At 52.8% G+C, this 112,736-nt stretch overlaps 3 protein-coding genes across 14 annotated transcripts in view; 1 reads left to right on the top strand and 2 right to left on the bottom strand.

The window, feature by feature from the left end:
* LOC116956785 (2-acylglycerol O-acyltransferase 2-A-like) overlaps window positions 1-25,396 on the bottom strand; it is a 45,148-nt gene extending 19,752 nt beyond the window's left edge. Inside the window, exons 1-5 of one of the 2 annotated variants that reach the window (XM_032978610.2) lie at window positions 25,296-25,396; window positions 12,065-12,163; window positions 9,373-9,557; window positions 6,557-6,761; window positions 1,302-1,476 (exon numbers count right to left, since the gene is read on the bottom strand). In XM_032978610.2, the coding sequence (XP_032834501.1) occupies window positions 1,302-1,476; window positions 6,557-6,761; window positions 9,373-9,557; window positions 12,065-12,158 (659 nt within the window). In that variant the 5' untranslated portion in view covers window positions 12,159-12,163; window positions 25,296-25,396. The remainder of the gene's footprint in view (window positions 1-1,301; window positions 1,477-6,556; window positions 6,762-9,372; window positions 9,558-12,064; window positions 12,164-25,295) is intronic. The other variant, XM_076054685.1, reaches the window with a different exon arrangement.
* Window positions 25,397-33,156: 7,760 nt separating this feature from the next.
* Window positions 33,157-97,814, bottom strand: LOC116956712 (uncharacterized). 8 transcript variants are annotated; one of them, XR_012930371.1, is made up of 12 exons: window positions 97,279-97,814; window positions 79,758-79,851; window positions 78,135-78,250; window positions 77,398-77,512; window positions 73,988-74,216; window positions 69,763-69,861; window positions 64,623-64,856; window positions 60,956-61,291; window positions 45,633-46,361; window positions 40,451-40,533; window positions 35,585-37,126; window positions 33,157-35,504 (listed from the first exon to the last, which is right to left on the bottom strand). XR_012930371.1 is itself a non-coding variant. In XM_032978483.2 (11 exons), the coding sequence occupies exons 1-11, from the start codon at window positions 97,443-97,445 to the stop codon at window positions 37,082-37,084; spliced, it is 2,247 nt and encodes a 748-aa protein (XP_032834374.2). In that variant the 5' UTR covers window positions 97,446-97,814; the 3' UTR covers window positions 33,157-37,081. The 8 variants fall into 8 exon arrangements, 2 of the variants coding, with proteins under 2 accessions (XP_032834374.2, XP_032834373.2); XR_012930373.1 differs by having other exon boundaries at window positions 33,157-35,716; window positions 35,850-37,126; XR_012930374.1 differs by having other exon boundaries at window positions 33,157-35,601; window positions 35,852-37,126.
* Window positions 97,815-98,466: 652 nt separating this feature from the next.
* Window positions 98,467-112,429, top strand: TRAPPC1 (trafficking protein particle complex subunit 1). 4 transcript variants are annotated; one of them, XM_032978484.2, is made up of 5 exons: window positions 98,467-98,588; window positions 100,407-100,519; window positions 105,066-105,136; window positions 105,689-105,827; window positions 112,221-112,429. In XM_032978484.2, exons 2-5 carry the CDS (start codon window positions 100,421-100,423, stop codon window positions 112,347-112,349), a joined length of 438 nt encoding a protein of 145 aa, XP_032834375.1. In that variant the 5' UTR covers window positions 98,467-98,588; window positions 100,407-100,420; the 3' UTR covers window positions 112,350-112,429. The 4 variants fall into 4 exon arrangements, with proteins under 4 accessions (XP_032834375.1, XP_075910803.1, XP_032834377.1 ...); XM_076054688.1 differs by lacking the exon at window positions 112,221-112,429 and adding an exon at window positions 110,210-110,281; XM_032978486.2 differs by having other exon boundaries at window positions 98,503-98,588; window positions 100,412-100,519.
* The last annotated feature ends 307 nt before the right edge of the window (window positions 112,430-112,736 follow it).

Here is a 112,736-nt window from a genome sequence, read left to right as displayed (position 1 = left end):
CACACACACAGACACACACAGAAACACATACACACAGACACACACACACAGACACACACAGACACACACACAGACACACACACAGACACGCACACAGATACGCACACACACACAGACACACACAGACACACACAGACACACACACAGACACACACAGACACACACACAGACACACACACAGACAGACACACAGACACACACACACACAGACACACACACACAGACACACACACACACAGACACACACACAGACACACACACACAGACACAGACACACACACAGACACACACAGACACACACAGACACACACACAGACACACAGACACACAGAAACACACATAGACACACAGACACACAGACACACAGAAACACACATAGACACACAGACACACAGACATACACACAGACACACACACACAGACACACACACACACACAGACACACACACACACAGACACACACAGACACACACACAGACACACACACAGACACACACACAGACACACACACACAGACACACACACAGACACACACAGACACACACACACAGACACACAGACACACACACAGATACACACACACAGACACACACAGACACACACACAGACACACACACACAGACACACACACAGACACACACAGACACACACAGACACACACACAGACACACACACACAGACACACACACAGACACACACACACAGACACACACACACAGACACACACACAGACACACACACACACAGACACACACACAGACACACACAGACACACACAGACACACACACAGACACACACACACAGACACACACACAGACACAGACACACACAGACACACACAGACACACACACACACAGACACACACACACAGACACACACAGACACACACACATAGACACACACACAGACACACACACAGACACACACACACAGACACACACACACAGACACACACAGACACACACACCACAGACACACACAGACACAGACACACACACACAGACACACACACACACAGACACACACACACACACACAGACACACACACAGACACACACACACAGACACACACAGACACACACACAGACACACAGACACACACACAGAGACACAGACACACACAGACACACACACACAGTACACACACACACAGACACACACACACACACAGACACACACACAGACACAGACACACACACACAGACACACACACAGACACACACAGACACACACAGACACACACACACAGACACACACGCGCGTAGTCCAGCAGTGGACGCAGGCAATGGGGCCACTCACCCAGTGGTGAGCGCCAGCTTGATGAAGCCCTTGCGGCGCCGCACCTGCAGGGTGTGGGCCCCGGGGCGTGCGTCCAGAGCCTCCGGGGCGCCCCCCACGGCCAGCACCGCCACGTTGCCCCCCCCCTGGCGGCTCAGCACCGTCGTGGCACTGCGCATGTCCGAGGGCACCAAGCCTGGCACGGGGCGGGGGGGGCACAGGGGGCAGGGGCGTGGGGGGGGGCACAGGGTACGTGTGGCGTGGGTTCACTGTGTAGGTGAGTGGGTGAGTGAGTGACTGTGTGAGTGGGTGAGTGACTGTGTGAGTGGGTGAGTGGGTGAGTGAGTGCGTGGGTGACTGTGTGAGTGGGTGAGTGACTGTGTGAGTGGGTGAGTGACTGTGTGAGTGGGTGAGTGACTGTGTGAGTGACTGTGTGAGTGGGTGAGTGACTGTTTGAGTGGGTGAGTGGGTGAGTGGCTGTGTGAGTGGGTGAGTGACTGTGTGAGTGGGTGAGTGGCTGTGTGAGTGGGTGAGTGGCTGTGTGAGTGGGTGAGTGGCTGTGTGAGTGGGTGAGTGGCTGTGTGAGTGGGTGAGTGGCTGTGTGAGTGGGTGAGTGGCTGTGTGAGTGGGTGAGTGGCTGTGTGAGTGGGTGAGTGACTGTGTGAGTGGGTGAGTGGCTGTGTGAGTGGGTGAGTGACTGTGTGAGTGACTGTGTGAGTGGGTGAGTGACTGTGTGAGTGGGTGAGTGACTGTGTGAGTGGGTGAGTGGGTGAGTGGCTGTGTGAGTGGGTGAGTGACTGTGTGAGTGGGTGAGTGGCTGTGTGAGTGGGTGAGTGGCTGTGTGAGTGGGTGAGTGGCTGTGTGAGTGGGTGAGTGGCTGTGTGAGTGGGTGAGTGGCTGTGTGAGTGGGTGAGTGGCTGTGTGAGTGGGTGAGTGGCTGTGTGAGTGGGTGAGTGACTGTGTGAGTGGGTGAGTGGCTGTGTGAGTGGGTGAGTGACTGTGTGAGTGACTGTGTGAGTGGGTGAGTGACTGTGTTAGAGGGTGAGTGACTGTGTTAGAGGGTGAGTGGCTGTGTGAGTGGGTGAGTGACTGTGTGAGTGGGTGAGTGACTGTGTGAGTGGGTGAGTGGCTGTGTGAGTGGGTGAGTGGCTGTGTGAGTGGGTGAGTGACTGTGTGAGTGACTGTGTGAGTGGGTGAGTGACTGTGTGAGTGGGTGAGTGACTGTGTGAGTGGGTGAGTGAGTGACTGTGTGAGTGGGTGAGTGACTGTGTGAGTGGGTGATTGGGTGAGTGGCTGTGTGAGTGGGTGAGTGACTGTGTGAGTGGGTGAGTGACTGTGTGAGTGGGTGAGTGGGTGAGTGGCTGTGTGAGTGGGTGAGTGGCTGTGTGAGTGGGTGAGTGATTGTGTGAGTGGCTGTGTGAGTGGGTGAGTGACTGTGTGAGTGAGTGAGTGACTGTGTGAGTGGGTGAGTGACTGTGTGAGTGGGTGAGTGAGTGGCTGTGTGAGTGGGTGAGTGGCTGTGTGAGTGGGTGAGTGACTGTGTGAGTGACTGTGTGAGTGGGTGAGTGACTGTGTGAGTGGGTGAGTGGGTGAGTGACTGTGTGAGTGGGTGAGTGACTGTGTGAGTGGCTGTGTGAGTGGGTGAGTGGCTGTGTGAGTGGGTGAGTGGCTGTGTGAGTGGGTGAGTGGGTGAGTGACTGTGTGAGTGGGTGAGTGCCTGTGTGAGTGGGTGAGTGAGTGACTGTGTGAGTGGGTGAGTGACTGTGTGAGTGGGTGAGTGAGTGACTGTGTGAGTGGGTGAGTGACTGTGTGAGTGGCTGTGTGAGTGGGTGAGTGACTGTGTGAGTGAGTGAGTGACTGTGTGAGTGGGTGAGTGACTGTGTGAGTGGGTGAGTGGCTGTGTGAGTGGGTGAGTGGCTGTGTGAGTGGGTGAGTGACTGTGTGAGTGACTGTGTGAGTGGGTGAGTGACTGTGTGAGTGGGTGAGTGGGTGAGTGGGTGAGTGACTGTGTGAGTGGCTGTGTGAGTGGGTGAGTGGCTGTGTGAGTGGGTGAGTGGGTGAGTGACTGTGTGAGTGGGTGAGTGCCTGTGTGAGTGGGTGAGTGAGTGACTGTGTGAGTGGGTGAGTGACTGTGTGAGTGGGTGAGTGAGTGACTGTGTGAGTGGGTGAGTGACTGTGTGAGTGGGTGAGTGGGTGAGTGGCTGTGTGAGTGGGTGAGTGGGTGAGTGACTGTGTGAGTGGGTGAGTGACTGTGTGAGTGGGTGAGTGGGTGAGTGGCTGTGTGAGTGGGTGAGTGGCTGTGTGAGTGGGTGAGTGACTGTGTGAGTGGCTGTGTGAGTGGGTGAGTGACTGTGTGAGTGGGTGAGTGACTGTGTGAGTGGCTGTGTGAGTGACTGAGTGACTGTGTGAGTGGGTGAGTGACTGTGTGAGTGGGTGAGTGAGTGGCTGTGTGAGTGGGTGAGTGGCTGTGTGAGTGGGTGAGTGACTGTGTGAGTGACTGTGTGAGTGGGTGAGTGACTGTGTGAGTGGGTGAGTGACTGTGTGAGTGGGTGAGTGAGTGACTGTGTGAGTGGGTGAGTGACTGTGTGAGTGGGTGAGTGAGTGACTGTGTGAGTGGGTGAGTGACTGTGTGAGTGGGTGAGTGACTGTGTGAGTGGGTGAGTGAGTGACTGTGTGAGTGGGTGAGTGACTGTGTGAGTGGGTGAGTGGGTGAGTGGCTATGTGAGTGGGTGAGTGGCTATGTGAGTGGGTGAGTGACTGTGTGAGTGGTGGGTGAGTGACTGTGTGAGTGGGTGAGTGACTGTGTGAGTGGGTGAGTGACTGTGTAAGTGGGTGAGCGGTAGTGTGAGTGGGTAAGTGGGTGAGTGGCTGTCGTCATCATCATCGTCATCGTCGTCGTCATCGTCGCCATCATCGTCATCACCATCGTCATCACCATCGTCGTCATCATCTTCGTCATCATCATCGTCATCATCATCGTCATCATTATCGTCATCATCGTGTGGGAATTGATAGCAGCCAAATTCTCGAAACGCATCGAAATGCATAGACCCATAGAGACCCATAGAGACCCATAGAGACCCATAGAGACCCACAGAGACCCATAGAGACCCATAGAGACCCACAGAAACCCATAGAGACCCACAGAGACCCATAGAGACACATGCAGATGCAAAGAGACCCACAGAGACCCATAGAGACCCACAGAGACCCATAGAGACCCACAGAGACCGACAGAGACCCATAGAGAACCATAGAGACCCATAGAGACCCATAGAGACACATAGAGACCCACAGAGACCCACAGAGACCCAAAGAGACCCATAGAGACACATAGAGACACATAGAGACTCATAGAGACCCATAGAGACCCATAGAGACCCATAGAGACCCACAGAGACCCATAGAGACCCACGGAGACCCATAGAGACCCACAGAGACCCATAGAGACACACAGAGACCCACAGAGACCCACAGAGACCCATAGAGACCCACAGAGACCCATAGAGACCCATAGAGACCCATAGAGACCCATAGAGACACATAGAGACCCACAGAGACCCATAGAGACCCACAGAGACCCACAGAGACCCATAGAGACCCACAGAGACCCATAGAGATCCATAGAGACCCATAGAGACCAAGAGAGACCCATAGAGACCAAGAGAGACCCATAGAGACCCACAGAGACCCATAGAGACCCATAGAGACCCATAGAGACCCACAGAGACCCATAGAGACCCACAGAGACACATAGAGACCAAGAGAGACCAAGAGAGACCAAGAGAGACACATAGAGACACATACATACACATAGAGACACATGCAGATGCAAAGAGACCCATAGAGACCCATAGAGACCCACAGAGACCCCTAGAGACCCATAGAGACCCACAGAGACCACAGAGACCCATAGAGACCCATAGAGACCACAGAGACCCATAGAGACCCATAGAGACCACAGAGACCAAGAGAGACCAAGAGAGACCAAGAGAGACACATAGAGACCCATAGAGACCACGAGAGACCAAGAGAGACACATAGAGACACATACATACACATAGAGACACATAGAGACACATAGAGACACATGCAGATGCAAAGAGACCCATAGAGACCCATAGAGACCCACAGAGACCCACAGAGACCTATAGAGACCCACAGAGACCAAGAGAGACCAAGAGAGACACATAGAGACACATACATTCACATAGAGACACACACAGATGCAAAGAGACCCATAGAGACCCATAGAGACCCACAGAGACCCACAGAGACCTATAGAGACCCACAGAGACCAAGAGAGACCAAGAGAGACACATAGAGATGCATACATACACATAGAGACACAGAGACACATGCAGATGCAAAGAGACCCATAGAGACCCATAGAGACCCACAGAGACCCACAGAGACCTATAGAGACCCACAGAGACCAAGAGAGACCAAGAGAGACACATAGAGACACATACATACACATAGAGACACACACAGATGCAAAGAGACCAATAGAGACCCATAGAGACCGTGAGAGACACGTAGAGACACACAGAGACCCATACACTAAAATATTTTGTATTTGACCAGCTGAGGGCCACTGAGCTACTCTGTAGCTCTTTTTCAGAAGCGACCTGGACAGAGAGAGACGCAGACTCCAAATATACAGCAGCAGCAGCAGGCATCGTCAGGGTCAGGATCAAAGCCACGACCTCCTGTAGACCAGGCGAGGTAGTCAACATCTCATAGCCACCGTGATGATGATGATGAGAGAGAGACGCAGACTCCACATAGACCTCCTGTAGGCCAGGCGAGGTAGTCACCATCTCATAGCCACCGTGATAATAATGATGAGAGAGAGAGAGAGAGACGCAGACTCCAAATATACAGCAGCAGCAGCAGCAGGCGTCGTCAGGGTCGGGATCGAACCCACGACCTCCTGCGCACCAGGCGAGGTGGTCAACATCTCCTAACCACCGTGATGATGATGATGATGAGAGAGAGACGCAGACTCCACATAGACCTCCTGTAGACCAGGCGAGGTAGTTAACATCTCATAGCCACCGTGATGACGATGTGATGAGAGAGAGACGCAGACTCCACATAGACCTCCTGTAGACCAGGCGAGGTAGTTAACATCTCATAGCCACCGTGATGACGATAAGAGAGAGAGAGACGCAGACTCCAAATATACAGCAGCAGCAGCAGGCGTCGTCAGGGTCGTGATCAAAGCCACGACCTCCTACGCACCAGGCGAGGTAGTCAACATCTCCGCCCACCTCCAGCCATGATGTACTCTCGGAAGAAGGGGATGCGGAACCAGAAGGGCAGCATGAGGAGGTGGGGGCGCAGCCCCGGGAAGAGGACACGGAAGCCGGTGGCCTCCGTGCCAAAGTTGCCGAAACCCCCAGCCACGAGGACGCCGTGAGGGTGGAAGCCAAAGAGGTAGTTGTGGTCTGGGTCCAGCTCAGCCGTCTTCACCAGCTGTGGTGGTGGTGGCGGTGGTGATAATGGTGGTGGTGGTGGGGATGGTGATAATGGTGGTGGTGATTGTGATAATGGTGGTGGTGGTGGTGGGGATAATGGTGGTGGTGGTGGGGATAACGTTGGTGGTGGGGATGGTGAATAATGGTGGTGGTGGTGGTGATGATTATGATGGTGGTGGTGATAATGATGGTGGTGGTGATGATTATGATGGTGGTGGTGATAATGATGGTGGTGGTGGTGATAATGATGGTGGTGATAATGATGGTGGTGGTGGTGATAATGAAGGTGGGGTGGTGATGATTATGATGGTGGTGATGATTATGATGGTGGTGATGGTAGGAGGGGGCAGGGGGAGGAGTGTTAATGGAAGTGCCGGTTGTGTATGATGTGTCGTGTATATGATTGGCTATGTGAGTGGGTGAGTGAATGTGTGAGTGGGTGAGTGGCTGTGTGAGTGGGTGAGTGGCTGTGTGAGTGGGTGAGTGGCTGTGTGAGTGGGTGAGTGACTGTGTGAGTGGGTAAGTGACTGTGTGAGTGGGTGAGTGGCTGTGTGAGTGGGTGAGTGACTGTGTGAGTGACTGTGTGAGTGTGTGAGTGACTATGTGAGTGTGAGTGACTGTGTGAGTGTGTGCGTGACTATGTGAGTGTGTGAGTGACTATGTGAGTGTGTGAGTGACTATGTGACTGTGTGAGTGACTGTGTGACTATGTGAGTGACTGTGTGAGTCTGTGTGTGTGTGAGTGACTATGTGAGTGACTATGTGAGTGACTGTGTGACTATGTGAGTCTGTGTGTGTGTGTGAGTGACTATGTGAGTGACTGTGTGTGTGTGTGAGTGACTATGTGAGTGACTGTGTGAGTGTGTGAGTGACTGTGTGAGTCTGTGTGTGTATGCTGAACTTCTTACACCGGACGTAGCCAAGCACACGAACAAGAGGTGATGGCCGTGGCGAGGCCATCGTTGAGACACGCCTAGCTAATTATTTAATTATTAAATACCTTTGCAATGAAGATGCTTCATCACGTAAGTAGGCATTCTAACGCCTATTGTAAGGCAACAGACGTCTACATAAAATGTCCCCGCGTGTCCCCAGTGTGTCCCCACCGTGTCCCCAGCCTGTCCCAGCGTGTCCCCAGCGTGTCCCAGTGTCCCCCAGCGTGTCCCCAGTGTCCCAGCGTGTCCCCAGTGTCCCCATTGTCCACACGTGTCCCCAGTGTCCCCAGTGTCCCCAGTGTGTCCCCAGTGTGTCCCCAGTGTCCCCAGTGTCCCCACGTGTCCCCAGCGTGTCCCCAGTGTCCCCAGTGTCCCCAGTGTCCCCAGCGTGTCCCCAGTGTCCCCAGCGTGTCCCCAGTGTGTCCCCAGTGTCCCCAGTGTCCCCAGCGTGTCCCCAGCGTGTCCCCAGTGTCCCCAGTGCCCACACGTGTCCCCAGTGTCCCCAGTGTCCCCAGCGTGTCCCCAGTGTGTCCCCAATGTCCCCAGTGTCCCCACGTGTCCCCAGTGTGTCCCCAGTGTCCCCAGTGTCCCCAGTGTCCCCAGCGTGTCTCCACCGTGTTCCCAGTGTGTCCAGTGTCCCCAGTGTCCCCAGTGTGTCCCCAGTGTGTCCCCATTGTGTCCCCAGTGTCCCCACCGTGTCCCCAGCGTGTCCCCCAGTGTCTCCACCGTGTCCCCAGCGCGTGTCCCCGTACGTGTATGGGGAAGTAATCCCGGAAATGTCTCCAGAGGCACCAGGAGCGCACCCAGCGTGAGCGGCGTCCCCAGAGTGTCCCCAGTGTCCCCAGCGTGTCCAGTGTCCCCAGCGTGTCCCCAGTGTCCCCAGCGTGAGCGGCGTCCCCAGTGTCCCCAGTGTCCCCAGTGTGTCCCCCAGCCTGTCCCCCATGTGTCCTAGTGTGTCCCAGTGTGTCCCAGTGTGTCTCCACCGTGTCCCCAGTGTCCCCCCAGTGTGTCCCCAGTGTCCCCAGCGTGTGTCCCCATACGTGTATGGGGAAGTAATCCCGGAAATGTCTCCAGAGGCACCAGGAGCGCACCCAGCGTGAGCGGCGTCCCCACCGTGTCCCCCAGTGTCCCACCGTGTCCCCACCGTGTCCCCCAGTGTCCCACCGTGTCCCCAGTGTCCCCAGTGTGTCCCCAGCGTGTCCCCAGTGTCCCCACCGTGTCCCCAGTGTCCCCACCGTGTCCCCAGTGTCCCCAGTGTCTCCACCGCGTCCCCGTACGTGTATGGGGAAGTAATCCCGGAAATGTCTCCAGAGGCACCAGGAGCGCACCCAGCGTGAGCGGCGTCCCCAGCGTGTCCCCAGTGTCCCCAGCGTGTCCCCAGTGTCCCCAGCGTGTCCCCAGCGTGTCCCTCACGTGTCCTAGTGTGTCCCAGTGTGTCTCCACCGTGTCCCCAGTGTCCCCAGGGTGTCCACCGTGTCCCCCACGTGTCCCCAGTGTGTCCACCGTGTCCCCAGTGTGTCCACCGTGTCCCCCACGTGTCCCCAGTGTGTCCACCGTGTCCCCAGCGTGTCCCCCAGTGTCCCACCGTGTCCCCAGTGTGTCCACCGTGTCCCCCACGTGTCCCCAGTGTGTCTCCCCAGTGTCTCCAGCGTGTCCCCAGCGTGTGTCCCCGTACGTGAATGGGGAAGTAATCCCGGAAATGTCTCCAGAGGCACCAGGAGCGCACCCAGCGTGAGCGGCGTCCCCCGCTCTGCGGCGTCTCCCAGTCGAGGTAGAGCCACAGCAGGTAGGCGAGCGCCAGGAGCCGCAGCGGAGGCAGCAGCAGCGGCAGCAGCAGCAAGGCGGCCAGGCACACCTGGCCTGGGGTACGGAGAGACACGTGGGGGGGGGGGACACGTGGGGGACACGCTGGGACACGCTGGGACACACTGGGATATACTGGGACATACTGGGACACGTGGGACACGTGGGACACGGTGGGGACACGGTGGGGACACGTGGGGACACGTGGGGACACGCTGGGACATGCTGGGACATGCTGGGACATACTGGGACACGTGGGACACGGTGGGGGACACACTGGGACATACTGGGACACGTGGGACACGGTGGGGACACGGTGGGGACACGTGGGGACACGGTGGGGACACGCTGGGGACATGTGGGGACACGCTGGGGACACAGGGGAGATACTCGGGGACACGCTGGTGGGGGGTGGAGGGGGGTGGGGGGGGGTCACGGGGGACTGAAGGGGGGGGGGGGGTGGAGGGACGGTGACAGGAATTTTGTGTTTCTCTGCTTTCTAGGTGATTACGCAATCCACTGTCTCCAGCGAACACAACGCAGAGGGGTGGAGGAGTGGTGGAGTGGTGGTGGAGTGGTGGAGTGGTGTAAGAGTGGTGGAGGAGTGGTGGAGGAGTGGTGGAGTGGTGGAGGAGTGGTGGTGGAGTGGTAGTGGAGTGGTGGAGGAGTGGTGGAGGAGTGGTGGAGGAGTGGTGGAGGAGTGGTGGATGAGTGGTGGTGGAGTGGTGGTGGAGTGGTGGTGGAGTGGTGGAGGAGTGGTGGAGGTGGAGTGGTGGAGGAGTGGTGGTGGAGTGGTAGAGTGGTGGAGGAGTGGTGGATGAGTGGTGGTGGAGTGGTGGAGGAGTGGTGGAGGTGGAGTGGTGGAGGTGGAGTGGTGGAGTGGTGGATGAGTGGTGGATGAGTGGTGGAGTGGTGGTGGAGTGGTGGAGGAGTGGTGGAGGAGTGGTGGAGGAGTGGTGGTGGAGTGGTGAAGGAGTGGTGGTGGAGTGGTGGTGGCTTGTGACATTGCAGGTGCACTTTGAGGCCACTAAACTAAAATCTAAACTATTTTGTATTTTACCAGGGAGTACGGCTCCACTGAGATATGGAGCTCTTTACAGAAGCCACCTGGACATCACAAATGATAGCCCAGCGAAGTGGCTCATCATCGTCATCATCGTCATCGTCGTCATCATCATCACCGTCTTCATCGTCATCGTTGTCATCGTCATCATCGTCATCGTCTTCATCGTCATCGTCTTCATCGTCTTCATCGTCATCATCGTCATCATCGTCATCATCGTCACCATCATCGTCATCGTCGTCATCGTCGTCATCGTCGTCATCATCGTCATCGTCATCCTCATCGTCATCGTCATCATCGTCGTCGTCATCATCGTCATCATCGTCATCGTCATCATCGTCATCATCGTCATCATCGTCGTCATCCTCATCGTCGTCATCATCATCGTCATCCTCATCATCGTCATCATCATCGTCATCCTCATCGTCGTCACCATCATCGTCATCGTCGTCATCATCGTCATCATCATCGTCATCCTCATCGTCATCATCGTCATCATCCTCATCGTCGTCACCATCATCGTCATCATCGTCATCATCACGTGGAAATGAATAGCGGCAGGCAAATCCTGCGAGAACGCGTGACGTTAATTCTAAATGTGGAGCAAAATAAGCGGAGCACACGGAGACAAATCCACGTGACCACGGTGAGAGAGAGAGAGAGAGACACAACACTCCAAATATACAGCAGGGGATCGAACCCACGACCTCCTGTGTACCAGGTGAGGGAGATAGCTTCACATCGACAGCACGGTGCCCCATCCACTCACTCGTTCAACAATTCACTGACCTACCGTCTCATCCACTAACCCACTCACCATTCCACAACCACCCACTCATTCGTTCACTCACCCACCCTCTCACTCACACACTCACCCTCTCATCCACCCACCCACCCATGCATTTACTCACCCAGCCACCTAGCCACCCACCCAGCCAGCCACCCAGCCAGCCAGCCACTCACTCACCCTCTCACTCACCCACCCACCCTCTCACCCACCCACCCTCTCATTTACCCACCCACCCTCTCACTCACCTACCCACTTCACCCACCCACCCTCTCACTCACCCTCTCACTCACCCTCTCACTCACCCTTTCACTCACTCACCCACTCACCCACCCACACACTCACCCACCCACCCACTCACCCACGCACCCACCTCACTCACCCATCCTCTCACTCACCCACCCACCCTCTCACCCACCCACTCACCCACCCACTCACCCACACACTCACCCACCCACCCACTCACCCACCCACTCACCCACCCACTCACCCACCCACTCACCCACTCACCCACCCACTCACCCTCTCACCCACCCACTCACCCACTCACCCACCCTCTCACCCACCCTTTCACCCACTCACCCACTCACCCACCCTCTCACCCACCCTTTCACCCACTCACTCACTCACCCACCCACTCACCCACCCTCTCACCCACCCACCCACCCACTCACCCACCCACTCACCCACCCACCCTCTCACCCACCCACCCACCGAGTGCCAGGAACGAGAAGACCCACTGCAGCACGGCGAAGGTCTGAAGGCGGCGCGCCAGCGGCACCACGAGTGGCGCAAACTTCACCTTCATGTCTCCTGCAGGGAGACCAGCAGCAGCAGCAGCACGGGGTCAAGGTCACTCAAGGCAAGGTCGCGCTCCGTCACACGCCAAGTAAACGGCGATGCCTCGCTGTGACCTCCCCACACAGCCACTCACTCACTCACACAGTCACTCAGTCACTCGCGTAGTCACTCACCCACTCCCACAGCCACTCACCCACTCACACAGTCACTCACTCACTCACACAGTCACTCAGTCACTCACGTAGTCACTCAGTCACTCGCGTGGTCACTCAGTCACTCGCGTGGTCACTCAGTCACTCAGTCACTCACACAGTCACTCAGTCACTCACTCACTCATACAGTCACTCAGTCACTCGCGTAGTCACTCACTCACTTACACAGTCACTCACGTAGTCACTCACCCACTCACACAGCCACTCACCCACTCACAGTCACTCAGTCACTCACCCACACACACAGCCACTCAGTCACTCACACAGTCACTCAGTCACTCACACAGTCACTCACCCACTCACACAGCCACTCACCCACTCACACAGTCACTCAGTCACTCACCCACACACACAGCCACTCAGTCACTCACACAGCGACTCACTCACTCACACAGTCACTCAGTCACTCGCGTAGTCACTCACTCACTCACACAGTCACTCAGTCACTCACGTAGTCACTCACCCACTCACACAGCCACTCACCCACTCACACAGTCACTCAGTCACTCACCCACACACACAGCCACTCACTCACACAGTCACTCAGTCACTCACGTAGTCACTCACCCACCCACTCACATAGTCACTCACCCACTCACAGTCACTCAGTCACTCACACAGTCACTCACCCACTCACACAGTCACTCACACAGTCACTCTCTCACACAGTCACTCACCCACTCACACAGTCACTCACATAGTCACTCACTCTCACAGTCACTCACCCACTCACTCACTCACACAGTCACTCACACAGCCACGCAGCCACCCACATACAGTGAGGGAAAAAAGTATTTGATCCCCTGCTGATTTTGTACGTTTGTCCACTGACAAAGAAATGAACAGTCTATAATTTTAATGGTAGGTTTATTTGAACAGTGACAAACAGAATAACAACAAAAAAAATCCAGAAAAACGCATGTCAAAATGTTATAAATTGATTTGCATTTTAATGAGGGAAATAAGTATTTTACCCCTCTGCAAAACATGACTTAGTACTTGGTGGCAAAACCCTTGTTGGCAATCACAGAGGTCAGACGTTTCTTGTAGTTGGCCACCAGGTTTGCACACATCTCAGGAGGGATTTTGTCCCACTCCTCTTTGCAGATCTTCTCCAAGTCATTAAGGTTTCGAGGCTGACGTTTGGCAACTCGAACCTTCAGCTCCCTCCACAGATTTTCTATGGGATTAAGGTCTGGAGACTGGCTAGGCCACTCCATGACCTTAATGTGCTTCTTCTTGAGCCACTCCTTTGTTGCCTTGGCCGTGTGTTTTGGGTCATTGTCATGCTGGAATACCCATCCACGACCCATTTTCAATGCCCTGGCTGAGGGAAGGAGGTTTTCACCCAAGATTTGACGGTACATGGCCCCGTCCATCGCCCCTTTGATGCGGTGAAGTTGTCCTGTCCCCTTAGCAGAAAAACAAACCCAAAGCATAATGTTTCCACCGCCATATTTGACGGTGGGGATGGTGTTCTTGGGGTCATAGGCAGCATTCCTCCTCCAAACACGGCGAGTTGGGTTGATGCCAAAGAGCTCCATTTTGGTCTCATCTGACCACAACACTTTCACTCAGTTGTCCTCTGAATCATTCAGATGTTCATTGGCAAACTTCAGACGGGCATGTATATGTGCTTTCTTGAGCAGGGGGACCTTGCGGGCGCTGCAGGATTTCAGTCCTTCACGGCATAGTGTGTTACCAATTGTTTTCTTGGTGACTATGGTCCCAGCTGTCTTGAGATCATTGACAAGATCCTCCCGTGTAGTTCTGGGCTGATTCCTCACCGTTCTCATGATCATTGCAACTCCACAAGGTGAGATCTTGCATGGAGCCGCAGACCGAGGGAGATTGACAGTTCTTTTGTGTTTCTTCCATTTGCGAATAATCGCACCAACTGTTGTCACCTTCTCACCAAGCTGCTTGGCAATGGTCTTGTAGCCCATTCCAGCCTTGTGTAGGTCTACAATCTTGTCCCTGACATCCTTGGAGAGCTCTTTGGTCTTGGCCATGGTGGAGAGTTTGGAATTTGATTGATTGCTTCTGTGGACAGGTGTCTTTTATACAGGTAACAAGCTGAGATTAGGACCACTCCCTTTAAGAGTGTGCTCCTAATCTCAGCTTGTTACCTGTATAAAAGACACCTGGGAGCCAGAAATCTTTCTGATTGAGAGGGGGTCAAATACTTATTTCCCTCATTAAAATGCAAATCAATTTGTAACATTTTTGACATGCGTTTTTCTGGATTATGTCTCTCACTGTTCAAATAAACCTACCATTATAATTAGAGACTGATCATTTCTTTGTCAGTGGGCAAACATACCAAATCAGTAAGGGATCAAATACTTTTTACCCTCACTGTATGTGTTTGAAAAATTTGTGAAATAATGTGGGAGCCAGAGAACATCCCTGTCACATCCCAAGGTGTACAGGGAATGGCTCTGACTCCCGGCGACGTAGATTAACCCGGGCCCGCTCACCATCATGAAGGTCCTTAATGATCGTGAGCAGAGAGTCAGGGACTCTGAAAGCACGAAGAACAACCCAGGCCTACTGATGGCATCATAGGCCTTGACCAGGTCAATAAAGCAGAGATGTAGGTCTTGTTGAAATGCCCTACACCTCTGCTGTAGCAGACGGACAGAAAATATGGCATCTGTGCAGGACCGCCCTTTCCTGAAACCGCATTGGGGCTCCGCAAGCCTCTCCTCAGCTTGCCTGGCGAGGCGATGTTGAATGATACTTGTAGTAAAATCTTGACTTCAAGCTTTCGTGACTGCAGTAATTCATATTCTTTGGGTCTTTCGTTAAAGTCACTGAGATAGGTTCAAAGAAAATAACCAAAAATAACAACAAAAACTACGACGTTTCTAGGAATAGGTTTTACCCCTTTAACTGGCACAAAAACTGACACCTTTATTCAAGGCATCATGTTTGCAATAACCACAACACAAGCAGTCAAAATGCAAACAAAAAAGACAACTCTGATAATAATATGCACTGTCCTTGAGTTTGATTGGTCCACACCCGAGACGGCTTTCTTTAGACCCTAGTCTCCACTGGTGTTGGACCAGAAGACACTTGTGTTGTGGTTATTGCAAACATGATGCCTTGAATAAAGGTGTCAGTTTTTGTGCCTAGTTAAAAGGGTAAAACCTATTCCTATATCTTGTTTCTGGCAAAGGAGGTCTCATAATACGACGTTTCTATCGCAATACAAGCGATTGATCACATAGTCGTAGTTTGTTGTTGTTATTGTTACTTTTGGTGATTTTCTTTGAACCTTTCGACGCGACTTTACCGATAGACCCAGGAATATCCTTGCAGTTGTTACAGTCTGTGTGGTCCCCCTGCTTAAAAGAGTGGGACCGCCAGGGCATCCTTCAAATCCTACGGGGACCCATCCAGTGTTCCAGACTGTTGTTATGATCTCACATAGGGCAGTCTGCACACAGGCACCACCATCCCTCAGCACTTCGCTTGGGAGATCATCTCTGCCCGCTGCCTTTCCTGGTCTCAGACTCTGGATCGCCTTCAGTACTTCCTCAACAGATGGCACCTCAGCCAGCCACTCACAGGGGGTGACTCCTTCCAATAATTGAGGCACCGCAGCCTCAGCAGGGTCATCCTCACTTTGTGCCACGATGTTTTCCATGCTGAGGGATTTTCCATCCCCCAAGACCTCACAGAAATGCTCGGCAAATCTGCAAACCTGTTCCTGGCGGTCAAAGATCTCTCTCTCACACACAGTCACTAATGCATAGTCACACACACACACACAGTCACACTCACCCACTGTCACATTCACACACACACAAAGACCCTCTGTATAGCCTTAACAGATTGTTGGGGCAAGTGCTGTAGGTGGAGCAAGTGCTGTTTGCTCAGAAAATCTGCAAACCTATTCCTGGGGGGTCAAAGATCACACACACACAGTCACTCACACAGACAAAACCTAAGATCCCCCGTATAGCCTTAACAGATTGTAGGGGCAAGTGCTGTTAGCGAGTAGCACCTGTGAAGGTAGACACAAAGGTCCCCCGTGTAGCCTCTAGTAGGCTGTAGGGGCAAGTGCTGTGAATAGCGAGTAGCAGCAGCACCTGTGAAGGTAGACACAGACAAAGGTCTCCCGTGTAGCCTCTAACAGACTGTAGGGGCAAGTGCTGTTAGTAGCGAGTAGCAGCAGCACCTATGAAGGTAGACACAGACAAAGGTCTCCCGTATAGGCTTAACAGACTGTAGGGGCAAGTGCTGTGAGTAGCGAGTAGCACCACCAATGAAGGCCAGAACGACCGAGGAGAGACCCAGGACTGGTTCAGATAATGGTCACTGTCGGTGGTGGTCGTTAGCGGGAATCGAACTCGGGTCGCCGGGTTCGTAGCGCAGCGTAGCGCTAACCACTACACTACCGCTCCCCACTCTCAACCACACACAAGTCACTCACACACACACAGTTACACTCACACAGTCACACACAGTCACTCACACACACACACAGTTACACACACACAGTTACACACACACACAGTTACACACACACACAGTCACTCACTGCCACTCACTCACACACACGCTGTCACTCACACACACACGCAGTCACTCACACACACACAGTCACTCACACATACAGTCACTCACACACACACACTCACACACAGTCACTCACTGTCACTCACTCACACACACGCTGTCACTCACACACACACGCAGTCACTCACACACACTCACACACAGTCACTTACTGTCACTCACTCACACACAGTCACTCACTGTCACTCACACACAGTCACTCACTGTCACTCACTCACACACAGTCACTCACACACACAGTCACACACACAGTCACTCACACACACACTGTCACTCACTCACACACAGTCACACACACACACACAGTCACACACACACACACAGTTACACACTGTCACTCACTCACACACAGTCACTCACACACACAGTCACTCACACACACAGTCACTCACACACACACAGTCACTCACACACACAGCCACTCACTGTCACTCACTCACACACAGTCACTCACTGTCACTCACACACACACAGTCACTCACTGTCACTCACTCACACACACGCAGTTACACACACATACAGTCACACACAGTCACTCACTGTCACTCACTCACACACACACAGTCACACAGTCACACAGTCACTCACTGTCACTCACTCACACACACACACGGTCACTCACTGTCACTCACTCACACGCAGTTACACACACACAGTCACACACAGTCACTCACTGTCACTCACTCACTCACAGAGTCACTCACACACAGTAACACACACTCACTGTCACTCACTGTCACTCACTGTCACTCACTCACACACAGCCACTCACTGTCACTCACTCACAGTCACTCACTGTCACTCACACAGTCACTCACACACAGTCAATCACTGTCACTCACTCACACACAGTCACTCACTGTCACTCACTGTCACTCACACAGTCACTCACACACACAGTCAATCACTGTCACTCACTCACACACAGTCACTCACTGTCACTCACTGTCACTCACACACACAGTCACACACTCACACACACACAGTTACACACACACTCAGTCACTCACTGTCACTCACTCACACACAGTCACACACACAGTCACACAGTAACACACACACACAGTCACACAGTAACACACACTCACTGTCACTCAAACACACTGTCACTCACTCACACAGTCACACACACAGTCACACAGTAACACACAGTCACTGTCACTCACTGTCACTCACTGTCACTCACACACACACAGTCACTGTCACTCACACACAGTCACACACACACTCACTGTCACTCACACACACAGTCACACGCACTCACTGTCACTCACTCACACAGTCACTCACACACAGCGTACACACACACACACTTACTCACTGTCACTCACTCACACACAGTCACACACACACAGTAACACACACACAGTCACTCACAGTCACTCACTGTCACTCACTGTCACTCACACTAACACACACACACACAGTCACTCACACTCACTGTCACTCACACAGTCACACACTGTCACTCACTCACACAGTCACTCACTGTCACTCACTGTCACTCACACAGTCACACACTGTCACTCACTCACACAGTCACTCACAGTCACTCACTGTAACTCACTGTCACTCACTGTCACTCACACAGTCACACACTGTCACTCACTCACACAGTCACTCACAGTCACTCACTGTCACTCACTGTCACTCACACAGTCACACACTGTCACTCACTCACACAGTCACTCACAGTCACTCACTGTCACTCCCAGGATGTCACTCTCACAGCGACTCGCATTCCCGAAATAATCACGACCCCAATCGGCCCCCTCCCAGTGTCCCCGTGGCACAGTCTGGAGTGAAGGTCACACGCACAGTCCACAACCTCCACCACCACCACCACAACCTCCATCACAACCTCCACCACCACAACAACCACCACCACCACCACCACAACCACCACCACCACCACAACCACCACCTCCACCACAACCACCACCTCCACAACAACCTCCACCACAACCACCACAACAACCACCACCACAACCTCCACCACAACCTCCACAACAACCTCCACCACCACCACAACCTCCACCACAACAACCACCACCACCACAACAACCTCCACCACCACCACAACAACCACCACCACCACCACCACAACAACCTCCACCACCACCACCACAACAACCACCACCACCACGTGTTTCCACTGTCTCACACACAGAGTCCACACCACTACCACCACAACAACCACCACCACAACCACCACCACTCCGCACGTGGTTCCCACCGTCTCACACGCACGTGCGTGGCGGTGTCTTTCACAACGCCGACGGCAACTTTGGCCCCCACCAACAAGCACGTGCAGACGACAGCGAGATCATTGTCCCACTAAACCCCCTCGTTGGCATGTCGCGATGGGTTTTATTTGCTGTGATTATCGCTTCGTGCGACGAGCCCAGATGCCCCCCCCCCCTCGTTCGTCCCTCAACTGCGGGGGTTAATTCACGGCCTGCCCCCCCCACGCCCCCAACTCTCTCGTGGGTTCTTGAAAAACAATTTTAAAAAGCTAGAATGCTGATAAATCCGATGAGCTACAAAGCTAAATAACGAAGATTGTGACTCAGTGGTCCTTCCGCCTGGGGGTGCGTCACTCACACCCTGGGGGTGCCCTGGGGGCACGTCACTCACGCCCTGGGGGTGCCCTGGGGGCGCGTCACTCACGCCCTGGGGGCGCGTCACTCACACCCTGGGGGTGCCCTGGGGGCACGTCACTCACACCCTGGGGGCGCGTCACTCACACCCTGGGGGTGCCCTGGGGGCGCGTCACTCACACCCTGGGGGTGCCCTGGGGGCGCGTCACTCACACCCCTGGGGGTGCCCTGGGGGCGCGTCACTCACGCCCTGGGGGTGCCCTGGGGGCACGTCACTCACGCCCTGGGGGTGCCCTGGGGGCGCGTCACTCACACCCCTGGGGGCGCGTCACTCACACCCTGGTGGTGCCCTGGGGGCGCGTCACTCACACCCCTGGGGGTGCCCTGGGGGCGCGTCACTCACACCTTGGGGGTGCCCTGGGGGCGCGTCACTCACACCCTGTGGGTGCCCTGGGGGCATGTCACTCACACCCCTGTGGGTGCCCTGGGGGCGCGTCACTCACACCCCTGGGGGTGCCCTGGGGGCGCGTCACTCACACCCTGGGGGCGCGTCACTCACACCTTGGGGGTGCCCTGGGGGCGCGTCACTCACACCCTGTGGGTGCCCTGGGGGCCCGTCACTCACACCCTGGGGGTGCGAGATAGGCCCGATTTCTTTGCAAGGCAAATAATCGAAAACGCAAATTAACCATGTGCACGTAAGTACGACTACTTTTTCTTTTAATATTCTTTGGTTCTTTCGGTAAAGTCACCGCGTAGAAGGGAAACAATAAAATAATACAAATTTTAAAACAATAAAATTCTCACGAATTTACAAAACCAAAGTTTAGTTTATTTTTTTTTTGCGATTTGCTTATTAACCTTTCATCTACTTTGCACTTCGATCGTGTTGGTGTTGTTGCGACAATCTGACCCCGTGCCCCTACTGAAACATCTGTGACTAATCCAGCCTCATCGCTCATCGGATTTCATGGGGATCGATGAAAACGATTTGGATTCCGATGTTTGGTTTTTAAAAGGCTGTCAATTCTAACGAGGTTTGTTTTACAGTCGAGTTTTGCGTTACTACTTAACATAACTGTTTATGTATTTATGTCTGCCCGTGTATTGTTGTTGAATTGGAGTGTTTGTGTGTGTGTGTGTGGGGCTGTGTATACACGTGTGTCAGAGTGTGTGTGTGTGGCAACTCTGTCGTGGACAGTGCTGTGGGGGGAGATCCAATTTTGATTGGCTCCTCCCCTCATGGCATATGTGTCCACCACAGGTGCTAAACAGGGGCTCTGGACGGGTGCGAGGGGCTGGTAATCCCTCCACCTTCAATTAATTACCACGAAACCACAAATTAAACTGAAATATGTAACTAATAAGCTTGTGCCGGAGGCCCCGGGGGGCCAGGCGTCTATGATGTCTCCTGGCCAAACCCCAATTGGCGGAGCCAGGAGATTGAATACGTACCCTCGGGGCTACTCCAGAAACAACGAAAAGCCACTACGGGTGGCCACGTGGAATGTTCGAACGCTCAATGCAGAGGAGAGGCTGCCACTCCTCTGTCGGGAGCTGGACCGGTACCGCCTGGATCTATGCGGCATTCAGGAGGTCCGGTGGACCGGCTCTGGCTCCTGCCACCATGAGGGGTGGACAGTCCTCTACTCGGGGCAGCAGACTGCCAAACAACAGGGTGTGGGTCTTCTTTTGAACAAAAGAATGAAGGGGGCGTGGGAGCGTGGCGGTGAGGTGTGGGAAGCTGTAAGCCCCAGGCTACTTTGGGCTCGCCTTCCCATCAACCGGAGGCGAGGAATGGTGGTCGTGGTTACTTATGCCCCCACCGAAGATGAACATCCGTGGAGGGATGCAGGCAAAGCCGATGAGTCAGATGCCTTCTATGACCTCCTGTCACAGGTGCTGGCTAAAGTGGCCCCTCGGGATAGAGTCATCATGTTGGGTGACTTCAATGCCCGAGTTGGTCATGATACTGGCACCTGGTCTGGAGTGATTGGAGGGCATGGGCCAGATCAGCTCAATAACAACGGTAGGAGGCTGCTAGATTTTTGTGCAGCCCATGGGCTTGTAATTACCAACACGCTGTTCCGGCATCGGCGCATCCACACAACATCATGGATGCATGCCGGGTCCAAGCAAGAACATCTGCTGGACTACATAGTGACGGACCAGCGAATGCGAGCCCATGTCCTTGACACCAGGACCTACCGTGGAGCTGATCTGCCCTCTGACCATCGACTAGTCATCTGTAAGATGCGCCTGCCATTCTTCCACTCCGGTGGTGGGTGTACACCCAGGACCCCATTCCAACATAAAGTGGCCTGGTCTCAGTTATCTGATGAAAGTTGCAAGCGAGAATTTCATCATCGCTTGCGGCTGGGATTGGCATCGTCCCCGACTCCTCCTGATGTCGAGGGTAAATGGGCGAGGTTTAGGACTGTGACTCATGCAGCTGCAATGGCTGCTTTGGGTACGCGGTCCAGACCTCCCCAGAGACCCTGGCTGACAGAGGAGGTGTTCAGGATGGTTGAGAAAAAGCGACAGGCGCACTGTCATCGGCTACAGAATCCCACGTCAGAGAATGAGGAGGCTTACCGCAGCCTTCGCTCGGAGGTTCGGAGAGCCATGAGGCGCTGCAAGGATGGGTGGTGGCCGCGGGTTGCTGAGGAGATGGAGTCTGCCTCAGTGGCCCGTGATCACAAATCTCTATTTAACTCCATCAAAAAAGTAACCTGCAGCACCACACCTATTACCATCATTAGGGGAAAAAACGGTGATCCAATCTCCGACCCCCAGGAACAGGTTCGCAGATTTGCTGAGCACTTCTGTGAGGTTCTGGAGGAGGGAAAATCCCTCAGCCAGGAAAATATCGTGGCACAAAGTGAGGATGACACTGCTGAGGCTGCGGTGCCTCAAATATTGGAAGAAGTCACCCCCTGTGAGTGGCTGGCTGAGGTGCCATCTGCTGAGGAAGTATTGAAGGCGATCCGGAGTCTGAGACCAGGAAAGGCAGCGGGCAGAGATGATCTCCCAAGCGAAATGCTGAGGGAGGGTGGCGTTTGTGCACAGACTGCACTATATGACATCATAACAACAGTCTGGACCACTGGACAGGTTCCGCAGGATTGGAAGGATGCCCTGGTGGTCCCCCTTTTTAAGAAGGGGGACCGCACAGACTGTAACAACTACAGGGGCATCTCACTCCTCAGTGTGCCGGGAAAGGTCCTGGCAAGGATTATTCAGCATCGCCTTGCCAGGCACGCTGAGGAGAGGCTTGCGGAGCCCCAATGCGGTTTCAGGAAAGGGCAGTCCTGCACAGATGCCATATTTTCTGTCCGTCTGCTACAGCAGAGGTGTAGGGAATTCCAACAAGACCTACATCTCTGCTTTATTGACCTGGTCAAGGCCTATGATACCATCAGTAGGCCTGGGCTCTGGGTCGTTCTTCGTGCTTTTGGAGTACCTGACCCTCTGCTCACGATCATTAAGGATCTTCATGATGGTGAGCGGGCCCGGGTAAAACTACGTGGCCGGGAGTCAGAGCCATTCCCTGTACACCTTGGGGTGCGACAGAGATGTCCTCTGGCTCCCACATTATTTAACATCTATATTGACCACGTAGTTCGTGAAGCCTTCAATAGCTGTACCGGGGGAATCTCCATATGGTACAGATATAATGGGAGGCTAATCGATGCCCGGGTGCGGTCAAGGGATGGCTCCCTATTGCTCAACCACGTTATGTATGCTGATGATTTGGTAATAGCTGCTCAGTCAGAGGAGGAGTTGGAGACGCTGCTGCTGAGACTGGAGCGTGCCACTAAGAGGTGGGGCCTTCCCATCAGCCCCACCAAAACTAAGCACCTGCCTGGGTATTTTGTACCATCGGACACTCCACCCCCACAACTCCCAATCGGTGATGGGGCAGTTGTGGAGAGAGTGGAGAGTTTCCCATACCTGGGCAGTGTGCTTATGACTGGCTCCAGTTTAACAGCAGAGGTCTCACTCCGAATCAGTCGAGTGGCAATATTTTTTCATCGGTTGCGTAACGCTGTGTGGAAGCTACCTGGTCTGTCGCTCCGCACTAAGCTTCAGGTCTTCTCGGCCACGGTCATTCCCTCCCTTCTCTACGCTTGCGAAACGTGGACCCCCCTAATGGAACATCTTCGCCGGTTAGAAACATTTAGGCTGGCCTGCCTACGATCCATCCTGGGTTTAACCAGACTGGATTGTGTGAGGAGCTCACAAATCCTTGAAAGATCTGGGCAGGGTCCCATCGGTGAGCTCCTCCGGCAGGCAAGGCTGCGATGGCTGGGTCATGTAGCCCGCATGCCCAGCCACCGCATGCCGAAACAGCTTTTGTTTGGCCGGATTGAGGGGGCTAAGCGGGCGCGGCACGGGCTAGAGAAGAGATGGAGTGATGTGGTACAGGAGGACGTGGAGCTGAGTGGACTTGCCGATGACTGGTACCAGCGGTGTCAAGATCGGCCTCTGTGGAGGAGGCTCGTGAAGGATGCTACTGGGCAGTTGGAGGCAGTCGCCCTCCGACAACAACGGAGGGCGGAGGAGCGACGCTCACAACAACGAGCGGAGCGCCGGGTGGCTAAAGCACAGCAGGTTGGCACAGTAGGGGGCACAGGTGGTGCATCGGCCAGTCATCTCAGTCAGTCGACCCGTGGCACCTGGGTCTGCCCCGTGACCTCCTGCCAGCGGGCGTTCGACACTTCACGTGGCCTCAGGGTGCACATAGCCTGGCACAAGCGTCGTGTAGACGTCCCCGCCACTTAGTGGCGAATGGCAGTTGTTGTTGTTGTTGTGTGTGTTGAGTGTGTGTATGTGTGTGTGTTGAGTGTATGTGTATGTATCTGTATGTATGTATGTGTGTATCTGTGTGAGTCTGAGTGAGTGTGTGAATCTGAGTGTATGTATGTGTGAGTGAGTCTGAGTGAGTGTGAGTGTATGTACGTGTATGTGAGTGAGTCTGAGTGTGTGTGTGTTGAGTGTATGTATGTGTGTATGTATGTGTGTGTGTATGTGTGTATGTGTGTCTGTGTGTACATGTGTGTCTGTGTGTATGTGTGTGAGTCTGAGTGTGTGAATCTGTGTGTTGAGTGTGTGTATGTGTGTAAGTGTGTGAGTGTATGTGTGTCTGTGTGTATGTGTGAGTCTGTGTGTATGTGTGTCTGTATGTGTGTGAGTCTGAGTGAGTGTGTATGTGTGTATGAGTCTGAGTGAGTGTGTATTGAGTGTGTATGTGTGTATGTGTGTGAGTCTGAGTGTGTGAATCTGTGTGTGTGAGTGTGTGTGTTGAGTGTGTGTATGTGTGTGTATGTGTGAGTGTGTGTGTTGAGTGTGTGTATGTGTGTGTTGAGTGTGTTGAGTGTGTGTATGTATGTGTGTGTGAGCGAGTGTGTGAGTCTGAGTGTGTGTGTGTTGAGTGTATGTATGTGTGTGAGTCTGAGTGTATGTGTGTTGAGTGTGTGTATGTTGAGTGTGTGTATGTGTGTGTGTATGTATGTGTGTCTGAGTGAGTGTGTGTTGAGTGTATGTATGTATGAGTGTATGTATGTGTGTTGAGTGTGTGTGTGTTGAGTGTGTGTATGTGTGAGTGAGTGTGTGTGTTGAGTGTATGTGTGTTGAGTGTATGTGTGTGTTGAGTGTGTGTGTGTTGAGTGTATGTGTGTTGAGTGTATGTGTGTTGAGTGTGTGTATGTGTGTATGTGTGTGTCTGAGTGAGTTTCTCACCTCGCGTCTGTGGCCGTCTCCGTGCGCGTGCGCCCAGGAAGCGCGCGGGGGCAGCGAATTTAAACCCCTGGGGGCGGGGCTGCCTGCGTGACGTCACGAAACGGGGACCTCCCCCCTGCGTGACGTTACGCGGCGGGGACCCCCCCACCCCGCGTAATGGGCGGAGATCTCGGGTGACGAGTGACGTCATATCCCACGCACCATGAAGACGTCATAAAAAGGCAGCAACGCACGTGTATAAATGACGTGCCAGTTTAACACGTAAGTAGCAGGCTTTCGCGACCAATATTATTAATAATAATAAAGGTTTGTGGTGTTAAGATCGCGTTATTTATAAATGTGTCGTAAGCCTCCACCACCCTACACGGCCAATCAGTCTTAAATAGAGCAGCAGCAGCAGGGTGACGTCATCATCACCTAACCCAATCAGGTGCAGTGATTTGAGGCGGAGGGGGGGTTATTGTAATTATATAATAGATTGGTAATCAGTCAATTGTTATGATTAGAGTTGTAGATGAGTAATTAGTTGTAATGTGTGTTATTGTAATTATATGCTACGTTAGTAATCAGTTAATTAGTATGTGTTTCCCCTATAAGGAAATGTAATGTATTATTTAATAATACGCTTGCAGGCCGCACTAAAGAGCGATTAAAGTTATTTGTATTTCAATTTCAATGGATTCTCTAATTAGTATTGGCCAGTAATAATTCGTTTCACACAACACTTCAACGTTATCAAAATCAATTGAGTGACTTTGTTGGCACGCATGTTCTGCCACTGCCGACAGTTGTGTTTGAGATAATTTAATATTTATTTGGTGTTCTTTTAGTCTTACGCTGATGTTACGGGGTCCCGTCTGTCCAATATAGCATCTGCCACAAACAATCCGATACACACCTTCTGTTGATAATTTAGGTAATTCATCTTTAGTACAAGATACTCCATTTTGATTTAAAGCTTTCGTGACTGCAGTGATTCATATTCTTGGACCTTTCGGTAAAGTCACGTTGAAGGGAAACAATAAAATATGTTTTATATATATTTTATGTTTTCTTATTTTATTGTTTCCCTTCTACGTGACTTTACCGAAAGAACCAAGAATATACAAGATACTAGTTTTTGAATTGTGTACTGTACCACATCGTATTTTAATGTTTTGCTTTTGCAAAACACGTGCTAATTTGTCAGTTACTACTTAGATATATGTTTTTTTTATTGTTTTAATAATCTGATCACTTTCAGCAGTGTTGCTTTGCGATCGTGATTTGGCATTCAGTGCTCTGTTAATTTGAGTATTGTAGCCATTCTGTCGTAGTGCTTCTTTAACGTGTTTGATCTCTCTCACTAGACTTTCACCATCTGACACTGCTTTAGCCCGATGTATGAGCGTCTTGATAAGAGAGGATTTCTGAGCTGGGTGATGACGTGAATCTGCATTCAGATAGGTATCAGTGTGCATTCCCTTTCGGTAAACGCTTTGTGTTCTTTTGCCATTTAGTCCATTGCATGGTCACGGGTGAATTAATTGGAAGCCCTTAAAATTTTGGGGCCCTTTCTGGTCTCCCATAGAGGACACAAATACCTCGTGGGGGTCGAATACTTGACCCGTTGGCCTATGGCCTGGCCTCTGGTTGACCAATCGGCGGCGTCCATAGCCGACGCCTCTTTATATGGCTACGTTCGTGATAAGGCCCCCCCCCTGAGCAGCTCCTCACGGATCAGGGCAGGAATTTATCCTCTAAGTTGCTTCAGGAGGTGTGCGACTCTCTGGGCACGCGGGAAATACGTACCTCACCTTATCACCCGCAAACGGATGGGATGGTCGAACGGTTGCACGGGACCATCACGGCCATGCTGTGCCAGCAGGTGACCATGGGCCAGTTGGACTGGGATCTTCACATTCTCACGCCTCGACGGGGTTCTCGCCATCTACAGGTCCAGTTGGGCTTGCGCCCTTCCAAGAAGGGGCTCGGTAGTGCCAAACCCCATGGCGCAAACGCTTGAGCAGCTGCGGTTGGCCCCGCGAGGCTACCAGGAGCAACCCGGCCCGCAGGCAGGACGGAAACGAGCGGTCGCGGGGACAGGGAGGGCCGGGGATTCCCTGGCAAAAAGGTTGACAGGGCGTGGTTACACTGCCCTCAGGTGCCCCTTGGCACGTCCCCTAAAACTGCACCGTCCCTGGCAAGGGCCGGTTGAGGTTAATGATGTCCGGTGGCCGCAGTGTGTACGTATTCGTCTAGGCCAGCAGCGCTGGTTCGTGCTCCCGTCGCGGATAAAAAGATACGTCTCGACTCGTCCTGTCAATTCATCCCCACGTGCCATGCGGGCGATGCCTGATGTGTCCGGCGAGCCGACTGCCACGCCTGGGGAAACGGAGCGTGAGGGGGGGGGGGGGGGGGTTGTCCTGTACCGCCTACAGCAGGGGTCACCAATTTTTTTTCACAGTGGGCCGGATAACTGAAAGAATGACGAGCGCGGTCCGCATAATAAATAAATATTTCTGGAGCATCGGACCTGTGTTGACAGCTGGAAAATCTGGGGGCGGGAAAGATGCGTGTTTGTGTGTGTTGCCATGGAAACCATGGTAACGTCAGAGCGTAGGCGGAGCTACCACGAGCCGGGGAAGTACTTGGGATGGCGAGAAATAAGCAAACAATAAACAAGAAAATCTAGATACAATAATTTAAAATAGTAAATTTAAGGAACATAGCAGTCAGGAGCTCTCCGCACGCGTGAAGATCTCCTAGTATTCTAAACATATTTAAATTTAAATTGTATCACAACGTCTCGTGTTCCATACGTTTTTATCAACCAAATTCAAGTACCGTCGGCGGGCCTGATGGACTGACGTCGCGGGCCGTAGTTTGGTGACCCCTGGCCTACAGGACCGGAGCGACCAATGTCTAAAAACGGGGCAGTAGGAACTCCCGAGGTGGACCACCCCGGGGTGTGGGAGGTAACCGCCTCCCCTGCGGCCCGCAGAAGAGGCCTCGCTCTGCTGACCTGTCGGGACCAACCTTCCAAGCCGGGCGATGCCGGCTCTGCCCGCGGTGACGGACCTGCCACGGGCACTTGCTCACGACGTGTCATGTTTCGTTAAGAGGAAGAACGGTTTTCCCGCCTTCACATTTACGGTCGTTACTGTCTATCGTTGTTATTCCGATTGCCCCTTCCGCGGTCACTGTTTTTGATTAATTTGCGGTTCGGTCACACACGTGCGCGCACGCTCACGTAAAATTGACAGCCGGGACGGCTGCGTTTTTTTATTCGCGTGGGGGGGGGGGGGTTGATGTAGAGTAGAGATGTACACAGTACACACAGTTAAGCGGGTGCAATTGAGGACGAGCAGGTGTGCGTGCTGGGGCAGGCGGTTGGCACTGGAGCGACGGTAGATGGGGGCGATGATCTGCGTGTTCGCCGTTGGGTGCGACAGACGCCGTGGAGGCGACAGCTTAAGCGGGGAGCACTTGAGGACTCGGAATGAGGAGTATATAAGCAGGGGGTGTGCGTGAGCAAAGTTGAGTTGTTCGGGGACCAAGAATGAAGACGTCTCGCCGCTGCCGCTCGAGCCGTCAACGGGACCTCGCCCCTCACGCCGTCCCTGGGAGGGTGTTGGCTGAACCCCCCGCCTGGGACAGACGGGTGAGTGGGTACGGGGCAGCGGCGAGATAGGAGAGAGTAGGTGAGGTGCGGAGTAGTCGAGGTGCGGAGTAGATGAGAGCGGGTAGTTGGAGAAGCAGTGTGCCGGGACGGGCAACGTTGTCGTGGACAGTGCCGTGGGGGGAGGGCCAATTCCGATTGGCCTTTCCCCTCAGGGCATTTGTAGCCACCACAGCAGCTAAATGGGGGCTCTGGATGGGTGTGAGGGGCTGGTAACCCCTCCACCTTCAAATATATGAGTATTTCTGTGAGGTCCTGGGGGAGGGGAAATCCCTCGACATGGAAAACATCATAGGACAAAGTGGGGATGACCCTGCTGAGGCTGCGGTACCTCAAATATTGGAGGAGGAAGTCACCCCTTGTGAGTGGCTGGCTGAGGTGCCATCTGTTGAGGAAGTACTGAAGGCGATCCAGAGTCTGAGACCACAAAAGGTACTGGGCAGAGATGATCTCCCAAGCGAAGTGCTGAGGGAGGGTGGCGTTTGTGCACAGACTGCCCTATATGACATCATAACAGTCTGGACCGCTGGACGGATTCCGCAGGATTGGAAGGATGCCCTGGTGGTCCCCCTCTTTCAGAAGGGGGACCATACAGACTAACAACTACAGGGGCATCTCACTCCTCACAGTGTGCCGGGAAAGGTCCTGGCAAGGATTATTCAACATAGCCTTGCTAGGCACGCTGAGGAGAGGCTTGCAGAGCCTCAATGCGGCTTTAGGAAGGGGCAGTCCTGCACAGATGCCATATTTTCTGTCCGTCTGCTACAGCAGAGGTGTAGGGAATTCCAACAAGACCCACATCTCTGCTTTATTGACCTGGTCAAGGCCTATGATACCATCAGTAGACCTGGGCTCTGGGTTGTTCTTCGTGCTTTAGGAGTCCCTGACCCTCTGCTCACGATCATTAATGACCTTCATGATGGTAAGCGGGCCAGGGTAAAACTACGTGGCTGGGAGTCGGAGTCATTCCCTGTTCACCTTGGGGTGTGACAGGGATGTCCTCTGGCTCCCACAATATTTAACATCTATTTTCACCATGTAGTTCATGAAGCCTTCAATAGCTGTACCGGGGGAATCTCCATTTTGTACAGATATAATGGGAGGCTGATCGATGCCCGGGTGCGGTCAAGGGATGGCTTCTTATTGGTCAACCACGTTATGTATGCCGATTATCTGGTAACAGCGGCTCACTCAGAGGAGGAGTTGGGGCCTTACCATCAGCCCCACCAAAACCAAGCACCTGCCTGGGTATTTTGTACCATCGGGCAATCCACCCCCACAACTCCCAATCGGTGATGGGGCAGTTGTGGAGAGAGTGGAGAGTTTCCCATGCCTGGGCAGTGTGCTTATGACTGGCTCCATTTTGACAGTAGAGGTCTCACTCAGAATCAGTCGAGCGGCATTATATTTTCATCGGTTGCGTAACGCTGTAAGCTACCTGGTCTGTCGCTCCGCACGAAGCTTCAAGTCTTCTCGGCCATGGTCATTCCATCCCTTCGCTGCGCTTGCGAAACGTGGACCCCCCTAATGGAACATCTTCGCCGGTTAGAAACATTTAGGCTGGCCTGCCTACGATCCATCCTGGGTTTAACCAGGCTGGAATGTGTGAGGAGCTCACAAATCCTTGAAAGATCTGGGCAAAGTCCCATCGGAGAGCTCCTCCGGCAGGCAAGGGTGGGTTGGCTGGGTCATGTAGCCCGCATGCCCAGTCACCGCATGGCTAAACAGCTTTTTTGTTTTTTTGCCTACGTGACTTTACCGAATAGAACCAAAAGGTATGGATTCTTGCAGTCACGAAAGCTTCAAATCTAGAAATAAACAACTTTTTTTCGGCCGGATAGAGGGGGCTAAACGGGCGCGGCACGGGCTAGAGAAGAGATGGAGTGATGCGGTACAGTGGACTTGCCGATGACTGGTACCAGCGGTGTCAAGATCGGCCTCTGTGGAGGAGGCCCGTGAAGGACGCTGCTGGGCAGTTGGAGGCAGTCGCCCTCCAACAACAACGGACGGCGGAGGAGCGACGCTCACAACAACGAGCGGAGCGCCGGGTGACTAGGGCACAGCAGGTTGGCACAGTAGGGGGCACAGGTGGTGCATCAGCCAGTCATCTAAGTCAGACGACCCGAGGCACCCAGGCCTGCCCCGTGACCTCCTGCCAGCGGGCGTTCCGACACTTCACGTGGCCTCAAGGTGCACATAGCCTGGCACAAGCGTCGTGGTGATGTCACCGCCACTTAGTGGCGAATGGCGGTTGTTGTTGTGGTGAGAGTAGGATTAATAAAGTGTAAGCAGGTGACCTGTTACTCCGTATCAGTGTGAGTAATTTAATACACTACACCTGTACGAAACAATTGTATTTACCAGGTGAGGTCCACCGAGCTATGTAGCTCTTTTCTAGACGTGACTTGTCCACAAATGATAGCTCAACGAAGCGGCTTATCATCATGTAGACATTTATACTGGTAGGAACGAAGTTGTAAACTGAGTGTACCAGCCTGCAATAGATTAATGTGTCCGTCCATCCGTCCCCTTTCAATACTTTAACGAAGTGAAATCTCGTGCTGTTGGGTGTAAAATCAGCAATAGACAGCGCAGAGACTTGATATGTCTTATTGCACCCAACATTTGGAAGTCACACTATCTCATTTGCAAACTTCGCTTTTGGGGATGTGGCAAATTCACACACAGCCCACAGCCGAATACCATTTGCGAGGCGAAGTTCGAAGGCACCGTGACGTTACTTTGCCAATGTTCCTACCAGCCCACCCTGCAGGGACCTGTTAGCAGTAGGCATACACTCTAAACGCGTGGTGGTGATGTCGACTCTAAATGTGGAGGATAAAAGTGGAGAAAAATCCACGCGACCACGGAGAGAACAAGCAAACTCCCAATATACAGCAGCAGACGTCGTCAGGCTCAGGAACGAACCCGTGAACTCCTGCATACCAGGCGAGGGAGATAACATCTCCTAGCCACCGACTCGGTAACCCCCTGTAAAAACGCGTCGAGTCCACTCGGCCCCTCCACTTTGTCCTCGCCCGCCCCCTGTGAGAACGCACCACAACCTCAAACGTCACCTCCAATAGTCTCCCCTCGACCATCCACAGAGACCACAACCGCTCTGGGGTCATCTTCGTTTTTTGCCACGGTGGCTAGATGTTAAATCCCTTGCCCAGTACACAGGAGGTTGTGGGTTCTATCCCAACGCCGATGCCTGCCGCGCATTTGGAGTTTGCGTGTGCTTCCCGTGGCCGCGTGGATTTTTGTCTGGGTCCTCCGGTTTTTCCATCCACATTTAGAAACGTGTTTTTGAGTATTTTGGCTGCTCTACATGTCCACGATAATCCACTTGGTTGAGCTATCATTTGTGATCGGCAGGTCGCTTCTGATAAAGAGCGATATAGCTCAGTGGGGCATTATCCGGTAAAATAAAACGGTTTCGTGTATGGGTCTCTGTCTCTGTGGGTCTCTATTGGTCTCTTTATATCTTTGCAATACATTTTCACGCGATGATGATAAGCCGCTTGGCTGAGCCATCATTTGTGGCAGCCGCAAAGCGCAGTGTGGGCCCTTATCCGGTAACATAATAAAACACAAAGGGACAGTTTTAGTTCATCCAATTGCATAGGGCAATGCTACGTTGCCGGCAGACTATCCCATTGCTAACCCTGGCCGCGAGGACTGGCTTCTCAACTCGACGTGCAATCTGCGCGTTCGCCGTTGAACGCGTCACAATTTCATTTCGGATTGGCCTTGTCGGGGTCGGTCGGAGGGGTTACTCGTGAAAACGCACCTTGGTCAGATCGCCACGTGGCCTAACGCAAAGACCAGTTGTGAATCATTACTCTTTGGTTCTATTCGGTAAAGTCACGTAGGTAAAAAATAAAACAACCTACGTGACTTTACCGAATAGAACCAAAGAGTATGGATCCTTGCAGTCACGAAAGCTTCAAATCTATAACAGTTGTGAATCGTCATCATTTACTCCACACGCGCACGAATACCAATACCCGCCATTCGCCACTAAGTGACGATAGCATCACCACCGCGCCTGTGCCATGCCAGGTGCACTTTTGAGGCCAAGTTAAGTGTCGAAGGCTCGCTGACGCACGCACGTGCGCATCTAGAGCTGGCCACTGCACCCCCGACGGCTACCTCGCACTCTCCGCGGCGACGGGAAGACGACGGAGCATGGCCAGAATCGTTCACAATTCCATTTTAATTCATCCGAGCTCAAGCTCCCCCCTGGAGGGCTCAATGCGGGGCTACGGTCGCACGCGCACCGAGAGAGAGAGGGGGGAGAGAGAGAGGAGAGAGGGGAGAGAGAGAGGGGAGAGAGAGGAGAGAGGAGAGAGAGAGGGGAGAGAGATAGGGGAGAGAGGAGAGAGAGGGGAGAGAGAGGAGAGGAGAGAGGAGAGAGAGAGAGGAGAGAGAGGGGAGAGAGAGGAGAGAGATGAGAGAGAGGAGAGAGGAGAGAGAGGGGAGAGAGAGGGGAGAGAGAGGAGAGGGGAGAGAGAGGGGAGAGAAAGGAGAGGGGAGAGAAAGGAGAGAGAGAGGGGAGAGAGAGGGGAGAGAGAGAGGAGAGAGAGAGGAGAGAGGGGAGAGAGAGAGGAGGAGAGAGAGAGGGGAGAGAGAGGGGAGAGAAGTTCCACCGCTCTGGATGGAAAGACGCACGCAGCTGATGGTGTTTGTGACGATGTTGGTGATGGTGGTGGCGGTGGTGACGGTGGCGGCGCCGGGAGGGAGAGGCATCACGCCCGACATCGAGCGGCGTCTCATCTCTCCACCTCTCTTCCCCCCCCCCACCACCATCCACGCAATTCGATGGTTTGTAAAATCGCGCGAAGCTTGAACAACAAAATATAAATCGGTGAAACGACACCCCACCCCACCGCCCTGCCCCGCGTCACAGTTACGGATTGGTTTTGTTTTTACACTGGGAATGTTTTTTTTTGGAGCTGGAACCGAACCATGCTACCCCGAGCCTCGCGAGAAGACGGGTTGGGGGGGGGGGCCAAGCAGGACCAGGGGCGGCCAAGCGGGGGGGTGGGGGGGGAGCCCCAGGAATGTTCGTGTCACGTGACGCCGACGTTACCAGATTCATCGCGCGCGGGCGGCAGCGGCGGCTCCGTTTAGTACAGCGAAACAACAACGGCGTGCAGGCAGCCCAGCTTGGGGCTACCCGGCACTGCGCACGCCGATGGAGCTGGCAGCTCTCGGCGGTGCGGCCGCCGAACCCGGCCGGCGGGCGCCGGGGAAAACGTTCAGAAGCAACAGAGCCGTCGCCGTCGCCGCCGAGAGCTACAAGCGTCTGGCAGAGCAATTCCCAACAGCGGCGGCGGCGGCCGCAGAAGACCACGTCCCCGCTTGCTCGTCCCGGGCTGCTCAAACAAGCGCGCGGGGGGTGGGTGCGAGGCTCGCTCACCGCCCGGCGTCTCCCGTGGTGAAGATCGGAGGGACGCACGCCGCTAACCAACGCAAAGACAACACTGGAGATTCTACTCTGAGCAACCGGTAGCCCCGTTAGGAAAAGCAGATTCCACCGTGGGCAATCGGTTGCCTGCAGCAGATAAGATTTCACCGCTGGCGATAGATTGCCTGCGGCAAAAGACAGATTCTTCTGTGAGCACCATGGTAACCGCCACCATCACCGCCACTCTTATCACCACCACTCTCATCATCGTCGTCATCGTCGTCATCGCCACCATCATCACCACCGCCATCATCATCATTATCATCGCCACCACCACCGCCTCCACCCTCACCGCTTCAGCTAATGTAGCCGTCACCGTAACCATCGCCATCTCCCACGGCCATCGCCATCACGCCGAGGTCATCGCGTAGTGGAACAGAAGCGAAATTAATTAACAGAGATCCCTTAACCCCCTACACACACTCACTCGCCACGCGTAATAGCCGATGCATAACACGAGCCAGATCATCAGCAACTATTAGCAAATCGTTGTAACTCACAAGCAAAAGAAAGATTTTAATTGAAGCAAATATGTTGCTGAACAAAGAACCAACGCTCACATAAACACACACACACACGGCAGACTAACATGACACACATACACACGTGTACACGTACGCACACACAGATCACACGTACGGCACACGTGTACACACACAGAGCACGCACACACACATCACACACACAGCACAGGTACACAGACACAGCACACGCACGGCACGCGTGTACACATACACACATCACACACACAGCACAGGTACACATACACAGCACACACACGGCACGCGTGTACACACACATCACACGTACACACACCACAGCACACGTACACACACACACATCACACAGCACACGGGTATACACACAGTCTTGCGTACACACACCACAGACCAACCACACAGGTACGCACACACGCACGCACGCACACACGTGCACACGTACACACGTACACAAACACCCACACGTACACAAACACCCACACCTCGTACACACACCCACACCTCGTACACACACCCACACCTCGTGCACACACACACACCTCGTGCACACACACACACCTCGTACACACACACACCTGGTATACACACACGTACACACACACCTGGTATACACACACACCTGGTATACACACACACCTGGTATACACACACACACCTCGTACACACACACACCTCGTACACACGCACGTACACACACACCTGGCATACACACACGTACACACACACCTGGCATAGACACACGTACACACACACCTGGTATACACACACACACCTGGTACACACACACCTCGTACACGCACACCTCGTACACACACACGTACACACACACCTGGCATACACACACGTACACACACACCTGGTATACACACACACACCTGGTATACACACACACACCTGGTACACACACACCTGGTACACACACACCTCGTACACACACACACACCTCGTACACACACACACACGCGTACACACACACACACACACCTCGTACACACACACACCTCGTACACACACACACACACCTCGTACACACACACACACCTCGTACACACACACCTCGTACACACACACACACGCGTACACACACACACCTCGTACACACACACATACCTAGTACACACACACACCTCGTACACACACACACCTCGTACACACACACCTACACACACACCTCGTACACACACACACCTCGTACACACACACACATCGTACACACACACACACGCGTACACACACACACGCGTACACACACACGTACATGTACACACGCGTACACACACACGTACACACACACACACACGTGTACACACGCGTACACACAGGTACACACGTGTACACACACGTACAAGTACACACGTGTACACACACGTACACACGTACATGTACACACGCGTACACACGCGTACACACACGTACATGTACACACGCATACACACACGCGTGTACTCACTGAGCAGTGTGAATCTTGACCTATACAACAAGTTTGGTTTCCACGGTGATTGATTGACTCAAGGTAGTTAATTGATCAATTCTCATGGGGCTGCCTCTCCATGAGTGGGACAGTGATGAGTGTGATGAGTGTTGCAGTGATGAGTGTGATGAGTGTTGCAGTGATGAGCGTGATGAGCGTGATGAGCGTGATGAGTGTGATGAGTGTGGTGAGTGTGATGAGTGTTGCAGTGATGAGTGTGATGAGTGTGATGAGTGTTTCAGCGGTGAGCGTGATGAGTGTTGCAGTGATGAGTGTGATGAGTGTGATGAGTGTTGCAGTGATGAGCGTGATGAGTGTGATGAGTGTTGCAGTGATGAGTGTTGCAGTGATGAGTGTGATGAGTGTTTCAGTGATGAGTGTTGCTGTGATGAGTGTGATGAGCGTGATGAGTGTTTCAGTGATGAGTGTGATGAGTGTGATGAGTGTGATGAGCGTGATGAGTGTTTCAGCGGTGGGCGTGATGAGTGTTGCAGTTTGTCTCGTCAATACAATGCTGGCTGAGGGCCTCACCCCACAATGTGGGTGGCGGGGGCTACTTGACCATACTTCCCCACGCTGGTCAGCGCGTGCCCGTAGAGGTGTGGGAGTGGCCTGATGCCCTCACTGCACCTCCGCAGCCGACCCCACCTCAGCAGGCCAATGGGGAAGCAGGAGGGGCAGCTAAAGGAAGGGATTCGTAGCTCCACTGCTGGACTGACTTGGTCCCTGCACCACACAGACACACGGCAACAAGTCAAGCGCCATCCCCACCGGTGCCAGGCTGGGTGCACTTGGAGACTATCAAGCGCCGTGGTGGCTAAGAGATGGTAGCTACCTCGCCTGGTACGCAGGAGGTCGTGGGGTCGATACCGACCCTGACGATGCCTGCTGCTGCTGCTGTATATTTGGAGTCTGCGTCTCTCATCAACATCACTGTGGCTAAGAGATGTTAACTACCTCGCCATGTCTACAAGAGGTCGTGGGGTCGATACCGACCCTGACGATGCCTGCTGCTGCTGCTGTATATTTGGAGTCTGCGTCTCTCTCTCTCTCATCATCATCACGGTGGCTATGAGATGTTAGCTACCTCGCCTGGTCTACAGGAGGTCTGTGTCTCTCATCATCATCACGGTGGCTATGAGATGTTAACTACCTCGCCTGGTATACAGGAGGTCTGTGTCTCATCATCATCACGGTGGCTAGGAGATGTTAACTACCTCGCCTGGTCTACAGGAGGTCTGTGTCTCTCATCATCATCACGGTGGCTATGAGATGCTAGCTACCTCGCCTGGTCTACAGGAGGTCTATGTGGGGTCTGCGTCTCTCTCATCATCATCACGGTGGCTAGGAGATGTTAACTACCTCGCCTGGTCTACAGGAGGTCTGTGTCTCTCATCATCATCATGGTGGCTAAGAGATGTTAACTACCTCGCCATGTCTACAAGAGGTCGTGGGGTAGATACCGACCCTGACGATGCCTGCTGCTGCTGCTGTATATTTGGAGTCTGCGTCTCTCTCTCTCCCTGTGGTCGCTGCGTGGATTTTTCTCCGGCTCCTCCGGTTTTTCCACCGCCCCCCCCCGCCCCACATTTAGAATCGCAACCTGTCTTAGAGTTGTATTCGGCCGTTGCTATGAATCCCAACGTGAGGATGATGATGAGCCACTTCCATCAATGGTGATAGCCAGGTCAACGCTTGATAAAGCCAGGTCAACTCTGATAAAGCCACGTCAACTCTTGATAAAGCCAGGTCAACTCTGATGAAGCCAGGTCAACTCTGATAAAGCCAGGTCAACTCTGATTAAAGGCAGGTCAACTCTGATTAAAGGCAGGTCAACTCTGATAAAGCCAGGTCAACTCTTGATAAAGCCAGGTCAACTCTGATAAAGCCAGGTCAACTCTGATAAAGCCAGGTCAACTCTGATAAAGCCAGGTCAACTCTGATGAAGCCAGGTCAACTCTGATAAAGCCAGGTCAACTCTGATAAAGCCAGGTCAACTCTGATGAAGCCAGGTCAACTCTGATAAAGCCACGTCAACTCTTGATAAAGCCAGGTCAACTCTGATAAAGCCAGGTCAACTCTGATAAAGCCAGGTCAACTCTGATAAAGCCAGGTCAACTCTGATAAAGCCAGGTCAACTCTGATGAAGCCAGGTCAACTCTGATAAAGCCACGTCAACTCTTGATAAAGCCAGGTCAACTCTGATAAAGCCAGGTCAACTCTGATGAAGCCAGGTCAACTCTCATAAAGCCAGGTCAACTCTTGATGAGGCCAGGTCAACTCTGATTAAAGGCAGGTCAACTCTGATAAAGCCAGGTCAACTCTTGATAAAGCCAGGTCAACTCTGATAAAGCCAGGCCAACTCTTGATTAAAGCCAGGTCAACTCTGATAAAGCCAGGTCAACTCTTGATAAAGCCAGGTCAACTCTGATAAAGCCAGGTCAACTCTTGATAAAGCCAGGTCATCTCTTGATAAAGCCAGGTCAACTCTTGATAAAGCCAGGTCAACTCTGATAAAGCCAGGTCAACTCTGATTAAAGCCAGGTCAACTCTTGATAAAGCCAGGTCAACTCTTGATAAAGCCAGGTCAACTCTTATTAAAGCCAGGTCAACTCTTGATAAAGCCAGGTCAACTCTGATAAAGCCAGGTCAACTCTGATTAAAGCCAGGTCAACTCTTGATAAAGCCAGGTCATCTCTTGATAAAGCCAGGTCAACTCTTGATAAAGCCAGGTCAACTCTGATTAAAGCCAGGTCAACTCTTGATAAAGCCAGGTCAACTCTGATAAAGCCAGGTCAACTCTTGATAAAGCCAGGTCAACTCTGATAAACAGCTACACAGCTCAGTGGGGGCCTTTATCTGGTCAAATACATTTCAATTAATTGTAATCGCGTGAAGTGTCGAAGGCTCTCAAGGGGGCAGGAGGTCACGGGACAGGCCCAAAAAGACGAGGCCAAAGACGCCGAGCAGTACAGCCCACATGGCGCTGTTTGGGCCAAGTGCCGCCAGCGAGCAGCAACTACGAAGCTGGGCACGGCACACGGAGGAGTCGACCTAGGAGAGGCACCAGGACGCCTTAAAACAGCCGCCACCGTTATTGGTCCTGAGCAGGAATCGATGAACTCGGGTCTCCGTTGGGTTTGCAGCGCAGCGCGCTAACAACCGCTACCACTGCCGCTCCGCACAGACGCCCCTGAGGAACAAACGCCTCATCCTCCCACACCTACGCGCGGCGACGTGCTACGGGCCAATGGGGCGTGTGGGTGCGTGCCTGTGCCTGCGCGGGGAATGTTAACATAGCGGTTAGCGCGCTGTGCTGCAAACCCTGAGGCCCCACCAACGCCTGAACTGGTCCTGGGCCTCCACCTCGGTCGACTCGGCCTCAAATGAGTCACCTGGTGCGGTGTGGAGCGAACATCGCCAGCACTGGGGGAGACAAAGGCGGTCGGGCGTGGTGCTGGTAGCCACCCACCGCCCTCGTGTGCCGCAGTGCCGGTAGCCTTCACAGGTGCTGCTGCTACTCGCTACTCACAACACTTGTCCCTACAGTCTGTTAGAGGCTACACGGGGGACCTTTGTCTGTGTCTACCTTCACAGGCGCTGCTGCTACTCGCTACTCACAGCACTTGCCCCTACAGCCTGCTAGAGACTACACGGGGGACCTTTGTCTGTGTCTACCTTCACAGGTGCTGCTGCTACTCGCTACTAACAGCACTTGCCCCTACAGTCTGTTAGAGGCTACACGGGGGACCTTTGTCTGTGTCTACCTTCACAGGCGCTGCTGCTACTCGCTACTCACAGCACTTGCCCCTACAGCCTGTTAGAGGCTACACGGGGGATCTTTGTCTGTGTCTACTTTCACAGGTGCTGCTGCTACTCGCTACTAACAGCACTTGCCCCTACAGTCTGTTAGAGGCTACGCGGGGGATCTTTGTCTGTGTCTACCTTCACAGGCGCTGCTGCTACTCGCTACTAACAGCACTTGCCCCTACAGCCTACTAGAGGCTACACGGGGGACCTTTGTCTGTGTGTGTGCGTTTGGGGACTTGCCTGCCCAAAGTTGGACACAAAGGGATTGGTTGCCATCGAGGTGGCCGTCGGTTTTAGCTGTCCGAAGGCCCCGGCTCCAGTGCCTGAAATAGAAAATTTTATTCACTTTCAACGTCTGCGTCGTCCCCATCATCATCGTCGTCCCCGTCACCATCGTCGTCGTCGTCATTATCGTCGTCATCATCGTCGCCATCATCATCGTCGTCATCATCGTCGTCATCGTCGTCATCGTCGTCGTCATCATCGTCACCATCGTCGCCGTCATCGCCGTCGTCATCGTCGCCATCATCGTCGTCGTCATCATCGTCGCCGTCATCATCGTCGTCGTCATCGTCGTCGCCATCATCGTCGTCGTCGTCATCGTCGTCGTCATCATCGTCGTCGTCATCGTCGTCATCATCGTCGTCATCATCGTCGTTGCCATCGTCATCGTCATAATCGTCATCATCATCGTCATCGTTGCCATCGTCATCATCGTCGTCATCATCGTCGTCATCATCGTCGTCATCATTGTCGTCATTATCGTCGTCATTATCGTCGTCATCATCGTCGTCATCATTGTCGTCATTATCGTCCCCGCCATCATTGTCCGGTTAACGATCATCGCTGTCAAATGTCGTCAATTGCCAGGCCAAACAGGGGAATCAATCAATAATATCATGAATATAGTATTATTTATTGATTGTATTATTATATTATCATAAATATTATTGATCGATTTTAAAAAAGGCTTTACCCTTCACGGCATAAATACTCGGAGTTCTATTCAAATGTTCAACACCAAACAGATACAGCGTTTGCGAGTCTGCATTAACCACCCCACTACTTGTGGTAAAACACGCGAACCAAACATGAAATATATCATGGGATTCTAGATTTAAAGCTTTCGTGACTGCAAGGATCCATACTCTTTGGTTCTATTCGGTAAAGTCACCACGTAGGTAAAAAATAAAACAACAAAAATCACGACGTTTCGGCCACAACACAAGCGGCCTTCATCAGGTGAAGGGACCGTGCTGTCTCGCACTCCAGCGCTGTCCTCGAGACAGTCCGGTCCCTTCACCTGATGAAGGCCGCTTGTGTTGTGGCCGAAACGTCGTGATTTTTGTTGTTTTAATTTTTTTCCTACATGGTGACTTTACCGAATAGAACCAAAGAGTATATATCATGGGATCTTTTTGCCAGTATCAAAGTATGAAACATAAGAATAGGTTTCACCCTTTCTGGAAATACAACAGGAGGTGTTAAGATGTTCAAACACCAAGCAGATAAAGCGTTTTGCAAGGAATCAATTCCTGCATTAACCACCACACTGCTTGTGGTAAAACATGCAAACCGAACGTGGCATCATGACACCTCCTCCATGTGTTCAGTTTGTTGTCCTTCCCCACTCCCGCACCTCCGATTAGTGCGCAAAAGAACACACACACGTACCTAGACTCGCATAGTCACTCACCCACTCAGTCACTCAACAACAACAACAACCACCGCCATTCGCCAATAAGCGACGGTGACGTCACCAAGGCCCTTGTGGCAGGCCATGGCACAAGCCTACCGCTTGCGTATGGGGGGCGGTCTACTGACAATGCACGTATAGGAAACAGCGGGGGTGGGGGGGGGGGGTGAAGCCTCGATAATAATTTGTCTACATCGGCCTTCAAATGAGTTAGATAGTCCGGCGGTGGACTATCCATTTGCTGAAACACTTTAATATTATTAATTCTTGATCGTTTCTGCGTGGATTAAATATCGGCCGTTCTATTGGATTCGGGGGGAGGGGGCGGTGCGTCAGGCGTACGTACGCAGGTGTGGGGGGGGGGGGGGTGCTAAAAGTTCACGTGCGTACAGGGAGGGGTCAAGTTTTGACAAATATTTGCGTACGTACTAAATGGATGGCCCTTATATGCACGTTAAGGCCACGTGAATTGTCAAACGCCCGCTGGCAGGTAACAGGACAGACCCAGGTGTCATGGGTTGACTGAATGAGATGACTGGTCAATGCACCATCTGTGCCCCCTACTGTGCCAACCTGCTGTGTTTTAGCTACCCAGCGCTCCGCTCGTTGTTGTGAGCGTCGCTCCTCCGCCCTCCGTTGTTGTTGGAGGGCGACTGCCTCCACCTGCCCAGCAGCGTCCTTCACGAGCCTCCTCCACAGAGGCCGATCTTGATACCGCTGGTACCAGTCATCGGCAAGTCCACTCAGCTCCACATCCTCTTGTACCACATCATTCCATCTCTTCTCTAGCCTGTGCCACGCCTGTTTAGCCCCCACTATCTGGCCACACAAAAGCTGTTTAGGCATGCGGTGGCTGGGCATGCGGGCTACGTGACCCAGCCAATGCAGGCTTGCCTGCTGGAGGAGCTCACCGATGGGACTTTGTCCAGATCTTTCAAAGATTTGTGAACTCCTCACACAATCCAGCCTGGTTAAACCCAGCATAGATCGTAGGCAGGCTAGCCTAAATATTTGTAACCGGCAAAGATGTTTCATAAGGGGGGTCCACATTTCGCAAGCAAAGAAGGGAGGGCATGACTGTGGCCGAGAAGACCCGAAGCGCTACACAGCCGATGAAAAGATAGTGCTGCTCGACTGATTCGGAGTGAGACCTCTGCTGTCAAACTGGAGCCAGTCATAAGCACACTGCCCAGGTATGGGAAACTCTCCACTCTCTTCACAACTGCCCCATCACTGATTGGGAGTTGTGGGGGTGGAGTGTTTGATGGCACAAAATATCCAGGAAGGAGCTTAGTTTTGGTGGGGCTGATGGTAAGGCCCCACCTCTTAGTGGCACGCCCCAGGTTCAGCAGCGGTGCCTCCAACTCATCTTCTGAGTGAGCAGCAATCACCAGATCATCGGCATACATAACATGGTTGACCAATCGGGAGCCATCCCTTGACCACACCCGGGCATCCATCAGCCTCCCATTGTATCTGTACCAGATGTAAATTCCTCCGGTACAGCCACTGAACGCTTCTCAAACTACGTGGTCGAAATAGATGTTAAATAATGTGGGAGACATCCCTGTCGTGCACCTTGGTGTGCGACAGGGATGGTATCAGGTCAATAAATCAGAGATGTAGGTCTTGTTGGAATTCCCTACACCTCTGCTGGAGCAGACGGACAGAAACTATGGCATCTGTGCAGGACCGCCGTGGCCTGAAACCGCATTGAGGCTCCGCAAGCCTCTCCTCAGCATGCCCAGCAAGGCGATGTTGAATAATCCTTGCCAGGACCTTTCCCGGAACACCGAGGAGGGAGATGCCCCTGTAGTTGTTACAGTCTGTGCGGTCCCCCTTCTTAAAGAGCGGGACCACCAGGGCATCCTTCCAGTCCTGCGGAACCCGTCCAGTGGTCCAGACTGTTGTTATGATGTCATATAGGGCAGTCTGTGCACAAACGCCACCCTCCCTCAGCATTTCGCTTGGGAGATCATCTCTGTCCGACACTTTTCCTGGTCTAACTCTGGACTGCCTTCTGTACTTACTCAACACAGGGGGTGAGTACTTCTTCAAATATTTGAGGCACCGCAGCCGCAACAGGGTCACATCCCCATATTCCCCCATGGTGTTTTCCAGGTTGAGGGATTTCCCATCCCCCAAGACCTCATATAAATGCTCAGCAAATCTGCAAACCTGTTCTTTCTCCTCGGCATGAGGAGGAGAGGGGGACGATGCCAACCCCAAATTCAAGTGATGATGAAATTCTCGCTTACAAATTTTATTAGCTAGCTGAGACCAGGCCACTGTGGATGAATGAGGCCCTGGATGTACACCCACCACCGGAGTGGAAGAATGGCAGCCGCATCTTACAGATGACAAGTCAATGGTCAGTGGGCAGATCAGCTCCATGGTAGTTCCTAGTGTCAAGGACATGGGCCCACATCCGCTGTTCCATCACGATATAGTTCAGCAGATGTTTTTGCTTCGACCCGGTGTGCATCCATGCGCCGATGCCGGAACAGCGTGTTGGTAATTACAAGCCCATGGGATGCACAAAAGTCTCGCAGCCTCCTACCGTTGTTATTGAGCTGATCTGGCCCATGCCTTCCAATCACTCCAGACCAGGTGCCAGCATCAGGGCATTTAAGTCACCCAACAAGACGACTCTTTCCCAAGGGGTCACTTTAGCCAGCACCTGTGACAGGAGGTCATAGAAGGCATCTGACTCATCGGTCTTGCCTGCATCCCACCACTGGTGTTCATCTTCGGTGGGGGCATAAGTAACCACGACCACCACTCCTCACCTCTGGTGGATGGGAAGGCGAGCCCATAGTAGCCTGGGGCTTAGCTTCCCACACCTCACCGCCACGCTTCCACACCTCCTTCATTCTTGTGTTCAGAAGAGCCACATAGTCACTCACTCACCCACTCACTCACCCTCTGATTAGCACGGCTGGCTACATACGATACGATAGAAGTTCAACGTACACACAACAACAACACACACAAATCCCCCCTAGTTCACTCACCCACCCACTCTCTTTTTCCCAAGAGCTCTTGTAGCAACAATTCCCTCGGCCAATTCAGGAAGCACTTCACCCTACTCCACCCTACTCCACCCTACCCAGTCCACCCTACTCCACCCTGCTCCACCCTACTCCACCCTGCTCCACCCTACTCCACCCTACTCCACCCTACTCCACCCTACTCCACTCTACTCCACCCTACTCCACTCTACTCCACCCTACTCCACTCTACTCCACCCTACTCCACTCTACTCCACCCTACTCCACTCTACTCCACTCTACTCCACCCTGCTCCCCTCTACTCCACCCTGCTCCACCCTACCCTACTCCACCCTACCCTACTCCACCCTACTCCACCATACTCCACCCTACTCCACCCTACTCCACCCTACACCACTCTGCTCCACCCTGCTCCACCCTGCTCCACTCTACTCCACCCTACTCCACCCTACACCACTCTACTCCACCCTACTCCACTCCACTCTACTCCACCCTACTCCACCCTGCTCCATTCTACTCCACTCTACTCCAATCCACTCCAATCCACTCCACGTAGCACCACTCCACTCCAGGCCATTTAATTCCATTTCACTCCACACAGCGCCACTCCACGCCACTCCTCCCAACCCTCCACCACTCGCCCCACCACCACCACCACCGCCACCCCTCCCCTCCCTTCCCTCCATCTCCGACCGGTCACGCGAGCGCCGCTCACCGTTCTGCTGACCCTGCGCAGCGTGGTGGGGATGAGGAGCTGCCGCCTGGTGAGCAGGAGCCTGGTGAGCAGGAGCCTGGTGAGCGTGGTACGGCGGAGGCTGCTGCCCGTAGGAGGCGGGGTGAGCCGGGTACGTCCCCGGGAGAGACGGAATCGACGGAGCGGCTCCGGGAAAGGATCCGCCTTGGCCCGGAAACATTCCGGCTGGCTTCGGGAATGCACTTTGCTGAGCCGGAAAAAATCCCTGCTGCCCTGCAAATGAACTCTGCTGCTGCTGATGATGATGCTGCTGCTGCTGATGCTGCTGCTGCTGATGATGCTGCTGCTGCTGATGCTGCTGCTGCTGCTGCCCAGGAAAGAAACTCTGCTGCGCTGGAAATGAGGTCTGCTGCCCTTGGAAGGTGCTCGGATGCTGCTGCGGCTGTTGCTGCCCGGGGAAGGGGCCCTGCTGCCCCTGGAAGGCCTGCTGCCCCTGGAAGGCGCCCTGTTGGTGTGGCTGCCCCGGCGGAAAAGAGCTCTGCTGCCCTTGGAAGGAGGCCTGGTGATGTTGCTGCTGCTGCCCTGGAAATGCCATCTGCTGCCCTTGAAAGGAGGCCTGCTGCCCAAGGAAGTTGCTGTGATGCTGCTGATGATGATGCTGCTGCTGCTGTTGATGCTGCTGCTGCTGCTGCGCTTGCACCGGGAGTCCAGTCACTGAGGAAGCAAACGCATCAGCCGCCCCGATAAACCCTGGGGGCAAACAACAGACACTCACACTGACACACTCACACTGACACACTGACACGCTCACACTGACACACTGACACTGACACACTGACACTACACACTGACACACTCACACACTGACACACTCACACACTCATACACACAAAAGTACATACTGACACACACACAACAACCACCATTCGCCATCAAGTGGCAGTAAAGTCACCATGGCTCCTGTGTCAGGCACTTTGAGGCCACGTGAAATGTGGCCTCAGTGCCAGGCCACTCAGGTGTCATGGATTGATTGAGGTGACTGGCCGATGCACCAACTGTGCCCCCTGCCGTGCCAACCTGCTGCATTTTATCCGCCCAGCGCTCCGCTCGTTGTTGTGAGCATCACTTCTCTGTCCTCAGTTGTTGCTGGAGGGCGACTGCCTCAAACTGCCCAGTAGCAGCGTCCTTCACGAGCCTCCTCCACAGAGGCCGATCTTTACACCGCTGGTACCGGTCATCGGCAAGTCCACTCAGCTCCACGTCCTCCTGTACCACGTCACTCCATCTCTTCTCTAGCCCGTGCCGCGCCCGCTTAGCCCCCTCAATCCGGCCGAACAAAAGCTGTTTCAGCATGCGGTGGCTGGGCATGCGGGCTACATGACCCAGCCAACGCAGCAGCCCTGCCTGTCGGAGGAGCTCACCGATGGCACGGTGGTCAAAATTTTTCAAGGATTTGTAAGCTCTTTACACACAATCCAGCCTGGTTAAACCCAGGATGGATCATAGGCAGGCCAGCCTGAATGTTTCTAACCAGCGCAGATGTTCCATTAGAGGGGTCCAATGTTTCACAAGCATAGATTGTGGCCAAGAAGACCTGAAGCTTCATGTGGAGCGACAGACCAGGTAGCTTCCACACAGCGTTACGCAACCGATGAAAAGATATTGCCGCCCGACTGATTCGGAGTGAGACCTCTGCTGTGAAACCGGAGCTGGTCATAAGCACACTGCCCAGGTATGGGAAACTCTCCACTCTCTCCACAACTGCCCCATCACCAACGGGGAGTTGAGGGCGTGGAGTGTTTGATGGCACAAAATACCCAGGCAAGTGCTTAGTTTTGGTCGAGCAATACCCCACACCTCTTAGTGGCTCACTCAAGGTTCAGCAGCAGCGCCTCAAACTCCTCCTCTGAGTGAGCAGCAGTCAACACACCATCAAAGCAAGCGTCTCCTCAGCGTGCCTGGCAAGGCAATGTTGATTAAGTCTTGCCAAGACCTTTCCCGGCACACTGAGAAAAGATATGCACCTGCAGTTGTTACAATCCGTGCGGTCCCCCTTTCTCAAAGAGGGGGACCACCACCAAGGCATCCTTTCAATACTGCATAACCCGTCCTGCGGTCCACACAGTTGTGATGATGTCAGGTAGGGCAGTGTGCACACACGCGTGGGTGATCACCCCTTGTACTTCCTCGACAGATGGGACCCTCTGCCAACCATTCAGAAAACGGGTGGCCACTTCTACCAACATTTGACACACCGCAGCCCCAGCAAGGTCGTCCCTACCTAGCCCAATGATGTTGTCTGGGCTGAGGGATTTCCCCTTCCCTAAGACAACTTGCAGACCAGTTCCTGGTGGTCGGAGATCGGGTCACGGTTCTTTCCCTTGAAGGTGGTGATAGGTGAGGCGCTGCAAATTACATTTTGATGGAGTTAAAGAGTGATTTGTGATCGCGAGCTACTGAGGCAGACTCCATCTCCTCAGCAACCCGTGACCAACACCCATCCTTGCAGCGCCACACGGCTCTCCGAACCTCCAAGTGTAGGCTGCGGTAAGCCTCCTCATTCTCCGTGGGGTGCCGTAGACAATGAGAGTGGGCCTGTTGTTTTCTCTCAAACAGCCAGGAAACACCTCCCCTTTTAGCCAGAGTCTCTGGGGAGGTTTGGACTGCATACCCAACGCAACCATTGCAGCTGAATGTACCACAGTCCTAAACCTCGCCAATTTCCACTCAACATCAGCAGGAAGGGGGTACAATATCAACCCCTGCTGAGCGCGATGATCAAATTCCTGCTTGAAACTACCCTCAGCTAGCTGAGACCAGGCTACTGTGTGTTTGAATGTGGTCCGAGATGGACACCCACCAACCGGAGTGGAAGAATGGCAGACGTATCTTACAGATTACAAGCTGATGGTCAGTGGGCAGATCAGCTCCACGGTCGGTTTTGGTGTCAAAGACATGGGTCCGTGTGCCATTACCATGTCGTCCAGGAGATATTCTTGCTTGGACCCAGCATGTATCCATGACATTTGTGTGGATGTGCCGATGCCGGAGCAGCATGTTGGTAATTACAAGGCCATGGGCTGCACCAAAGTCTAGCAGCCTCCTACTGTTTATTATTGAGCTGGTCAGGCCCATGCATTCCAATCACTCCGACCCAGGTGTCTGTGTGATGACCGACTCAGGCATTAAAGTCACCCCAACAGGATAGGATGACTCTGTTCCGAGGGGCCAATTTAGCTAGCACGTTGGACAGGAGGTTCTAGAAGGCATCTGCCTCATTGACTTTATCTGCATCCCTCCACTGATGTTCAACTTCTGTGGGGGCATAAGCAACCAACACCACCATACCTCGCCTCTTGTTGATAGGGAGGAGAGAGCCTCCAGCAGTCTGGGGCTTACAGCTTCCCAAACCTCACCGCATCGCTCCAAAAACCCCTTCATTCTTTTGTTCAAACGAGATGCCCACTCCCTGTTGTTTTGCAGTTTCCTTCCCCGAGTGGAGAACTGTCCACCCCTCATGGTGGCAGGAGCCAGAACCGATCCATCGGACCTCCTGAATGCCACAGAGATCCAGGCGGTACCGGGTCCAGCTCCCGACAGAGGAGTGGCAGCCTCTCCTCCGCAATGAGCATTCGAACATTCCACGTGGCCAATCGCGGTGTTCTCCTGTTCCTGGAGGAACCCTGAGAGGGGAGGGGGGGGTTCAGTCTGGCTCTGCCAGATGGAGTTTGGCCAAAAGGCATCATGAAGGCCTGTCTGCCTGGGACCTCCAGCACGAGCTTATTGCAGTGTTTCCATCATGGTGCTTGGTAGAAGTGCCCTCTCACACACTAACCTTGCCACAAAAATGCCCACCACACACACATAGCCCGCGCAACTTACATACACGGCCTGTACCACCAAATATCAAGACCTACACACACACACAGCCTGCACCACATGCACACCAACTGTGCCGCATTGCACACACTGTAGCACACCACACACTACACCATACAAGCCACAGTACACCACACACTACACCATACAAGCCAGTACACCACACACTACACTATACAAGCCACAGTACACCACACACTACACTATACAAGCCACAGTACACCACACACTACACTATACAAGCCACAGTACACCACACACTACACTATACAAGCCACAGTACACCACACACTCCACTAGCCACAGAACACCACACACTACACTATACAAACCACAGTACACCACACACACTATACAAGCCACAGTACACCACACACTACACTAGCCACAGTACACCACACACTACACTATACAAGCCACAGAACACCACACACTACACCATACAAGCCACAGTACACCACACACTACACTATGCAAGCCACAGTACACCACACACTACGCTATACAAGCCACAGTACACCACACACTACGCTATACAAGCCACAGTACACCACACACTACACTATACAAGCCACAGTACACCACACACTACACTATACAAGCCACAGTACACCACACACTACACTATACAAGCCACAGTACACCACACACTACACTATACAAGCCACAGTACACCACACACTACACTATACAAGCCACAGTACACCACACACTACACCATACAAGCCACAGTACACCACACACTACACTAGCCACAGAACACCACACACTACACTATACAAACCACAGTACACCACACACTACACCATACAAGCCACAGTACACCACACACTACTCTACACAAGCCACAGTACACCACACACTACACTACACAAGCCACAGTACACCACACACTACACAAGCCACAGTACACCACACATTACACTACACAAACCACAGTACACCACACACTACAGTACACAACACGTGACGGTATGATACACTACTGAACACTGTGCAGTAAGCCACACGAGGCTGTACTGTGCACGACTGTACACATTACAATATAAAAACATAACAATGCACACAAACACGAACACACACAGACAGTTACATAGACACACAGACATGAGGACACAATACAGACACAAATACTGGACACAGACGCACGTGTTGGCTCACACGCATGCAAAGGCTAAGCAAGCTAAACAATCATTAGCGCTATCTTGATGCACCAACACAACACACCTTGATACATAGACCTACAGGCAAAGATCGACAACAGACTGCAAGCACCTACCTTGACACACACACACTTTCACAACACACAGTCCCACTCACACACAGCTCCACACGGTCACTCACACCGACAGAAAGATCTCCCCCGTATAGCCTTAACAGACTGTTGGAGCAAGTGCTGTTAGCGAGTGGCACCTATGAAGGCTGGCACGGCACATAATGGGGTGGGTGGTGATGTTTACTACACACCGCACCAGGTACTCATTTGAGGCTGAGTCGACCTAGGAGTGGGGGCCTATGACCGGTTCAGATAATCGTCACAGGTGCTGGCCTTGAGCGGGGATCAAACTTGGGTCGCCGGGTTCGTAGTGTAGCGCGCTAACCGCTACCACTACCGCTCCCCACACTGACAAAGACACATTCACATACAGAGACTCACACTGACAAAGACACTGACACACACGTAGAAATACTCACACTGACAAACACTCATATTGACACGCATGTACATAGACTCACATTGTGTCGCGTGGTGTGGTTACACAGGGTAGCGTGGTGTGGTTACACGGTGTAGCGTGGTGTGGTTACACGGGGTAGCGTAGTGTGGTTACACGGTGTAGCGTGGTGTAGTTACACGGTGTAGTATGGTGTGGTTACACGGTGTAGTGTGGTGTGGTTACATGGTGTAGCGTGGTGTAGTTACACGGTGTAGCGTGGTGTGGTTACACGGTGTAGCGTGGTGTGGTTACACGGTGTAGCGTGGTGTGGATACACGGTGTAGTCTGGTGTAGTTACACGGTGTAGCGTGGTGTAGTTACACGGTGTAGTATGGTGTAGTTACACGGTGTAGCGTGGTGTGGTTACACGGTGTAGCGTGGTGTAGTTACACGGTGTAGCTTGGTGTGGTTACACGGTGTAGCGTGGTGTGGTTACACGGTGTAGCGTGGTGTGGTTACACGGTGTAGCGTGGTGTGGTTACACGGTGTAGCGTGGTGCGGTTACACTGTGTAGCGTGGTGTGGTTACACGGTGTAGCATGGTGTAGTTACAAGGTGTAGCGTGGTGTGGTTACACGGTGTAGCGCGGTGTGGTTACACGGTGTAGCGTGGTGTGGTTACACGGTGTAGCATGGTGTGGTTACACGGTGTAGCGCGGTGTGGTTACACGGTGTAGCGTGGTGTGGTTACACGGTGTAGCGTGGTGTAGTTACACGGTGTAGCGTGGTGTAGTTACACTGTGTAGCGTGGTGTGGTTACACAGTGTAGCGTGGTGTAGTTACACGGTGTAGTATGGTGTGGTTACACGGTGTAGCGTGGTGTGGTTACACGGTGTAGCGTGGTGTAGTTACACGGTGTAGCGTGGTGTAGTTACACGGTGTAGCATGGTGTAGTTACACGGTGTAGCGTGGTGCGGTTACACGGTGTAGCCTGGTGCAGTTACACGTTGTAGCGTGGTGTAGTTACACGGTGTAGCGTGGTGCAGTTACACGGTGTAGCATGGTGTGGTTACACGGTGTAGTATGGTGTGGTTACACGGTGTAGCGTGGTGTGGTTACACGGTGTAGCGTGGTGTGGTTACACGGTGTAGCGTGGTGTGGTTACACGGTGTAGCGTGGTGTGGTTACACGGTGTAGCGTGGTTACACGGTGTAGCGCGGTGTAGTTACACGGTGTAGCGTGGTGTGGTTACACGGTGTAGCGTGGTGTGGTTACACGGTGTAGCGTGGTGTGGTTACACGGTGTAGCGTGGTGTAGTTACACGGTGTAGCGTGGTGTTGTTACACGGTGTAGCCTGGTGCGGTTACACGGTGTAGCGTGGTGCGGTTACACGGTGTAGCGTGGTGCGGTTACACGGTGTAGCATGGTGTAGTTACACGGTGTAGCGTGGTGTGGTTACACGGTGTAGCGTGGTGTGGTTACACGGTGTAGCGTGGTGTAGTTACACGGTGTAGCATGGTGTGGTTACACGGTGTAGCATGGTGTGGTTACACGGTGTAGCGTGGTGTGGTTACACGGTGTAGCGTGGTGTAGTTACACGGTGTAGCGTGGTGTGGTTACACGGTGTAGTGTGGTGTGGTTACACTGTGTAGTATGGTGTAGTTACACGGTGTAGCGTGGTGTAGTTACACGGTGTAGCGTGGTGTGGTTACACGGTGTAGCGTGGTGTGGTTACACGGTGTAGCATGGTGTGGTTACACGGTGTAGCGTGGTGTGGTTACACGGTGTAGCGTGGTGTAGTTACACGGTGTAGCGTGGTGTAGTTACACAGTGTAGCGTGGTGTGGTTACACGGTGTAGCATGGTGTGGTTACACGGTGTAGCGTGGTGTGGTTACACTGTGTAGCGTAGTGTAGTTACACGGTGTAGCATGGTGTAGTTACACGGTGTAGCGTGGTGTGGTTACACGGTGTAGCGTGGTGTGGTTACACGGTGTAGCGTGGTGTACTTACACGGTGTAGCATGGTGTGGTTACACGGTGTAGCGTGGTGTGGTTACACGGTGTAGCGTGGTGTGGTTACACGGTGTAGCTTGGTGTAGTTACACGGTGTAGCGTGGTGTGGTTACACGGTGTAGCGTGGTGTGGTTACACGGTGTAGCTTGGTGTAGTTACACGGTGTAGCGTGGTGTGGTTACACGGTGTAGCGCGGTGTGGTTACATGGTGTAGCGTGGTGTGGTTACACGGTGTAGCATGGTGTGGTTACACGGTGTAGCGCGGTGTGGTTACACGGTGTAGCGTGGTGTGGTTACACGGTGTAGCGTGGTGTAGTTACACGGTGTAGCGTGGTGTAGTTACACTGTGTAGCGTGGTGTGGTTACACAGTGTAGCGTGGTGTAGTTACACGGTGTAGTATGGTGTGGTTACACGGTGTAGCGTGGTGTGGTTACACGGTGTAGCATGGTGTAGTTACACGGTGTAGCGTGGTGTAGTTACACGGTGTAGCGTGGTGTAGTTACACGGTGTAGCGTGGTGCGGTTACACGGTGTAGCCTGGTGCAGTTACACGTTGTAGCGTGGTGCAGTTACACGGTGTAGCGTGGTGCGGTTACACAGTGTAGCGTGGTGCAGTTACACGGTGTAGCGTGGTGCAGTTACACGGTGTAGCATGGTGTGGTTACACGGTGTAGTATGGTGTGGTTACACGGTGTAGCGTGGTGTGGTTACACGGTGTAGCGTGGTGTGGTTACACGGTGTAGCGTGGTGTGGTTACACGGTGTAGCGTGGTGTGGTTACACGGTGTAGCGTGGTTACACGGTGTAGCGTGGTGTAGTTACACGGTGTAGCGTGGTGTGGTTACACGGTGTAGCGTGGTGTAGTTACACGGTGTAGCGTGGTGTTGTTACACGGTGTAGCCTGGTGCAGTTACACGGTGTAGCGTGGTGCGGTTACACGGTGTAGCGTGGTGCGGTTACACGGTGTAGCGTGGTGTAGTTACACGGTGTAGCATGGTGTGGTTACACGGTGTAGCGTGGTGTGGTTACACGGTGTAGCGTGGTGTAGTTACACGGTGTAGCATGGTGTGGTTACACGGTGTAGCATGGTGTGGTTACACGGTGTAGCGTGGTGTGGTTACACGGTGTAGCGTGGTGTAGTTACACGGTGTAGCGTGGTGTGGTTACACGGTGTAGTGTGGTGTGGTTACACTGTGTAGTATGGTGTAGTTACACGGTGTAGCGTGGTGTAGTTACACGGTGTAGCGTGGTGTGGTTACACGGTGTAGCGTGGTGTGGTTACACGGTGTAGCATGGTGTGGTTACACGGTGTAGCGTGGTGTAGTTACACGGTGTAGCATGGTGTGGTTACACGGTGTAGTATGGTGTAGTTACACGGTGTAGTATGGTGTAGTTACACGGTGTAGCCTGGTGCGGTTACACGGTGTAGCGTGGTGTGGTTACACGGTGTAGCGTGGTGTGGTTACACGGTGTAGCGTGGTGTGGTTACACGGTGTAGCGTGGTGTGGTTACACGGTGTAGCATGGTGTGGTTACACGGTGTAGCGTGGTGTGGTTACACGGTGTAGCGTGGTGTAGTTACACGGTGTAGCGTGGTGTAGTTACACAGTGTAGCGTGGTGTGGTTACACGGTGTAGCATGGTGTGGTTACACGGTGTAGCGTGGTGTGGTTACACTGTGTAGCGTAGTGTAGTTACACGGTGTAGCATGGTGTAGTTACACGGTGTAGCGTGGTGTGGTTACACGGTGTAGCGTGGTGTGGTTACACGGTGTAGCGTGGTGTAGTTACACGGTGTAGCATGGTGTGGTTACACGGTGTAGCGTGGTGTGGTTACACGGTGTAGCGTGGTGTGGTTACACGGTGTAGCTTGGTGTAGTTACACGGTGTAGCGTGGTGTGGTTACACGGTGTAGCGTGGTGTGGTTACACGGTGTAGCTTGGTGTAGTTACACGGTGTAGCGTGGTGTGGTTACACGGTGTAGCGCGGTGTGGTTACATGGTGTAGCGTGGTGTGGTTACACGGTGTAGCATGGTGTGGTTACACGGTGTAGCGCGGTGTGGTTACACGGTGTAGCGTGGTGTGGTTACACGGTGTAGCGTGGTGTAGTTACACGGTGTAGCGTGGTGTAGTTACACTGTGTAGCATGGTGTGGTTACACAGTGTAGCGTGGTGTAGTTACACGGTGTAGTATGGTGTGGTTACACGGTGTAGCGTGGTGTGGTTACACGGTGTAGCATGGTGTAGTTACACGGTGTAGCGTGGTGCAGTTACACGTTGTAGCGTGGTGTAGTTACACGGTGTAGCCTGGTGCAGTTACACGTTGTAGCGTGGTGTAGTTACACGGTGTAGCATGGTGCGGTTACACGGTGTAGCGTGGTGCAGTTACACGGTGTAGCATGGTGTGGTTACAAGGTGTAGCGTGGTGTGGTTACACGGTGTAGCGCGGTGTGGTTACACGGTGTAGCGTGGTGTGGTTACACGGTGTAGCATGGTGTGGTTACACGGTGTAGCGCGGTGTGGTTACACGGTGTAGCGTGGTGTGGTTACACGGTGTAGCGTGGTGTAGTTACACGGTGTAGCGTGGTGTAGTTACACTGTGTAGCGTGGTGTGGTTACACAGTGTAGCGTGGTGTAGTTACACGGTGTAGTATGGTGTGGTTACACGGTGTAGCGTGGTGTGGTTACACGGTGTAGCGTGGTGTAGTTACACGGTGTAGCGTGGTGTAGTTACACGGTGTAGCATGGTGTAGTTACACGGTGTAGCGTGGTGCGGTTACACGGTGTAGCCTGGTGCAGTTACACGTTGTAGCGTGGTGTAGTTACACGGTGTAGCGTGGTGCAGTTACACGGTGTAGCATGGTGTGGTTACACGGTGTAGTATGGTGTGGTTACACGGTGTAGCGTGGTGTGGTTACACGGTGTAGCGTGGTGTGGTTACACGGTGTAGCGTGGTGTGGTTACACGGTGTAGCGTGGTGTGGTTACACGGTGTAGCGTGGTTACACGGTGTAGCGCGGTGTAGTTACACGGTGTAGCGTGGTGTGGTTACACGGTGTAGCGTGGTGTGGTTACACGGTGTAGCGTGGTGTGGTTACACGGTGTAGCGTGGTGTAGTTACACGGTGTAGCGTGGTGTTGTTACACGGTGTAGCCTGGTGCGGTTACACGGTGTAGCGTGGTGCGGTTACACGGTGTAGCGTGGTGCGGTTACACGGTGTAGCATGGTGTAGTTACACGGTGTAGCGTGGTGTGGTTACACGGTGTAGCGTGGTGTGGTTACACGGTGTAGCGTGGTGTAGTTACACGGTGTAGCATGGTGTGGTTACACGGTGTAGCATGGTGTGGTTACACGGTGTAGCGTGGTGTGGTTACACGGTGTAGCGTGGTGTAGTTACACGGTGTAGCGTGGTGTGGTTACACGGTGTAGTGTGGTGTGGTTACACTGTGTAGTATGGTGTAGTTACACGGTGTAGCGTGGTGTAGTTACACGGTGTAGCGTGGTGTGGTTACACGGTGTAGCGTGGTGTGGTTACACGGTGTAGCATGGTGTGGTTACACGGTGTAGCGTGGTGTGGTTACACGGTGTAGCGTGGTGTAGTTACACGGTGTAGCGTGGTGTAGTTACACAGTGTAGCGTGGTGTGGTTACACGGTGTAGCATGGTGTGGTTACACGGTGTAGCGTGGTGTGGTTACACTGTGTAGCGTAGTGTAGTTACACGGTGTAGCATGGTGTAGTTACACGGTGTAGCGTGGTGTGGTTACACGGTGTAGCGTGGTGTGGTTACACGGTGTAGCGTGGTGTACTTACACGGTGTAGCATGGTGTGGTTACACGGTGTAGCGTGGTGTGGTTACACGGTGTAGCGTGGTGTGGTTACACGGTGTAGCTTGGTGTAGTTACACGGTGTAGCGTGGTGTGGTTACACGGTGTAGCGTGGTGTGGTTACACGGTGTAGCTTGGTGTAGTTACACGGTGTAGCGTGGTGTGGTTACACGGTGTAGCGCGGTGTGGTTACATGGTGTAGCGTGGTGTGGTTACACGGTGTAGCATGGTGTGGTTACACGGTGTAGCGCGGTGTGGTTACACGGTGTAGCGTGGTGTGGTTACACGGTGTAGCGTGGTGTAGTTACACGGTGTAGCGTGGTGTAGTTACACTGTGTAGCGTGGTGTGGTTACACAGTGTAGCGTGGTGTAGTTACACGGTGTAGTATGGTGTGGTTACACGGTGTAGCGTGGTGTGGTTACACGGTGTAGCATGGTGTAGTTACACGGTGTAGCGTGGTGTAGTTACACGGTGTAGCGTGGTGTAGTTACACGGTGTAGCGTGGTGCGGTTACACGGTGTAGCCTGGTGCAGTTACACGTTGTAGCGTGGTGCAGTTACACGGTGTAGCGTGGTGCGGTTACACAGTGTAGCGTGGTGCAGTTACACGGTGTAGCGTGGTGCAGTTACACGGTGTAGCATGGTGTGGTTACACGGTGTAGTATGGTGTGGTTACACGGTGTAGCGTGGTGTGGTTACACGGTGTAGCGTGGTGTGGTTACACGGTGTAGCGTGGTGTGGTTACACGGTGTAGCGTGGTGTGGTTACACGGTGTAGCGTGGTTACACGGTGTAGCGTGGTGTAGTTACACGGTGTAGCGTGGTGTGGTTACACGGTGTAGCGTGGTGTAGTTACACGGTGTAGCGTGGTGTTGTTACACGGTGTAGCCTGGTGCAGTTACACGGTGTAGCGTGGTGCGGTTACACGGTGTAGCGTGGTGCGGTTACACGGTGTAGCGTGGTGTAGTTACACGGTGTAGCATGGTGTGGTTACACGGTGTAGCGTGGTGTGGTTACACGGTGTAGCGTGGTGTAGTTACACGGTGTAGCATGGTGTGGTTACACGGTGTAGCATGGTGTGGTTACACGGTGTAGCGTGGTGTGGTTACACGGTGTAGCGTGGTGTAGTTACACGGTGTAGCGTGGTGTGGTTACACGGTGTAGTGTGGTGTGGTTACACTGTGTAGTATGGTGTAGTTACACGGTGTAGCGTGGTGTAGTTACACGGTGTAGCGTGGTGTGGTTACACGGTGTAGCGTGGTGTGGTTACACGGTGTAGCATGGTGTGGTTACACGGTGTAGCGTGGTGTAGTTACACGGTGTAGCATGGTGTGGTTACACGGTGTAGTATGGTGTAGTTACACGGTGTAGTATGGTGTAGTTACACGGTGTAGCCTGGTGCGGTTACACGGTGTAGCGTGGTGTGGTTACACGGTGTAGCGTGGTGTGGTTACACGGTGTAGCGTGGTGTGGTTACACGGTGTAGCGTGGTGTGGTTACACGGTGTAGCATGGTGTGGTTACACGGTGTAGCGTGGTGTGGTTACACGGTGTAGCGTGGTGTAGTTACACGGTGTAGCGTGGTGTAGTTACACAGTGTAGCGTGGTGTGGTTACACGGTGTAGCATGGTGTGGTTACACGGTGTAGCGTGGTGTGGTTACACTGTGTAGCGTAGTGTAGTTACACGGTGTAGCATGGTGTAGTTACACGGTGTAGCGTGGTGTGGTTACACGGTGTAGCGTGGTGTGGTTACACGGTGTAGCGTGGTGTAGTTACACGGTGTAGCATGGTGTGGTTACACGGTGTAGCGTGGTGTGGTTACACGGTGTAGCGTGGTGTGGTTACACGGTGTAGCTTGGTGTAGTTACACGGTGTAGCGTGGTGTGGTTACACGGTGTAGCGTGGTGTGGTTACACGGTGTAGCTTGGTGTAGTTACACGGTGTAGCGTGGTGTGGTTACACGGTGTAGCGCGGTGTGGTTACATGGTGTAGCGTGGTGTGGTTACACGGTGTAGCATGGTGTGGTTACACGGTGTAGCGCGGTGTGGTTACACGGTGTAGCGTGGTGTGGTTACACGGTGTAGCGTGGTGTAGTTACACGGTGTAGCGTGGTGTAGTTACACTGTGTAGCATGGTGTGGTTACACAGTGTAGCGTGGTGTAGTTACACGGTGTAGTATGGTGTGGTTACACGGTGTAGCGTGGTGTGGTTACACGGTGTAGCATGGTGTAGTTACACGGTGTAGCGTGGTGCAGTTACACGTTGTAGCGTGGTGTAGTTACACGGTGTAGCCTGGTGCAGTTACACGTTGTAGCGTGGTGTAGTTACACGGTGTAGCATGGTGCGGTTACACGGTGTAGCGTGGTGCAGTTACACGGTGTAGCATGGTGTGGTTACACGGTGTAGTATGGTGTGGTTACACGGTGTAGCGTGGTGTGGTTACACGGTGTAGCGTGGTGTGGTTACACGGTGTAGCGTGGTGTGGTTACACGGTGTAGCGTGGTGTGGTTACACGGTGTAGCGTGGTTACACGGTGTAGCGTGGTGTAGTTACACGGTGTAGCGTGGTGTGGTTACACGGTGTAGCGTGGTGTGGTTACACAGTGTAGCGTGGTGTAGTTACACGGTGTAGCGTGGTGTTGTTACACGGTGTAGCCTGGTGCGGTTACACGGTGTAGCGTGGTGCGGTTACACGGTGTAGCGTGGTGCGGTTACATGGTGTAGCGTGGTGTAGTTACACGGTGTAGCATGGTGTGGTTACACGGTGTAGCGTGGTGTGGTTACACGGTGTAGCGTGGTGTAGTTACACGGTGTAGCATGGTGTGGTTACACGGTGTAGCATGGTGTGGTTACACGGTGTAGCGTGGTGTGGTTACACGGTGTAGCGTGGTGTAGTTACACGGTGTAGCGTGGTGTGGTTACACGGTGTAGTGTGGTGTGGTTACACTGTGTAGTATGGTGTAGTTACACGGTGTAGCGTGGTGTAGTTACACGGTGTAGCGTGGTGTGGTTACACGGTGTAGCGTGGTGTAGTTACACGGTGTAGCATGGTGTGGTTACACGGTGTAGTATGGTGTAGTTACACGGTGTAGCCTGGTGCGGTTACACGGTGTAGCGTGGTGTGGTTACACGGTGTAGGGTGGTGTGGTTACACGGTGTAGCGTGGTGTGGTTACACGGTGTAGCATGGTGTGGTTACACGGTGTAGCGTGGTGTGGTTACACGGTGTAGCGTGGTGTAGTTACACGGTGTAGCGTGGTGTAGTTACACAGTGTAGCGTGGTGTGGTTACACGGTGTAGCATGGTGTGGTTACACGGTGTAGCGTGGTGTGGTTACACGGTGTAGCGTGGTGTGGTTACACGGTGTAGCTTGGTGTAGTTACACGGTGTAGCGTGGTGTGGTTACACGGTAGCGTGGTGTGGTTACGCGGTGTAGCGTGGTGTGGTTACACGGTGTAGCTTGGTGTAGTTACACGGTGTAGCGTGGTGTGGTTACACGGTGTAGCTTGGTGTAGTTACACGGTGTAGCGTGGTGTGGTTACACGGTGTAGCTTGGTGTAGTTACACGGTGTAGCATGGTGTGATTACACGGTGTAGCGTGGTGTGGTTACACGGTGTAGCGTGGTGTGGTTACACGGTGTAGCTTGGTGTAGTTACACGGTGTAGCGTGGTGTGGTTACACGGTGTTGCATGTTTTGGTTACATGGTGTAGTATGGTGTGGTTACATGGTATAGCGTGGTATAGCAGTGTAGTTACATGGTATCGCGTGGTATACCATGGTGTGATTAACCGGTGTAGCGTGATATAGCATGGTATGGTTACACGGTGTAGCGTGGTGTGTTGTGGTTACATGGTGCAGTGTGGTTAGACGGGGTAGCATGGTCTGGTTACATGGTGTAGTGTAGTGTGGTTACACGGTGCTGTGTAGTGTGGCGTGGCCCGGTGGTGGGTGCGTGAGGTGTCCGTGGTGTGTCTGCGCACCATTCGTCTGGAAGGGATTCACTCTCGTGGCTGCGGGGAAGCTCTGCACGTCCACGCCAGAAGGGAACGCCTGACTTCCTGTCGCCCCGGAAGTGAACAACGCTTGACTTCCTGTCGCCCCGGAAGTGAACAACGCTTGACTTCCTGCCGCCCCGGAAGTGAAGCCCTGACTTCCTGTCGCCCCGGAATTGAAGGCGTGCCCTGGGGCAGCCCCCGAAGCGAACGGCGGGGCCGCCGACGTGAATCCGTGGCTTGCTTTTGATCCGGAAGCGAAGGGGTCTCCGGCTAGGGCGGCCTGGGAGGCCCGGCTGCCCTCAGCACCCTGTGACGCCGGCCCTGCGCACACAGACAGCCACATGCCCAGCTTGACTCGGAGACACTCGGACAGACGTGGAAACACACGGACTTTGCACGGGAACCCATTACAGCAAAAGCTCTGTTATCAGGAACCTTACCATCCAGAATGCTCTCTAATCAACCGGCATCTGTCGTGGAGCATAAACAATCAGAGCAAACTCCGGGCACCCTCGCAGCAGCAGCTTTTGGCTAGCCATCGGACAGAGGCAGTCACTGCATCATGCGCTTTCAGATGCACGTTTGCGGCCATCTGGAACGCTCTTCCATCCGATGTTAGGGAGCCGCTGGAGCTGTGCACTTTTAAATCATCATCTAGATTGACAAACGAATTCCTTGAGAACTGCTTTTTGTGCTCAGCTTGTTGTCCTTCCCCTGCACGTCCGATTAGCGCGGTCGGTTACGTACGGTGCCAAGAAAGTGCAACATACGCACGGTCCATATATAGACAACAAGTACCGTGAAACCTTGGATTGCGAGTAACTTGGCCTGCGAGTGTTTTGCCAGAGGAGCAAAAAATGTTAAGTAAATATTAATTTGATAAACGAGCGAGGGTCTTAGCAGTACGAGTAGTAGTACGTGCACACGCTTTGCACTGCCGAGCGTCACGTGATCACAACTGATGTACCAGTGCTTTGGATATTACAAACACGTTTCCGGAACGAATTATGCTCGCAATCCAAGGTTTTACTCTACAAACTTTCCTTCGCGTATTCGGAAACATTCCGACAGCCATCTGGCATCTTGCTGTGTGTTTCTCGTAGATCCATCGTCCTTGTTGATGGGAGCTTCAGGACGCGGCCGACTGGTGGTGCAAGCGGCAGTCTGCAGCTACGGTACTGTACCGCTGTAAACTCTATACTGTAGCGACAGTCTGCACGTGCGATACTCTACCTCTGTATCCTGCATACTCTAGCAGCAGTCTGTACCTACGGTACTTTACAAGCGTATACAGTAAAACCTTGGATTGCGAGCAGTATTCGTTCCGGAAACGTGTTTGTAATCCAAAGCACTCGTATATCAAAGCACTCGTATATCAGTTGTGTGATCACGTGACGCTCGGCAGTACAAAGCGTGTACTGTACGTACTACTGCTCGTATTGCAAGACCTCGTTCGTTCACCAAATTAATATTTATTTAACATTTTTTGCTCCTCTTGCAAAACACTCGCAGGCCAAGTTACTCGCAATCCAATGTTTTACTTGATATTGTATACTCTAAAACGGCCCCATTGCTTCTCTGCAATCAACTTAGATTTGAAGAGTAGAACACTTTCTTTAGAATTGTCCTGTGAGCTAAGAAGCTCTTGAATCGGGTTTCATTAACAAAACAGAAAAACCGTAAAATAAAAACACGTTTGCAACAGGTCGCATAAAAAAGTACAATACAGCAAATTAAAAAAATATGTACAATAGAGTGCTCTAGATCAGCACGGTACGGGTGGCGGTTTTCCCACTGGCCACACCCGAGCCAGCGCGGGGCCGGCACGGTACTGGTGGTGGTTTTCCCACTGGCCACACCCGAGCCAGTGTGGTGCTATCACGGTACTGGTGGCGGTTTTCCCACTGGCAGTGTGAAACCAGCACGGTACTGGTGGTGGTTTTCCCACTGGCCCCACACCCGAGCCAGTGTGAGACCAGCACGGTACTGGTGGTGGTTTTTCCACTGGCAGTGTGAGACCAGCACGGTACTGGTGGTGGTTTTTCCACTGGCACACCTAAACCAGCACAGTACTGGTGGTGGTTTTCCCACTGGCACACCTAAACCAGCACGGTACTGGTGGTGGTTTTCCCACTGGCAGTGTGAGACCAGCACGGTACTGGTGGTGGTTTTCCCACTGGCCACACCCGAGCCAGCGTGGTGCTATCACGGTACTGGTGGTGGCCTCACAGGAGGACGTCCGAGTCTGGCTCTGGGCCGAGCAGGGCCAAGGTGGTGCTGGGATAACGACTCGGCTTCTGCGGTGGAAAAACAGCCGCGGTTGCGTAACCGGTAACCGGTCAGCCGTGTTCAGAAGTGGTTCTCTGCGTGCGACTGAAAACCGGTGTTTACCGGTTTGGCTCGGGCGGTCATAGGCAACACACAACCAAACCCGATGTTCAAAACCTGGCAAAACAACCTGAGGCTATGCGCCAAGGCCCGCACCTCCGATTAGCATAGCCGTCGATGTACGGTGCGAAATAAGTTTAATATACACACACACATAGACTCACATGGTCACTCACCCACTTGTGCAGCCATTTCACTCACTCACACAGCCACTCACCCACTCACACAGCCACTCACCCACTCACACAGGCACTCACCCACTCACACAGTCACTTACCCACTCACACAGTCACTCACCCACTCACATAGTCACTCACCCACTCACATAGTCACTCACCCACTCACAGCCACTGACCCACTCACACAGTCACTCACCCACTCAAATAGCAACTCACCCACTCACATAGCCACTCGCCCACTCACATAGCCACTCACCCACTCACATAGCACTCACCCACTCAAATAGCAACTCACCCACTCACATAGTTACTCAGCAACTCACGTGGTCACCCACCCACTCACACAGTCACTCACACAGCCACTCACCCACTGACACAGCCACTCACCCACTCACACAGTCACTCACCCACTCACACAGTCACTCACCCACTCACACAGTCACTCACCCACTCACATAGTCACTCGCCCACTCACACAGTCACTTGCCCACTCACGCAGTCACTCACATAGTCACTCACCCACTCACACAGCCACTGGCCCACTCACACAGTCACTCACCCACTCAAATAGCAACTCACCCACTCACATAGTCACTCACCCACTCAAATAGCCACTCACCCACTCACACAGTCACTCACCCACTCAGTCACTCACACAGTCACTCACACAGTCACTCACCCACTCACACAGTCACTCACCCACTCACACAGCCACCCACCCACTCACAGAGTCACTCACCCACTCAAACAGCCACCCACCCACTCACACAGTCACTCACCCACTCACACAGCCACCCACTCACTCACACAGTCACTCACCCACTCACACAGTCACTCACCCACTCACACAGTCACTCACCCACTCACACAGCCACTGGCCCACTCACACAGTCACTCACCCACTCAAATAGCCACTCACCCACTCACACAGTCACTCACCCACTCAGTCACTCACACAGTCACTCACACAGTCACTCACCCACTCACACAGTCACTCACCCACTCACACAGTCACTCAGCAACTCACGTGGTCACCCACCCACCCTCCCATTAGCATGGCTGGCTCCACACAGGGTCACCCTCACCTGCTCCAAACAGGTTGTCCAGGTCGGCCAGCGCTGCATAGCGGTCGGCGTTCGCCCCGCCTGGGGCCCCCTGCTGCTGCGTTGACGGGGCGGGGGGGGCTCCTTGGGCCCCCTGCTGCGTTGACGAGGAGGGGGGCCCCCCGTGGTGGACCCCCACGGTGCTGAAGTCGATGGTGGACGACTTGGGGAAGCCTTCAAACGGGGAGAAGGGCGAGGGGCCTGCTGCTGTGGAACCTGCGGGGGAGGGGTTAGGGGGAGGGGGGTTAGGGGGAGGTGCATCACAACACCGGCGCCTCAGTGCATGCAACCAACTCAGAGGCAACCAAGACAAAGGTCCCCCGTGTAGCCTTCACGGCTGTTGGGGCAAGTGCTGGCAGCTGGAACAGCACATGAGGGGGTGGGGTGGCCGGCGACACACCCGCCCGGACGCCTTTGTATCCCCGGTGGCGATGTTTACACGCTGCACCAGGTAATCATTTGAGGCTGAGTCGACCCACAGGCGGCCCAGGATCGGTTGTTCAGATAATCATCGCCGATGTTGATGGCCGTGAACGGGAATTAAAGTCTGGTGTCTGCCAGGTTCAGAGCGCAGCACGCTAACCGCTGCACCACCGCTCCACACACGCGCTCACTCATGCACTCACACAACAAAGATCCCCCATATAGCCTTAATAGACTGTAGGGGCAAGTGCTGTTAGCGAGCACCTATAAAGGCCGGAACGGTACACTAGGGGGTGGGTGGCCAGCACCACGCCCAGCCGCCTTTGTCTCCCTAGTGGCAATGCTTACACATCGCACCAGGTACTCATTTGAGGCCGAGTCGACCTAGGGGAGGCCCAGAACCGGTTCAGATGATCGTCACCGGTGTTGGCCATGAGGTGGGAATTGAACCCGGGTCGCCAGGTTAATAGCGCAACATGCTAACTACTACACTACCGCTCCCGCACTCACACACACTCGCATACTCACACACTCACACACACTCACTCACACACACTCGCACACTCACATTCACACACTCACATTCACATACTCACACACACATTCACACACACTCACTCACACACACTCACATTCACACAAACTCACATTCACACACTCACTCACACACTCACTCACACTCACACACACCCTCACTCACACTCACACACCAACAACAACCGCCATTCGCCACTAAGTGGCGGTGACGTCACCACGACGCTTGTGCCAGGACATGTGCAACTTGAGGCCACGTGAAGTGTCGAACGCCCGCTGGCAGGAGGTCAGGGGGCAGACCCAGGTGCCACGGGTCGACTGACTGAGATGAGTGGCTGATGCACCACCTGTGCCCCCTACTGTGGCAATCCGCTGTGCGTCAGCCACCCGGCGCTCCGCTCGTTGTTGTGAGCAGCGCTCCTCCGCCCTCCGTTGTTGTTGGAGGACGACTGCCTCCAACTGCCCAGTAGCGTCCTTCACGAGCCTCGTCCACAGAGGCCGATCTTGACACCGCTGGTACCAGTCATCGGCAAGTCCACTCAGCTCCACGTCCTCCTGTACCACATCACTCCATCTCTTCTTTAGCCCGTGCCGCGCCCGTTTAGCCCTCTCGATCCGGCCGAACAAAAGCTGTTTCGGCATGCGGTGGCTGGGCATGCAGGCTACATGACCCAGCCATCGCAGCCTTGCCCGCCGGAGGAGCTCACCGATGGGACCTTGCCCAGATCTTTCAAGGATTTGTGAGCTCCTCACACAATCCAGTCTGGTTAAACCCAGGATGGATCGTAGGTAGGCCAGCCTAAATGTTTCTAACCGGCGAAGATGTTCCATTAGGGGGGTCCACGTTTCGCAAGCGTAGAGAAGGGAGAGAATGACTGTGGCCGAGAAGACCTGAAGCTTAGTGCGGAGCGACAGATCAGGTAGCTTCCACACAGCATTACGCAACCGATGAAAAGATATTGCCGCTCGACTGATTCGGAGTGAGACCTCTGCTGTTAAACTGGAGCTGGTCATAAGCACACTTCCCAGGTATGGGAAACTCTCCACTCTCTGCACAACTGCCCCATCACCGATTGGGAGTTGTGGGGGTGGAGTGTCCGATGGTACAAAATACCCAGGCAGGTGCTTAGTTTTGGTGGGGCTGATGGTAAGGCCCCATCTCTCAGTGGCACGCTCCAGTCTCAGCAGCAGCGTCTCCAACTCCTCCTCTGAATGAGCAGCTATTACCAAATCATCAGCATACATAACGTGGTTGAGCAATAGGGAGCCATCCCTTGACCGCACCCGGGCATCGATCAGCCTCCCATTATATCTGTACCATATGGAGATTCCCCCGGTACAGCTATTGAAGGCTTCACAAACTACGTGGTCGAAATAGATGTTAAATAATGTGGGAGCCAGAGGACATCCCTGTCGCACCCCAAGGTGTACAGGGAAAGGCTCGGACTCCCGGCCACGTAGTGTTACCCGGGCCCACTCACCATCATGAAGGTCCTTAATGATCGTGAGCAGAGGGTCAGGTACTCCAAAAGCATGAAGAACAACCCAGAGCCCAGACCTATTGATGGTATCATAGGCCTTGACCAGGTCAATAAAGCAGAGATGTAGGTCTTGCTGGAATTCCCTACACCTCTGCTGTAGCAGACGGACAGAAAATATGGCATCTGTACAGGACCGCCCATTCCTGAAACCGCATTGGGGCTCCGCAAGCCTCTCCTCAGCGTGCCTGGCAAGGCGATGTTGAATAATCCTTGCCAGGACCTTTCCCGGCACACTGAGGAGTGAAATGCCCCTGTAGTTGTTACAGTCTGTGCGGTCCCCCTTCCTAAAGAGGGGGACCACCAGGGCATCCTTCCAATCCTGCAGAACCCGTCCAGTGGTCCAGACTGTTGTTATGATGTCATATAGGGCAGTCTGTGCACAAACTCCACCCTCCCTCAGCATTTCGCTTGGGAGATCATCTCTGCCCGCTGCTTTTCCTGGTCTCAGAATCCGGATCGCCCTCAGTACTTCCTCAACACCTGGCACTTCAGCCAGCCACTCACAGGGGGAGACTCCTTCCAATATTTGAGGCACCGCAGCCTCAGTAGGGTCATCCTCACTTTGTGCAACGATGTTTTCCTGGCTGAGGGATTTTCCCTCGCCCAGGACCTCACAGAAATGCTCAGCAAATCTGCAAACCTGTTCGTGGGGGCCGGAGATTGGATCACCGTTTTTTCCCCTAATGATGGTAATAGGTGTGGCGCTGCAGGTTACTTTTTTGATGGAGTTAAATAGAGATTTGTGATCGCGGGCCACTGAGGCAGACTCCATCTCCTCAGCAACCCGCAACCACCACCCATCCTTGCAGCGCCTCACGGCTCTCCGAACCTCCGAGCGAAGGTTCCTCATTCTCTGACGTGGGATTCTGTAGCCGATGACAGTGGGCCTGTCGCTTTTTCTCAACCATCCTGAACACCTCCTCTGTCAGCCAGGGTCTCTGGGGAGATCCTGACCGCGTACCCAAAGCAGACATTGCAGCCGCATGAGTCACAGTTCTAAATTTCGCCCATTTACCCTCGACATCAGGAGGAGTGGGGGACGATGCCAACCCCAGTCGCAGGCGATGATGAAATTCTCGCTTGCAACTTTCATCAGATAACTGAGACCAGGCCACTTTAGGTTGGAATGGGGTCCTGGGTGTACACCCACCACCGGAGCGGAAGAATGGGCGGCGCATCTTACAGATGATAAGTCAATGGTCAGAGGGCAGATCAGCTCCACGGTAGGTCCTGGTGTCAAGGACATGGGCTCGCATCCGCTGGTCCGTCACAATGTAGTCCAGCAGATGTTCTTGCTTGGACCCGGCATGCATCCATGATGTTGTGTGGATGCGCCGATGCCGGAACAGCGTGTTGGTAATTACAAGTCCATGGGCTGCACAAAAATCTAGCAGCCTCCTACCGTTGTTATTAAGCTGATCCGGCCCATGCCCTCCAATCACTCCAGGCCAGGTGCCAGCATCATGACCAACTCGGGCTTTGAAGTCACCCAACAAGATGACTCTATCCCGAGGGGCCACTTTAGCCAGCACCTGTGACAGGAGGTCATAGAAGGCATCTGACTCATCGGCTTTGCCTGCATCCCTCCACGGATGTTCATCTTCGGTAGGGGCATAAGTAACCACGACCACCAATCCTCGCCTCTGATTGATGGGAAGGCGAGCCCAAAGTAGCCTGGGGCTTACAGCTTCCCACACCTCACCGCCACGCTCCCACGCCCCCTTCATTCTTTTGTTCAAAAGAAGAACCACACCCTGTTGTTTGGCAATCTCCTGTCCCGAGTAGAGAACTGTCCACCCCTAATGGTGGCAGGAGCCAGAACCGGTCCACCGGACCTCCTGAATGCCACAGAGATCCAGGCGGTACCGGTCCAGCTCCCGACAGAGGAGTGGCAGCCTCTCCTCCGCAGTGAGCGTTCGAACATTCCACGTGGCCAAACGAAGTGACTTTTCGTTGTTTCTGGAGGAGCCCCGAGGGTTGAGATTCACACACACACTCACATTCACACACACTCACATTCACACTCACAAACACTCACAAACACTCACACACACACACACTCAAAAACACTCACACACACTTACAAAGATTCCCATATAGCCTTAACAGACTGTAGGGGCAAGTGCTGTTAGCGAGCACCTATGAAGGCTGGAACGGCACACGAGGGGGTGGGTGGCCAGCACCACGCCCGACCGCCTTTGTCTCCCCAGTGGCGATGTTTACTACACCGCACCAGGTACTCATTGCAGGCTGAGTCGACCTAGGGGAGGCCCAGGACCGTTTCAGATAATCGTTACTGGTGTTGGCCGTGAGCGAGAATCGAACCCGGGTCGCCAGGTTTGTAGTGCAGCGCGCTAACTGCTACACCACACTCACACACACTCACACACTTACACACACACGCACACACACACTCATACACTTACACTTACACACTCACACACTTACACTTACACACTCACACACTCTCGCACACACACACTCACACTCATACACTAACACACTCACACACACACTCACACACTCACACACTCACGCACTCACACACTCGCATACACACACTCGCACACACACACTCACACTCATACACTAACACACTCACACACTCGCACACACACACTCACACTGTGCCGGCCCAGGGAAGCTCTGGCTGGGCTTCACGAAGCCACCAAAGTCAGATGAACCGAAGGCGTCAAAGTCAGCGAACCCGGAACTTGCTCCTCCTGCACAGGGGACAGGGAAGGGGCAGAGGTCAGAGGCCAAAGGTTCAGCATAAAGACAAAGATCCCCCATGTAGCATAAACAGACTGTTGGGACAAGTGCCATGAGTAGCGAGTAGCAGCAGCACCTGTGAAGGTAGACACAGACAAATGTCCCCCGTGTAGCCTCTAACAGACTGTAGGGGCAAGTGCTGTGAGTAGCGAGTAGCAGCAGCACCTATGAAGGTAGACACAGACAAAGATCCCCTGTGTAGCCTCTAACAGACTGTAGGGGCAAGTGCTGTGAGTAGCGAGTATCAGCAGCACTTATTTTTTATTTTTTAAAGTTTTTTTTTATTTTGGTATAGCCCTGTGAGCCATTCGGCTCTTGAATCGGGTGCAACCACAACAAACAAAAAAACAAAAACACGAACAAGAAAAACATCTTAAAGTGACTCTGTGACTGTGCAAACAGAAAATCCAGGAAAAAAAACAGCAAAATATTCCTGAAAAAAGCACCGTACACCAACGCTGTGTGCAAAAAATCCTAGTGGGATGCAAGTCAAACAACAAGAACCACAAGACAACTTAGATTAAGGCCATCAGTCTACCTCCGTACTACAACAAAACAACCATGTCCAAACCAAAAAACCTTTTCGAAATCACCAAAAAATAAAGCCATAATTGCAACGTAACAGTGATCACAGGGGCTGTGACCGAATTTTTACAATAAACTACATAAATAACATGTAACACCAAATCCTAGAGCCATTGCTGGCTGCATGAGTTACTCCATAACAACAGAAGCATCAGTCAGAGTGTCAAATTTTTCAAGGCACCTTTAACCTCAGCACACCAAATCAAAATACAGATAATACTTTGCAGCGTCATCCAGAGCGAAACATTTTATTTTATTTTACGCCAATGAATAGCAGTGGCAGCTAGGGGTGTACAACTCCTCTAGAGCAGTTTTGAGAGAAGATTTCATTGATAGCGATTCAAGTTGCAGTTTATTGGCAATGGCATTCCAGACCCTGGGGGCATCAATAGCAGTTTTTGTACAGCAATAGGGAATGTGAAGCTGGTAAATGAGCGAAGACCCGAGGTCAAATTTGTTCTTTGAAACAGAGAGGAGATCCAGCAGGTAGTCTGCGGATTTTTTTCAAAGTACATCGTGAATAAATAAGATCTGGTGCACAAGCCGTCGAACATTAAGAGATGTTAAGTTTTACCCAATGTAGAGATCACAGTGGTGAGTCCTATATGGGCAGTTCAATGTAAATCTCAAGGCCGAGTGATAGATGGAATCAAGCTTCTTCAGTACAGTACTAGGGGCTGATTTATACACGATGTCACAGTAGTCAAGTAGAGGCAGTATGGTAGCTTTTATAAATTCTAAACGGAACATTGGGGGGAAGCAGTGCTTGTGTCGATACAGAAAACCAATTTTTATTTTTGTCTTTTTACCAATATAATGAATGTGATCTTCAAAATCCAGTTTTGAATCCAGGATGACCCCAAGATACTTATAGATCTTGACTTGCTCTATTTGATAATTATTTAAGGAATGTAATTGGGGAAAAATAACTTTCTGCTTTAGTCCTGGTGAGAAGCATAGCACCTTGGTTTTGGAGGTATTCAGGACTAGTTTAAGAGCAACTAGCTGATGTTGTAGTTTGTTGAAATCACCCTGGAGCTTAGCATTTACATCATCCGGAGAGCGGCCAGCAGTAATCAGTATCGTGTCATCTGCAAAAAGATCTACCCTGGAATGATCCAGGTCAGTGCCCAAGTCATTGACATAAAGAGAGAACAAAAGGGGGCCGAGGATGGAACCCTGTGGAACCCCTTTTGTTATCTTAACACTGTTTGACCTCCAACCATCTGTGAATACAGTTTGGGTGTGAGAAGAGGTAATTTTGTAACTATTTTACTGCTTTTTCGGAAAAACCGAGGCAGCTTAGTTTACTAAGCAGGGTGTTGTGGTCTACTGTATTAAAAGCTTCGGACAGGTCAAGAAAAAGACAGGCACAGTACTGCTTATTATCAAGGCTACTGTAAATGTGATTCAGGGAGTCTAATGCAGCAGATGTGGTGTGGTATTTTTTTCGGAACCCAGATTGTTTTAGATGTAGTAGATTGTTGGTGGACAGGTAACTGCTAATTTGGTAGTTCAATAATTTTTCAAAAATGTTCATCAACAGGGACAAAATTGAGATAGGTCAGTAGTTATTGGGATCATCTTTAGGGTCCCCATTGTGAAGTGGACGGACATAGGAATGTTTCCATTCTAGAGGAACTGATGCTTCTTTGATGGACAGGTTGAAAATATGGGCTATAGGTTTGTATATTAGGTGACCAACAGTTAGTAGAGCAAAGACGGGAAAACTATCTGCTCCGGTAGAGGAGGACCCTTTGAGGTAGGACAGTTGCTTCAGAACATTACTTTCATAGATTGGCTGGAAACTAAATTCGTTTAATGTTTGGACAGGGGTGTAGGAATTTGCATGAGCAGGGGTGACTCCCAATACATTATCAAAAAGATTACCAGCTTCAGAAAAATTAAGGTTAAAATTGTCAACTATTTTTTTGGGATCTGAAAAATATTCCCCATTTCGGTTAAGCTCAACGGGCAGATTATCCGTTTTGGATGCCTTTTCGATACATTTGATTGTTTCCTAAAAAATCCTGGCATTTCCATGTAATTCCAGGAGAGTGGAGGAAAAGTAGGCATTTTTTTGCATGCCGTATTCTTTTGACGCATCTATTTCTTAAAATCCTGCATTCTAGCCAGTCATTGACAAAATTACTTTTCTGAGCACATGTTCAAGCCTTGTCCCTAGTTTTCATGAGCTTTGTAATCAAAGGATCAAACTATGGTGGGCGGTTGCCTTTAGTTTAAAATTTAACCAACGGAGCATGTTTGTTAAGAATTTGGAGAAACGCGTAGCTGAAGGTCTCCCAAGCCGTAGTCAGGTTGGGGATATCACAGACCTTGTCAATATCCGAGTGAAGCACATCATTAGTAAATGCCTGAGTGCTGAAGTGTCTCAGAGTGCTTCTCAACCAATTTAGGGGGGGTTTTGGGTCTGGCTGATGATCTCACCCCAAAAATGAAGGAGTGATCACTCAGGTTATTACCCAGAACACCAGTCAGTGTGAAATTGAGGGGGCATTTGTCAATAGGACGTCAAGCAGAGTTGACTGTCCCGGATTTTTTAGGTTGGGTCTTGTGGGGACATTAATTAATTAAAACAGGTTAAATTCATCTGCAAAATTTGTGGCCACGGCCGGCGGGTTTAGCCAATTCCAATTTAGATCACCCACTAAAACTATTTCACCTTTAGGGAGGCCCCCAAAAACCTCTCTCAGTGCAGATGTATCTTCAACATCCTTCCCACAAGGCGGTCTATAGCAGCACACTACCAATATCTGTTGATTATTTGGGAGAGTTATTCTGAGAGCCAGACTTTCAAAGCAACATTTTTTATACAAAGAGTGAGCTAGTGAACATGCAATAGTGTTACGAACATAGATGGCAATTCCACCTCCTTTAGATCCTCGGTCAAGCCGAAAAAGGTGGTAGTTGTCAATCGCAATCTGCAAGTCATTGACGGCAGGAGTGAGAAATGTTTCTGTTAGGCAAAAAATGTCCGGGTCAAGATTTACCACTTCTAGTTTGAGTTGACTTAATTTACTCACAAGCTCTCTGATGTTGACATGTAGAACACCAACACCTTTCCTGCCAGAAAAATCTACAGAATTATACGAGTTATTTTCATTTGGGCCAGGATGAAGCTCAAGACCACCCAGAAATAAGAAAAGTAGAATTTATAGTTTGCACAAGTATTTTCTGTGAAAGGATGAAGAGCGGCAAACCTTGGACGAATAGCAGTAGCTCGCTCTCCCCCCCTCGCTCCCCCTCTCGCTCTCCCCACCTCTCTCTCTCCCTCTCGCTCTCCCCACCTCGCTCTCCCCCCCTCTCTCTCCCCCCCTCTCTCTCCCCCCCTCTCTCTCCCCCCTCTCGCTCTCCCCCGCTCTCTCCCCCCCGCTCTCTCCCCCGCTCTCTCCCCCCCTCTCTCCCCCCCCCCGCTCTCCCCCCCCCCGCTCTCTCCCCCCCTCTCTCCCCCCGCTCGCTCTCCCCCCTCACCGGCCGCGGAGGAGAATGCTGTGAACTCCGCCTGCTGTCCGCCTCTGGCCGCCGTGCCCAGCCTGGGATTGACTGCAGGGCCGGCATCCACTCCGACTCCGAGGTCGCCCAGAAGGTCCACCGCCGAAGTGGCGGCGGCGGCGGCGGTGACGGCCGAGGCGGCCGCCGGCGCCACCACAGCAGCCACGTTCGCTCCACCCGGCCTGGGCGGGCGAATCGACACGGCGGGCTGTGGGCGACACGGGGGGAGGACGCCGCGGGGGGGGAAAGGGGTGACTCGGTGGAGACGCAGGGAGGGCGACTTACTTCCCACTGCTGCACAGCCGAGCAGAGCCAGCTTGGGGCCAGCACGGTGGTGGTTTTCCCACTGGCACACTTGCACCAGCACGGTTACGGGTGGTGGTTTTCCCACTGGCACACCTAAACCAGCACGGTTACGGGTGGTGGTTTTCCCACTGGCACTTGCACCAGCACGGTTACGGGTGGTGGTTTTCCCACTGGCACACTTGCACCAGCACGGTTACGGGTGGTGGTTTTCCCACTGGCACACCTAAACCAGCACGGTTACGGGTGGTGGTTTTCCCACTGGCACACCTGAACCAGCACGGTATGGGTGGTGGTTTTCCCACTGGCACACCTGAACCAGCACGGTACGGGTGGTGGTTTTCCCACTGGCACACCCGAACCAGCACGGTACGGGTGGTGGTTTTCCCACTGGCACACCTGAACCAGCACGGTACGGGTGGTGGTTTTCCCACTGGCACACCCAAACCAGCACGGTACGGGTGGTGGTTTTCCCACTGGCACACCTGAACCAGCACAGTACGGGTGGTGGTTTTCCCACTGGCACACCTGAACCAGCACGGTATGGGTGGTGGTTTTCCCACTGGCACACCTGAACCAGCACGGTATGGGTGGTGGTTTTCCCACTGGCACACCTGAACTAGCACGGTACGGGTGGTGGTTTTCCCACTGGCACAACTGAACCAGCACGGTACGGGTGGTGGCTTTCCCACTGGCACACCTGAACCAGCACGGTTACGGGTGGTGGTTTTCCCACTGGCACACCTGAACCAGCACGGTACGGGTGGTGGTTTTCCCACTGGCACACCTGAACCAGCATGGTTACATGTGGTGGCTTTCCCACTGGCACACCTGAACCAGCACGGTACGGGTGGTGGTTTTCCCACTGGCACACCTGAACCAGCACGGTACGGGTGGTGGTTTTCCCACTGGCACACCTGAACCAGCATGGTTACGGGTGGTGGTTTTCCCACTGGCACACCCGAACCAGCACGGTACGGGTGGTGGTTTTCCCACTGGCACACCTGAACCAGCACGGTACGGGTGGTGGTTTTCCCACTGGTATACCCGAACCAGCACGGTACGGGTGGTGGTTTTCCCACTGGCACACCCGAACCAGCACGGTACGGGTGGTGGTTTTCCCACTGGCACACCTGAACCAGCACGGTTACGGATGGTGGTTTTCCCACTGGCCACACCCGAACCCACTGCGTGCGACGTCAGGCTGGCTCGGCAAGTCGGTAACAACCACCCTCGCTCCACGTTGTCGCGGCTGGGCCAGAGGAGTGTGTACAATCTGTGTGTCTTTGTGTCTGTCAGTGAGTGTGTGTGAGGAGCGGTGGCGCAGTGGTTAGCGCTACGCTAGGCTACGAAAACCCGGCAGAAACCAGAGTTCGATTCCCGCTAACGGCGAACCTAGTGACGATTAACTAAACTGGCCCTGGGCCTCCCCAAGGTCGGCTCAACCTCAAAATGGTGTGGTGTGTAAACCTTGGCACTAGGGGAGACAAAGGCGGCCGGGCGTGGTGCTGGACACCCACCCCCTCGTGTGCCACAGTGCCGGTGGCCTTCATAGGTGCTGCTACTCGCTAACAGTCCTTGCCCGTACAGTCCGTTAAGGTCTACACGGGGGATCTTTATCTTTGGATGAGTGATGTGAGTGGAGTGGGATGGTGGTGAGCTGGCACGTGTGTGTGTGGTGCTGGTCACCCACCCCCACACACACGTGGGGTGGTGGTCACCCACCCCCACGAGTGTGTGGGTGGTGGTCACCCACCCCACGTGTGTGTGGGTGGTGGTCACCCACCCCCACGAGTGTGTGGTGCTGACCACCCACCCCCAGGTGTGTGTGGTGGTGGTCACCCACCCCCACGTGTGTGTGGTGCTGGTCACCCACCCCACGTGTATGTGGGTGGTGGTCACCCACCCCCAGGTGTGTGTGGGTGGTGGTCACCCACCCCACGTGTGTGTGGTGCTGGTCACCCACCCCACGTGTATGTGGGTGGTGGTCACCCACCCCCAGGTGTGTGTGGGTGGTGGTCACCCACCCCCACGAGTGTGTGGGTGGTGGTCACCCACCCCACGTGTGCGTGGTGGTGGTCACCCACCCCCACGTGTGTGGTGCTGGCCACCCACCCCACGTGTATGTGGGTGGTGGTCACCCACCCCCACGTGTGTGTGGTGCTGGTCACCCACCCCCAGGTGTGTGTGGTGGTGGTCACCCACCCCCACGTGTGTGTGGGGTGGTGGTCACCCACCCCACGTGTGTGTGGGTGGTGGTCACCCACCCCCAGGTGTGTGTGGGTGGTGGTCACCCACCCCCAGGTGTGTGTGGGTGGTGGTCACCCACCCCCACGTGTGTGTGGGTGGTGGTCACCCACCCCCAGGTGTGTGTGGTGGTGGTCACCCACCCCCAGGTGTGTGTGGTGGTGGTCACCCACCCCCAGGTGTGTGTGGTGCTGGTCACCCACCCCCAGGTGTGTGTGGTGCTGGCCACCCACCCCCACGTGTGCCACAGTGCCGGCCTTCATAGGTGCTGCTACCCAAACTTCCCGCTGACATCGTTGACGAATACCCAAAGTGGTCCTGGGCCTCCCCTAGGTCGCCTCAGTCTTAAATGAGCATCTGGTGCGGTACGTGCAGTGAACATCACCGCGTGCTCGATAACGGCGCTTGTCCCAACAGCCTGTGTGGGCTACAGGGCAAATCCTCGTCGCTTTGTCTTGGGTGTGAACTCTTGATTCCCCGGCAACGGGGGAGGGGGGCTGTGAGCGTTACCATGGTTACCTGGGTAACTATTTCCCTGGGAGGAGGTGGGGGTGGTGAAGGGCATGCGAGTGTTGCCATGGTTACCTGCACAACTGTGTTTCCCTGGGAGATGGAGGGGGAGAGGGCGGGGTGCTGTAAGCGTTGCTATGGTTACCTGTGTGACTGTGTTGCCCCGGGCAATGGAGGGGAGGTGGGGCTGTAAGCGTTGCTATGGTTACCTGTGTTGCCCCGGGCAATGGAGGGGAGGCGGGGCTGTGAGCGTTGCTATGGTTACCTGTGTGACAGTGTTGCCCCGGGCAATGGAGGGGAGGCAGGGCTGTAAGCGTTGCTATGGTTACCTGTGTGACAGTGTTGCCCTGGGCAATGGAGGGAGGGGCTCCCCCACCGCTCTCGGCACTGGTCCAGCCAGCCGCCCCCTCGGTAGCCGCAAACGCCTGCTCAGGGGGGATGAACCTAGAGTGGGGGGGTCACGTGGTGGGGGGGGTCACGTGGTGGGGGGGGGTCACACAGGAGGGGTCACACAGGAGGGGTCACAATGCTCATAAATGCTCACACACACCACACAAAGATCCTCCTCCGTATAGCCCTAAAAGGCTGCCGGGGTGAGTGCCGTCGGCCTTCACCTATGAAGGCCGACGGCACGGGTGGGCGGTCCAGCACCACGCCCAGACCGCCTTTGTCTTTGCATCGTACAAGCTACTCGTTTGAGCCCGAGCTAAAACCTAGTGAAGGTCCAAGAACGATTCAGAGAGTCGTCGTCGACCGTGGCCGGGAATCCAACTCGGGCCACCAGGTTTAGAGCGCCGTGGCGGCTAGGAGATGTTCACTCCCTCGCCTGGTATACAGGAGGTCGTGGGCTCAATGGCGAACCTGGCGCCTGTTGTGCATTCGATTTGCGTGGTTCTCCCCCGTGGATTTTTCTCCAGGTCGACGCCCCTACGCGTTCAGACTATTTTGCCGCCGTGAGAAATGTCCACGTGATGACGAGCCACTTTGTTGGGCTGTCATCAGTGATGGACAGGTCCATCAGCGGGCCTGGTAAAATACAAAACGTTAACGCAATTCTAGCGCTCACCATCGCTTCTTCTCATACTTGTCCTGCAGGAACTCCTTGGTCTTCTGCGAGTCCTTGTGGTCGGGGAGGCTGCCGACCCGCTCCGAGTGCAGGCCCATCCACGTGGCGCGGCACACCTGCACCACGCAAAGATACGCCGCACACACGCCGCACACACGCATGGTCACACACAAACGCATGGTCACACACACACACACACACGCATGGTCACACACAAACGCATGGTCACACACACACGCATGGTCACACACACGCGGTCACACACACACACACACGCATGGTCACACACAAACGCATGGTCACACACACACGCATGGTCACACACACGCGGTCACACACACACACACGCATGGTCACACACAAACGCATGGTCACACACACACACGCATGGTCACACACACACACGCATGGTCACACACACACACATGGTCACACACACACACACACGCATGGTCACACACACACACGCATAGTCACACACACACACGCATAGTCACACACACACACGCATGGTCACACACAAACGCATGGTCACACACACACACGCATGGTCACACACACACACGCATGGTCACACACACACACACAAGGATACGCACGGACAAACACGGACACACACACACACACACGCATCGTCACACACAAACATGCGCACGCAAGGACGCACGCAAGGGCACATGCACGGACACACACGGACACACACACATGCATGGTCACACACACGGACACACACGCAAGGACACACGGACAGTCACGGACACACAGGTGGTGCATCTGCTAGTCATCTCAGTCAATCCATGGCACCTGAGTCTGTCCCGTGACCTCCTCCTGCACCTAGCCTGGCACAGCAGTCAACCCATGGCACCTGGTTATGTCTCATCAACTCCTGCACCTAGCCTGGCACAGCAGTCAACCCATGGCACCTGGGTCTGTCCCCGTAACCTCCTCCTGCACCTAGCCTGGCTCAGGTCAACCCATGGCACCTGGGTATGTCTCATGACCTCCTGCACCTAGCCTGGCACAGCAGTCAACCCATACCTGGGTCTGTCCCCGTGACCTCCTCCTGCACCTAGCCTGGCACTGCAGTCAACCCATGGCACCTGCTGGGTCTGTCCCGTGACCTCCTCCTGCACCTAGCCTGGCTCAGCAGTCAACCCATGGCACCTGCTGGGTCTGTGCCCGTGACCTCCTCATGCACCTAGCCTGGCACAGCAGTCAACCCATAACACTACCTGGGTCTGTCCCGTGACCTCCTCTTGCACCTAACCTGGCACTGCAGTCAACCCATGGCACCTGCTGGGTCTGTCCCCGTGACCTCCTCGTGCACCTAGCCTGGCTCAGCAGTCAACCCATGGCACCTGCTGGGTCTGTCCCGTGACCTCCTCATGCACCTAGCCTGGCACAGCAGTCAACCCATGGCACCTGCTGGCTCTGTCCCCGTGACCTCCTCCTGCACCTAGCCTGGCACAGCAGTCAACCCATGGCACCTGCTGGCTCTGTCCCCGTGACCTCCTCCTGCACCTAGCCTGGCACAGCAGTCAACCCATGGCACCTGCTGGGTCTGTGCCCGTGACCTCCTGGTGGCCACCCTGTTGCCATGGGTTGCCTCATCGCTACGGTTACCTCGTTGCCGTGGCTCTGCAGGAAGTCGATCTCTTGCTGTGAGAACGTCGTCATGGAGATGGACTTGACTCGATGGGGGGGGTTCAGCCCTCTCCTGTGGAAGGTGGGGAGAGGGGGGGCGGGGATCATTTTGCAAATGAAACGTTGCCACCGCGGTGGCTAGGAGATGTTATCTCCCTGGCCTGGCATGCAATAAGTCGTGGGGTTGATACCGACCCTGACAACGCCTGCTGTTGCATATGTGGAGTGTGTGGTGCCTCTCTCTCATCATCGTTACGGTGGTCTATGAGATGTTAACTACCTCGCTTGGCATGCAGGAGGTCGTGGGTTCAATCCCGTCCCTGACGACGCCTGCTGTATATTTAGAGTATGCACGTCTCTCTCCCTCTCTCTCTCCACGCGGTCGCGTGGATTTTAAGAATCAACATCAGCACGCAATTAGAATATTTGCCTACTGCTAGAAATTCCCACGTGATGATGACAAGCCGCTTCATTAAGCCATCATTTGTGATGGCCAGGTCACTGACAAAGAGCTACACAGATCATTGGGGCCTCACCTGGCAAGATAAAAAAATAGTTTAGTGTATGGGTCACTGTGGGTCTCTATGGCGTTTAGAATATTTGCCTACTGCTATAAATATTCACGTGATGATGATGATGTTAAACCACTTCGTTGAGCTCTCATTTGTGATGGCCAGGCCACTGACAAAGAGCTACACAGATCATTGGGCCCTTACCTGGCAAGATAAAAAAATATAGTTTAGTGTATGGGTCACTGTGTGTCTCTATGGCGTTTAGAATATTTGCCTGCTATAAATATTCACGTGATGATGATGATGTTAAGCCACTTCGTTGAGCCATCATTTGTGATGGCCAGGTCACTGACAAAGAGCTACACAGATCATTGGGGCCTCACCTGGCAAGATAAAAAAAATAGTTTAGTGTATGGGTCACTGTGTGTCTCTATGGCGTTTAGAATATTTGCCTACTGCTATAAATATCCACGTGATGATGATGATGATGTTAAGCCACTTCGTTGAGCTCTCATTTGTGATGGCCAGGCCACTGACAAAGAGCTACATAGATCATTGGGCCCTTACATGGCAAGATAAAAAAAAAGTTTAGTGTATGGGTCACTGTGTGTCTCTATGGCGTTTAGAATATTTGCCTACTGCTATAAATATTCACGTGATGATGATGTTAAGCCACTTCGTTGAGCTCTCATTTGTGATGGCCAGGTCACTGACAAAGAGCTACATAGATCATTGGACCCTTACCTGGCAAGATAAAAAATAGTTTAGTGTATGGGTCACTGTGTGTCTCTATGGCGTTTAGGATATTTGCCTGCTATAAATATTCACGTGATGATGATGATGTTAAACCACTTCGTTGAGCCATCATTTGTGATGACTAGGCCGCTTCTGAGGAAGGGCCACAGAGCTCAGTGGGTTGCCTTACTTGGCAATAATAAAAAACAAATGTTCAGTTTGTTTTAGTTTTATCTCAGGGATGGCTCGGACCCTTGGACATCGGAGGGGGTTACGTTCTTGGGAAGTGCCGCAAAAGCCAAAGCCGTGACAACTAACGCTTAATAATTATAAGCCTTGCCTAAACAATGGGGTTAGGAACACGCCAACCACAACAGAGATAACATCACAAGTGAAAATAAGCGTTCGTGCCAGACACCAAATAAACTAAAAAACAAAAATTGAAATTAAAAACAAAAAGCATTCGTAGATTATAAATGGAGTATAAATAATAGTTACCGACAATGTTCATCCAAATTCGGGTGCGTGTCGTGCGTTGGTTCCGCGAGCAGTGGTACCATGGTCAGCACTGCGCTACGAACCCCGTGTCCCGAGTTCGACTCCACCAACAGCAGGCGACGATCATCTGAATCGGTGCTGAGCCGCCACACTGTACCGCACGACACTGTCGAACTGTATGTTGCACTGGATGGCATTGCCATACTGTACACACTGCGGTGTACTCGATCGCCATGCTGTACATTAGCCTCTCCCAAATGCAAACTCCACCACCAGCACCCCTGGTGAGTTGCCCGTATAAACTTACATCATTTACTGAAACTGGTTGTACAGGCACGGCCCGGTTTACACCCAGGATGCGTTCCTGGAAACCAAAACGTAAAATGGAAAGAACTTAAATCGAAGCGGAGAGACGGGACGGTGCATCGTAACGTGGTTCATAACCTACTACTACTGATACTACTACTGGCACCAGTAGTAGTACCAGTAGTAGCACCAGTAGTAGTAGGTTGTACTACTAGAGATGGGATGATGGATTGTAATGGTATACAGACCCTACTAGTAGTACTAGTAGTAGTACCAGTAGTAGTAGGTTCTACTAATAGAGATGGGATAATGGATTGTAATGGGGTACAGACCCTACTAGTAGTACTAGTAGTAGCACCAGTAGTAGTAGGTTCTACTACTAGAGATGGGATAATGGATCGTAATGGGGTACAGACCCTACTAGTAGTACTAGTAGTAGCACCAGTAGTAGTACTACTACTAGTGATGGGATGATGGATCGTAATGGGATACAGATCCTACTAGTAGTACTAGTAGTAGCACCAGTAGTAGTACTACTACTAGAGATGGGATGATGGATCGTAATGGGATACAGACCCTACAAGTAGCTCTACTGGTAGCAGTAGTAGAAGGTTCTACTGCTCGACATAGGACGGTGCCATTGGCGTGAGAAGCAAGTGTATACGATTGATATACTAAGATATATTACCTCACCATGAATACGCTGACGTGGGAAAGAAAAACTCGACGAATCTTGTATCACGTGGCAGAGACTGCTACGAGTCAGGGACGCTCACACGTGGGCGCTGTCTGACAGGTGGCTGAATATTGGCCGTGCGACGCAAAAAAAAATCGCGTTGGGTCTCCGTGTTCCTGCATATCTGTTTGGGTAATTAATCTGGATTTGAAGTTTCCGCGACTGCAGGGATGCATACTCTTTGGCTCTTTCGGTAAAGTCATCACGTAGGTAGAAAATAAAATACATGAAATCACGACGTTTCGGGCGCAACGCAAGCGGGACAACCACAGCAAGAAAACAATTGCTGAAGTGGGCAAAAGGGCTGCTGTAACCAGAGGCTTTATAGGTGTAGGGGTGTTGTGGGAAGGTAACACACAGACACACCTTGGTGGCTACAACCACGTCCGCTATAGCCCCACCCTCAGTGGTGTACGGGTAAAAAGGGCTGGGAGCCAGAGAGCTGGGGGCAGTGCGTTGGGGCCGAGAATGAAGAACCAGTGAAGAAGGAAGGGCGGCGAGATAGACCCTGGGATTCCCCTGACCGCTGCCCTTGTGAGGGCCGGCAGGGCAAGCCGGTGGTGCGGCCCCAGAGCCTCAGAGCCGGAGCCCTTTTAAGGGCCGGTCTGGTTGGTGAGGTGTCGCGATCTGTGCTTGACCAGGGGCCAGGTCAGATAGCCTCCTCTAGATGGAGGAACTGGGAGCACAGGAGTTAGGCTGATAGCCTAGGGGGTGTCCCAGCGTGTATACGGGTGAAGGGGCCGTTACCCCTTCCAGTGTAACCCCTGTTACGTTGAATAAATAGTGCTGCCTCTACTCCACTGTCTCCGTGTCCCGTGAACCCGCTACATAGGTAAGAGAGGGGGGGGGGGAGGAGCCAAGGAGGAGAGATAGAATATAAGTCAATGGCAATATTACGTTTCTATTCACGCTGCTTTCCAGGGACATGTCCCCAACTTGTTGTATTTGACCAGGTAAGCCCCGCTGAGCTGTGTAGCTCTTTCTCAGACGCGACCTGGCTACCGCAAATGATAGCCCAACGAAGTGGCTCGTTAAAAATGTGGAGGGGGAAAACCGGAAGTCCCGGAGAAAAATCCACGTGGCCACGCAGAGAGAGAGACAAAGACTCCACATATACAACAATAGGCATCGTCAGGGTCGGGATCAAACCCATGACTTCCTGTAGACCTGGCGAGGTAGTTAACATCTCATAGCCACCGTGATGATGATGAGACACAGACTCCAAATATACAGCAGCAGGCATCGTGAGGGTCGGGATCGAACCCACGACCTCCCGTAGACCAGGCGAGGTAGTTAACATCTCCTAGCCACCGTGATGATGATGAGAGAGACACAGACTCCACATATACAACAGCAGGCATCGTCAGGATCGGGATCGAACGCACGACTTCCTGTGTACCAAGCGAGGTAGTTAACATCTCATAGTCACCGTGATGAGAGAGACACACAGATTCCACATATACAGCAGCAGCAGACATCGTCAGGGTCGGGATCGAACGCACAACTTCCTGTGTACCAGGCGAGGTAGTTAATATCTCATAGTCACCGTGATGATGATGAGAGAGACAGACTCCACATATACAACAGCAGGCATCGTCAGCGTCGGGAGCAAACCCACAACTTCCTGTGTACCAGGCGAGGTAGTTAACATCTCATAGCCACTGTGATGATGAGAGAGAGAGAGACGCAGACTCCAAATATACAGCAGCAGCAGCAGGTGTCGTCAGGGTCGTGATCAAACCCACGACTTCCTGTGTACCAGGCGAGGTAGTTAACATCTCATAGCCACCGCGGCTCTACGAACGTTAAGGAAACATTTTCCACGAGGGCCGTTCTGCACCGCAAGGGGGTTGCACCGCGCTGTGAAGGCTGCGACTCGGTTCTTCTGGACCAGTTGAGGAACCCACAGGCACCCAGAGGCACCCACAGGACCCCACAGGAACCCGCAGGAACCCGCAGGTACGCACAGATACGCAACGGTGCGTTGAAATGCGGGTTTGCTTCTGGCACAGTTGCAATGTTACCAATGCGTCAGCCAGCAACAAAGAGCATTGTCAGCAGTGTTGCCATGGACAAGAGCGTAACGCGACTCTTGAATTGAGCGGCGGCTCTATGAGATATTATCTCCTCCGCCCGGGATGGAGAGGGCGTGGGTTCGACCGCGGCCCTGACGGCGCCTGTTGTACCTTCGGGGTCTGCGTCTCTCTCTCTCTCTCCCTCCCTCCCCGAGGTCGCGTAGATTTTTCTCGGGGTCCTCCGGTTTTTCCCCCCGCATTTAGAACGAATACACATTTAGATTACAGTGGTACCTCGGTAAGCGTCGTTGATTCGCTCCAGAAGGTAGGACTTGTACAAAACGAAGTTTTCCCGTAAGAAATTAAGGTGGAAAGGAAATAATCCGTTCCACAGTATAAGAAATATTTTATCTGGAATATTACACGTGAATGTGGTTGTATAATATAATTTAGACTACTTATTACGAAAATGCAAACATAAATCAAAATAAACGCGTAAATAAATTAAGATAAATTGTAATAAAAATTAAATTTAACGTCACTTTACCTTGCCGAGAGGAGCTGAAACACGTGAAAATTGACGGGGAGTTGTCGCGAGATTTGTGCACTGAACGAGATCTACAGGCAGACCGAGGAGAGCGGCGCTCTGTCTCGGTCGTGAACGGGGTTCTACGCGGGGACGCGGGGACTCATCCCGACCCGTACAAGTTCTAGCAAGCGCCTCGTACCCCAAGACGTCGTACCCCACGACGTCGTACCCCAAGCAAGACGTATTCCAAGCAAGACGTCGTACCCCAAGACGTCGTACCCCAAGACGTCATACCCCAAGCAAGACGTCATACCCCAAGCAAGACGTCGTATCACAAGACGTATCCCAAGCAAGACGTCGTGCCCCAAGACGTTGTACCCCAAGGCGTTGTACCCCAAGCAAGGCGTCGTATCCCGAGACATTTTTTTCTCGCCAAAACACGACGTGTACCAAATTCGACGCATTCCAAAGCGGTCGCATACCGAGGTACCACTGCATATCGTCGCTAAACATTTCCCCACGATAAGCCTCTTCCTGGGGCTTTCATTTTTGGTGATAGCCAGGTCGCTTCTCACAAAGAGCCTCACTTGGAAAAATAAAACAGTTTAGTTTTAGGTTATTTGGAATTGTTACAAGTGCCAAGGTGGGAAAGACACGACGGGAGAGAGTTCCAAAGTGGAGCAGTACGAGAGGGAGAATAGCAAGATAAGTCTGGTGACCTGCAGGATGGTGAGTGACTGGATGAGCGAGTGATCGGGTGAGTGAGCAGGTGAATTAGTGAGTAACAGGGTGTGAGTGGGTGAGTGAGTGGGTGGGTGAATTAGTGAGTAACTGGGTGTGAGTGGGTGAGTGAGTGAGTGAGCAGGTGAATTAGTGAGTAACTGGGTGTGAGTGGGTGAGTGAGTGGGTGAGTGATCGGGTGAGTGAGCAGGTGAATTAGTGAGTAACTGGGTGTGAGTGGGTGAGTGAGTGGGTGAGTGAGCAGGTGAATTAGTGAGTAACTGGGTGTGAGTGGGTGAGTGAGTGGGTGAGCAGGTGAATTAGTGAGTAACTGGGTGTGAGTGGGTGAGTGAGTGGGTGAATTAGTGAGTAACTGGGTGTGAGTGGGTGAGTGGGTGAGTGAGTGAGCAGGTGAATTAGTGAGTAACTGGGTGTGAGTGGGTGAGTGAGTGGGTGAGTGATCGGGTGAGTGAGCAGGTGAATTAGTGAGTAACTGGGTGTGAGTGGGTGAGTGAGTGGGTGAGCAGGTGAATTAGTGAGTAACTGGGTGTGAGTGGGTGAGTGAGTGGGTGAGCAGGTGAATTAGTGAGTAACTGGGTGTGAGTGGGTGAGTGAGTGGGTGAGTGAGCAGGTGAATTAGTGAGTAACTGGGTGTGAGTGGGTGAGTGAGTGGGTGGGTGAGTGGCTTGATTGAGTTGATGGTTGAATGCATTCATGGCTGAGTCAGTGGGCTTTACCTGGTACTGTAAATAAAACTGTTGAGTTCAGAGTGGGTGGGTCATTAAGTGCGTTGAGTGGATTAGTGAATGAGTGTGTGTGCGAGTGGGCGAGTGTATGTCTGTGGGTGTGTGTGCGAGTAGGTGTGTGTGTGTGCGAGTGGGTGAGTGTGTGTGCGAGTAGGTGAGTGTGTGTGCGAGTGGGTGAGTGTGTGTGCGAGTAGGTGAGTGTGTGTGCGAGTGGGTGAGTGTGTGTGCGAGTGGGTGAGTGTGTGTGCGAGTAGGTGAGTGTGTGAGCATGTGTGCGAGTGGGTGAGTGTGTGTGCGAGTGGGTGAGTGTGTGAGCGTGTCTGCGAATACGTGTGTGTGCGTGTGTGTGCGAGTGTGTGAGTGCGTGCGAGTGTATGTGTGTGTGAGCGAGTGCGTGCGAGTGTATGTGTGTGCGAGTGAGTGTGTGGGTGGGTGGTGCGAGTGTGTGTGCGAGTGAGTGCGAGTGGGAGTAGGTGAGTGTGTGCGAGTGGGAGTAGGTGAGTGTGTGCGAGTATGTGTGTACGTGTGTGTATGGGGGTGTACGTGTGTGTGTATGGGAGTGTGTGTGTGTATGTGAGTGTACGCGTGAGTGGGGAGCGATAGTGTAGCGGTTCGCGCTACGCTGCACTATGAACCTGGCGACCCGGGTTCGATTCCCGCTCACGGCCAACACCAGTGACGATTATCTGTACCGGTCCCGGGCCTCCCCTAGGTCGACTCAGCCTCAAATGAGTACCTTGTGTGGTGTGTAAACATCGCCACTGGGGAGACAAAGGCGGTCGGGCGTGGTGCTGGCCACCCACCCCCTCGTGTACCGTTCCGGCCTTCATAGGTGCTGCTCGTGAAGAGCACTTGCCCCTACAGTCTGTTAAGGCTATACGGGGGATATTTGTCTTTGTCTTTGTACGCGTGTGTGTATGGGAATGTGCGTGTGAGTGTACGTGTGTGTGTGTATGTGAGTGTTAAAGTGCAAGTACAATTCGCGAGTACAGTACATGTATGCATTATACACACGTGTACATAGAGTACATGGACATTCCAGTGTCACGGCGAGCACACAGACAAAGGTCCCCCGTGTACCCTTGACAGAGTGTAGGGGCAAGTGCTGTGAGTAGCGAGTAGCAGCAGCGCCTGTGAAGGTAGACACAGACACAGATCCCCCGTGTAGTCTCTAACAGACTGTCGGGGCAAGTGCTGTTAGCGAGCAGCACCTATGAAGGTAGACACAAAGGTCCCCCGTGTAGCCTCTAACCGACTGTAGGGGCAAGTGCTGTTAGCGAGCAGCACCTATGAAGGTAGACACAGACAAAGGTCCCCCGTGTACACACAGTGTACACTGAGGGTGAAGTATGGCTCTAGCAGGACACTGTATACACACTGTACACACAGCGTACACTGAGGGTGAAATATGGCTCTAGCAGGACACTGTACACACACTGTACACTGAGCGTGAAGTATGTCTCTAGCAGGACACTGTACACAGCACTGTACACACAGTGTACACTGAGGGTGAAGTATGGCTTCAGCAGGACACTGTACACACACTGTACACACAGTGTACACTGAGCGTGAAGTATGTCTCTAGCAGGACACTGTACACAGCACTGTACACACAGTGTACACTGAGGGTGAAGTATGGCTTCAGCAGGACACTGTACACACACTGTACACAGTGTACACTGAGGGTGAAGTATGGCTCTAGCAGGACACTGTACACACACTGTACACTGAGCGTGAAGTATGTCTCTAGCAGGACACTGTACACAGCACTGTACACACAGTGTACACTGAGGGTGAAGTATGGCTTCAGCAGGACACTGTACACACACTGTACACTGAGGGTGAAGTATGGCTCCAGCAGGACACTGTACACACACTGTACACAGTGTACACTGAGGGTGAAGTATGGCTCTAGCAGGACACTGTACACACACTGTACACTGAGGGTGAAGTATGGCTCTAGCAGGACACTGTACACACACTGTACACTGAGGGTGAAGTATGGCTCTAGCAGGACACTGTACACACACTGTACACAGTGTACAATGAGGGTGAAGTATGGCTCTAGCAGGACACTGTACACACACTGTACACACAATGTACACTAAGGGTGAAGTATGGCTTCAGCAGGACACTGTACACACACTGTACACACAGTGTACAATGAGGGTGAAGTATGGCTCTAGCAGGACACTGTACACACACTGTACACAGTGTACACTGAGGGTGAAGTATGGCTCTAGCAGGACACTGTACACACAGTGTACACTGAGGGTGAAGTATGGCTCTAGCAGGACACTGTACACAGCACTGTACACACAGTGTACACTGAGGGTGAAGTATGGCTTCAGCAGGACACTGTACACACACTGTACACACACTGTACAATGAGGGTGAAGTATGGCTTCAGCAGGACACTGTACACACACTGTACACACAGTGTACAATGAGGGTGAAGTATGGCTCTAGCAGGACACTGTACACAGCACTGTACACACAGTGTACACTGAGGGTGAAGTATGGCTCTAGCAGGACACTGTACACACACTGTACACACAGTGTACAATGAGGGTGAAGTATGGCTCTAGCAGGAGGCCACTACGCGCACTGTACAGTGTACACTGAGGGTGAAGTATGGCTCTAGCAGGACACTGTACACACACTGTACACACAGTGTACACTGAGGGTGAAGTATGGCTCTAGCAGGAGGCCACTACGCACACTGTACACACAGTGTACACTGAGGGTGAAGTATGGCTCTAGCAGGACACTGTACACACACTGTACACACAGTGTACAATGAGGGTGAAGTATGGCTCTAGCAGGACACTGTACACAGCACTGTACACACAGTGTACACTGAGGGTGAAGTATGGCTCTAGCAGGAGGCCACTACGCACACTGTACACACAGTGTACACTGAGGGTGAAGTATGGCTCTAGCAGGACACTGTACACACACTGTACACACAGTGTACAATGAGGGTGAAGTATGGCTCTAGCAGGACACTGTACACAGCACTGTACACACAGTGTACACTGAGGGTGAAGTATGGCTCTAGCAGGACACTGTACACACACTGTACACAGTGTACACTGAGGGTGAAGTATGGCTCTAGCAGGACACTGTACACACAGTGTACACTGAGGGTGAAGTATGGCTCTAGCAGGACACTGTACACACACTGTACACTGAGGGTGAAGTATGGCTCTAGCAGGACACTGTACACACACTGTACACACAGTGTACACTGAGGGTGAAGTATGGCTCTAGCAGGAGGCCACTACGCACACTGTACACAAAGTGTACACTGAGGGTGAAGTATGGCTCTAGCAGGACACTGTACACACAGTGTACACTGAGGGTGAAGTATGGCTCTAGCAGGACACTGTACACAGCACTGTACACACAGTGTACACTGAGGGTGAAGTATGGCTCTAGCAGGACACTGTACACACACTGTACACACAGTGTACAATGAGGGTGAAGTATGGCTCTAGCAGGAGGCCACTACGCGCACTGTACAGTGTACACTGAGGGTGAAGTATGGCTCTAGCAGGACACTGTACACACACTGTACACACAGTGTACACTGAGGGTGAAGTATGGCTCTAGCAGGAGGCCACTACGCACACTGTACACACAGTGTACACTGAGGGTGAAGTATGGCTCTAGCAGGACACTGTACACACACTGTACACACAGTGTACAATGAGGGTGAAGTATGGCTCTAGCAGGACACTGTACACAGCACTGTACACACAGTGTACACTGAGGGTGAAGTATGGCTCTAGCAGGACACTGTACACACACTGTACACAGTGTACACTGAGGGTGAAGTATGGCTCTAGCAGGAGGCCACTACGCACACTGTACACACAGTGTACACTGAGGGTGAAGTATGGCTCTAGCAGGACACTGTACACACACTGTACACACAGTGTACAATGAGGGTGAAGAATGGCTCTAGCAGGACACTGTACACAGCACTGTACACACAGTGTACACTGAGGGTGAAGTATGGCTCTAGCAGGACACTGTACACACACTGTACACAGTGTACACTGAGGGTGAAGTATGGCTCTAGCAGGACACTGTACACACAGTGTACACTGAGGGTGAAGTATGGCTCTAGCAGGACACTGTACACACACTGTACACACAGTGTACACTGAGGGTGAAGTATGGCTCTAGCAGGAGGCCACTACGCACACTGTACACAAAGTGTACACTGAGGGTGAAGTATGGCTCTAGCAGGACACTGTACACACACTGTACACACAGTGTACACTGAGGGTGAAGTATGGCTCTAGCAGGACACTGTACACACACTGTACACACAGTGTACAATGAGGGTGAAGTATGGCTCTAGCAGGACACTGTACACAGCACTGTACACACAGTGTACACTGAGGGTGAAGTATGGCTCTAGCAGGACACTGTACACACACTGTACACACAGTGTACAATGAGGGTGAAGTATGGCTCTAGCAGGAGGCCACTACGCGCACTGTACAGTGTACACTGAGGGTGAAGTATGGCTCTAGCAGGACACTGTACACACACTGTACACACAGTGTACACTGAGGGTGAAGTATGGCTCTAGCAGGAGGCCACTACGCACACTGTACACACAGTGTACACTGAGGGTGAAGTATGGCTCTAGCAGGACACTGTACACACACTGTACACACAGTGTACAATGAGGGTGAAGTATGGCTCTAGCAGGACACTGTACACAGCACTGTACACACAGTGTACACTGAGGGTGAAGTATGGCTCTAGCAGGACACTGTACACACACTGTACACAGTGTACACTGAGGGTGAAGTATGGCTCTAGCAGGAGGCCACTACGCACACTGTACACACAGTGTACACTGAGGGTGAAGTATGGCTCTAGCAGGACACTGTACACACACTGTACACACAGTGTACAATGAGGGTGAAGTATGGCTCTAGCAGGACACTGTACACAGCACTGTACACAGTGTACACTGAGGGTGAAGTATGGCTCTAGCAGGACACTGTACACACACTGTACACAGTGTACACTGAGGGTGAAGTATGGCTCTAGCAGGACACTGTACACACAGTGTACACTGAGGGTGAAGTATGGCTCTAGCAGGACACTGTACACACACTGTACACTGAGGGTGAAGTATGGCTCTAGCAGGACACTGTACACACACTGTACACACAGTGTACACTGAGGGTGAAGTATGGCTCTAGCAGGAGGCCACTACGCACACTGTACACAAAGTGTACACTGAGGGTGAAGTATGGCTCTAGCAGGACACTGTACACACACTGTACACACAGTGTACACTGAGGGTGAAGTATGGCTCTAGCAGGACACTGTACACAGCACTGTACACACAGTGTACACTGAGGGTGAAGTATGGCTTCAGCAGGACACTGTACACACACTGTACACACACTGTACAATGAGGGTGAAGTATGGCTTCAGCAGGACACTATACACACACTGTACACACAGTGTACAATGAGGGTGAAGTATGGCTCTAGCAGGACACTGTACACAGCACTGTACACACAGTGTACACTGAGGGTGAAGTATGGCTCTAGCAGGACACTGTACACACACTGTACACACAGTGTACACTGAGGGTGAAGTATGGCTCTAGCAGGAGGCCACTACGCACACTGTACACACAGTGTACACTGAGGGTGAAGTATGGCTCTAGCAGGACACTGTACACACACTGTACACACAGTGTACAATGAGGGTGAAGTATGGCTCTAGCAGGACACTGTACACAGCACTGTACACACAGTGTACACTGAGGGTGAAGTATGGCTCGAGCAGGACACTGTACACACACTGTACACAGTGTACACTGAGGGTGAAGTATGGCTCTAGCAGGAGGCCACTACGCACACTGTACACACAGTGTACACTGAGGGTGAAGTATGGCTCTAGCAGGACACTGTACACACACTGTACACACAGTGTACAATGAGGGTGAAGTATGGCTCTAGCAGGACACTGTACACAGCACTGTACACACAGTGTACACTGAGGGTGAAGTATGGCTCTAGCAGGACACTGTACACACACTGTACACAGTGTACACTGAGGGTGAAGTATGGCTCTAGCAGGACACTGTACACACAGTGTACACTGAGGGTGAAGTATGGCTCTAGCAGGACACTGTACACACACTGTACACTGAGGGTGAAGTATGGCTCTAGCAGGACACTGTACACACACTGTACACACAGTGTACACTGAGGGTGAAGTATGGCTCTAGCAGGAGGCCACTACGCACACTGTACACAAAGTGTACACTGAGGGTGAAGTATGGCTCTAGCAGGACACTGTACACACAGTGTACACTGAGGGTGAAGTATGGCTCTAGCAGGACACTGTACACAGCACTGTACACACAGTGTACACTGAGGGTGAAGTATGGCTTCAGCAGGACACTGTACACACACTGTACACACAGTGTACAATGAGGGTGAAGTATGGCTCTAGCAGGACACTGTACACAGCACTGTACACACAGTGTACACTGAGGGTGAAGTATGGCTCTAGCAGGACACTGTACACACACTGTACATACAGTGTACAATGAGGGTGAAGTATGGCTCTAGCAGGAGGCCACTACGCGCACTGTACAGTGTACACTGAGGGTGAAGTATGGCTCTAGCAGGACACTGTACACACACTGTACACACAGTGTACACTGAGGGTGAAGTATGGCTCTAGCAGGAGGCCACTACGCACACTGTACACACAGTGTACACTGAGGGTGAAGTATGGCTCTAGCAGGACACTGTACACACACTGTACACACAGTGTACAATGAGGGTGAAGTATGGCTCTAGCAGGACACTGTACACAGCACTGTACACACAGTGTACACTGAGGGTGAAGTATGGCTCTAGCAGGACACTGTACACACACTGTACACAGTGTACACTGAGGGTGAAGTATGGCTCTAGCAGGAGGCCACTACGCACACTGTACACACAGTGTACACTGAGGGTGAAGTATGGCTCTAGCAGGACACTGTACACACACTGTACACACAGTGTACAATGAGGGTGAAGTATGGCTCTAGCAGGACACTGTACACAGCACTGTACACACAGTGTACACTGAGGGTGAAGTATGGCTCTAGCAGGACACTGTACACACACTGTACACAGTGTACACTGAGGGTGAAGTATGGCTCTAGCAGGACACTGTACACACAGTGTACACTGAGGGTGAAGTATGGCTCTAGCAGGACACTGTACACACACTGTACACACAGTGTACACTGAGGGTGAAGTATGGCTCTAGCAGGAGGCCACTACGCACACTGTACACAAAGTGTACACTGAGGGTGAAGTATGGCTCTAGCAGGACACTGTACACACACTGTACACACAGTGTACACTGAGGGTGAAGTATGGCTCTAGCAGGACACTGTACACACACTGTACACACAGTGTACAATGAGGGTGAAGTATGGCTCTAGCAGGACACTGTACACAGCACTGTACACACAGTGTACACTGAGGGTGAAGTATGGCTCTAGCAGGACACTGTACACACACTGTACACACAGTGTACAATGAGGGTGAAGTATGGCTCTAGCAGGAGGCCACTACACGCACTGTACAGTGTACACTGAGGGTGAAGTATGGCTCTAGCAGGACACTGTACACACACTGTACACACAGTGTACACTGAGGGTGAAGTATGGCTCTAGCAGGAGGCCACTACGCACACTGTACACACAGTGTACACTGAGGGTGAAGTATGGCTCTAGCAGGACACTGTACACACACTGTACACACAGTGTACAATGAGGGTGAAGTATGGCTCTAGCAGGACACTGTACACAGCACTGTACACACAGTGTACACTGAGGGTGAAGTATGGCTCTAGCAGGACACTGTACACACACTGTACACAGTGTATACTGAGGGTGAAGTATGGCTCTAGCAGGAGGCCACTACGCACACTGTACACACAGTGTACACTGAGGGTGAAGTATGGCTCTAGCAGGACACTGTACACACACTGTACACACAGTGTACAATGAGGGTGAAGTATGGCTCTAGCAGGACACTGTACACAGCACTGTACACACAGTGTACACTGAGGGTGAAGTATGGCTCTAGCAGGACACTGTACACACACTGTACACAGTGTACACTGAGGGTGAAGTATGGCTCTAGCAGGACACTGTACACACAGTGTACACTGAGGGTGAAGTATGGCTCTAGCAGGACACTGTACACACACTGTACACTGAGGGTGAAGTATGGCTCTAGCAGGACACTGTACACACACTGTACACACAGTGTACACTGAGGGTGAAGTATGGCTCTAGCAGGAGGCCACTACGCACACTGTACACAAAGTGTACACTGAGGGTGAAGTATGGCTCTAGCAGGACACTGTACACACACTGTACACACAGTGTACACTGAGGGTGAAGTATGGCTCTAGCAGGACACTGTACACAGCACTGTACACACAGTGTACACTGAGGGTGAAGTATGGCTTCAGCAGGACACTGTACACACACTGTACACACACTGTACAATGAGGGTGAAGTATGGCTTCAGCAGGACACTATACACACACTGTACACACAGTGTACAATGAGGGTGAAGTATGGCTCTAGCAGGACACTGTACACAGCACTGTACACACAGTGTACACTGAGGGTGAAGTATGGCTCTAGCAGGACACTGTACACACACTGTACACACAGTGTACAATGAGGGTGAAGTATGGCTCTAGCAGGAGGCCACTACGCGCACTGTACAGTGTACACTGAGGGTGAAGTATGGCTCTAGCAGGACACTGTACACACACTGTACACACAGTGTACACTGAGGGTGAAGTATGGCTCTAGCAGGAGGCCACTACGCACACTGTACACACAGTGTACACTGAGGGTGAAGTATGGCTCTAGCAGGACACTGTACACACACTGTACACACAGTGTACAATGAGGGTGAAGTATGGCTCTAGCAGGACACTGTACACAGCACTGTACACACAGTGTACACTGAGGGTGAAGTATGGCTCTAGCAGGACACTGTACACACACTGTACACAGTGTACACTGAGGGTGAAGTATGGCTCTAGCAGGAGGCCACTACGCACACTGTACACACAGTGTACACTGAGGGTGAAGTATGGCTCTAGCAGGACACTGTACACACACTGTACACACAGTGTACAATGAGGGTGAAGTATGGCTCTAGCAGGACACTGTACACAGCACTGTACACACAGTGTACACTGAGGGTGAAGTATGGCTCTAGCAGGACACTGTACACACACTGTACACAGTGTACACTGAGGGTGAAGTATGGCTCTAGCAGGACACTGTACACACAGTGTACACTGAGGGTGAAGTATGGCTCTAGCAGGACACTGTACACACACTGTACACACAGTGTACACTGAGGGTGAAGTATGGCTCTAGCAGGAGGCCACTACGCACACTGTACACAAAGTGTACACTGAGGGTGAAGTATGGCTCTAGCAGGACACTGTACACACACTGTACACACAGTGTACACTGAGGGTGAAGTATGGCTCTAGCAGGAGGCCACTACGCACACTGTACACACAGTGTACACTGAGGGTGAAGTATGGCTCTAGCAGGACACTGTACACACACTGTACACACAGTGTACAATGAGGGTGAAGTATGGCTCTAGCAGGACACTGTACACAGCACTGTACACACAGTGTACACTGAGGGTGAAGTATGGCTCTAGCAGGACACTGTACACAAACTGTACACACAGTGTACACTGAGGGTGAAGTATGGCTCTAGCAGGACACTGTACACACAGTGTACACTGAGGGTGAAGTATGGCTCTAGCAGGACACTGTACACACAGTGTACACTGAGGGTGAAGTATGGCTCTAGCAGGACACTGTACACACAGTGTACACTGAGGGTGAAGTATGGCTCTAGCAGGAGGCCACTACGCACACTGTACACACACTGTACACTGAGGGTGAAGTATGGCTCTAGCAGGAGGCCACTACGCACACCACACACGCACAGCGTAGACGAACAAGGGGGGGCGAGTGCGCGCGGTGTCACCACCACTACCACCACCACCACTACCACCACCACCACTACCACCACCACCACTACCACCACTACCACCACCACCACTACCACCACCACCACCACCACTACCACCACCACCACTACCACCACCACCACTACCACCACCACCACTACCACCACCACCACTACCACCACCACCACCACTACCACCACCACCACCACCACTACCACCACCACCACCACTACCACCACCACCACCACCACCACCACTACCACCACCACCACTACCACCACCACTACCACCACCACCACTACCACCACCACCACTACCACCACCACCACCACGACCACCACCACCACGACCACCACCACCACGACCACCACCACCACCACGCGCGGTGTCACTACCACCACCACGACCACCACACGCGGTGTCACCACCACCACCACGACCACACGCGCGGTGTCACCACGATCACCACCACGACCACCACCACCACGACCACCACGACCACCACCACCACCACACGCGGTGTCACCACCACGACCACCACCACCACCACGACCACCACCACGACGACACGCGAGCGGCGGACCCGAGCGTGTGAGCGAGGTTTGTGCGGGGGGCGTCTCTCACAGCAGTCCGCTGCAGGCCGTGCACACGAACGAGCCCACCGTCATGTCCGCGTACGTGGGGCCCCGCTGCCCGCAGTCGCCGCACGCGCGGTTGTGCGGCAGCGCCGTCATCTCGCGCAGTCGCCTCACGCCGCGCTCCTCCGCCTTCCTCCTCCTCGCCGTCGCCATCGCTCTCGGTCCCCTCCTCCTCCTCCCTTCCTCCTCTTCTCTCCGGCCTCCTCGTCGGCCGCCGCGTCCCAGGGATCAGCAGCAAAGCAGCGACCGGCTGGTCGCCCGCTCGCTCTCCCGCCCGCTCGCCCTCACCGCTCGCTCGCCCGCCCGCGCCCCTTGCACCGCTGCGGCTGCGAACGAAGCGGAGGCCGCGGGGGGTGTTGGGGGGCGGGAAGCGACGCGGTGGGAGAAGCCCTCGGCCGGCCGCTCGCTCCCTCGCTCGCTCGCTGCTACCGCCTCCACCGGAAGTTCTCCGCCGCCGCCGCCTCCACCGGAAGATAGCTACCAACACCGGAAGATCGCTACCAACACCGGAAGATCGCTACCAACACCGGAAGATCGCTACCAACACCGGAAGATCGCTACCGTCGCCACCGGAAGATAGCTACCGCCACCGGAAGATCGCTACTAACACCGGAAGATTGCTACCGTCGCCACCGGAAGATGTCTGCCGCCTCCACCGGAAGATCGTTCGCGCCACCGGGAAATAGCTATCGCCTCCACCGGAAGATCGCTACTAACACCGGAAGATTGCTACCGTCGCCACCGGAAGATGTCTGCCGCCTCCACCGGAAGATCGTTCGCGCCACCGGGAAATAGCTATCGCCTCCACCGGAAGATCGCTACTAACACCGGAAGATTGCTACCGTCGCCACCGGAAGATGTCTGCCGCCTCCACCGGAAGATCGTTCGCGCCACCGGGAAATAGCTATCGCCTCCACCGGAAGATCGCTACCGCCACCGGAAGATGTCTGCCGCCTCCACCGGAAGTTTGCTACCGCCACCGGAAGATCGCTACCGCCTCCGGAAGATCGTTCGCGCCACCGGGAAATAGTTATCGCCTCCACCGGAAGGTTTGCTACCGCCACCAGAAGATGTCCGCCGCCGCGACCAGAAGATCGCTACCGCCACCGGAAGATTGTTACTACCTCCAACGGAAGATCGCTACCCCCACCCACCACTACCCCCCCTCTGACCCCCCCCCTCTGACCCCCCCCACCACAACTCCAACAGGCCGCGCCTTTTCCGTTCCGTGTCCAAGGCGGAAGGGGCGGGGCCCGCAGGGGGAGCACTTCCGGTCTGAGGAGCAACAGAGACGCGGTGAGCAGTCAGTCCTGCACACTGTACACACTGTACACTGTCCATACTTCACCCCGCCTGTACACTGTCCATACTTCACCTCGTCTGTACACTGTCCATTCTTCACCTCGCCTGTACACTGTATACTGTCCATACTTCACCCCGCCTGTACACTGTCCATACTTCACGTCTGTACACTGTCCATACTTCACCTCGCCTGTACATTGTACACAGTCCATACTTCACCTCGCCTGTACACTGTACACTGTCCATACTTCACCTCGCCTGTACACTGTCCATACTTCACCTGGCCTGTACACTGTACCCTGTCCATACTTCACCTCGCCTGTACACTGTACCCTGTCCATACTTCACCTCGCCTGTACACAGTCCATATTTAACTTCCCCGGTCACTTCCGAGGATCGATTATCTATGGATCTCTGTGTTAGTCTCTGTGTTAGTCTCTATGGGTCTCTGTGTTAGTCTCTGTGGTAGTCTCTGTGTTAGTCTCTGTGTGAGTCTGTGGAGCTCTGTGTGAGTCTGTGGAGCTCTGTGTGAGTCTGTGGAGCTCTGTGTGAGTCTGGAGCTCTGTGTGAGTCTGTGGGTCTCTGTGTGAGTCTGTGTTAGTCTCTGTCTGAGTCTGTGGAGCTCTGTGTGAGTCTGTGGGTCTCTGTGTGAGTCTGTGGGTCTCTGTGTGAGTCTGTGGATCTCTGTGTTAGTCTCTGTGTTAGTCTCTATGGATCTCTGTGTTAGTCTCTGTGTTAGTCTCTGTGTTAGTCTCTGTGTGAGTCTGTGGAGCTCTGTGTGAGTCTGTGGAGCTCTGTGAGTCTATGGGTCTCTGTGTGAGTCTATGGGTCTATGTGTGAGTCTATGGGTCTCTGTGTGAGTTTATGGGTCTCTGTGTGATTAGTCTATGGATCTCTGTGTTATTCTCTGTGTGAGTCTATGAAGCTCTGTGAGTCTGTGAGTCTATGGGTCTCTGTGAGTCTATGGGTCTCTGTGAGTCTATGGGTCTCTGTGAGTCTATGGGTCTCTGTGAGTCTGTGTGTTTGTGTGCGTTTATGGATCTCTGCGCGAGTCTCGGTGTGAGTATGTGGATCTGTGTGAGTCTGTGTGAGTCTGGATCTCTGTGTGAGTCTATGGGTCTCAGTGTGATTATTCTGTGGGTGTCTATGGGTCTCTGTATGATTAGTCTGTGGGTCTCTGTGTGAGAAGTCTGTGGGTCTCTGTGTGATAAGTATGTGGGTCTCTGTGTGATAAGTATGTGGGTCTCTGTGTGATTAGTCTGTGGGTCTCTGTGTGAGTCTATGGGGTCTCTCTGAGTATGGGTCTCTATAAGTCTATGGATCTCTGTGTGACTCTATGGACCTCTGCGTGAGTCCCTGGGTGTCTATGGGTCTATGTGCGAGTGTGTGAGTCTACGGGTCTCTGTGCGAGTCTGTGGGTCTATGGGTCTCTGTGTGAGTCTATGGGTCTCTGTGTGAGTCTTTGTGAGTCTATGGGTCTCTGTGTGAGTCTATGGGTCTCTGTGTGAGTCTGTGTGAGTCTATGGGTCTCTGTGTGAGTCTATAGGTCTCTGTGTGGTTCTATGGGTCTCTATGTGAGTCTATGGGTCTCTGTGTGAGTCGTGTGAGTCTATGGGTCTCTGTGTGAGTCTGTGTGAGTCTATGGGTCTCTGTGTGAGTCTATGGGTCTCTGTGTCGGTCTATGGGTCTCTGTATGAGTCTATGGGTCTCTGTGTGAGTCTGTGTGAGTCTATGGGTCTCTGTGTGAGTCTGTGTGAGTCTATGGGTCTCTGTGTGAGTCGCGTGATGAGCGTCTCCCTCTTTTGGCGTTAGGGCAGCGGGCGGCCATGACGGTACACAACCTGTACATCTTCGACCGGAGCGGCGCGTGCTTATACTATGGCGAGTGGAACCGGCGCAAGACGGCCGGCATCTCCCGCGAGGAGGTGAGGGGCGAGGAGGAGGGAGGAGGGGGCAGGTGGTGGGAGGAGGAGGCATGAGGGGGGAGAGGGGGAAGGGGGTGGGTGGAGGAGGAGGCATGAGGGGGGAGGGGGGGATGGGGGTGGGTGGAGGAGGAGGCATGAGGGGGGAGAGGGGTGGGAGGAGGAGGCATGAGGGGGGGAGAGGGGGAAGGGGGTGGGAGGAGGAGGCATGAGGGGGGGAGAGGGGGCAGGTGGTGGGTGGAGGAGGAGACATGAGGGGGAGGGGGTGGGGGGTGGGTGGAGGAGGAGACATGAGGGGGGAAGGGGGTGGGTGGAGGAGGAGGCATGAGGGGGAGGGGGGTGGGTGGAGGAGGGATGCAGAGGGGGAAGGAGAAGGGAGGGGGGGGGGTTAAGTTAGTTGATGGGTAAAGGCGGAGCACAGAAAGTGCTGCTCACGCCACTTGGCTGGAGGAAACTCCACGATTAGCGGCCGTCGAGAGTTCCCATCCCATGAGGCTGTTTGGTCACCCCCACGGCACCCTGGGCTCTGTTTCGTAGCCTCAGGGTGCACCTAGCCTGGCACAGGCGACGCGGTGAAGTCACTGTCACTTGCTGGTGAATGCCGGTTGACGTGCCCACGTGTGCCTGAGTGCGGTGGTGCAGCGGTTAGCGCTACGCCGCGCTACGAACCTGGCGACCCGGGTTCGATTCCCGCTCACGGCCAACACCAGTGATGGTTATCTGAACCGGTCCTGGGCCTCCCCCTAGATCGACTCAGCCTCAAATGAGTACCTGGTGCGGTGTGTAAACATCGCCACTAGGGAGACAAAGCTGACCGGAAGTGTTCGTGGCACGCTCGTGTTACCACAGTGCCGGCCTTCACAGGCGCTGCTGCTACTCGCTAACAGCACTTGCCCCAGCAGTCTGTTAAGGCTACACGGGGGACCTTTGTGTCTACCTTCATAGGTGCTGCTGCTACTCGCTACTTACAGCACTTGCCCCAACAGTCTGTTAGAGGCTACACGGGGGACCTTTGTCTGTGTCTACCTTCATAGGTGCTGCTGCTACTCGCTACTTACAGCACTTGCCCCTACAGCCTATTAAGGCTACACGGGGGATATTTGTCTTTGTGTCTGAATGCGTGTCTGTGTGTGTATACACGTCTGTGCTTGCGTCTGTCGTTGGGAGTTGGTAGCGCAGGGGTTAGCACTTGGCAAAGCAACACACCTGGCCACCCGAGTTCGATTCCTGCTCACGGCCGCTCACACCAGTGATGATGATTTGAACTGGTCCTGGGCCTCTCCTTGGTCATGCGGTCTGTAAACATCGCCACAAGGGAAACAAAGGCAGCCGGGTGCGGTGGTGGCCACCCACCCCCTCGAGTGCCAAAGTTCCAGCCTTCATAGGTGCTGCTCCTACACGCTACTTACAGCACTTGCCCCTACAGTCTGTTAAGGCTACACGGGGGATCTTTGTCTTTGTGCCGGGGGTGTGCCCCAACGTGTGTCCATGCGCATGTGTCCGTGCGTGTACTCTGTACTCCCATATGTGTGTCTGTGTGTCCGTCCATGTGTGTGTGTGCATGCATGTGTGTGTATCCGTGCATGTGCATCTATGTGTGTGTGTTGTGGCCAAATCAGGGCTCTGGATGGGTGCAAGGGGCTGGTAACCCCTTTACCTTCAATTAACTACCACTAAACTACGAGTTAAAAAAATTATTAAGCTTGTGCCGGAGGACCCGGGGGGACAGGTGTCTGTGTCGTCTCCTGGCCAAACCCCATTTGGCGGAGCCAGGAGACTAAATCTTTACCATCGGGGCTCCGCCAGAAACAACAAAAAGCCACTACAGATGGCCAGGTGGAATGTTCGAACGCTCACGGTGGAGGAGAGACTGCCGCTCCTTTGTCGGGAGCTGGACCAGTCCGCCTGGATCTCTGCGGTATTCAGTCCTCTACTCGGGGAAGGAGACTGTCAAACAGGAGACTGTCAAACAACAGGGAGTGGCTCTTCTTCTGAACAAAATAATGAAGGGGGCATGGGAGCGTGGCGGTGAGGTGTGGGAAGCTGTAAGCCCCAGGCTACTTTGGGCTCGCCTTCCCATCAACCAGAGGCGAGGAGTGGTGGTCGTGGTTACTTATGCCCCCAAAGAAGACGAACATCCGTGGAGGGATGCAGGCAAGGCCGATGAGTCCGATGCCTTCTATGACTTCCTGTCACAGGTGCTGGCTAAAGTGGCCCCTCGGGATAGAGTCATCCTGTTGGGTGACTTTAATGCCCGAGTTGATCATGATGCTAGCACCTGGTCTGGAGTGATTGGAAGACAAGGGCGAGATCAGCTCAATAACAACGGTAGGAGGCTGCTAGATTTTTGTGCAGCCCATGGGCTTGTAATTACCAACATCCTCTTCCGGCATCGGCGCATCCACACAACATCATGGATGCATTCTGGGTCCAACCAAGAACATCTGCTGGACTACATAGTGATGGAACAGCAGATGCGGGCCCATGCTCTTGACACCAGGACCTACCGTGGAACTGATCTTCCCACTGACCATAGATGCGCCTGCCATTATTCCACTCCGGTGGTGGGTGTACAACCAGGACCCCATTCAAACCCCCAAGAACATCTGCTGGACTACATAGTGATGGAACAGCAGATGCGGGCCCATGCTCTTGACACCAGGACCTACCGTGGAACTGATCTTCCCACTGACCATAGATGCGCCTGCCATTATTCCACTCCGGTGGTGGGTGTACAACCAGGACCCCATTCAAACCCATAGTGGCATGGTCCCAGCTAGGTGATGAAAGTTGCAAGCGAGAATTTCATCATCGCTTGTGGCTGGGGTTGGCATCGTCCCCCACTCCTCCTGATGTCGAGGGGAAATGGGCGAGGTTTAGGACTGTGGCTCATGCAGCTGCAATGGCTGCTTTGGGTACACGGTCCAGACCTCCCCAAAGACCCTGGTTGACAGAGGAGGTTATCAGTCTGGCTGAGAAAAAGCGAAAGGCCCACTCTCATCGTCTACAGCATCCCACGTCAGAGAATGAGGAGGCTTACTGCAGCCTTTGCTCGGAGGTTCGGAGAGCCGAGAGACACTGGTTGGTGGTCACGGGTTGCGGAGGAGATGGAGTCTGCCTCAATGGCCCGTGATCACAAATCGCTCTTTAACTTCATCAAAAAAGTAACCTGCAGCACCACACCTATTACCATCATTAGGGGGAAGAACGGTGATCCAATCTCCAACCCCCAGGAACAGGTTTGCAGATTTGCTCAGCATTTTGAGTGAGGTCCTGGGGGAGGGGAAATCCCTCAGCCTGGAAAACATCGTGGGACAAAGTGAAGATGACCCTGCTGAGGCTGCGGTGCCTCAATTATTGGAAGAAGTCACCTCCTGTGAGTGGCTGGCTGAGGTGCCATCTGTTGAGGAAGTCTGCTAAAGCAGAGGTGTAGGGAATTCCAACAAGACCTACATCTCTGCTTTGTTGACCTGGTCAAGGCCTATGATACCATCAGTAGGCCTGGGCTATGGGTTGTTCTTCGTGTTTTCGGAGTCCCTGACCTGCTTCTTACGATCATTAAGGACCTTCATGATGGTGAGTGGCCACGCCCGGGTAAAACTACGTGGCCGGGAGTCGGAGCAATTCTCTGTTCACTTTGGGGTGCGACAGGGATGTCCTCCTATTTCGACCATGTAGTTCGTGAAGCCTTCAATAGCTGTACCAGAGGAATTTCCATCTGGTACAGATACAATGGGAGACTGATCGATGCCCGGGTGCGGTCAAGGGATGGCTCCCTATTGCTCAACTATTTTATGCCAATGATCTGGTAATTGCTGCTCACTCAGAGGAGGAGTTGGAGGCGAGTTTCCCATACCTTGGCAGTGTGCTCATGACCGGCTCCGGTTTAACAGCAGAGGTCTCACTTTGAATCAGTCACATATCCTTGAAAGATCTGGGCAAAGTCCCATCGGTGAGCTCCTCCAGGTGGCAAGGCTGCATTTGCTGGGTCATGTAGCCTGCATGCCCAGCCACCGCATGCCGAAACAGCTTTTGTTTGGCCGGATCGAGGGGGCTAAACGGGCGCGGCATCGGCTAGAGAAGAGATGGAGTGATGTGGTACAGGAGGATGTGGATCTAAGTGGACTTGCCTATGACTGGTACCAGCGGTGTCAAGATCAGCCTCTGTGGAGGAGGCTCGTGAAGGACGCTACTGGGCAATTGGAGGCAGTCGCCCTCCAACAAAAATGGAGGGGGGAAGGAGCGACGCTCACAACAACGAGCGGAGCGTCGGGTGGCTAAAGCACAACAAGTTGCACAGTAGGGGGCACAGGTGGTGCATCAGCCACTTATCTCAGTCATCTCAGTCATCTCAGTCAGTCGACCCGTGGCACCTGGGTCTGCCCCGTGACCTCCTGCCAGCAGGCATTCGACACTTCATGTGGCCTCAAGATGCACATAGCCTGGCACAAGCGTCGTGGTGACGTCACCGCCACTTAGTGGCTAATGGCGGTTGTTGTTGTTGTCCGTCCGAGCATGTGTGACCGTGCGTGCGTGTATGTGTGTGTAGGAGTTTAAGCTGATGTACGGGATGCTGTTCTCCATCAAATCTTTCATCAGCAAAATGTCTCCCACGGACATGTATCCTTGTAATCAAACTCCCACCCCACATACACACCACTCGCACATACACTCACCACACACAGAACACACACACCACATACCATCCACACTCGCCACACTCACCATGCTCACATACACTTACCACACACACAACACACACACCATATACACACCACTCGCACATACACTCACCACACACAGAACACACACACCACATACCATCCACACTCGCCACACTCACCATGCTCACATACACTCACCACACACAGAACACACATACCACACACAACACACACACCATATACACACCACTCGCACATACACTCACCACACACAACACACACACCACACTCACACTCACCACACACAACACAGTGGCCGGACGAACGTGCGAGAAGGCGGGCGGGCGGGCGGGCGAGCGAGCGGACGGGTGAGCAGAGTGAGCGGGTGGACATGTGAGCGAGTGGGTGGGCCAATGAGCGGGTGGGCGAATGAGCGGGCAGATGGATGCGTGACAGGTGTTCACAGGACTCGAGGTTTTTGATCCCTGACAGTATGGCGGGTGGGCAGGAAAGATGGCTTCCTCAACTTCCAGACGAGCCGCTATAAGCTGCACTACTATGAGACGCCCAGCGGCGTCCGCGTCGTGCTCAACACTGACCTGCAAGTGGGCTCTCTGCGTGACATCCTGCACCAGATCTACAGCACGGTTAGCCCCCTGCACCATCGCCACGTCCACCATCGCACGATTAAACCATCGCTTACACCGCCAGATTCACCATCACCAGATTCGCATTGCCACACCGCCAGATTCACCACCGCTTACACCGCCATATTCACCATTGCTTACACCGCCAGATTCACCACCGCTTACACCGCCATACCATCGCTTACACCGCCAGATTCACCACCGCTTGTACCGCCAGATTCACCATCGCCACAACGCCAGATTCACCATCGCTTACACCGCCAGATTCACCACCGCTTGTACCGCCAGATTCGCACCACTTGTACCGCCAGATTCACCATCGCCACGACGCCAGATTCACCATCGCTTACACCGCTAGATTCACCATCAGCAGATTCACCATCGCTTACACCGCTAGATTCAACATCGCTTACACCACCATATTCACCACCAGATTCACCATCGCCAAATTCACCACTGTCTCTGTGCTGTGTGGCCGCTGCCTGGCCTCTCGCTCCTTACCAAGCTCCAGGCCTTTTTAGCCACGAACCGTGGATCCCCCGAATGGAACATCGGCGCCCAGTTTGAAACATTGAGGCTGACCCTGCCTACGATATCATCCTGGGGTTAAACCCAGGATGGATTACCGTGTGAGGAGCTCAGATTCGTAAAAGATCTGGACGCAGTCCCATCAGAGGTCTCAAACCAAATCAGTCGGGTGGCATTACCTTTTAATCGGCTGCGTAACGCCACGTGGAAGTTACCTGGTCTGTCGCTCCGCACGAAGTTTGGGTCTTCTCGGCCACAGTCATTCTCTTCCTTCCCTGTGCTTGGAACGTCTGCGCCAGTTAAAAATATTCAGACTGTCCTGGGTTGAACCAGGACACAGTCCCATCAGTGAGCTACTCCGGCAAGCCAAGCTGCATTGGCTGGATCATGTAACCCACATGTCCAGCCACCGGATGCTCAAGCAGCTTCTGTTCGGCCGGATAGAGGGGGCTAAACGGGCATGACACGGGCTAGAGAAGAGATGGATTGATGTGGTACCAGAGGGCAGTTGGAGGCCGTCGCCCTCCGGCAACAACGGAGGGCGGAGGAGCGACGCTCACAACAACGAGCGGAGCGCCGGGGCCGATAAAACGCAGCAAGTTGGCACAGTAGGGGGCACAGGTGGTGGTGCATCTGCCAGTCGTCTCAGTCAGTCGACCCACGGCACCTGCTGGGACTATGCCGTGATGTCCTGGCAGCAGTGAGCCTTTGACACTTAACTTGGCCTCAAAGTGCACCTTGTGGCGAGTCATCTAGTAGGATGAGCGGGAGTGCAGCAGTTAGCGCGCTGACCTACATATCCGGCGGCCCAAGTTCGATTCCCACTAATGGCCAACACCACCGGTGATGAATGTCTGAACTGGTCTTGGGCCTTCCCTAGGTCGACTCAGCCTCAAATGAGTACCTGATGCGGTGTGTAAACGTCGCCACTGGGGAGACAAAGGTGGTCAGTGCTGGCCACCCACCGCCTGTGTGTGCCGTGCCGGGCGTCATAGGTGCTCGCGTGGTAACGAGTAGGTTGTAGTGTGTGGTGGTGGTGAGTAGTTTGTAGTGTGTGGTGGTGGTGAGTAGTTTTGTAGTGTGTGGTGGTGGTGAGTAGTTTTGTATTGTGTGGTGGTGGTGAGTAGTTTTGTACTGTGTGGTGGTGAGTAGTTTTGTATTGTGTGGTGGTGGTGAGTAGTTTTGTATTGTGTGGTGGTGAGTAGTTTTGTATTGTGTGGTGGTGGTGAGTAGTTTTGTATTGTGTGGTGGTGGTGAGTAGTTTTGTATTGTGTGGTGGTGAGTAGTTGTGTATTGTGTGGTGGTGAGTAGTTTTGTATTGTGTGGTGGTGGTGGTGAGTAGTTTGTATTGTGTGGTGGTGAGTAGTTTTGTATTGTGTGGTGGTGAGTAGTTTTGTATTGTGTGGTGGTGGTGAGTAGTTTTGTATTGTGTGGTGGTGAGTAGTTTTGTATTGTGTGGTGGTGGTGAGTAGTTTTGTATTGTGTGGTGGTGAGTAGTTTTGTATTGTGTGGTGGTGGTGAGTAGTTTTGTATTGTGTGGTTGTGAGTAGTTTTGTATTGTGTGGTGGTGAGTAGTTTTGTATTGTGTGGTGGTGGTGAGTAGTTTTGTATTGTGTGGTGGTGGTGAGTAGTTTGTATTGTGTGGTGGTGAGTAGTTTTGTATTGTGTGGTGGTGGTGAGTAGTTTTGTACTGTGTGGTGGTGAGTAGTTTGTAGTGTGTGGTGGTGAGTAGTTTTGTAGTGTGCGGTGGTGAGTAGTTTTGTACTGTGTGGTGGCGAGTAGTTTGTAGTGTGTGGTGGTGGTGAGTAGTTTGTAGTGTGTGGTGGTGAGTAGTTTTGTATTGTGGGGTGGTGAGTAGTTTTGTAGTGTGTGGTGGTGGTGAGTAGTTTTGTATTGTGTGGTGGTGAGTAGTTTGTATTGTGTGGTGGTGGTGAGTAGTTTTGTACTGTGGTGGTGAGTAGTTTGTATTGTGTGGTGGTGAGTAGTTTGTACTGTGTGGTGGTGAGTAGTTTTGTATTGTGTGGTGGTCAGTAGTTTTGTAGTGTGTGGTGGTGAGTAGTTTTGTAGTGTGTGGTGGTGAGTAGTTTGTATTGTGTGGTGGTGGTCGTGAGTAGTTTTGTATTGTGTGGTGGTGAGTAGTTTGTATTGTGTGGTGGTGAGTAGTTTTGTATTGTGTGGTGGTGAGTAGTTTGTATTGTGTGGTGGTGGCGAGTAGTTTTGTAGTGTGTGGTGGTGAGTAGTTTGTATTGTGTGGTGGTGGTGAGTAGTTTTGTATTCTGTGGTGGTGAGTAGTTTTGTACTGTGTGGTGGTGAGTAGTTTTGTATTGTGTGGTGGTGAGTAGTTTTGTACTGTGTGGTGGTGAGTAGTTTTGTATTGTGTGGTGGTGAGTAGTTTTGTATTGTGTGGTGGTGAGTAGTTTTGTATTGTGTGGTGGTGAGTAGTTTTGTATTGTGTGGTGGTGAGTTGTTTTGTACTGTGTGGTGGTGAGTAGTTTTGTATTGTGTGGTGGTGAGTAGTTTTGTATTGTGTGGTGGTGAGTAGTTTTGTATTGTGTGGTGGTGAGTAGTTTGTAGTGTGTGGTGGTGAGTAGTTTTGTATTGTGTGGTGGTGAGTAGTTTGTAGTGTGTGGTGGTGAGTAGTTTTGTATTGTGTGGTGGTGAGTAGTTTTGTATTGTGTGGTGGTGAGTAGTTTTGTATTGTGTGGTGGTGAGTAGTTTTGTACTGTGTGGTGGTGAGTAGTTTTGTATTGTGTGGTGGTGGTGAGTATTTTGTATTGTGTGGTGGTGAGTAGTTTTGTACTGTGTGGTGGTGGGTAGTTTTGTAGTGTGTGGTGGTGAGTAGTTTTGTACTGTGTGGTGGTGAGTAGTTTGTAGTGTGTGGTGGTGAGTAGTTCTGTATTGTGTGGTGGTGAGTAGTTTTGTATTGTGTGGTGGTGGTGAGTAGTTTTGTATTGTGTGGTGTAGAGTAGTTTTGTATTGTGTGGTGGTGGTGAGTAGTTTGTACTGTGTGGTGGTGAGTAGTTTTGTAGTGTGTGGTGGTGAGTAGTTTGTAGTATGTGGTGGTGAGTAGTTTTGTAGTGTGTGGTGGTGAGTAGTTTGTACTGTGTGGTGGTGAGTAGTTTTGTAGTGTGTGGTGGTGAGTAGTTTGTAGTATGTGGTGGTGAGTAGTTTTGTAGTGTGTGGTGGTGAGTAGTTTGTATTGTGTGGTGGTGAGTATTTTATATTGTGTGGTGGCGAGTAGTTTTGTACTGTGTGGTGGTGAGTAGTTTTGTATCGTGTGGTGGTGAGTAGTTTTGTAGTGTGTGGTGGTGAGTAGTTTTGTACTGTGTGGTGGTGAGTAGTTTTGTAGTGTGTGGTGGTGAGTAGTTTGTAGTGTGTGGTGGTGAGTAGTTTTGTATTGTGTGGTGGTGGTGAGTAGTTTTGTATTGTGTGGTGGTGGTGAGTAGTTTGTATTGTGTGGTGGTGAGTAGTTTTGTACTGTGTGGTGGTGAGTAGTTTTGTATTGTGTGGTGGTGGTGAGTAGTTTTGTATTGTGTGGCGGTGAGTAGTTTGTATTGTGTGGTGGTGAGTAGTTTGTATTGTGTGGTGGTGAGTAGTTTGTATTGTGTGGTGGTGGTGAGTAGTTTTGTACTGTGTGGTGGTGAGTAGTTTGTATTGTGTGGTGGTGAGTAGTTTGTACTGTGTGGTGGTGAGTAGTTTTGTATTGTGTGGTGGTCAGTAGTTTTGTAGTGTGTGGTGGTGAGTAGTTTTGTATTGTGTGGTGGTGAGTAGTTTTGTATTGTGTGGTGGTGAGTAGTTTGTATTGTGTGGTGGTGAGTGGTTTTGTGTTGTGTGTGTGCCGTGGTGGTGAGTAGTTTGTGGTGGAGCTGGTGGTGAGTAGTTTGTATTGTGTGGTGGTGAGTAATTTGTAGTGTGTGGTGGTGAGTAGTTTTGTAGTGTGGTGGTGAGTAGTTTGTAGTGTGTGGTGGTGAGTAGTTTGTAGTGTGTGGTGGTAAGTAGTTTTGTACTGTGTGGTAGTGAGTAGTTTGTACTGTGTGGTGGTGAGTAGTTTTGTACTGTGTGGTGGTGGGTAGTTTTGTAGTGTGTGGTGGTGAGTAGTTTTGTACTGTGTGGTGGTGAGTAGTTTGTAGTGTGTGGTGGTGAGTAGTTCTGTATTGTGTGGTGGTGAGTAGTTTTCTATTGTGTGGTGGTGGTGGTGAGTAGTTTTGTATTGTGTGGTGGTGAGTAGTTTTGTAGTGTGTGGTGGTGAGTAGTTTGTAGTATGTGGTGGTGAGTAGTTTTGTAGTGTGTGGTGGTGAGTAGTTTGTACTGTGTGGTGGTGAGTAGTTTTGTAGTGTGTGGTGGTGAGTAGTTTGTAGTATGTGGTGGTGAGTAGTTTTGTAGTGTGTGGTGGTGAGTAGTTTGTATTGTGTGGTGGTGAGTATTTTATATTGTGTGGTGGCGAGTAGTTTTGTACTGTGTGGTGGTGAGTAGTTTTGTATCGTGTGGTGGTGAGTAGTTTTGTAGTGTGTGGTGGTGAGTAGTTTTGTACTGTGTGGTGGTGAGTAGTTTTGTAGTGTGTGGTGGTGAGTAGTTTGTAGTGTGTGGTGGTGAGTAGTTTTGTATTGTGTGGTGGTGGTGAGTAGTTTTGTATTGTGTGGTGGTGGTGAGTAGTTTGTATTGTGTGGTGGTGAGTAGTTTTGTACTGTGTGGTGGTGAGTAGTTTTGTATTGTGTGGTGGTGGTGAGTAGTTTTGTATTGTGTGGCGGTGAGTAGTTTGTATTGTGTGGTGGTGAGTAGTTTGTATTGTGTGGTGGTGAGTAGTTTGTATTGTGTGGTGGTGGTGAGTAGTTTTGTACTGTGTGGTGGTGAGTAGTTTGTATTGTGTGGTGGTGAGTAGTTTGTACTGTGTGGTGGTGAGTAGTTTTGTATTGTGTGGTGGTCAGTAGTTTTGTAGTGTGTGGTGGTGAGTAGTTTTGTATTGTGTGGTGGTGAGTAGTTTTGTATTGTGTGGTGGTGAGTAGTTTGTATTGTGTGGTGGTGAGTGGTTTTGTGTTGTGTGTGTGCCGTGGTGGTGAGTAGTTTGTGGTGGAGCTGGTGGTGAGTAGTTTGTATTGTGTGGTGGTGAGTAATTTGTAGTGTGTGGTGGTGAGTAGTTTTGTAGTGTGGTGGTGAGTAGTTTGTAGTGTGTGGTGGTGAGTAGTTTGTAGTGTGTGGTGGTAAGTAGTTTTGTACTGTGTGGTAGTGAGTAGTTTGTACTGTGTGGTGGTGAGTAGTTTTGTACTGTGTGGTGGTGAGTAGTTTGTAGTGTGTGGTGGTGAGTAGTTTGTAGTGTGTGGTGGTGAGTAGTTTTGTACTGTGTGGTAGTGAGTAGCTTGTATTGTGTGGTGGTGAGTAGTTTTGTACTGTGTGGTGGTGAGTAGTTTTGTATTGTGTGGTGGTGAGTAGTTTTGTAGTGTGTGGTGGTGAGTAGTTTGTAGTGTGTGGTGGTGAGTAGTTTGTAGTGTGTGGTGGTGAGTAGTTTTGTATTGTGTGGTGGTGAGTAGTGTGTAGTGTGTGTTGGTGAGTAGTTTTGTATTGTGGTGGTGGTGAGTAGTTTGTAGTGTGTGGTGGTGAGTAGTTTGTAGTGTGTGTTGGTGAGTAGTTTTGTATTGTGGTGGTGAGTAGTTTTGTAGTGTGTGGTGGTGGTGAGTAGTTTTGTATTGTGTGTTGGTGAGTAGTTTTGTATTGTGGTGGTGAGTAGTTTGTAGTGTGTGGTGGTGAGTAGTTTTGTAGTGTGTGGTGGTGGTGAGTAGTTTGTATTGTGTGGTGGTGAGTAGTTTGTACTGTGTGTGTGCCGTGGTGGTGAGTAGTTTTGTGTTGTGTGTGTGCCGTGGTGGTGAGTAGTTTGTGGTGGAGCTGGTGGTGAGGAACCCTCTGGTGAACCAGCGGGAGGTGGTAAGGAGTGAACTCTTCAAGCAGAAGCTGGACAGCTTCATCCGCGGGCTTCCCTTTTTTGCACCACGCCCAGCATAACCATCCAGCAGTGGAGAACGCAACAGCAGCAGCAGCACTCCCTCCCCACCTAACCCTGGAATAAACAGCGTCGATGTGAATCGTGACTGTGAATCGTGAGCGAACGTGGTGACTAGGAGACGTTAACTCCATCGCCTGCCGATGTCGATTTGGATCCTGCAGTTCTCCATCCCTCCGGATCTTCCGGTTCGTACCCTCAAGGTCACGCGTTCAGAGTAATTGGCTACTGCTGTAGATTTCCACGTGCATGATGATGATGGTGGTGATAATAGTCCAGTTCGTTGAGCAGCTATCATTTTTCTTGGTTCTTTCGGCAAAGTCACCACGTAGAAGGGAAACAATTAAATGATAAAATAAATATAAAACAATACAATTCTCACGACGTTT

Source organism: Petromyzon marinus, chromosome 67 (genome assembly GCF_048934315.1).
Source record: "Petromyzon marinus isolate PM22_M1 ecotype Great Lakes invasive population chromosome 67, UKy_Petmar_22M1.pri1.0, whole genome shotgun sequence".
NCBI classification, from domain to species: Eukaryota; Metazoa; Chordata; class Hyperoartia; order Petromyzontiformes; family Petromyzontidae; genus Petromyzon; species Petromyzon marinus.
This window is presented reverse-complemented; position numbering and strand designations above follow the sequence as displayed.

Coding starts and splice junctions, on each gene's coding strand:
- LOC116956712 (XM_032978483.2), bottom strand. CDS start 97,445: ATGGCGACGGCGAGGAGGAGGAAGGCGGAGGAGCGCGGCGTGAGGCGA. Junction 74,217..77,397: donor AGGGCAACACTGTCACACAG/GTAACCATAGCA, acceptor TGTCGCCCACAG/CCCGCCGTGTCGATTCGCCC. Junction 69,862..73,987: donor AGCATTCTCCTCCGCGGCCG/GTGAGGGGGGAG, acceptor TCCCCTGTGCAG/GAGGAGCAAGTTCCGGGTTC.
- TRAPPC1 (XM_032978484.2), top strand. CDS start 100,421: ATGACGGTACACAACCTGTACATCTTCGACCGGAGCGGCGCGTGCTTA. Junction 100,520..105,065: donor CCGGCATCTCCCGCGAGGAG/GTGAGGGGCGAG, acceptor ATGTGTGTGTAG/GAGTTTAAGCTGATGTACGG. Junction 105,828..112,220: donor TGCACCAGATCTACAGCACG/GTTAGCCCCCTG, acceptor GGTGGTGAGTAG/TTTGTGGTGGAGCTGGTGGT.